At 37.5% G+C, this 144,179-nt stretch overlaps 2 protein-coding genes across 2 annotated transcripts; both read left to right on the top strand.

Moving 5' to 3' along the window:
• The first annotated feature begins 43,831 nt into the window (after positions 1-43,831).
• LOC127059645 (translation initiation factor IF-2-like) lies at positions 43,832-81,189 on the top strand. Its single transcript, XM_050974920.1, has 5 exons — positions 43,832-44,001; positions 44,043-44,663; positions 51,154-51,230; positions 64,549-64,619; positions 81,004-81,189. The coding sequence occupies exons 1-5, from the start codon at positions 43,832-43,834 to the stop codon at positions 81,037-81,039; spliced, it is 975 nt and encodes a 324-aa protein (XP_050830877.1). The 3' UTR covers positions 81,040-81,189.
• On the top strand, positions 81,047-138,730 carry STXBP6 (syntaxin binding protein 6). The gene is made up of 6 exons (XM_018907473.3): positions 81,047-81,189; positions 97,856-97,956; positions 116,743-116,873; positions 118,598-118,763; positions 134,330-134,487; positions 135,644-138,730. The coding sequence occupies exons 1-6, from the start codon at positions 81,179-81,181 to the stop codon at positions 135,665-135,667; spliced, it is 591 nt and encodes a 196-aa protein (XP_018763018.1). The 5' UTR covers positions 81,047-81,178; the 3' UTR covers positions 135,668-138,730.
• The last annotated feature ends 5,449 nt before the right edge of the window (positions 138,731-144,179 follow it).

Here is a 144,179-nt window from a genome sequence, read left to right as displayed (position 1 = left end):
AAGCTCTTAAAATCTGAGTACTTGTGCATTTTTACACTCTCAAATTTTATTTTAAGAAATTTACAATTTTAAGAAATATAAATTTAATAATTAGTAATTGAATGCTGAAACTATCTCAAAGTTCATTTTAAGCTACAATACATTTTGCAAAATCTGTTCTCAAGGAAATTAACTATAGCAGGTTTTTTTTTCTTTCCTCAGGCAATGAAATTTCAATTGCTTAGGCAAATATTTTCTGCAAAAAGCTCTTACCCAACAGGATGGTTTGCTTCCTTGGAACCAAGGTGCCTTGAATCATCTCTGTACGTCCACTTCTGGAAAAATCTGTGTGATCCACTTCCTCAGCACCTGGCCTGTGGTCTCTGTAGACATCTTGCACTGTGACATTTAAACATTGGAAGTCAAGGGTGAGGGCAGAATGTTGTAGGCACAGTTTGTGGTGACTGGGAGAGGGGCTGGGCCCAGCCGCATCCCCAGGTGAGCAGCACTGACAGCAATGAGCCCTGGAGTGCCCAGGGGCACTGACCAACCACCACAGGGAACAGAGGGCACACAGGAGCCATGTGTGAACATGAAGGGTATAAAATGTTGGTCATGCCTGGATAAATCAAAACTGGCAGGAGATGATGAATTGTCCAGCATGATGTTCAACAGTACTTTGATCACTATTCCTAACTATAGCTAGGTTTGTTGAAATTTAAAAGTTAGTTGGTGTGACCTAAATTAAAAAGAAATCATGCTATGTGAGAAGCTCCTGAGTGAAAGCCAATGGCTTATTAGTATCCTTTACAATTGCAAAACAGTCTAAAAGCTTCCATGCTGATAATGAATTGATAATAATACAGCAGCATGAGTATTATTAATAGTTATCTACATATGAATAGAAACTCAGCCAGGCTTGTCTGAAAGCACACTTCAAGGACTGCTCCTCAATGGTACATCTGAGGAACAGGTTTGGGGAGATGAACGTGACATTTTTTATTCATTTAAGAATTGACAATAGGGAAAATCTTATTCCTTTTAAGTATATTTAACCTTGTGCAATGGTAGTATAGAGCCTTCAAAATCTCAAAGACTGTCCTTGTGACCAAAAGCATTCAGACAGCAAGCTGCCCTAAAAATTTCAGTCATGTCAGCTGTGGAAGTTATCTTTAAGCTCTTGTACTCTGAGGAATCATCCTGGGATTTCAAAACAAGAACTTTTGCCTAGTTGAACATATTCACAATTATTTGGGAACAGTAAAGTGGTAATTTTTGCTGCTGCTATCAAATTTTTCAGACGAATCACTTTAGGTTGAAAGTGGAAGGTTGCACTGATAACACTTAATGACTGACAAAATGACAGATAATATGATGACAAATACAAAGGAACACTGTTTCCCAGTGGGGCAGATGTTTTCTGGTATACTCATTTGATTAAATGTACTTACAATTTAAACTGCCACCTCTAATTTAGTTTCCCATTTCCTGTCAAAGGTGTTGTCCATGCTGCCTTAAAGCAGCTGTTGAAAATTCATATTTTTCTCTGTTGAAAAAAAAAATTAGATTAAAACTCTGAAGCCCAGGACTTGTTCAGGAAGCACCAAACCGCATTGCTAAAATTTTATACCATCTTCTTGGGCTAAATTCACTGGAGGTTACTGATGCTTATAGATAAAGTGTGATACAAACACATTACGCTATAAACATTTTAAACTCATGCTGTCTAAAAAATATTTTTCACTGAATACTTTAATCTTTAACAAAATGATTTGTATTTTTCTGAAAACTTTCCCTACTGCTGTTCTAACATGAGCTAGGGAAAGTATCAATGGCCTTTCACCACCTATTAAAGCATTAAAGACATTTACATTGATTCAGGAATTGCTCTAGATCAGTAAAGTGTTTCTTTGGGAAGCAGGCAACCACAAAGTCTCAACATAATTTTCCTTTTTTTTTCTTATGTTCCTAGCGCACATTCAATACCTGTGCAACCCTTTTGAATGAAAACTGACTGTAGGTCTCATGGACCAATCATAATTAAAGGTTTTCCAAATTCAGAGACTTTTCACACATCTTGAATCCCTGTAGTCACAGGTTCCAGCCTGCTGTGTGGCTGATTCTTCAAAATATGAGCAAAATACAGGACAATACATTGCATTTGGTGACTCAATTGCCATTAACAGGACTCAGGACAAGCCTTGTGTCAGCTCTTACACAGCTGCCTGCCTGTCAGCTAACCCCTAGTCTCAAAAGCTGGTAATATCTCTGGTTGCAAAGAGAGACATCATCTCTGCAGACATGACAAAAATCAGTAATGACTGGATCAGCACCACAAGTCTCCAGTGCCTACAGATCTAACCCCTATTATTTCTCTGGACTGATTTAATTTTTCCATTCTTCCAGGTAAGAACATAGATATTTAAACAATTATAAAGCATCATATATATGCTAATTATTGGAGAAATTAAACTTATAACAGCAGGGAAAAAAACAGGTCTAGAGAAAAAAAGTAGTAAAAAAACTTAAATATGTCTTACAGATCTGTGCTGAATTGGACAAGGGGAAAAAACACGTCTAAGTATGATGAAGAAAAATGAAAGGGAAAAAACAAAAAAAAATTGTCATGAAGCATACATACAGAAACAATGTGAGAACAGAAATGCACAAAAGAGTAAAAGAAGATCAGAGATTAGAAAATTTAATTTTTAATTCAGACGTCACAAGCAATTGCAGATGCTAAAAGTTTAAAAGAGTCAAAAAAAGCCAAAGATTGCATTCATGGAAGAAAAAATAATTTCAAGGACTAGTAGATATAAAGGATTAACTCCCATTATTTAAATGTCTGAGCTGTAAAGTGCTGGAGAAATGCAGGAGAATTTTCTGGGGAGCTGTTAGTTGCAATTACTACATTCTTACCCTTTCTCCATGATCTCCTGGCTATGCACTAAGCAAGCAAGCAATGAAACCACAGCCATAACTCCAGACAATTAATTAATCCTAAAGATAACAAAAATAGCTGAACATTCTTAATGGTACTGGAGTTCAGCTCCTGATCAGGAGCAAAATTGGAAGATAATTATAACGTATTTTCATCACTAAGATGCAACAAATCTTACAGAGAATCAGCTTACAGATTTTGTTACAAGTTCTGTAATGCAGCTGATTTAAATGTTTCATATGAACATTCTTCAATATTTCCATTAAAGCCTGTTAATTTGACAATATCTAAATCTTTCAGGTAGAAATAACTGGTTTTTTGAACATTTCTACTACATTTATCCAAATAATTTGGTTTAGCAAGTTTGAAATCTATTTCAATTATGTTGTTTGACTTTTATTATGCAATTTTTACAGGAAATAGAAGTGTTTGGACTTCATTATTCTACCACAATCAGAAGTAGAATTAATGTGAAGCAAAGGAGCTACAAGAACCCCCATGTTAATAACCCATCACCTTTGCTCCTGGCATTATATTAGCATTTGACCTGACATCATATTCACTAGTAGTCAACACATAAATGAAACTCTCAGGTTTTGCAGATATTAAATTACAAACACTTTCTGGTTGCATCTTCAGATTTTATCTTCCTATATTTAAATACACAGATTTTTTTTTTTCCATAGGATACTTCTGCATCTGTTTTTTGGACAGGGCAGAAGAGGATTTGATCTGCATGTCTGTTCAGTCTACAGCAGGACTACATGGACAAGAAAAATTCTGGATGAATAAAAAAAAAGCAGAAAAAGACAAAGGGCTTGTTGATACCCCAAATCAAGGAAGCAACTGCAGCTCTGGAAACCTCAGAAGCCAATGCCTTATTCTGAAGTCAAGCCCAACCATCTATCCTTCCATAATCACCATGGACATTCATAAGAAGATACAAGCTTCCTTTCATGTGCAGGCCTTAATTCATACCAGATAGAACTAGAGATAATATTATGAAGTATTTGAACATCCAAGATGGAAATTTGAGCCCATATTTTTTTATATTTACTTTTCAGCAATGCAGAGCTTCATAAATTGTCTTTTAAGAAAAACATATCATTTTAGCTCATATTTAATTCTGTCATCTTGAGATTTGTATTCCACTGAAAAGGAACACTGTAATGAAACAGATCTGTCTGAAATATGTTACGGACCATGTTTTATTCAATATTACCCCTGATGGTAAATAAGATGTTTTCACATTCTGTAAATGACTTGTACATTGGAAAAAAGAAGCCATTTGGAAAATGGAAAAACAAATCCACTGAGATTCTCATAACTGAACAGGAGAGGGAAGTAGAGGGCCAATGTCAGTGCAGTTCTAGCTATTGCACTTCATCAGGGCTATTTTCAGGTAACAATAATGAGTCAAGATATCTGGAAATAAATGACAGTTTCTGTGCAGCAAAGGTTGCACCCAAATGATACTGAAGTGAATTTGAATGAGCTTGGTGACAGGAGAGGATGGAATAAATGTTTTAAAATATCATAGCAGTTTCCCCTGCTTATCCATCAGATCTGAGAAAACAGTCAAGAAAGAATGATTTCATGTTTAAAGCAGAGTTGTGATTGCCATCAAGGAGCTGAAGACAATCAGCAAGTGTTGATCTAGAACCTAGTATAGATACTGTCTAGAATATGATGAAAATCCTGGGACTCTAGGGGTTTTATCCATTTGGGAATTCATCACCTCATAATCAGTGTGGAGGAGAAATAGCTTGGTGTGAGCATCTGTCACAAGTGTGCCAGACACTGCATAACCACATCATCAGTGCTGGTTCCTTTCTGATCAGGTATTCAGTCTTGAGAATAAGAGGAAAATCAGAGCACCAAGGGTGGGAAAGACAATCACCATAATGTCAGCATGATGGGAATTGCCTTAAACTGCCTAATAATTATCTAGTTTTGAGAAATGTCTATGAACTATTTACAGACTACCAATTCATGTGGTACTCTGAGTACTGTACCCTTGCTATGGAAACAGCAAAGAAAGAAAGTGCCTCTTTGAAAACAAGAGTGGTAGCTGAAAGCTAATGGTAGCACAGTTCTAAGGCTGATCCTTTCAGACACCAGATTGCAGAAACTGCACAGAATAATGTACCTTTGCCTTCAATCAGTGGTGTCCAAGTCACAGAATAGGTTTTCAAAAGGCAAAGCAGAAAACAGCTTATTAGAATGCTTTAAAGCAATTTTTTGAGCTCTTGCCAGAAGCCTTACTTTGTTATTAAAGACTGCCAAATTGAAAAAAATGTTTTTTCCCAATATTTTTCAACTCAGTAGTGGTTTTTCTTACCTACTTGTCTTCAGTGTCTTTTCTGGAGTGTGGAAATAAAGTTGACATTCCATTTCATTCATGTTTTAGGATTAAAAGAATATACATAATTTTTGACCCACTGCATAGGCACTTTTTGGACCATTTCACAGAACTTCACAGCACGAAAAGATGTAGACTGTGGAAACAGAGCTGTCAGCCTAATTTGAGAAACAGCAACAGCAGCAGAAAAATAACAAAGCCTACTAACCCTTTAGTCCAAGGAGTGAAACTACAGCAGCAGCAAATGCAATCCCTGCTGTGAGGGAACATTTCTCATGTGTTTCTTTCTTGACTCTTTCCTAGAAGTAATTTTTTTATACAGGGGAGTTATTCCTTACTTGATTTACAGAGAAAATAAAGTCAATAGCACTGAACAAGCAGCCTGAAAATATACTACAAGGTTTCCTTCAAAATTCTTATTTAATCACTTCTCCACATCCACACTGACTTTGTAATTTAATGTGTAGGTTTTGGAATTTCTGCCTTGAGTTCTTCCTGCTTCTCTTGAAATTACCCTTCTGATTTTTGGATCACAGTCACTCTTAATAAAGTTCCACTGCCAGTACAAAAGCAAGGGAGGGAATATTAAATTTCACTGTCCTCTGATTGCACAAACCAAGGAATCTCCCATTCCTGAACATGGAATGCAAAATACTGCCCATTTTGATCATTCACTGGGAATTTTGTGTAATACTGAATCAAATCAATATGTTGCATACTATTCTTTGCATACTGATAATATGTACAACCCCTATATGCATATACCTATAAGCTTTGGAAACAGAAAGCATTTAAGCTGAAATGTAGGTTACCTGGGTCATAAGTGTCATTTCCAGAGAGTTCTCTGAGGTCCTTTATTAGATCTTCATGTTACATCTTTGAAAGGGACAGCACTCTCTCTACCAGTCACATTTCATATGAGAACTAATATATTCTCCTAATTTAATAAATGCATGATAACAATACAGTTCTTGCTATTAATAGTAAAAAAATTTCTGCTTTTCTTTCCCATGCCTTTGTTTAAAGTTTCTACAGCACCACAGAATTCTTTTTCCAGGTAGTGCCAAAGAAATCATCATGGTATCTCCATATCAAATCTTTAAGACAACAGGTGTGAGAAATCCCAACCAACCTTATTTCAGGGAACCAGGTAGACAGAAGTCCAGGAATACTCCAGTTCTTCTGCCACATCACATCACAGAATCCTGGAATCAGAGACTGGACTGGGTTAGAAGGAACCTTAAAGATCATCTGGTTCCAGTCCCACTGCTGTAAGCAGGGACACCTTCCACCAGAATGGGATGCTCAAAGCCTTCTCCATCCTGTTCCCTAACACAGCCAGGGAGTGGAGACCCACAGCTTCTCTGGCCAACCTGTGCCAAAGTCTCACTACCCTTGTAGTAGAGAATATCTCCTTACAGCATTTGTTTGATGTTAGCCTGTGAGCACAGGCACTGCATCATGGCAGGCACAATTCCTGCTCTGGAATGGTCTCCATCCACATTGCAACTCCTTTGCATTTTGACATTTTGAGCTCAGTGACCTGCAGTGGATATAAGAAATATTAACTAACAAGTTGTAAGAGCCTAGATGAGGGATGCAGGACTCCAGGTAGCTCTCAAAAATGCAGTTTATTCCATCTGAGACGTTACAGCAGTCCAGGGTTGTGGGTGACAGAGCCTGTCACCCACAGCTGTCAGCTCCAGCTGCAGGCAGGCCTGGAGACCCTTTGGTTTTGGTTACAATGCATTATATGCTTTTCTTTGCTTGGCATCTTAATACAGTACAACCAATCTATACCTTAACTATCTATAGCCTATCATAACTACTATAATTACCATATTCATGTTACTATTCTCCAATCAATAAAAGTCAGTACATTATAGTTTAAGCTAGAATTTGTTTTGCAGTTCTCTTGTAGTAGAAAATTCTGAGACCTTTTTTCTACTTGCAACATCTGCTGACTTGTTTGCCTGTGCTATCTTGGTAAAAACATCTTCTTGTTTGAGGTGGGTTTATCCTTTGCTCTAAGTCATAAAAACCCCTTCTAACTAACATACCCTTTGCCTTAGTTACCCAGTAAGACTGGCTCAGCAATTCTTTTCTTCTATATCAAAACTTACTTCCATCTCTATTCTTCAGGTTCTACATTCAAAAATTTTTCTCTTAAGCATACATATCTGTGAGACTTTCTTGTCAAACTTTCATCCTTCCCAACAACAAGTGTGATTCCTTTTTTTTTTAAGCCAGCTCTTAAATTCCTTACAATTTGCACAAGGGCTGTTGTGCACCCATGCACCTGTGAAGTAACCCTCAGTGGAGAATTTTCTGGGTCTTCTTAAAGTTGTAGAAAAGGATGTGGTGTTTTCATGCTCAGGCTGAGCATGAAACAAGTCTGCAGTAGAGGGTTACAAGGTCCCTCACAAAAAGTTGTTGCCTTTTTTTCTTTTGATTTCTGAGAGGAGCTAAATACTCTTATCTTTAACTTTTGTCTTGATGATAAACAACCCATATTGTTTGTGTTTTTTATATTCTTCTCTTAAGTCTCTTGAATAATACACACAAATATGAATACATGTGTCCACTACAAAATTTTCTGTTGAGCTCCTCAGCAGCAAAAATAAGCTGGGGCCAACAATGACGAGCTGTGGTAATAATGCTGCTGTCACAATGAGTACAGAAGTCTGTATCCTTTAAAGAGTCTGAATTTGTAAAGAGAATATATATTATTCAACCAACTAACAAACATGGAAAACAACAGACACTTCTGAAAGCAAAAATCTCCTACAGGTCCCTGCAGAACTTTTCTCTATAAAGGGCTCCTCTTCCTAAAACTATGTCTAAATTATATTCTCCAGCTTAACAAAGAAATGGCTCTGCAAAGGAGGCCTCTGACATCTAGTTTGGTCCCTTGTCCTCTGGAACTTCCAAAACTATGTTTGAAAATCAGCTTTGTTTTTGGATTTTTTCTTTTTTAGATAAAAAAAATATATTTCTTTTCCTCTATGAATTTAAAATAAATAGTTAATATTGATTGGAAAGAGTCAAAATTTATTTTCCAGGTCAACAACACTTTGCAAAGTATTTATGCAAGTCAAGCAATTTCAGCAAAATTATAGGCTTTCTCAAGCCTACATATAATTATTGACAATCCTGTCTCAATTTCTACTCTAAAGTGATCAGAAATAATCTGATCTTTACAGAAGACTTAATATTTTTCATATTGTCTTTTCTCTCCTGTGGAGAATTTTGATGCATTTTCTAGAAGAGGGTATTTTGCATCAAAGTTGGAGGTTTTGTTGACCCCCTCCCCCCGAGGAAGACTTGGTCCCACATGCTCAAAGCTCCTGTTCTGCAGCCAGCTTGACCTCTCTGATGCTAAGCAGCTGGGTATTTTCCCTTAAGGAAAAAAATGTCTTTTGTCTTTAAGTACAAGAATGTCAGTTTTCCATAAACCTCTGTGTCCTATATATATTACCAGAGGTGCAGTCCACATGATTAAACTCTGTAATGTCAGACTACATTTTCCTCTTGTGGCCTGTGCTGTTCGTTTATCAGGAGAAAAAGTATTGACGATAATTCTGTTTTCATTAACTTTGCTGTTTTGTACTAATCAGTTTCATGCTCTGTTCTTTTACCAGCTGAAAATACTGATACCTGTTCTGAGTGATACTCCCAATTTTAATCTTCTGAACCTTGGAGTAAATATAATTGATAAAAGCAAAAGCTTACAGATGCCTTTAAACTGAAGTGCAGATATCTGAGAAGAAAAAAAACCGCAAATGTAGCCAAGAACTTTCTTTTATAAGCATATGCCACTCATTCTGTGAGCAGACCAGAATATTCTCAAAACACATTTTCCCAGGAGTTATTTTTTAGTAATTAATCCTGTCAGATAGAAAAAAATCAAAGTTCATACATTAAATTATATGTTCTCTGTAATCAACACCACAAATGTTGGTCCACAGTTTGAAAGAGTACCTTCTAGAAATGTGTAGAACCTATTGTAAGATTGTAACCTTTTTTAGTATCAAATATCAAAAGATCCCTATAATTTACTTTTTTAGGGTATCACAGGATAAAAAAATGAATTAAAAATACCATTCCGCCTCAACTACATAATTAATTCTTCACAAACCAATAACTGATGAGACATAATGACTCTTTTAATTTTCTGTTTCAACTGAAGATCTTGGAAGAAATAAAAATTATGCTATTACTTTCTACAGAGTATTGAATATACTTCTTTTTTTAAAGACTTTTAATTTTTCATAAGCTTGTCTCTTTATGAGATTTTATGTTGATCTATGGGAGGCTTCTAGAACATCAATAGTAAAAATTATAAGATCAAAATGGGAGAAAGAATTAATGGCCACACCCCCACATCTTTAAATTGTCATAACTTTGTATCAGATGGTCTTGCTGAAACAACAAAAAAACACACAACAAAAGAGCAAGAAGAACTGCTGCTGTTGGCTATGATCTTTCAGCCTTAGTCTTGCCTGAACTTCAAATAATAAGCTTCTCAAGTTTGTCTCTCTGTAAGGACTTTGAAGTAATTGCTGTGCTATTCATAATTCAGCTACTGAGATTGAAACAATCCCTTCAACCTGGTGTGAAGATGCTGGAATCTATTAATTCTTGCCAGCTCTTACTTGTCCCTCCAAATGCTAGTGGAAAGCTCTCTACTGGGAACTTTGATGTGGATTCCCAATGCATTAAGGTAAGAGGAGTAAGAGAGGTCTCCTGAATCAATCAGATGGTGGGAGGACACAGGGTGATTATGAACAATTAAGTGACTGAACTTTTATCTTCACTGGGAGAATGATTTGTTAATGTGAAGGAGCACAATCACTGAGGTCCAAAGCATAAACGTCCATCCTTGACAGCTACTCTGGGCTAGCAGTGCAGCCAGGCACAGAGAGCCCTCTACGTGAACTCACCTAAGCAGTGAGGCAATATTGGAACTTACAGCACCAGAAACAGAACAGAAGCTAAATCCCAATGGGATCAATCCTTCTCCAAGATGAAATGGTACTGTAGTGACGACTTTTAGATTATTACATTTCCTCAACTCTGTAAGAAAATTCCCATGAAACAGGTGACAGTGCTGGGACTGAAAATTGATGAGTTGATGGAAGGGTGCAACATGAAAAAGACGAGGTCAAAGGAAGAACATTTGAGTAAGCCTTTTTTACATACACTTCTATGTCTCCACATCTCACACTGTTGCATTACACTGTCTATTTTTTTCCCAGCAGCACAAAATAGCCATTGGCATTAAGAACCTATTCTCAGACTAAGTATTAGCTTATGTGTTAATAATTAGTTCTGTGAAGCAGTTCAGTGAAAATTAGCTGTAATCTTTGCTCTGGGCTGCCACAAAAGTATGCACTTTCTAATGCTATTTTATTATTTTGTGCTGCTTTGTTTCCTTATGCTTTGGGAAACATCAAACAACAAGCTGCATCTTAACTAGGTACTTGCTGGGAGAGTGCTGAGCTTTCACTTAATGGTGGGAGTTAATCACTAATTACTCTGTACCGACACTGTCTCCTTATATTTGCAAGTATTTAATTGCTTCTGAAAGAATTAATTCCTCTAACACGTCAATAAATAATGCACAATGAAGTAAACTCTCAATTTTAATTCTAATAATCAAAGACAGGCAGTCTTGGACAAGATCTTTATCCCACATAAAACTTTTCTTTTTATATGCAAAATACAAGCCAGCATTCAAGATACTGCTGTGTGCCATGAGTATGATTTTCTATTCCAGAATGGTAGGTAGTTTTCTTGACAAACTGTCTATCAGAAGAATTTAAATCAGGAAAGTGATTGCCCAGGTATTAAGGCCTAATATTCAAACTTCCATCTAAATACTAAGTACAATTACTTATTTTCACTGAAACAAACTAGCATGTTTTTTAACCTATAAAAAGAACAAAAGTTCAGGCTAAGAAAGGATGATTTTGTCAAAATATCATAATATTGTACTTTGTTAGGAAAATTAATTTATCTGATGATATCAAAATTTTTAGTGAAATCACATAGGAAAAAGCACAGAAATATAAACAACCTATGATAATCCCAGAGATCTTCAATCCTAACTAGTTTATAAGTGCAATGCTTTTAATCTCCAATTGAGTAACTGTTTAAAGTGGTTGAAAATTTTTTTCAGAATTATAGCATTAATTTTCTTTCATCCCAATTAGTTCTCATGATTCATTTTTATTAGAGTTGACTAAGGCACTGGTTTTTTTTAAAGAGCATTCTTTTCTTGACAAAGAGTCCCAGTGGCATAAGCAATATAATTCTTAAGTTAAAAAAAAAAAAAACAGTTGAATTACCATTACCTTTATGTCTTTTTCTTTTCTTTTTTTTTTTTTAATTTAATTCAGTGAATGTAACCAGTCGCCGTCATTATTTTACAGGTTTGGGGTTTCTTTTTCCTATTAAGGGCAATGTCTTTTTTCCTAAGAGAAATTCAAATTATTCAAATTCTCAGTTCATCTCATTCATGTGTTCCTATGGTTGATGAATGTGTCCAAACCTCACACTCCAAAGAGCACATGAATCTAGTATCTCTTGCAACTGCCACTTAAAATGAAACTGGCACATGTAACATACCTATTGAAATCCATCCTTGAATAGATCAATTGTTTCTATCCTTGGTAAATTGCAAAAGCTGTTTGGATATAGTGCTGGGAAATCTCCTATAGGTGAGACTTGCTTGAGCAAGGTGGGATTAGGTCTGAATGATACCCAGACATCCCTTCCAACATCAGCCATTCTGTGATTCTATGAAATTAGGCTCAAATGCATTTATTTGTTTACTCAGTAGCTCATCTAGTATCACAAATCAATAATATGGTCCATTTTCTGTGGAAGTGATATTTTATGTTTAATTTTAATTGTTGGAGGAGGAACATTTCCAACATTTATTTCAGACTGAAATTGGCGAGGACAGATGGAATAAACTATTACTGTGATCACCCGATTCTCCTCATTGATTATAAACAGTTCTGACAGGTATCTTCTGACAGGTATTTTCTAGATTACTAAAGCTAGACAATAGGAATCATAACCTGATTTAATGTTTTTTGGGGCAGAAAGTCTCTCATGTTAAACAATTAAGCGAGACTAGATATCCTTTGCCAAAGAATGTGGCAGGAGCAATGAGAGAGGGTGAGTACTAGAGATGTTCATACTTACGCTGTAAACTTCTATAGCTGGGTTAGATACATATGACTCCTCTCTTTCTACAGCTCAATCTTGCAGTCAAATTCCAAAAATATCTGCCTACTTTCTGATATCTGGTTTCAGCAATGCTTAAGATAAGACTCTGAATTTGCCACAGAATGAACTGGGATAATGACATAACATGTTTTGGAATTCCCAGGAAACACATGCTTTGGAACTGAAGGGCAGTCTCACGTGAACTTGTAGGAGAAGGGCTTCCCTGAAATGTTTTGGATGTCTTAGGCACCTGGAGCTCTGAGTTCAGTACATGTGCGAGATTGTACTCTACATCATGGAACTGCCTTATTGACAAGGGCTTTCTTCTGCATGGGGGTGATAGGGAATGTGTGCTAATGTATTTACAAACAATTCTACAGGTGAAGGTATGGATGCTAATGTCTTTGAAATGAGTCTTACTAACTTTGAGCAGCAGGTTGGTTACAAAGCCCAGACAGCTTCGCTCCTGAAAATGACAAGGTTCTGAACAAGCTGGAGTTTCTGAACTTCAGGGTTAAATGACAGGTCCAAGGGGGGAATAAGAGGGGAATATGTGGTAGGCGGTTCAGGAAGGCTGAACCTTCCTACTGCCTCAGCAATGGGGAAGGGAAGAAGGCAACTTGCGGTCAGGAGTTTGGGATAAAAGGAGGCTGCGCCCTCTAAAAGGTCGAGAGAGAAAACCCCGTGGGCGTGTGACCCAGTGGACTCTCTGCCTTTATTCAAATAAAGTTGTGGGGCTCCTCTGTCTCCTTTATGGATGCTGGCTTTTCATAACGTGATTTTCACTTCAGGGGTATCTGGCTTTCCCCTTGTAAAGTCAAATTTTCAGCTGCAGACTCTCAGCTCCAGGTGATCTTACCAGTATCCCAACAGCCCTTTAGTTTACACACCTAAATCTCATCTAAAACACTTGACCAGAGTCAAACTTCCCATCTGTATGCCTTCAGGCAAAGAATGATCTATTTCCATTAAGTATCAAAAGTATCTCAGCAGGATAGTGGGAATTTCAACATTTATGTTCCTAAGGTTTTTTAAGACAAGGCAACAAAGTTTTAATAAACTTTTGGGGTTTGACAAAACTTTCATGGTTGTGAATTTGTATGGATGATTGTAGTTTGATTTAATTTTTAGTAAAATGTACTGAAATAAAGAAACACAAAATCTTCTCAGAATTCCAGCTAATAATTCAGAATATCACTTATGTCACATTCCATGCAAAAGAGTGTCTCAGAAAATGTCAGAAACATGCCATATGTTTTCTGTTCCAATTAACAGAAAATACCTCACAATCCTGCAGTCACCAAAGAGAGATTTATTGCAATTCAAAGGCAGACATGATACCAGTTAATTCATTCATACCAGTTAATACTGTGGTGCTAGTGTTATAGGGTAGAATATGGCTCCTTCCTTCTAAATATGAAAGCATGTGAAAGCACTTTCAAGACCTGAGATGTAAATTGATGTTTTTGTAGACCATTAAATCAATGTGGCACTTAGGGACATGGTTTAGTGGTGAACATGGCTGTGCCAGGATTATGGTTGGACTCAATGGTCTTATAAGTCTTCTTCAACTTACGTTATTCTATAATTTTGCTACTATTTTTAAATGTGACTAAGAGAATATATGCCCTCAAGTAATTCAGACACAAATTGTCCTGGTCCTGGACAGGGCAGGTAAATTTTTGCAGTACCTGGGAGAGGGCATGGCCAGGAGATGGAGGTTATTTTATACCACCTCACATCATTGCAAGGGGTGAGGGGAAGAGAATCTCTTCCAGGGAGAAGGATTCCTTCCAGTCAAGAAAATATAGAGGAGGGAGTTGGTGTTGTTTATTGTAGGGGGATTATTGCATAAATCCTTCCTTTCTGCCCCTGTCACCAACATGTTCTATGAAAAATCCTTTCCTTAGGATTTTTCCCTCCTGAGAAACTGAGAGGCCTCAAGAACAAACTGTAAACAATTCTTTTGTGCTGCTGTGGAATGCAACAGGGGGAATCTGTGATTGGTCTCATCTGGTTGTTTCTAATTAATGGCCAATCGCAGTCCACATGTCCAGACTGTCTCGGTCAGAGACAAACCTTTGTTATTCATTCCTTTTCTATCCTTAGCCAGCCTTCTGATGAAATCCTTTCTTCTATTCTTTTAGTACAGTTTTTAATATAATATATATATCATAAATTAATAAACCAAGCCTTCTTGGAGTCAAGATTCTCGTCTCTTCCCTCATCCTAAGACCCCTGTGAACAATGCATCATGCCCCTTCTCTCATTAGTACTGTTGCTGTTACTCTGTCTTCTTATCTCCTTGTGGTTTCAGCAAATTGTCCTTATCTTAACCTGTGATCTTTGTCCTTTGTGCCTCCAGTTCTCCTCTCCAGCCCAAGGAATGGGTGGAGGAACAGGGGAGTGAGAGGTACCTGTGTTTTAGCAGGAGTGTTAAATTGGACAATATCATTCCTAAACCACCACACAAGTCCTACTGAATATTATCAAGGCTTGGGCCAGCACTGCAGTGTGCCAGTAAGTTGCAAACCTACTACATCTGACATTAAAAACCCTTGTGATTTTAAAAAAGTTTTAATAAAATGGCAACATATTGCCAAACACACAGGAACATGCCGAGAATCAAACATTATGAAAGCTTTCATCCTGCAAATGTTCCTAAACGTCAGTTTCACTTTCAGTTTTCAGACATATGGACTCTGTGCCTGTTTCTGCTCCACATTTAATGTTTCTATAAGACAGGAATCTTACACTTTCTGAGACTTCATGAATCTTATACTTTCATCTCCTGTGAGTACAACACTAAGGGAAGATAAAAAGAATAGAAGAGGGTAATATTTACCAACAGCTGAGTTTTCTTCAAGCTAGTAGGCATATCATGTTTGTTCAAGCACTTACACGCTATCCATACCATTTTAACAAGAACATGCTTCAAGAGAAATCTTGCCTGTTTTCCATCTTCAAAAGTCTCACTCACTGAAATATAAGCCAAGGTTGATTCAAAATCTGGTGATTCTTTGCTTCCAGAATGTTCATATGGTACAAATTCTCTAATCTGTGTTTCTCTACTTGGGATCGTATAGTCTGTGAATTATTAGAAGTTTTAAAGGTAAAACGATCAATTAGTGGTTTAAATAAATTTGCAGTAGAAGGACCTGTAGCTTCACATAATTTTGTTATTTAGAAGATCTGTGAAACATTTCTCCTTAAAGTCAACCTTGCATACTGCAAGTGTTTAAATATCAAATTTATCTTCCCTGATGTGCCATTTTTCCCCAGTAAAATTCCATAGTTAAAACTTTGACTTCCTTAGGCTTTTTGATAATTGCTAGATGTAATTTCAAATAATTAACACAATCAATTTCTTAGCTTAAGTTTAACACAAAAATTCAATACCACTCTTCCCAAATATCCTATCAAGTCAAAATTAAGGAAAAGTAAATCTACAGAGTGGGAGAGACAGGGAGGAAAATATGAGTGACTTGTGATTTTGCTGGTGTCTGGAGTTATATTTTGGCATAAGAAGCGAAGAAAATGTTCTAGGAGACAGATGGATATAATAGGCATTAAGTTTTTACCTTTCTGTGAGTCTTTTTCATCTCTGAGGTGAGGCAATATTCTCTTTCACTCTAAAGTGTTTTGTAGTAAAAAACTAAAAAACTGGGAAATTTATCCTCAGGATCTGTAGGCAAGAACAAGCAAAATGGCAGCCTGAGTGTTTAAACAGCTAAACCTTTAAATGCCTTTTTAGGCACCTTCTGAGCTCTGGCTTTTTGTTGTTTTTTCTTAGAAACACTACGGAGAAGCCATAGTCCTGTTTTGCTGGCAGTGCATGAAAACCTGCCAAAGTTTCAGGCAGGCCCCACAATAGAAATCTACTGTCCTCAAAGTGCTGCCTGTGCTTCTCAAATCTGCAGTCACCCATGTTCAAGGACCAGATCCTTATCTGATCAAATAAACTTAATGCTTCCACCTTAAATACATTATTTTCATTTATATCTGAAGGAAAGGCTTCTGTGAATAAAGAAAACTAGAAAATAGTGTGAGAAAAATACAGAATTTGAGAAATTGCAAATGTTAAAGATTTCCTTGCAGTGGAACGTCTTATGGATTTACAAGGCATCCTTGAATGTGACATTTTGGAAAATGAGAGAGGAAATCAGTTGGAGATACAAAACATAACTTTGCATTATTCTTTGTCAGAAAAATAGAGACCTGATCTCTTTCTGTAGATCTTACATTGAGAAGCTGCACTGTTAGCAAAAGCCCCACTCACAGCAGCAGTAGTTTTAAGTGGCAATTCAGACAACAGATTTTCTTTCCATTCCTTGTACATTACCTTAAGTAGAGATTTTCCTAAAATCCATTTTTGGACTCTGTCCCAGAACACAGACTTCCTCTTTCTTTATTGGTAATACTAAAAAAGTAGTACCAATAGCTTCACTACACACCTCATATATTAAATACATTCAGCATTCCCCAAATTTTAATGATGCTAAGTGAAACTAATGACCATAAATGGATTTTCTTGACTTGATTGCAAAAGTTAATTTTGGAAGTTGAAAACATTAATGTCTTATTTCAATGAGCTTTTAAAAGCATGGAACATAATGACTTTCCTGTGCATTGCTTTTAGGATGTTGCTGAATATTAAAAATAATTTTATTGGATAATAATATGTCTCTGCTATCAAGAAAAGTGACTCGGACTGGAAATGTTTTACTTAACATAATAGATTTTCTACATCAGTACTTTCTTCAAAAGTCATCACCAAAGAAGTGGTGTTTCTCACACTAGACTACTTCTAGTACGTAACTGAACCAAACTTGCAGGAAATAAAGCATAATTTTCTTGTGAGTCAATAAATAGGACTAACTGGTGCAGATTAAATTATTTCTTTTAGAGATCCACTGTGCAGGAAAAAAAATAAATTACTTTATAAATTACTCCTATTTCCTCAAGCTGTTTCCTGCTGAGTTACCAGACCTACAGTCACACCTCACATCAGGGAACACCCAGTTTGGCAGTAGCTGCTACATCTGCTTTTACAGACAAGAATGCAGCAATATTTTAGATATTAAAATTCAACTGCTGCAGTTGGGCCACAAAGAAAGATGCTTGTTTACTAATGCAGTTCATACAGAATTCTGTATTCAGTCTCTCATTTTCAAAAGGTCTATGAACCAATAGTATTAGTTAAATCAGGATAGTTAGTTAAATTAGTTAAATAATCAGTGGAATATATATTTTAGGAGAAATCAAAGAACTGTTTTGAACTTTGATGAAACCTTTATCATCCTAATGAGTTCTACTACTTGAAGTTGATGCTGGCCAGCTGTGACACTTACCAGATTCTCATGCAGCAATTTCTTCAGGTGCATGAGAGCTTGTGATTAGACTTTGGGTGTAGTTATGTGTGCAAAAATGTGACCAGCAGCTCATATCCCATCCATGTCTACTCATTCCTCCCCCAACCATGCTCAGTGGGAAGCTGTACCTGTAAAGGTGATGGGTGGGATGCAGCTGTCCCTAGAGCCCACAGTCTGCCCCTGCACTGTAACACCTGCACAAGGTAGGTTGCTCTTGCAAATCTCTAAGCACTGTGGTTTTCCTTTGGTCTTTTACTCACAAGGTGTCTATGGGTTCATTGCCAGACAATTCAGACAATTCAATGTCTCATTGCTCACTATGAGGCTTGGAGGAGCATTGATCATGCTGCATACATCCAACATGCTGGAGAAAAGGTTTCCCTGATTGCTTTTTGCAGGTAGGTTCAGTGCCTTATTTAAATTATGCAAATAAACAGGAATTCTGTTAAGGAACAAGGTAGATCTTTCACTATCTGCTTACAGATTTGTAGTTTATCTTCAGTTCAATTTGCACACAAATTAAGTTTTTAATAACAGCTATTAATTCATACATGTCCTTTTGGAAATAAATGTCAAAACATTTTTTATGCAACTGTGTAGTGGAGCATGGAAGTGACATGAAGTGACTTGGCCACTGTCATACAACAGGTATGCCCAGTCCTAAGTTTTGCAACATGCTTTCCTATGCCTAGTACAAAAGAAAGTGAAATCCACCTACTTTGATATCTAGACAAATGCATTTTCCCTAGAAATGTAAATATCATTTTTCTTCTTCACTTCTAGTTCTGAAAAGCAAATCAATCCTTCCCTTATTGGTCAGAGATATCTGCAGCTAATAAAATGCTTTTTAAAAACTAAGTATCCAGATTTTAATAATTAATTTCAGATATAATCTCATGCAAATTTGTTTGCATGCAGCAACTACAGCTCCAAACTGTCTGATCAAGCAACAAATAAACATTTTCATCTGATAGCTCAGATCAGCTTTAGTATTCCATGCCTACAGAAAAATTCTTTCTCGAGAATTGTCTATGATCAGAAACAAAAACGGAATATAATTTTCTTTGACTCAGCTTCCTCTTCAAACAGTTTCTGCACAGTACTGAACATAGGTCTCTAAACTAAAAAATTTATTTGTACATGAAGGACAAATGTATCAAAAAGTATGTGCAATAACACCATGAACAAATTATCACCATAATCTACATATGCATAAATCTCAGCTTTCCATTGTACATGTCTACAAAAGAAATTCTCTGTGAGGTGTACACTGATGCAAATTTCAGGATAACAATCTTTGAATCTTTATTTTTAGTTCTAACTGGAGTTTGTTAACCAACATATTTAGTGTGTCAATAAATACTCCAGGGAAAATTTTAATGTAGTTGTGCAGCAACCTGGAGCCTTATTTCTAATGCTCTGATGCATTTGTTCAGAGGTTTTGTAAGGAGCTGTGATGAGTCAGATGGTCTCCACAAGCAGAACTGTTAGAAAAGTTGCAAACTATGTTCAACTGGTTTTCACATGGTGAGTTAACTTTGGCTAAAGGCCAAACTCCCACTTGGCTGTTCATTCCCTCCTCCTACTCAGCAGGATGAGGAGAAAATAAGAAAGATTGCAATGAGATGAAGACAGGGGCATCACTTACCAACGACTGACTTGGGGAAAATTAATTTAATTTATTGTCCATTCAAATATTTCAAATAGTAAGAAACAAAGACAAATATTACAGCGTACTGCTTCTCCTCACTTGACTAGGTTCAACTTCACAGCTTCACTTTGCATATGAGCTCTGGAAAATTTAAAGAAACTCAGTTTAGAGAAAGGATCCTTCTATAATGCTAATAACTTACCTTGCTTCTTACATGCCTTCTAGAAACTTAGTCTCCATCACGTGACCTTGGTAGAATCACAAATTCTTAGGATAAGCTTGTGTGGAAGGGACCTACAAGGAACATCAAGTCCTGCTCCTGGCCCTGCACAGAAGAGCCTGAAGAATCCCACCATGAGCCTGAAAGCATTGTCCAAACACTTCCTGAACCTCATTTCTCTCTGTGATAGGTTATGCTATAAGATAATCAGTGCTCTCATCTAAGGAATGCATCCATTTTTTTTCCCCTATTCCAGGGTGATATTTTCCCAGATTTGATGAAACTTTAAAGAGTTTCTTAAATTAATGTGAACTTTGAAATTCAAGCACATAACTGTTACTACAGTAAATAGACACCATTTGTAGCACTGTAAATAGACCTTCCAAGAAAGCAGAATTATTGAGCCACACACAGATGGTATCTGAAATTCTGTATGCATTTTCCTGGTTACCAGCAATTTTATAGTTGTTTTTTTTTCCTGGCTATAATAACAGCTATATGTTAATAAAGCAGCAGTTTTGGGATTTGCCTTGATATTGACACTACCTAGTTGATTTTGGATTTTTTAACTCTCTAGCACTTAGCATCTGTGCTGTCTTGGAGCCTCAGGTTTCATGGTATAAAAAGTAAGGATCTTGTCCTCATTAATTCAGGGAAAATCTTTGGAGTACAAACGATAAAAGGTAAGTTAAAAAAAAAATAAACAAAATAAATCCCCATGTGGAACCCAAACTGTTTTGGAAGAAAATTCAGCAGCTTTAAAAAACTTTAGGGACTGGCAATGCTAGGTGCAAGCTTCCACAGTACAGCTGTTTTGTCTTTTTTAATATTTTGTTTGTTTGGTTTCTGTTTGTGGTAGAAATTATTATTTCATCTGATTTAAGACTTTACATAGAAAAGAGCACATCTGAAACTTGAATAACTATTCAAGACTCTAAAATAATAACTCTCTGAAATAATGATGCTGACAGAACAGGAATGGAGAAGGTTGAAGGCTTGAAAAGAGGAATAAGAGATTTATCTCTGGAACAGTTTTTCTTTGAGGAGATTCAGCAGGTAATGTCAGACAGAAAATATTTTTTTTTCCAAAGAAGACATTAAAACCCCTAGAATTTCAAAGAAATTGGTTGTTATTGCAAAATAAGGCAAATTTTGCATCATACATTTTCTCCTATGCAAATTATGCATCATATATTTTCATAGTATATTAAAACACATGCTATATATGTAGTTTCAATATATCAATAATTTTTAGTCAGTTTGGGGATTTAAATAATTCTTAAGTTTTTTGACCAAAACATTGCTGAAAATGTAGATTCAAAGCACCAGTTAAATTTTACATCAAATTTACTGGAGAGTCAGCTAGGTTGATGAATAAGCACCTTCAGCAAACGTAAGCTGGCACAGACACTGGAAAAAGCATTCCTTACCACCACCAAAATCTTGCTCCTGTTCTCATTCCCCCCATCCTTATACCAGCACAAATGACTGGGTGTGCTTATACAGTGTGCAGCAAGAAAACTGCAGAGATAAAAATGGGAAGAAAGAGAGGAGGAAAAGGAATCATTTTCTGTCAGATCAGATCCTGCCTCCAATTCACTGCTTTGACACATGAACAAATTTTGGAAACATCTGAGCCTTGAGAGCAGGGAGCATACAGGTAAGGAGTGAGAAGGATTTCTCTGGTGGAAGTGGTGACCTGTAATTTCTGAAATGGCTGCTGAGACATTTCCTTGTGAGAAGTGCCAGAATCAGATTGTGGTATAAGCTTACCACAAGCTGGTTCAAATATTTTCTAAAATGACAGTTTGAGATTTTATTAGCAGCATTTATTTGTTGCAGGATTATATTGGCAAGTAAATCAGACAAATATCTAGTAAAGATCACAATGAATAACCTACAACAATCTTACTTTTATCTTACACTTAGATTTCTTTTCTGCTCTGTTACAGGCTTCCTTCTCATACTTTAGCCTGTATTCCATGATTTTCATCTATTCAGGGATACTCCAATCTTAGGATCTACACCTGGTCACACAGAGAAAGGAGTGAGGTGTTACCTTAGGCCATTACACTGAGATGTGGGTTAGTCTGCACTCATTATAATTCAGCCTGCTGTATGGGGAACGCTCTTTGCTGATGTGCTTACTGGAGCTGAAGTACTTCTTTAAGTCTATTTTTTTACTACTGGTAGAATGGCTGAGAATTTTTAAGAGAATTTAAAAGAGAATTTCAAATAAAATCTTGGCTTCAGTTTCCTATTCTCAAGAAGTCACAGAGGACATACTATTCTGCTTTTTATAGAGGCTGTGTTTTAAGAGACATAAAGCCATTTTCCAAATACTTGGCAATACAAGATGCTTCCATACTGTTGGAGCCTCCTTTCAATATCTTTCAGGCTTAGGCTAACAATAGAATTACCTTCTCCCTGAAGCTCAAGGCCTCCTCATATAAAATACTGTCCATGCATATATTTAGAGGTAAAAATGCATCATAGCCCCTTTAAAGAAGGGTGGTGAACTTCTTTCTCCCTGTGCAGCTTGTTCTCTCACAATGCATGAAGTTGGGAGAGAGAATGATATCTGCCCCTTTGGGCAGTAAAGCACCATGTTTTAACACTGTCCTATTTCAAGTCTCTCATGCCTGCAGCTGAGTATGCACAGTATGTAGGTCTGCAAGGGAGTGGGTGAGGAGTGGTTTTGTGTCCTGTGCTGTAACACCAACACAAGGACAGCTGCAGCTTGGCCCCCCAGGAGCTTTGGAGGTTAACTATCCACTGGTCTTAGAGACAGCTGTATCAGCTGCAATATAAATTTTACTGGTTTGAAGCTTAAATACATGGAGAATGTAAAGAAAAGTGCTGGGGAATAAATGTGCTAAGGAAGAGCAGGAGTAGTTTTCTAATGTACTAAACAGAAAATTTGGTGCTTGCAATTAAAAATAAAAAAGCAAACAACAGACAGAATATCTAGGGTTTGCCAATGCAGTTTCCAATCTATCATAGGAATTTCATTTCATATTGTGGAAAATTAAAGCCCTAATGATTTTTTATTAATCACATCCTAATAGAAAGAAATAAGGATAGCTTCATGAAGTTTTACTGTATATTTTTTTTCTGGTTCATGTATATTTTAGTTCTTCCAGGGTTGATAAATGCTTGTATTTTTTATGAGCAAAGAGTAGCTGTTGGAATGAGTACTGACACTGATACCAGAACAACTAACCTGTTCATCCAGATGTTTGCTTTCCTGAGAGGGAAGGAACCATTCACCTCATTCTTCTAACCACTGTCATTTGGCCATTTCTCACACCAAATCAGCCTTTAGTTGAAAGGCACCTCCATCAGCATTTATCCCACCCCCCTTCTCAGAGCAGGTCTCATTTTACCAGGTTTCTCCAGGCTAGGTGCAGTCTGGGGAGTCTGCAGCATCTGGGGCCAACCTGATCCTCTTGGTAAAAAGGATTCTTTATATCTAAATGGAATTTTTCCTGTTCCAGCCCGTGCCTGCTGCCTCTCTTCCCACTGCTGTGCCCCACCAAGAAGAGTCTGGCTGCTGCTTCTCTCTCATCCCATCAGGTATCTGTAGGCAGCAGTAGGGTCTCCTTTCTCTTCTCCAGGCTGGATAAACCCAGATCTTTCTCCTGCTCCCAGCAGACCCCATTGCTCAGCCACAGAGCCTCCCTGCAGGAGCCAGCCCTGGGAGCACCAGCCTGACAGCTGTGCCCATCCTGCCTGTGGTGATCAGATAAAGAGGTGGCTGAATGCACACAGAGGAGAGGAAATTGGATGTATGGCCCTTTGCTAGATCAGCCTTCTCTCACAAAAAAACCCCAAAAAACTGAGGCCCTTGAAATTTTATATCAAGCCTTGCATTTATTTTTTGGTGAGAATAATGAAAACTTGTTCCCCTGGCAGTTGGAGAACAGTAAGTGAAATTACAGCATTCCTTGAACAGACCAAACTTTTTGCATTTAAAAAAAATGGGGGGTCAAAATGGAAGAATTGTGCATATTTGCAGAATGCTAGCTGTTTGTCAAAGGCTTTTGCTAAACACAGGTAACTTTGGGCTGATCTTACAGTGATAGATGAGCTGTAACTTGAGAAAATAAGGCTTGACTTTTCTAATCAGTAAAAATATGAGTTATAAGAAAAAGATTTCAAAATATGAGCTTTATGTTACACTAGATGAAGGGCATTTCTGTGTATATGAGGAAGGTAGATTAGTTATAAAACTATTTTTAAAATTGTGCTGACTCCATTTAAATTTATAATGTCTCTTGGAATTAAACTATAAATATTTATGAATTATGTTATTAATTTCTGTAACAAGTCAGATTTTATTTGAATATTTCTGAAGTAAAACTACTTCCTTGGATAATGGAATCCAAATGATTAAATAAAAATGTTCATTTATAATAAATATCTAGCATGAGAATTTGCAAATAATTGTTTCCTTTGGTTTTTATGCTCTCTTAATACCTATCATAATAAGCTGTGAGCTGAAAAAGGTCATTTGTAGTATGACAAAGCTGTTCAAGGGGTGAATTAAGCCCTTAAATTATATGGAATATTAGAATCATTTTTTATCTGAACAAATCAGATTTAATCCCCCCAAGAGGGCTGACTTTCTAGACATTAAATAAAACCAAAGGAAATATCTTTAGAACCTGAATGTCTTTTAATCTATTGTACTGAAACTAATGGCAAATAATTTCTTAAAATGTCCTTTTTATGAACTATTTTTGTCTGTGTAATAGGCTAAATGCTATGGAAGAATTCTGCAGAGAACTATTACCAAGCACCAGAAATTTACAATTGATTCATTACTAAATTACAGCTTAATAGCTATGAGAAGTTAGCTAATACTGCATGAATCCTTGTTCAGAGAAGAGATTGAATTACATATAACTGAAAGCTGTTTATACCCATGATAAAGGGAATTTATATGATATTAGAGGACAAAATGCAATGGGTTTCAGAGTCTTTCTAGTTCACATACCTGTGATGCATGCATTATATATTAGTGACAAAGTTAAACATATAAAGCAGCAGTTTTAGAGAATAGCCAAATTTTCCAAAATTTCTGCTTGAGGTCTCTTCTGTATACACAGTAGATCAAGAAAATAGGCTTAAAAATGAAAATCTATGAAAAACATTTTGAGGGTGTGGGGGTATTAAAAAAAAAATAGCTAAATATACAAATGTACCTTTCCCCCAGGAAAAAAAAGAAGAAAATTAACAAAAATACATAATAAAAAAATCTTCTGGTGCTGGAAAAACAAAAAATGTTGATTTTGTTTTTTTCTGATTTAGCTGGAGGATTTTTTGGTGTTGTGGTTTTTTGTTTGGTTGGTTTTTTGGGTGTTTTTTGTTGGTGATGGTTTTTGTTTTGTTTTGGTTCGGTTCTTTTATGTATCCATATTCCTTGGAAAAAAAGCTTTTTTCCTATATGAAGTAATTTTATAGTAATATTTCTCAATTTTAAGCGCTAAAAGCTTCCAATTATAGACAAATATTGGTAGATCATGAGAAAAAAATAAATTACTTTTTTTTTCTTTTTTTTTTTTTTTTTTTTTTTTTTTTTTTAACAAAACCACCCATTACGTGTGGTTCATCCCGTGGTGGTTCAGAAGGTGGCAGTGTTCTCCCTGTTGAGTTTAAATGCTTGTGTGGCATATTGGATCAGGGAACAGCTGTCATTTAATGAAGTTATATGAATTCCTTCCCCGTCCATGAGAGCATATGTCAAGCAAATGGAAAAATAAAATGTATTTTAACACTTTTATTATTCACTGATACGAGTCAAGTAATATCCTTTCACAATGCCAATTACGTCTCTTACCTGCCTCTCTGTGTTTATAGTATGTAAATAATTCCTGTTCACACAATGGAATTACAGACTGCACAATTTCATTATGAATATCTTTTCTTAATTGTTTTTCTCATTGTCAGACATTTGTTATATGGTTTGTTGTGTTCATTCTGCCCACTGTTCATTATACACCAAACAGAGCGAAGACAGTAGGCCCTGAATACCTCTTAACTCACCCAAGTAAATAATTTTCTTTTCTCTAATAAAGAAAATAATATTTACAGTTTTCAGAAAGGGAAAATTATCCACTTTCTAGCTGTATTACATTAACTGAAAAACAGTAAAATAACAGATGTCAGTGCAGATTGGATTTATTTTTCCAATATGCTTTCAAATGAATGAATGTGAAACTGTTTAATACTTGTTGTATCTCAGTAAGTTGGTTATATTTACATGATTTTGATGTCTGTTTTTTTGATGTTAGAACTGCAGTCACGTATGTGGGAGGTAACTGGCACTTTCCCAGAAAAGGCTAGCTGTATGAGCTTGTCATTTAGGATGACAGACCTCTTTTCTTTCCTATTTATTTTGTGGATTCATACATCAGATCTTTTGTTGTTGTTGTAGGGTTTTTCTCACAGTTGGATACCGAATGTGTATTTCTACTCACAGGAGAGCTCCATAATCAGATTGAGTCTAACAATGGGCAATCAGGTCTAACAATGCCCTCTGGCCAATGAAATGGGCTATCCTTTTCCAGGAAGAAAGACATTGTAGTCTCCTACAGTGGTGTTCCTTTTGCTGTTGTTGGAGCTGTACAGGGATGTTTCCTTCTTGATGCAGATAAAGAAATAAATTCATTCGTGGTTCACTACTTGTCCTGAGAATGTGATAAAATGGGATTCAATATTAAACCAATCTGCAGAGCTTATGGTAGGGAAAGCCAACACCATAATGTCATTGTCCTGTCACTCTAACCTACACCCTTGGATGCTGTGGAGTCACATGTACTTCCAGTAATGACAAAGAATTTCCACTTCTGTGCCATAGTATCAACACAGTTATGGAAGAATGAGCTGAGCTGGTCTGCAGCTTTCCTTCTACATCATCCACACTGTCAGCTTAGCTCTGTATGAAGAGTCCTCATTAGAAAGGGAGTGGAAGGAATGAACAGATTGCTTTTTTCAGATTCCAGATGGAGTTTGTAAATCTGACAGGTGAAGAAGAGAAATGAATTGCAAAGTAAAATTTTCATGCTTGTGAAATTACAAAAATCTGTCAAGAAATTATTGAGAAAATTAATATTGGACAAATTTGGGTTGTAAATTATACCCTTCCTGAGTATAACAGCATCTGAGGGGTTAATCATTCAAAAATGCTTGAAACTGACACCCATATAATCTGCAATTGCAAATATGTCAAATGAATGCCAGCTGAGATTCTTGTCCATGAACAGATTACTTTGCATAAAGACTTGTGTTATTAGGTGTTTCTTAAAATTTTACACAACTTTATATGCTGAATTCCTTTGTGACCTTGTAAGCATGAGGCTGTAATTTTCCAGATATGTGTATTAAACTACACTGCACAGGTGTCTCACCAGGTAGCTCTCTAGCTTCAGGTCACTACTTATTTGCTTGCTTGCTTCATATCTGACTGTGCTGCTTATTTGAAATGAGCCAGACTTAAATAAATGGAGCAGTGAGTTTATATGAAATCATGCTTGCCATACTTCCATACATCCATTTATATGGAATCATTTTGCACATTTGCAAATATTGCAGGCAATGGAAAAGAAGCCAGCTTGAAAGCTTAAAAGCTAAGGTTTGTATTATAAACCACTAAATTTCTATGTTTCCCCAAAAGGTAAGGAAAGAGCAGGGGGAAAACCAATTAACATGTGATAATGAAATATATAGGACTGAAATACAAATTTTCTTTAGCAGTGTGTGTATATAAGTATGTGTATATATCTGACTGGTCTCTGCAAATCCAAGCTAAGCAGCTATGCAATACTACTGGCAGCAGCAGGTTGAGATGAGATATAAATTATTAAATATAAATATAAATATATTGTACATATTTCCAGATTACAGTGTGTCATGACAGAGCCTTTAGCTGGCTTGTAAGCCCCTCCAGAGCACAGAGAGATGAAACAAATGCTATGTAAAATGAATAGCTGTATGTCACTGTGTTGAGCTCCAGTCCTTTAGAATATGTTGAGCACTCCAGTCCTTTACTACGAGTAACTCACAGAAATTCTTTCATAACAATTGTGATGCAGACATGGATAATAATTTTATAGAAAGAAAAATGAATATGTTCAGAACATGATAAGAATTAAGCAACTTAATTCTGCACAATATATGCTTTTATAGAATTATTTCAAGATATTAGGAAAGAAAATTTACTTTCTGTTATCCTATCACTTTTGTATTACACCATTAAATTTAAAAAATAAACCTAATGTTCTTTTTAATTTTTTCATTATTTTCCCAGGTTTTTTACACCATTATTCTTGAAATAATTTATTAGTTTTGCATTTTCTTATTGTGAGTGTTCTTATTTTATGTTTCTCTTTTCATGCAAGAGCTGAAAATTGAAATAAAAGGAATATTCCATAGGGTCAGTGCAAATGCTTATCTAATCCTTGCAGTGGCTGAGAGTGCATGCAGAAGAGTACAAGAACCAGGGTTTTCATATTATCCTTTCTCTTTTGGATTCTGGAAGATCAGTAAAACTGGAGGTTTAAAAGAAACATTTTATGTTTAGCAGCTATAAGTGGAACCATCTTCCAAAAGTTATCTTCCCCTATTGTCTTTTAATACAGGAAAAAACTTGTGTTTATTTTTCACTTACAGTGCTTTACCCTCCAGCCTTTATAGTAGAGACTGAATCAAGATGACTGTACTTTCTCCTGAAAGAGCAGCCCCAGCAGCTGGGAATCCATCAAGCAATGTCAAAGCACCCAGAAAAAACTGAAATGTAAAAAGCTTTTTCTATAGTCTGAAATGGGTTATGGGACTTCCAAATCTGGATATAAATTTCCTCTGACCACCCAGGGCCTGCATATGGGTCAGAGTAGAGCAAGTGCTCTCAAGGAATATGAGATTCATGATTTTGCTCTCAGTGGAGTGTAAACTGCTAAAGGCTGCATGCCTGCAGTCTGCTTTCGGGCTCCTTTGTATTCACTGAGGGATAGCAGACTCCTAGATGTCCTCTGGGGAAAAAAAATATATATATATGCTGGGAAAATAAAGGTCTTGTCTCTGCCTCGGGAAAGTGTTACACTGATGCTTTTATAAACTGTGAAAGTATATTTGTGACCTGCTATGCTGTCTTGTACACCATAAATTCTTCAGGCTTTTCTTACAAGATGTTATTTTTGCTTTAGTTTGATTTAGAAAGAAAAACTACCTTTTAGGCTAGTATTTCACACCTCCAATGCCTGCAAAGTGTGCAGAAAAAAAGGATTATTTAGTCATTGAGTCAAAGAATTCTAATTTCTCTTCCCATTTTTTATCTTTATGCCTTAATCTAAGCTCTTTAAGGAAACAGACATATTATCTATTCTCACAAAGGCTCTGGGTAGAGATTTATTAGCAACATACTTCTGAATTCTTCAGATTAATATATGACTGAAATGCAAAGTGCCCTTACTTATTATAGAAAATGCAGCTTGTATTGCCAGAATACAGCTTTTTTAATTGACTTAAGACAGAATCAAATTCTGCTGCATTTGTTTCCAGAGTGTGTATTAGTTAGGTAGTAAGAACTACCAGATCTTAATTTATTTTGTTTCTGACCAAAAACCATGCATTCTAAAAATATACTTAAAATATTAGTTGGGCAGCCTCTAACAGTGCTTGGCTTTGAATTAGTCACCAAGTATTGAGAGATAATTATAGCACTTAGAGTGAGTGTGAGGAATTGTGGCTCTGGTTGCTGAAGCAGAGATAATTGCTGTGAACAGACTCTCCACCCATGCCATTCTATAAACACTCAGGGTGTTTGGGAGAGTGGTGAAGAGATTGCTGGATGTCCACGAGTTCATAGCCTGGAGCATTAAGAGGAAATTTGTTTCAGTGAAATCAGTGGTAATTTTTTTCTTCCATTGCTATGTCTTACTTTACCAAACTATCCAAGGCTCAAATGTGTGTATCAGTCCATCTCCCCAGTGTTAGAAGCATCCATCTGACAGCAATACCTGCTTTCTGCAGAAGTATCCCCAAAGGATCTTGACCTCCTCATGACCCTCTCTCCTCTTTCCATTTTTGTCCCAGCTGTCCTTACAAACACCAGGAAAGCCACACAGGAGCTGAATGAAAAACAGTCCTCTCCTTCTCCAAAACCCCTGTTTCTGGTATCTAGCATCTGTCAGGTCTCAGGATATGAATGCCTCCATCCTACACCTGCATGGCAATATTTGGCATGTAGTAAGTTTTTAGGCAGTTGCCAGAGATGCCTTGATCACCATCATACTTTTTTTCTCCAGCTTTCACCAAAACTGGAGCTGTGCACAATAGCAATCTGCTCTGTGTAGACTGCAGATGAAAATGCATCCAAGGACTCTAATGTTTGACGAAGATGTTGCCTAGGCTGGTGCCAGGACATGTTCTAGAGAACTTGCTGTTGTTTCTCTGTCCCCTTGTCAATGCCACAAGCCTTTTCATGTTTTTCTCAAGATCTCTCTTCTCTTTTTCCCACTTTCAGACTGGCCAAAACACAACTCTGAATTTGGCAGCAATTCCCTAAGGAAAGAATTCATCCAGATTTTTCTCCAAGTGCAGCAGAGTGTGTGGGGACATTCTGAAAGAATATGGAGAGGGATTTCACATGGAAGGGACTATGGAAAAAGGCATAACTGAAAAATTCCCAAGTAGTAAGTCATACATGTGATGACTCAGCTAGCCTAAGGATCTGAAGCACTCAAAGCACCTCTGTTTCAGGTACAGACACTTGGACATTTATGTCAAATGTACTTTCCACAATGGCAAGAGAACAAGGAGCTTGTGAAGAGCTCACTATCCATTCTCACTAGGACAAACACAAAAAATTAGCAGATTATCTGAGACCAGAGGTAGAAAATGAAGGCACTTCCTTTCCTCTTTTCCTATACTTAATTTCTCAGCCTTTCCTACCTACCTAATGGAATATCTAACATGACCATGCTCACTCCTTCAGAAACCTGAGTCTACAACGTGGAGTTCAGCTACCTGAAAGACCAGCATCTATACTTCCTTCTGGAAATAAAACTAAACCCCCATAGTCCCCTATCATCATCTAGGAAAACATAAGAAACATTTTCAAAGCATGACCACATACTGAAATTGCTTTTGTGTCAGACACAGTTCCTGCGAAGATGTTTTAAAAATACACTTCTGATTCAAAGTGCTCTTCATTATCCAAGTATGGAATTTTAACTTTTTGTTTTGTGATTTTAGTGTCATGTAAAAGATTCTCTTGCTAGACTTTTTAAAACCTGGAGACTGAGTCTGAGTTTGTGTCCCATCCTCCATTTGATCAGGCGAGTGTACATTATTATAGACACAGTGTGGTTTTTAGGCAATTGCATCTTATTTGCAGATTTCTACATTTTGGAAAAAAAAACCCTTAGTGCTCTTGTATGCACATTAAACACACCATATTTTAAATATCTGAGAAAGAGTTTTCATATATGATCCAATATCAGGAAGGGGTTTTTTTCAGCCCAGTCAGCAAAATTAGGTTCTAATTGAATTAATTATCCCCCCCATGAGAAGCAAGTGTGGGCAATGTGGCATCTTAAGAAGCAGAGGCATAAATTTAAATATGATTTTTAGATGCTTTTTAAATGAAAAATCACATTACATAATAATATTTAATTGGCTATATCCAATTTTTATCCTAGACAAGTTGTTGTAACACAAAATGTCAATTCCCTGCTGTTTAAAACATGAATTCTTTGTTTGTATTTTAAGTTGTTTCCCCTTGAAATGACATTGCTAACAATATATTTTTGGGAGTAGCTTTCAGTGTTTTTCAATATTATGTGCTTCTTATGTGGGATTTTTACCTAAAAATAACTACCTACCTTGATATCTGCAGACTCTTCACTCTGTCTATTTTAAATATTTTGTGCACAATACAAAGTGGCAGTATAGTTTTAAGGAAATATGCTTTTGGTCCTTTGTTGCTATGTTCTGTTTCCAAAGATCTGTAAATAAAAATGACATAAAACTCAATAGCGTAGTTTGGTTTCTTTTTCTTATTTCTTCTAGCAATTATCCAAAAGTATTGACATCAGTATCTGTACTATTTATGTAAAGTACTTCAATAATTTTGACTTTAGGGAACAAGCTCATTCTAATATTTAATAGCTAAAAGGTCAATTCAAAACAGACTCTTTGTTCAGCTCACTTTGAATTTTCAACAATTAGTTGATCAGTTGTGATTTTTGAAAAATCTAATTACAGTCTCAGAGCTGTAGGACATCTTGGATTTTTTTTAACCAATCCTTATGTATTGAAAATCTGTTTACTTGTCATGAAATATGAATAAATATTAAATAAAAAGTTTACTTTATTATAGTTATAGAAAAATTTACTGAGTCACCTTAACTAACATCTTGGAAATAGAAAGTGCAATAAATATTGATCGATTTTAATTTGGACTGTCAGGATGACTAGCTCTTTCAAAGAATTCCTTCATGAGAGCTTGGGACATCTATAAAAAACACCAGAACATCTGGGTTAGACCAGTTATAGTCTGAGTAAATTGTTAGGTTTTGAGTAAGTGATTCTTCTTCTTCTGGCTGCTGATCGGTGAAGAGTTGAGAATTAAAAGGAACAGACATGACAGGCAGCATCATGTTTGTAACCCAGATACAGCTGGGGTAAGAAAGCACAAAGATGATCCCTTCTGTGTCTGTCACTCACAAAGATGATGGGCGAGAGCTTTTGAACTGGTGAATGCCACCTCCTGAATTACCTTGTCAGATGATGCTCAACTGTAGGCTTCCTGATTGCCAGAAATGTCAGCTGTCTCCCTCCTCAGTTAAAGGGGGAGCTCGGCACAGATTTATCTGCCTGGGCATCGACTCTCTCCTCTGGGGGCTGCCCCTTCACTGATGGCCACACTACAGCACTCAGGCAGTATTGTCCCCAGGCTGCAGACACTACTTGGGGCTGGTGTCTGGGTGTTTCTGAGAGACATCTGGCAGTCAGATGCATCAGCTGCACTGCCAGCTCTGTTCCCTGCCTACTGCTCTGCAGTTTTTGGAGAGCTGGGAGCTGTTCTGCGGCTGCACAGCTCCATTCCCAAAGCCCAGCTGCTCTCAGGTTGCAGACCAGAAAGGTTTCTAAAGGGCAGGCTAGAAATCACTGGGCTGAAAGGTAATGGTGTCCTGATAGTGATGTTTATCAGGAGCTATTGTTGCAGGGCAGAGCTAAGAAACAGGAGAGCCTAGGAACCAGCTGCCAAAAGCCTCCTCAGTGTGCCATGCAGATAAGCAGAGGAAAAACACCAGGCAATCTGGAATGGCTCCCACATGCCCACAGAGCATGCAGATGTAAATGCCATAGTATGAGCTTTTCTGCACTCCTACCTACTCCTATTCTAACCTGCACTATTAAGTACACTGAGGGCATAGGGATCCCTTTTAAATCAACATGAATGTATGGCCCTAGGTACTCACAGAACCCTTTCTCTCTTAAAAGTTTTTCCCTAGTTTAATTTAGGTTTTTTGTTATGTTAAACACTCCTTCTAGCTAAAGTTCCCTGACTCAGAGTTCTCAGTATTAACAGCTGAGAACAAAATCACAGGGCAGTATTTTGAAACCAAATGTGTTCTGAAATCTGTCAAGGGATCCATGACATTTTCAATTTATTTAGTTTAAACTGCATTAACCTCTAAAAGGACACAGTGCAGCTCTCTGTATTTCATTCTAGGTATTACTGCAGTGTACTCGGTTATCTTGGGGAGAAGGCTTTACCATTTTAAGTGCTTGTATCTGCACTGTTGCACAGGAGAATATTAAACACATGCAAACAAAAGATTGCAGCTGAAAAGAAAATTGGCTTGTGAATTTCATTTACCGACTGTAAGCAGTAGAAGAGTGTTGGGGGTTTTAAAATCATACACACACACACACACACACACACACACACACACATATATATATATGTATGAAAAACAACAGCTGAAAAAAAGTTTTTCCAGTGGTAGAACGATGTTTAACTGGTACACAAGCAAGGTATTTGCTGTCATGAGAGCAAAATGGAGAAAATAAGTTTGAGAAGATTACAAGATGAAACAAGAAGTAACTCAATTGAAATTAGGGAGCTACAAGAACAGAGCAAAGTCCAAGTGCACATTTCAGAGTAGGGCCAGCACATCCTGATTATCAACATTGATATGCAATGGAAAAACACAAGTTAACTGCAGTAACATTCTCATTCACAGAACACTAAAAACCAGCATTTGGACATTCACAAGACTGTATAATTTCAGTTTTCTCTTCCTCAGCTGCCCTTTTTATTTTAGGTATTTTTAGCCTGACTACTTTCTTCACTTCCCTTTAAAAGGAATCAAGCCTTAGGAAGCAGAAGTTGCACAACATGGATATTTCATTTATTTTACTTTCACCTCGAAAAACAGAAGTTTACCTTTGGGTACAAAAGCAAAAAAATACAACAAATATCCACACTTTTTTCACTTTTTTCACTTAGATAGGATGTGTGCAATGAAAGCTCATTTTAGAGCTGCTTATTTAGACACTAAAGTGCCCATAAAAGAAAGAATTTATCCTGGTTGCCAGAGATATGCAAGTTAAAAATAGTAGGACAGTGAAGCAAAACACGACACTGTGCCAGATGACAACAAAATGGCCTAACAATGGAAAATAAATTAATTCTCTACACAGTAAGTTTTTCTCAAGTGCTGTTATTTTCTACACAGATTTTCTCTTCTCAGTTATCTTGTATTATAGTATGACTCAGAAACAGAACAGATAACAAAATGACATTAGGTACAAATTAGAGTTATGCTACGAGATCTTGGTGTTTGGGGAGGTGGGAGGGATTATTTTGTAGAAAACAAATTCTAGATTTTATCCATTAAATGTTTTCATCATTATTGCTGTTAAGTAACAAGAGAATTTGTTAGCGAATTATCAAACAAAAGGCAATTCTAATATTTTGTATATAATTAGTTTAAATGCCTCACAGGAAATATTTCTGGTAACAGTACTCAATGTGCTTTGAGAACTGAATTTATTCAAGAGTTTGTCTGGTTTTCATATTCAATTATCTCATTATTTTATAGACAGAGGATATTTTACTATTTTTTTATTTCTCTTAGTTTGCAGAAAGTAAAAGTTAGGAAAGAGATATAATTTAGAATCCATTTTTTAAAAAATTAGGTCACTATGAGAAATGTTAAACATAAAGCCTAATCAAGACAAAGTTTAAAATGCAAAGAGGTTCTTCCTAACTTATGTTAAAGAATGTTTACACCAATAAGTCAATGAAAGGAAATTAGTCGATTGTTACTGTTATACAGAGAATGAAAGCTCTTCAGAACAAACCACACTTCAAAATTACCTGAATATCTAGAAGAGCAAACTTCAAGTATTTGGAGAGTTTATGATCCTTCTTGGGGAGTTAACATTACTGGCCATAAATGGGTGTGTAATTAAACTAATTTTCTAATACTAAGGAAAAGTGTTCTTTTTTAAATCCTCAAGACTATAAATTTTTAAAGTACCTGTGCATTACATGTGCTCAAATCCCTCAAATGCAGTATTGTCAATACAGAAACCTCTCCTCAAATTGATTATGTCTGTATATTGGCTACAGATATTGAATCAACATTTTTAGTATTAAAAGAAACCTGATGGTGTTATCAGCTGTATTATTTGGTAAGTGATTTAGGGTCAAACCCACAGTACTGATCAGACTCCATCTTTGAAAGGAATAAACAGACTGAACATCTGTTGCTTTACCTTTCTGTGCATGTGTATGCATAGCTGTTTATTTGGACAAACATGGTTTTATTTGTCCCCAGAGGAAATGGTGCCATTAATCAGCTAATTATGAGTGCAAAACTATCCACTGGGCATTTAATCATTTGTCAGAGTACACCAAGCCATTTCACCTAACTGGCTTTTCAATGGTTAAAGAGGCTGAGTACTCTGTTACGTACAGGCTGAAAATTGATTATCTGAAACACAAAGTGAAACTCAAAAAAGGTATTAACACTCTTTCATTCACACTTGCTGCTTACCTTTTTTTCCATGCAGTGGAACCTTTTTATAGTTGGAGATGGAGCTGACTGAACTCCGAGGGTCTTCACTCTGAAGCAAGAATTGAGCAGTTCCTATTGCTCCTCTAGGCTGGTGGCACACAAAGAAAAAGCACTCACTCTGCACTGCTTGGGCCTCCCTGCAAGTGGCTTTTTCACCTCTGTTGCAGAAAGTCCCAGGGCACTTGTACTTTAGAATTCAAGAATTGTCGTTATTTCAGAATGGTGACAATCTTAAATAGATTGTCACCACAGAAATATATGCATATGTAGGATGATACATATTTAAACATTTAAAAAGTTTATTAAATAACTTATTAATTTCCTTCTTAAGACCTCTGATTTGACTCTTTCTGCCTCTGAAGACAAGACTTAATTTGCTGTTGATAACTGCGCAATGTATCTTGCAGCTTTCAGATTGTAAGAGGGTTTCTACATAATAATCTTACTATTCTAAAAAACATTCTCCAACATTCTCCTACTTTCATAAATCCCTATCCAAGCAACCTGTCCACACAAATTAGGTCTTCAAATTTCAGTATAACCTCTGGAACTGGCAAACAGTGAACATCTTTTAGGGTTAAATGCCATAACAGAGCCTGTGGCTGATTTTACCACAAGCAGACCCAAATCTACCCCTGAATTTAACACTCTTTCATATATTAAGTCTGTGACAACTTTGAAACTATTTTCAATTTAATATGTCCTCTCAAAAGGCAGACATAAGGTCAGTTGTTGAAAATCAAAGATAAAACCCCAGGAAATCTATTTTAATGATACAAATCTGTATTAGAAAAAATTTGTCAACGCAACTCAAAGAGCAACGATGCACAATTATTTCTGGAACAATTTTTTTGTATCTGCCTTCTTGTGTTTTATTCAGACTGGTTGCAGGAAGTAAACTCATTAGAACAACAAATCTGAGGTTCAGAGAATAAAGCCTGGCAACATCTCCAAGCTTCTCAAGGATTTATGTTCTTCCACTTTTTGACTGATGCTGAACCCACTGCTCTGCAAATACTGATTTTCTGATTTTTTATGGTGATTCTTAAAAAAATAAAACATAAGGAGAAATATTGGTGAGAGAAAATTTTTACAGTTCAGTGTGTAATTCAAAAGCATGCCTTTCCATTGTGTTCTATTTATTATGAATATTTATAAGCAGAGGTTTCACTTTTTTTTTTTTTTTTACAAGTCAGTGAGCCCTTTCAATTTTTCTTACACCTTACTCCTGCTTTGAAAATTCAGAAATACAGTTTGGAAATCCTTGAAGGATTTTATGTGGGATGTTACAAGAAATATAAGAAACTTTCTCAGTCTCTGAGAAAGACATCTGACCATCATGATGACAGAGCACAGCTTTGCAGAATGTACTGCAGTCCAGGTTCATCTCTTCGTGTCCCTCCCCAGTGCTGTGTCAGGATAAAACCTTCTCAGGCAAGTTTTGAATGTCTGTGCTGGCCTCAGAAAGATCCTACTCCCCTCAGGTGGACTCTTGAATCTAACTCAGTCATGGAGTGACAGGAAAATATTATTAGGTTGAGACCTGCAGAGGTAATTTTGCCCAAACTCAAAGCAGGCTCACTTGAAAGACAGATTTGCCCACTCTAGTGATGGCTATTCCACTGCTCTCCTGAGCAACCTCTCCCTTGGTTCTGAGAGTGTACCATCACTCTCATGCCCAAGAATTTACACGTGTCTATGTACAATACTGTAGTTGAGGCAAAATTATTATAATTTAATCAGTAAATCTCATTAGGAAAACAAGCCCCCCTTAACCCCAAAGTTACAGAACAAAATATACCATTTCAAACCTACCAGCTGCCTTGAAATCATGGCCACACTTTTAAAAAGATACTTCTAACTTTTCACTTCCTATTCTTGTATATTATTTTATGCATTTAAAATGGTTCTTCAAGTCTAAGATGCAGTTTTTGCATATCTGGCCTTTACTTCTTTACTTGAACATGCTAAAATATACTTTATAGACTATTATGTATGCCATTTGTCAAAAATTGGAGTAACTCTGTTTATTGGTTTATAATTGTTAATTTAACCTGTCACAACCTGTGGATTTTCACTAAAAGCACTCTTTTCACCTTCAAAATACCTACAGCTGCTCTGGAGATTATGTTATCCACACCTCTCATCCATGGCTCTGCTTATATCAGAAAGTCTGTTGATCTCACAACTAGAAAGTCCAGGGTACCCCTCTAATCTGAGTTGTAATCAGACATGAGATATGAGATGCTTTGTTTTTAGGTATAACATATTATTAAATATGGATTCCTTGGAATTGCCAATTTTCTGTAAATATTTGTGCTTATAGCTTTGACTGTCTCATAGAATTACACTTTAAATGGAATCTAAGACTCTGCCTAATTTTTTTTCCTTTAATTGGAATTCAGAGTGTTTGTGTATATATGTATGTATTAGCTATGAATCCAGGCAGTTGCACACACAAGCAAAAGCAGATAGCTTTCAGAGCCAACTGAAAGTCACCGTGGTTTGACCTTAATTTTGTCACTTGCATATGCAAAAATAAAAGGTTGACGAGGCTTTGAAAACTTTGCATCTTCATAAACATTTGGGAAACCAGCAATGTGATATTGATAAAAAGACTACAGTTTCCAGAAATTTATTTTTAATGCCCTCTCTAGCATATAGTGGCACAAATATTCAGTTATCTATGTATATGGTCTTTAAAACTACCTCTCATTATCATCAAGCTATTTTAAATGTACTATTTAAAAATAATACCTATTTGAAGAAAATATATTCCATGTCCAATTTATATTTCAAATATAAACCATGTAATGGTTTACACATTAAACAAAATTAGGGCTCATAATCACTGAAATAACACAAAGTAATGGTTTTCTAGAAGAACAAAACTTTCCCAAAGCAATTAGATTTTCCTCTTTTTTTTATTCACAGCTGCAAGTTGAATAGAAAAATAAACTTGTTTCTTTCATTTGTATTATCTAGTCTGGGACATAATTTAGAAAAGAATACTATGGAGCTGATAAAACATTGCACAAGTGCTTTGTACAGGCATCACAGTAAATTATGCAGTGCTATTTGCTTTTTCTCCCCTTTACCATGAAGGGTATTTTTTCAAATAATTGCTGTTAACTTTCTATGAACTCTTGACTCCAAAGCAAATAGCAAAATGTAAAAATGTTTAAATTAACTGTCATGAAAGCATATATATAACCTTTCTAAAATCCTTGGATGTCATGCTCAGATCCATGATATTTAACACCACTGTCCACATGGCTATGATACTAACCATTAAGTGATGATAAATAGTAAGGCATGCTGTGCAAATGATATATAATTTTATGTTGCATTCCCCATACCCTATTACAAATTACAGCAGAATTTCTGTGGTTAGGCCATAGACTGTGCTAGGCCAGGCAGCACATGATGTCACTCCCCTGATAATCATAAACATTATGCACAGATTTTATCTACTGGTCAAAAGAAACCTGTAATTAGTGACTAAGCCAACCAGATCTAATAAAATGACAGTCCTATAAGCATGGAAAAATCAAATCCCTTAAAAGCTCCCACTGCTGCCTAACACACTGTATGTCTTTTCAGAAAAGTGCATGTACTAAAAAAAATTTGGGAAAATATCACAAACATTTCCAAGATGCGTGAGGCTTGCTTGTGCCCCTTCACCCTGCTCTGCCTTGCTGTGCCTGCAAGTCTTCTGAGCTATCACTGGTCAATGAAGGCAATTACTCATCTCATTTTCACATAGTTATTTTTAAACTGGTCCAAGCATGTCCTGACAATATGATCCAGGTACCTTCATTGCAGGAACTAGGACAATTTTAATGTATCCCAGTAATTAGGGATTTGGATTTTCCACATATAGATGCACACATATCTATCTATGTCTCTGCATATCTTGATATTATCTCAATTAATTTGAATTAAGGGTTATTTATTTTGGACAGTGCTCCTACTTAATTAAACATTTTAATTTTCAGTTGGCAGGCTTAGAGGAGATCTGAGTTTGCAGTTAGAGATACTGCTTTTAGTGTAAACAGGAAATTAATAAACATCAGATGTCCGTGAAAAAAGAGTGAACAGGAAAATGGTGAAATATTTTTTTTCTTGCCTCATTTTGTCTGTCTTAAAGAAAGATAAAACCATCTTTTGAATGTAGAACAGCATTCTCCACATGCTGTTCTTTTACTGACATATTGGAGTAGTGAAACTTCCTGCTCTTGTTTTATGGTGCCATAAGGTGAGAGGCCCACAATGAACCTCCTTTGCTTTACGTGTCCCATAGATCCTGCTTGGAATATCCCATATCCTGACCTGGTATTTTGCTCAGCCTGTCTTGTTTCCTATGCTCAATCCTTGTGGCTGTTCTTTCAGCTGCATAGAAGGAATACTTTCAGGAAGGTGTTTGAGGAGAGATGTTTTTATTATATGGGAAAGGAACAGACCTGAAGAGAGAAGGAATGCCTCCTTTGCTACCTGCTAATGCATTCTGCTGCTAAAAAAAGTGCAGAATTCCTGAATACTCCCTGCATGGGTAAGAAATGGCCAGAAGCAATTTGTCAAATGACCCTACTATCACCAAAAAGTCTGTATCTATTAATATAAACATCCATTTTGCAGTGCATAGATACATAATGCTTTTTTTTGCAAACAGTAGTAAATCATATTAATTCTCTGGATTGTGTTGTATTAAATTTCTTTTTGTTAAGCAACACTTGCTAATACTGAGGACTTTACAAGAAAATACGACTCAGCAAGGATCATGGGAAATATCCTTTTATGTTAAAATTTTATTTGTACCTTTCACAAAAATACAGAAGCAAATCTGTCCACTTACTTTTGTACATATGGATGCATTCTTTCATCAGTGGAAGAAGCAATACAACTTATTCATTCTGAAGCAAAAAGAAAAACAGTGGTAGTCCTTCAGCTGGCACACTGGGGATGTGCTGTAGTTCTGCAGGAAGGATGCATTCACCACAGATGAGTAGCTTCTGCTTTTATCTATGCTGCACAAGGGTTTACCCCTCCTGCCATCAGCTCTTCAAAGGGCCCACCTCCTGACTCTGAGACTGGCTGCTTTCCCACCAGGCAACAAGGAACACTGGCTGCCCTAGAGACTGCCACCACCCAGTCCCTGACTCTTTACTTCTAGCCACAGACTTGGTGGATTTGCCATGAGGGCTTTTATGACCTGAGGACCAGAAGAATTAGCTAGGGGGGCAGTGTATGCAGGTGACTCAGAACCCAGTGCTGGCTCCTACAGTACTGGAGCCTGAGAAATCCTAAAATCCAGGACACAGCCCCCCTCTCTATATAGCTCATCAGGAAATTGTATCACACACTTTCCTATGATCCATTTTCTCTGTCTTGCAACTGTAAAGCACCTAAATTGCTTAATGACTTTGGCTATGCACTAAGCATGAGGTCATTAGCACTTGTCATTAGCAGCCTTGCACATTCAGTTTATGCTACATATCTTTAAATAATATGCTTAAAATTATTTCCTATATATGACTTTAGGTGTTCTGCACTGTTAGTGCTGTGAGGAAATGTAGACACCCTGCTTCTTAGTCCTCTATCAAGCTGCTTATCAGTGACATTCTGGTAGCTCAATTGCATAACTGTAACAGTCAGACTTCTGCTCTCCAGACCCAAAAACCACTTCTTTAGTCTTAATTCTGAGGTCATGTTTCTCAGAAACAGTTTATTATCTAAATGTAATTTTAAGTATGTTGCACCCAAACCGTTTCACTAGCCTTATGTGTTCCTGGAGCCAAGGCTAAGGTTTGCTTTTGAATACTCAGATGAGTCTTACACACAGATAACCACCAATACCTGTATTTCATCTCTATTCCAGTGGAACTGATGAAAAGGGAACCTTTTTGAGTCTGGACCCCTCTCATGATCCCATAGGATTACAGGACATACAGGCAAGCTCTGACTTTGTTTCTCAGATCTCCCTCCTGCAAACACTATGCTTCTTAGAGATGTGCTTTGGTACAATAATTTAAAATTATTTAAAACACTCTCACTTCCTCGGTTTAAGCTCTGCCTCCTGGCCATAGATTGCTGCAAGGAATGTTTATGTTAGAGGTGAGGTTTGTTTGTACTCAGACAACAGACTATGAATTGGGGTAGGAGAGACACAAACATGTCCTGTTCTACTATGAAGATGGTAAGCTCTGGAACACTGCAGTGAGCATTAACCTTTCAAATTCATTCATCTAACTGGACCCCTTAGGCACTCAAATAATTTTACATGGTTGACTGACACATTTTTTACGTTGTTTGTGGCTACTTCCATGTGGGAACCCACTTGCTTTCCTACACCTGTTTGGCATGAAGGCTGAAATCTGCTGGACAGTTTCTGTATACTAAATCTGTCAAACTAATAAATTTTTCCAGCCGTAGGAGGAGAACAACGGCTGAGCCCAAGCATGCCACTCAGCCTGACAAGCCCAAGGACACTGAAGAAGACATTTTACAAGCGTACATGTCACAGGAAATGACAGGCTATATGCTTAAATATAAACTCAAGACCATCAATATAACTTAGCATTTCTAGCAGCATCAATCTAGTAACCCAAATTAAATACCATCAGTTCAAAAGACAATGGAAGCAAAAATTAGGCAAATTTGAAAAGTCTGAGTAGCTGAAAGAATAAAAACTGGTCTTCAATTTCTACTCTTTCCTAAAACACATTCCCTGCAAGAACCTACAAGAGGGAAAAAAATAGAGAAAAAATAAAAAACAAAACCAAAAAAAACCCAACCAAACAAAAAAATTCCCAAAACCCGAAGCTTGCCAAAATACACTAAAAAGGGAAGAAAAAGGGGGTGAAAGACTGAAGGGCTGAAAAGTGTCATTATTAGAGTTCATGAAGGCATATGCAGCTTTTCTCTTGGATTCTGTAATCAGGCAATTAAATACCCATCATAACTTCAGCATTCCTGGTCTGTATGGCTGCAGAAAAATTAGAAAATAACATTTTAAATAACTTGGGATTTAGACAGTAGATAAAAATGCATCACTTATCTGGATGTTCCCAAGTTAATCTTTCTAAAAAAAAGGTCATGCTGAACCCTTTGAAGGTCTCAATGCTCAGATTCATCAGAAAAAAATTAAAAATAACCTTGTTTCCAACTTTGCCTTTCCTAACTGTGGCCTGTCTTCCTTGTTTTCTGTTCATGTGCATCTGGCCTGAAGTTCCTGGATGCTGGAACTTCAGGCCAGACACTGAACTCTACTGGCAATCATACTCACAGAAAAAAAAGAGATCTAGCTTTTGAAAAGTTGCTTTTAATACAGTGGGGCAGCTGAAGCCCACTGGGGGTTGAACTTCAATATATAAGATAGGAAGACATTTGTAGGAGGCTGTTGCCTATAACAAAAGTAGATTGACCTATTTCCATGATATCCATGCAAAATTTATTTGAATTAATATGAGTCACTGAATGGATTTCACTGCATTTGTAAGACAGATCTAAAGGAACAGCAATACAACTGAGTGTAATGGTCTGAAAAACCGAGGCTGTAGGGAACTGCCACTATGAAGCATCAACAACCATTAGATTAAATGACAGGATCAAAACACACACCCCCTGAGGAAACAGTCAACTTACATTTCTATTCACTAACGGAAGTTGTACCAACTACAATTCTCATTGACAATCATACAAAAGCTCAGCGTTAAACATTGTAAAATAAAGTACAAAAATATTTTGCTGTGTTGTGAATGTTTATTTTCTAACTAATCAGCTCATTATTTCCAAGCATTACATTCCCAGCATTGCCACAGTGGAAACACAGCAATGTGTGTGGCCCAGGATCTGGACACGTCACTGACACCCAATGCAGAAAATACAATAGCAGAATTGGTTTCCAGCCTTATCCTCCGAGTGTGGAGGAACAGCCCTCTGTTACTTGTGCGATGCTTTAGCAGGAGACAATGCCTTTCAGGAACGTCGCTGGGGGCCTGAGCAGCGATCGCACACCTGACCGATCCCAGGATCTCCGCGGGCCGCTGGGAAGAGCCGAACCCGACTCCCGCCCCGCGGGCTTTCTGTGCCAGGGTAAGAACGTGTTTCTGTTCCCAGCACGTTTAGCGCTGCAAAACTCGTCAGAGAGCTGAAAGGGCGCTTTATACGTTAATTTTGGAGATTTGCCCGTCTAAACTCTTCATCCCGGCGCCGGGCGCCTCCGCCTGCCCCAGCGGCTCCGGCGGGACTCCGGCCGCGGCGGAACCCGGCCCGCGGGAGGCTTCCCGGCCGCGGCGGGCGCACGCCGATCCTGCGGAGCGCTCTCGCGGAGCGGCGCCGCCGCCAGTCCGGCTCCACGGCAGCTCCACGGCGGTCCCGCGGGCGCGGAAGGGGCGCGCAGCCCCCGAGCAGCAGCGTTTGGAGTTCCCTCCCTTCAGCGATCACAAACTCCGCTCCTACGCGCTTATTTCCTCCTGCCTCCCAAGCCAGCTTCCTGCCCGCGCTGCACCGATTCTCCCCGGCATCCCGCCCGCCCCGCCGCGCCGCCGGTTCGCGGGCGGCCCGGGACGGTGGCGGCGGGGGCGGTGGGCGGCCCGCGAGTGGCCCCGATTGGCGCAGCCGGCGCACGTGGGGCCGCCCTCACGCCTCGGCGCTGGCAGCGCGGCCGCCGCCGCGGGGCACGGCACGGCACGGCAGGGCGGGGGAGCGCACCGGGCTCCGCTCCGCGCGGGTCTCCGCGCACCGCACGCGGCGCTGCGGCGGGGAGGGGAGAGAGAGGAGTCCAGCCGAGCCTGCGGAAAGGTGAGTGAGTGTGGGGGCGTCAGACGCCGTTCTGCGGGTCGCGGTGGCCGTGGGGTGCGCGGGGGCAATGTGCTCATCGGCTCCCTCGGTGGCGCGCCGCGCTCGCCCCGTTGGGGCTGCCGGCTGCGCGGCGCCCGCGGGCGGAACTCTCGGAGGGAGCGGGCCGGCGAGTTAGTGATCAACTCCGCGGCGGCGTCCTCCGCCCCGGCACGGCGCCGGGACCTCCTGGGCGCGCCGGGGATGCCGGGCCGAGGCAGCCGGGTGTGCACCCCGGGGGGAGGCGGCCGTTCCCGCGGGCGGGGGCGGCCGGGGCCGCGGAGCTCCGCCGAGCGCCGTCTGCAGCGCGGCTGGGGCGAGGCGGGCGGTGCGTCCGGCAGCGCAGCCCTTCAGCCCTCGCAGTCGGAGGCTGTGGGAGCGGGGGGGCCCGGCTCTGCAGACCCGGCACAGGAGGCTTTGCTCCGACACCGGCCCCGAGGTCTGCGCTGCCTGGAGCCGCTGGTGCAGCCCGGCGGTGGTCGGTCCCTATCGACCGTCCTCGGGAGGTTCTGCGGGTGAAGAGCAGCACAGAACCGGCTAGTAAACGTTGAGCTGATGTACTGCTCCCCTTCCAACACGATGTTTCAAGAGTAACCTTGACAGTCCAGTGGAACGACCACCGCCACCTTCCCCACTTTCTGTTTGAGCCAGCTTTGCTAATACAAAAGTAAATCTACAATAGCTGTCGTCATTATCCACTTGTGATGGATAATCCACAGCTGATGAAATCTGAAGTTCATGGAAATATTTACCATTATTTAGAGAAATGTGTTATTCCTTTTTCATCATATTTTGCCCTCTGTCAAACAGAGGAGCTTATGTGTAAGGAATTGCATCACTTTGCAAATCCCTCTATCTTTCTCTGAATATAAGCTGTCTTTTAGGATGTCTTCAACTTGGCTGTTTTCCTTTTGTGAGTCAGAGCTAGTGATACTGCTTTTCATTGCTTGATACTTTTCATTGCTAGTGATACTGCTTTCATTGCTTGAACGGGCTCCACAGAGCCATGACACCTCTCTTAAGAGTTTTAGGAGTTGTTGCTCCTGTGATGGGGATCATCTGGCAACTCTGCTTAACGTTCCTGAGGCAGACAAGACCTTTTCCAGCCTAAAATACTGGAAGATGATGATAAGGTATCTTGATTTTCTTTTGATTGTGACATCTAATCAGTGCTGCAGTGACTAACTGTAGGGGAGGTCTCTAACGTGTCATCTCTTGCAAGGGAGGAGTAAGCAGAGGGCAGGGAAGTTGTATCTTGCTGGTGATGCATTGCGTTAGCAACTGAAGGGTTTCTTTTTCACATCTGTGGTTTCCAAGCACACTTTACCCCTGGTTTTTTCTGTAATTCTAATAAGTTTTTTTTAATAAGGCCCTAAGAACTCAAAACATAATGAACACAGAATACATGTGGTAGTTTGAGTGCAAGTAATCATAATGGGGAGTTGGGCTTTTTTTTTTTCCCATGCTCTGTGAATCGGAATTTACAGCTTCTTGTCGCTAGGAAGAATGTTCCCCGTGAGGTCGATGTTAGTCTGCTTGGTAAATACTTGAAAAAGTCACTTTCAGTGAAATGTTTAAGGCCTTTCTGCTTGAGGAAATGCAGTTACATTGAAGTCATGCCACCCTAATTTCCCTTCTATTACTCCTGATTTTCTTCAGGACTATGCCTTAAAAGTTGCATGGCACCTTTAAAAATGTACTAAGGTGAAAAAGTGAAAATAAAAAGTACTGTAACATTTTGAATGTCGAGTGAAAGCACCATTTTGGAAGTTAGCCCAGTCACCATTTTGTGATAGCTTCCTCAGGTGAAGGAATTTCCAGGTGGAAAAAAAAAAAAAGGCTGTGCGATGGGAAGAATTGTGCAATGGGAAAGTAAGGGGTATCTTACCCTTAAGTAAGGGTGTTTGCTGTGGTGACTGAGATTTCTGTTAACTTGCACATGTTGATTTCTCATCTCTATTTCATGAATTCTCAAGTTTCTGAGTGTCTCCTAGACATGGTCTGGATCGGAACATGTAAAGTCAGGGAAGTGTGATGATAACAGGGTGTTATGAGCCATAGAAGGGTCAAAGAGAAGTACTTTTTGTTTTTGTTTTTTTTTTCTTTGATATTTGTGTTTGGATCACCTCAGTCCTGTGTGGATGTGGGATGTTTAGACAGTGAAGATAATATGAGCCATTTATCAAGTCCTCAGTATGAAGGGGTTTTTTTTTCCTCCTACTTGAATATTTTTTCTTTGTACTATTTAAGGCTACTTTTACTAGAAGTTCACTTCTTAAGATGAATTCATCAATAGGTACTTGTTGTATTTGTGGTGTTGTGATTAGATTAAAGCATGAATTTAGAAAACTTAAAAATACTTTTTTTAAAAAAATCCTGCTTATAAGACTCTATGGGATGTCTTCTGTTTTATTATGAAATGCCAGCTCTGCAAAATAGTAGCTGTTAGTTTCCTTTGGGGAGAAGCATGCTGTCTAAGTAATAGTGCATTTGTTCTTTTTTTGTTCTTTCCTTGTAACTTAATGTCTCTTTCCAGTGTCCAGCTGGTAAGCTAACATTGCCAAGGTTGTACAAAAGTGTTTTAATCACAGGTGTTCAGATAATATGGTGGTAAGACAAACTTGTCTTCTGTTTTTAACCAAGCAGGAATGCCATAGCTAACGTGTGCAGAGAAAAATCAAGTCCTTCAAGGGAACACTTAATTTTCCTAGTCCTGGGTTGGCGATCTGGTGTTGCTGGGGGTTTGAAAAATGGATGAATTAAAAAGCCTTGACACTAATTTATATTGTATTCAGACATGCCACTGAATCCATTAATACACTTTTGCATATGACTGCAGCAGTTAGTGCTGGTTTAAATGTATAGAAGCGTGTTTAAATTTAGGCTTTGGTTTGCCTGTTTCTTGTTCTGAGTCAGGACATGCAAACTAGGATGTATCTAGTATTTTATCAGTGCTAATAAACATTGTGTGATTGTTTACAGTTCCTTGTTGTGTAGGAATTGTTTACATTCCTTGGTTACACAGGTCTTTAATCTTATCTCCAGCAAATTTCTTAAGCTTGGAGAAGAGGAAAGGAAAATAGTAATGATAATTCAAATCAAAAACTGTGTTAACAAGAGAAGGGACTATTGGTTTTTCTGCCTAAATGATGTCATAGAACATTTAGGCTGTGGTGTGCAGAGAGAAAGTGGTTTTAGGGAAATGGGAGGAAGGACATTGCCTCTTACTACTTTTTTTTTCTCCTCTGGGTAATCTGCTGTCACAGAAAGGAATGATGATTTTTCAAAAGCAAGTGCATTTCTGAAGCTATATATAGCAGAAATAAACTCATGAAATATATTCACTGGTAACTGAGGGCCAAAAAGATATCAGCCCATTTAACAAAATCATTGTATTAGAACTCTTTCAAAATTGCCAGTATCCTCTTCCATCCTGAAAAACCTTTTCCCAGTAGTCTATTTTCTTTTCCAGTTGGAGGCTCAGTTGACTTTTGGCATGTGTTGTTCATTGTGGTGCTCTAGACCTCATAGTTGAACATTAAGCTGCCTTTTTTTCCATCTTAAGCTTGGCAGACATCCTCTTCACCTGAGGTTTTTGACACAGACGGTGCTGTGGGGCTTCTTTGTCATAAGTATAAAAGATTCCTTTTTAAATTGGATTGCATGACTGTGAGTGAGCTTGATATATTACATATTCCTACTTTCCCTTTCAAAATTTTTTTTGCAGGTAGTTTTGGGAAAGGATTCCTGCTGAAATGCTGCAGGTCTGGGAGCAGTTTGGACTGTAATCTTCCTGTGTTCTTTACAAGACACCACTTGTATTGGATGCTTGGAAGACCCAGGTTTCTATATGTGTGTGTTATCAGTTTCAGACTTTTATATGTAGATAACAGTGCTAACCTACTGTCAACAGCACCAGGGGAAGAAAATCCAGACTCTTCTGTTCTGTAGCATTTTGATTTCCTTAGTAAAACCAGGAGCATTGTGGTAGTTCAAGGTTGCTCAGTGGCACAGAATTCTTACCAGTGCCTATGAGTACAAGTTACTGAAGGTTTTACAGTCATGAACTGCGGATTAAAGTCCAGCACTAAAAGCTGAACTTAGGGTTTTTTTGCCCTTTAAGCTTGGTTCTGGTCTTGCTGTAGACATGAGAATGGTGCCAGCTCCAGGAGTCTTTTCTTTTTTTTTTCTTCTGCCTTTACTCTCTTGTGTGGTTTTAAATTTCAGACACTTACACTTCATTATCTCTTCCTAGAGACTGCTCATGCTTTTTATATATATGAAGTCTGTAAGTAGTGTGAAACATGCTGTGTAATTGCAGACAGATCCATTAATAATAGGGCAAACCCCGAGATTATGTGTATCTGTATGAAACACTTAGGATGGAGAGACTTAGGAAGCCAGGTTTCTGGGTAGGTTGAGTTTTTCTTTTCTGTGCATAAAACCAAACAATTAACCATATAACAGTAATAAATAATAAACTTGTTTTACAATAGATTTCAATATAAGAAATTAACATACTCCTACTTGATTTAAACTAAGCCATAGTTAAATTATTAGGATTCTGCTGCTGTGGAAACAATTCCTTTTTCGTTATGCTTCACTATAAGATAAAACTGGAAATGTATCTTTTGTAAAATTTGGTGCTTGCCTGCAATTCATCTGCAAAAAATAAATACTTATAATTTCTTCTTGCTAACTGTGCTGGTCAACAAGTTTTTTATTTACACATTTTGCTTTTGGGTCTCCTTTTCACAAGCCATTCTGTGCTATGTTTGCAGGCTGTTTTAGAAAACACTCTTTGGAACTTGCAAAGACTTGCTTGGAGAGCCAAACCAGTAATTCTTTAACTTTGTTTACAGATTTACTTCAGGGTTGTTGAGGTGCAAAACTGAGATGTAATCTAATATTTTTCCTACCTTTCCACTTGCTAGTGTATTTAGGAGGAGGGGAAGAGCAAACAACTGGCCATATGCAGTATACACTTGGAAAACTCCCTCTTGGTAACTAATAAAAAATCTAGGATGTTCATGAGCTTCCTCTTGAATTGTTTGCCTTTAATGGGCCATTATCTGAGCATATCAACTTTCTGTATTCATTTAAAGTGACACAGTGCTCAGTTCAACATTGTTAATTGTATATGGAAAGAAAGAAGGAAAGAAAGAAGGAAAGATTGGAATTACACAGAGTGAGTTGCTGTTAGTTCATTTATTTCCTTGAGCTTATTTGTCAGGTATTTCTGAGAGTGTAATAAAGTGTCCAAATGCTTTGATATACCCAGAGGTTAGTGACTAGTCTGTTAGCACCTCTGTGACTTTAATATCAACATGGCAGGTAGTTTTTTGAAGTGGCAATTTGTTCAGTGTAGGTTAACAATCAACTCTACCTCTAACAGCAAACATTTGTAAGTCTGTAGGATGCCTTGCTGGGGCCTTGGGCTTTCAGGCAGCATGGAGAAAGGATGGGTGCTCAGAGATGTGCTCTGCTCATGTGTAACAATGCAAAGGGGCTTCTTTCTGGCTTCCTGCTGGCCACCAGTTCCTTGCTGGTAGGCTTCTACTGCAGGTGGGCTCTGCCCAGGCCTTTGCCACATTTTTCATTGCATGAAAGTTACAAGATTCAGAGGGTCTGGTGTCTTTCCACAAGAAAGGGCCAACAAAAAAACTTGTATTCAGCTACCCTTACTGTCTTAAGGAAAGATTTAAAGATGGGTGCTTAAACTCTAAATTTACCACTTAGTTTTGTCATTTTAAAATCTAGATCTATGCTGAAAGGGTTGCCTTAAAGAAGCAGTCTGACTTTAAAAGAAAAAAACCCTGAAGATCACAGAACCATAGAACAGCTGAGTTTGGACGAGACCTCTGAAGTTCCTTGTTACAGTTTTATTATACCACTCTCTTTAGGAGAAGAGCTGTGTTAAGCTTAGCTTTTTTTGACAGTGGTCTCAGGCCCATGGTGTGATTCTTGGGCTTGTCTGTGCAAGGCCAGGAGTTTGACTTCATGATCTTTGAGGGTCCATTCCAACTCAGGATGCTCTGTGATTTGTTTTGGGAGATATAGAAAGGAAGTTGCGGCTTGTAAATACAGAGGTTTGCTAGTTTGAGGGGATATCAAACAAAGAAGACTGTGTTGTGAGCAGACAGCTGAGTGAAGTCAAAGGCACATTCACAGATTGAATGGAGTTCTTGGTCACTGGAACTGAAATTTTCCTAACTTACATATTTTTGAACCGTAAATGGGGACCTTTTAAGAATCATCTTACATTGTGCCCAAGCTATTAATTTTTGTCTTGATCAGTACAGAATTTCAGTTTCGGTATAAACACACTTTTAATATGTTATTTGACAAAGCATTATTCTTGACTGATTTTAGTAAAACTCACAACTTAAGAAAATTAATGTATCAATTGTTTATTTAAAACATTGGTTTTACTGTAGCCTGTGTGCATTTGCAGCTATTCAGAACTGACTGTCAGAGGAGCAAAGAATGATTCAACAGCATATGAGGTGCTGGCTGCTTCCCACATCATTGGTAATGTATGATCTGTATTTGAAAAATGTAACCAAGACTGAATATTTACATGTTTTAATGGTTTTTTTCTGGGCAATTGACTAGTTTGACTATGACATGAGACTGCATTTGCTCTAAGTTGGGGTATTTGGATCACTTTCAGTTTACCAGGGCCTGAAATATACATACTAAAATTCACGATGGAAATGTTTGTTTTGAAGTTTCTGATTTAACTCTCAGTTTACCAGGGCGTGAAATATACATACTAAAATTCACGATGGAAATGTTTGATTTGAAGATTCTGATTTAACTCCTGTGGAAGCTAAAGGCTGCAGCTGACTTCACTGGGATTTGAACAGAGCAGGCAGGCAAGCTTTGTCCCTCAGAGTTGCTTTAATATTTCTGTTTCCTATGTATTTAGTAAGGCTTCAGATGTTCCTTTAGTATGTAACTATAGGACTAGGTAATGTGTTTCATAGATGCTGAGACACAGTTACAGAATATAATCTATTGTTTAAATATCCAAATACAAGACTCACTGCCATAGGTGATCAGTTGTACCTTGCAGAGTTGTTAATTAACCCACACTTAGACACAGATTGTGTTTGTGATTGAGTCTGGGCTTAAACAGAGAGTCTTTTATGTCAGTTCTGCATTGACTTGTGAGTTAATGCTGTCTACTTAGGCACCTGATTGTCTTCTGACCTGAGGTGTCCACATTTCCTGTCAAGTCAGTGGAAGGAGTTGAAAGCCTTGGGGGCCTGAATCACAGCACTGTAGTGTTTCACAAAATAGTAATGACATTACTTCAGTAAGCAATATTAAAAAGCATGAACAGAAATAGCTTTTATGTGAGTTGGGAGTAAGGCAATACAATTTTGTCACTGCTGTGTTAGCTGAAGGTAGCTGTGTCTGTTGGGTTACACCTCATTCACACATCTTGACACACCACTGTCCCTGCTTGCCCCAGTTTGCCAAGGTCATGCTGAATTGTGGATGGCTCTTGTCCCCAGCCCAGGAAATCAGATGAATGGGGGTGTCTCTTGAGAAAGCTTTGGGAAGGTAAGCTAATTGATTATCTGTGAAATTTTTCAGGAGGAAGCTAGCAGTTAGGACCTCTAACTTACTGTAATGATTTGATGGGATCTGAAATACAGCATTTAGTGTCTGAAAAGTGAATTCCTTGTGTCCAATATGATATTTTAACTCAGAGAGCCCTTATCTGACCAAAGGCTAATGTGACGGCCTTTAAAGGATTAAGAAACCAGTGTGCCTAAACCTCGATAAAGGAATTTAGTAGATAGGAGCCATATATAGGGCACCTTCAGATCCTTGTAAGAATTACATAGAAGACTAGTTTCAGGTTCTGTTTGGTTGCTAGACAATGTTTCATTTTAGGGGACAAGAAGTATGCAATTAAAAAATATTAGACTTCAGTAACTTTTAATTTTTGGGGGGGGGTAAACATTATGCATTTTAACCTCCTAAAAAGAAAACTTCAAAGATAAGCTCTGTAAGCTAAGAAATATACTGGATTTAGTCATGCCATGTAAAATAACAGTGCATTAAACTGCCCTTCTTTTTTTTTCAGTGGTGGTTATTATGAAAGATACAGCAGTGTTTTGGAGTGTGAGCATAAGGGCTTATGATGGTTCCAGATGCTTGTGGGTCCACTTCTAGTTACTTCTATATAAATCTTCTAATTTATTCCTGTAGAAATGATTGCTTATTTGTGAAAGTGGGCAGGTCTGGGCTGAGGCAAGGCTTGATCCTGTTGTCCTTGGAGTGCAGTAACAGTGCTTCTGCATTCCTCTTAAGGGGGTGATAAGACCATGTTTCCAACTCTGCTTTCTGTTCCTCTCCACTAGTTTATTAGGGAGCTGGTTTAGTTTTCTGGATGTTTGGGTAAAGAAAACTGAGAATCCTCCAGTAGTATCAGACACTTGTTTATTTCATGTTTGTCCCCTATGGAAACCTGTGAAGCAGGATATAGTCAAGATGCTAACATAGCCTGTGTTTAGTTTCTTGTTTCAGACAGTAATAGCTGGTGTCTTCAGATCTTAACTTGAGAATTCTGACTGGTTTTGTGTGTGAAAGTAGATGTTTTTAATTCAAAAGCTAAATTTGCAGTTTTGTTTTTGTTTTTTCTATTCCATTTGGTTACAGTAGAAAGTGCAGGAATGGATTGTCTTTGACAGTAACCCAGGTACTACTTTAGGTGCTAAGTGAGGCTTCCTTACAGCTCTCTCTGAGCAGTGATTAAGCTGAAGAATGCATTTGTGCAGTCCTGTAACACTGACCTGATGGTCCCATAAGTGCTCAGCAGATGCCAAACTCTCCCATACATTCATGGGCAGGGTGTGGTGACCCCCTCATTTTCTGCAGGAAGATATAATCTTAAATGAGTTGTTCAAGGTGATATCCATAGTAAAACTGTGATAATAATACATCTTTCTAGTTCTGTTTTTATAGATTATCAGTGTATCAGACTTTATCTTTTAAGCAGTTCAGTAAGAAATTTGTAATCAACTCAGTGTGCATTTGAAGGCCTCTTAAAAATTTGGGAATTCATCCCATGGAGAATCTTGCCCAGTGTGTAACACAAACATCTTCCCTTTCCAGTTTGTAACAAACCTGTTACTTAGGTTTCTAGGGTAAAACAGGCAGTGATGTATATGGACTGTTTTTCTGTCTCTTTCATTGTGCATCTGTTGTGTCTTCCTCTGTGTCTGACATAGTGTGTGCATGTACCCCACACATAGTCTGTGCATGTCTCTGCACAGAAGGAAGTGAATTTTCACAGGTGGAGCAATAGAAGCCAGCCTTGTGAAGGTGTAGTGTCTGGATGTTTCGTAGGGAGCTGGTTTGGTGGCTGGGAGCATTTTCTCACTTCCTGCTGGTGACAAAGCAGTAAATCCCAGGTTGTTTTTCTCTGTGTTCCCCCCCACTATGTGGATTTATTTAATGCTCTTGCAGCACAGGTTTATCTGAACTTCAGGATGTTCCCAGCTTTGACATGAGTGCTCATACTTATTTTTACCTTTCCATTTAAACATTTCTCCTCCTCCCCTTTTCAAAAGGGTGGTATGAGGTGAGGTTGACAATTGATGTCTGTTATGACTAAAAGTAATAGTTTACCCCTTCTGATAGAGGGGTAAACACATAATTTAGCTTGCAGTTAAGAGGAAAATGTTTTTCATTTCACTCAGTGAGCTATGCTGAGGAGGGGATAATAGGAATGAGAAAAGTGGAATCCAGACTGTGATCTAATGTATTGTAGTATGTTTTGCTGAATAAAATTTCCTGAAAATAGAGAAGAGATTCTGGAGGACTCCTAGGAAATGCAGCAATTCCCCTAGAAACATGTCTGAGATGAGAGGAAATGAGAGTTCAGTACCACTGAAACACAGAGAGGTGCAATGAGTTGTCTTCTGAGGTGTGGGAGCTATGGGAGGTATTTATCTGATTAATGAACCAGTAGCACTGGTTCAGCAGTCTTCCATGGACAAGGATTATTCCTTTAACATGGTCTCAGCTGTGGCTTATCTCCTTCTAATGTCACTTTGTTTTCTGCCTTTATAATTCTGTCTGTTTCTTCCTTATTTCTCACTGTTCTTTATCTTAGCAACCTTTGTACATTATTTTAATCACGAGGCTCTTCTCTTTCAAACCTCATTTAGTAGTCCCCAGGGACCTCTTAAGGGCCTTAATAGGTGCATATTTCCCTGTCATGTGTCAATTTAAACATTAACTATGGCATCTTTAGTCAAAGAATGTTGACTAGAGATTGATTTCATCTATTTATAGGTGAGTTCTCACCTTTCTTCATGTTCTTACTTCCTCATTTAAATAATCATACTTTTCTAGTTTATCTTAGAAACAAGGTAACTTTGGGAAGAGTAAGATGTGACCCAGGTGACTGGAAAAGGGGGAGGATTGTGCCCATCTTGAAAAACGATAGAAAGGAGGATCCTGGAAGCTACCAACTTGCCAACCTCACCTCTGTGCCTGGGAAGGTCATGGAATGGATGCTCCTAGAAGCCCTGCTAGGGCGCATTGAGGACAGGAAGGTGACTTGAGACAGCCAGCACAACTTCAGCCAGGGCAGGTCCTGCCTGATCAAGTGGCCTTCTGTGTTGGAGTGACTCCATCAGTGGACAAGGGAAGCTACAGGTGTCATTTATCTGGACCTTTGACATGGTCCTCCACAACATCCTACTCTTTAAATTGGAGAGAGAAGGATTTGCTGGGTGGACTGTTAAATGGATAAGAAATTGTTTGGATTGTCACATCCGGAGGGTAGTAGTCAACAGCTCAGGGACAAGGGACATCAGTGACAAGTGGTGTCCCTTAGGGATCTGTAAATGGTGGTATTTAGTATCTTCTTCATTGATGTAGACAGAGGGATTGAGTGCACCCTCAGCAAATTTGCAGGTGACACCAAGCTGAGCTGTGTGGTTGACACACCTGAAGGATGGGATGCCATCCAGAGGGACCTAAATAAGCTCAAGAACTGTGCCATGGGAACTTTAGGAGTTTTAACAAGACCAAGTGCAAGGTGCTGCACTAGGCTGGGGCAGCCCCTGGTATCAGCACAGGCTGGGGATGAACAGACCCAGAGCAGCCCTGCCCAGAAGGACTTGGGGTGCTGCTGGCTGAGAGGCTGGACATGAGCCAGCCATGTGTGCTGGAACCGGATAATCTTTAAGGTCCCTTCCAGCCCAAGCCATTCCATAGTTCTGCAGTTGTGTGACTCTATAGTTTCTATTCCCCTCTACTTTCATTTCTACTCCCCTTTCACAATGTTTCTTCTGAGTTGCATACTTCAAATGAAACAACCAAGTTATTGATGATAAGGGATGAAAGGTAAGTGTTCTATGAATGCCACTGTGGTATGTTCTGGATCTTTCCAAATATGTTATTACACTCTGTGACAGGATGTGAAGTATTCCACACACATTGAGTAAATAATAGTTGTGATGAATAAATCCTTTTAAATTAGCAGAGCTGGATAACTTGTTTATGAACATCTTAAAATGAAAAGCCTGAAGAAATGTAGATAGAATAAGGAAGGACCTGGAATTATGTTAGATATCTAATTAAATGGTTGCTTTTTATTCTGTTGTGGAACAAAAGAAGCCAATGCTTTGCCAGTGCTGAAGGGTCACTGAAAAGAAAAAGACAAATTTGAAGTTGTGGGTGGTTGTTTGCCTCAGTATAGTGCTGGCAAGTCTAATATACTTTATTATGTGCAGAGGATTCTGTATTTAATTAAGCTTAAAATGTGAGTAATGTACATTCAAAGGCAAGAGAAATACCTCTGTTATCTTTTAATCTTTCATTGAATGCAATTGATTTCAGTGTAGGATTATCTGTATTACAAGGTGCAGGACACTGAAGGGCTGCTTCCACTTCTGGTTGGCATTTTTCATTGTTCTAAAATGTCTGGGCATTTTAAGTATGGGCAAAATATATATATATAATACTTTGAATTTTCTCTTGGTTTCTTTAAAATTATTGGTAAAGGTTATCTTTGGTATACATAATTTGTAAATTAATTACGTATTTATATGTACCTGAGATCTTTGCTTTTTAAGAGGTGAATTTGCATCTCTGCATAACCACAATATTTTGTTTTTTTTGTTTTGGTCTTTGGCCCAAATGGACATCTGAGGCAAAAAAAAAAAAAATTAATTTTATTAGAAGTTTTTTTAAGTTTATTAGAAGTAGATCCTTGCTTGATTCCAGATGGAAATCTCTCAGTTCTCTTGGGGGTCCTATGAAATAGTTCTTTCCTTCAGTAATAAAACAGTCTCTCAAGTATAAATGGTGCTAGAATTGTCAAGCTGAGTGAGCAACTAAAACTAATGAGTTGCAAAGAATTCCAAGTATGCATCTGGCTTTTAGGGCTATACCCACAGTTTTGTGATATCTTTATTTGGGAAAACATCTCTTGCTTTCTTTACTTGCTGTGCAGATGGCCATACAAAAGATTGCTCTTTGAAGAAAGACTGAAACATCAGTAGGCAAAGTAGATAAAAGCACAGAATGCACTTAACACTCTCTTTCTTAATTTCAGAATCTTTCTCATGAGGATTTAGAAGCAGCTCTTATAATGATGTAGCTTCTGAGAAATTAGTATCTTTGTAAAAGCTAGATGAAAGCCTTTTAAGAAGTTGTAAGAACAATATTTGTACCATGTGCTATGCTCCTACATTCATGGCTTCTTTATTATAGATCTTGGTTTTTACAGAGTTGCCTGTCCTTGTAAACCTTTCTGTATGAAATTTTCTTGGAGAGACTGAAGGTTCTAAAATACTAATAGATTTTGTAGTCCATAGCACATGTATGCTTTGCAAATGAAATGCTTCTTTCTTTTTTTAGCAAATGGAGTAATGTGAATACTTTTTTGAAGAAAAAAACAAAACCCAAAGCTTCCCCTTCTCTCCTTTTCTTCCTGACCAAAGTATTTGGGATATTAACTTTAAAAATGTAATTGAATCTTCTTTTCATTTTTGAAAACTCTCTAACATGAAGACAGGAATGGTAAAAATTTGTAATTACTGCAATCCTGATAATATCCCACTTTTTAAAAAGTGCCAAGTTCTATTGCACTCTTGAAAGTATATGAACTTGTGGAACACTAAGTTCAGCTACCTTAGTGATGAATGACCAGAAGAAAGCACATGTAAATTCCATTTAGGGTGCACCAAGACCCTAATAAGGATATTGCTTAGTGGGTCTTTTTTTTGAAGCTTCCCTTCCTATCTGTATTCACTGTGTTTCATTGGTGGCCTCGCTGTACTTGTTAGGCTGAGTAAAGGCTGTTACTTCATATTCTGACTCATCATCACCCCTGAAATGTATACTGTACATCTTTATTGTATGTAAACTAACTATTTAAAAACCCCAAACAACTTTTTAGTATTTCTTATATCTACCAAGGCTTGGATTCAGACCTTTGAGTTTCTGGTGGGGTTGTTTTGCTTGAAGACTGATACTTATATATGCAACCCTGAGAAACTGTTGTGATGGTAGCATGATGGCTGACACTTACTGGGTAAGGATGAAAATGTTATTTGCAAAGTGGATGTGTGCAGAATCAAACGTGTCTGCCTTATCTCTGTGGGGCATGGGACATTTTTGGTTCATTGGGGGTTTTTTTGCTTTTGTCTTTTGTTTATACTGTGTTTTGTTTTATTAGTGATAATATCTATGATAAAATGCATGGCTGAATCCTTGCATAATGGGAAAGCTACTGAAAGAGCTCTTAAATATTAGTAATTATCTGTGGGGCTTTACCTACCTGCCCTGAAGATCTCTCTCAGGGATTTCTCCAGTTGTTGAACATAATGAGCACAGACCATCATTAATTTTAAAGATACTTGTGTGCCTCACAGGATTCTGGGTCTCTGCTGAGTGGTTGACACTTACTGATTTTCTTCCTCTTGGAGGAAGAAATTCTGTCTTTCTTTTAAGTCTGTCCTGTCACTGTTGCACATTTATCTTTATATAAAAATTAGCAGATTCCCTTCCTTTTATTCTTTTCATACTTCCTAAGTTTCTTTCTCATTGTTCTGATGTTACATACTTGGGTTGCCTTTTTTTTATCTTCTGTTCCATTCCTTCACCAAATTTCACACAGGTATGGGTGGTTAAAAAGATCAGGCATCAGGTTGTCTACTCTGGTTATAGCCTGATTAGTGTGAAAGCTCAATATTGAAAGGAGAAGATTTCAAAGAAAAATGTTAAGCTGCCAGCAAAAATGTACAAAACCTTGATACTTAACAAGGTGTAGAATGCCATGCATACTTCAGTAAAGAGTACTGATCATAGAAGTGTATTAATAATAATAATCTGGATAAGATTTTAACAATTCTAGGACAAGGTCCTAGTTGATGCAAATTTGCTTAAAAATATTTTCTTTCTGACTTCAGTGTACGTTCTCACACTTCTCTAGCCTTGCTACTGTATTGTAACAGGGCTTACACCCCCTGAGTAAAGCTATTTTTGATTCCTTTCAGGAGTGAATAGAGGAGGGAATTGTGTTTCTGGTGAAGCCAGAGCTGTGTACAAGGAAGTACTAGATCTGAATCGTTCTTATTACAGTTGTGAAAAGGCATCAGAGCGGTAAATGGTTCTGTTGTATTGCAGGAAAGACAAAAGACAGTAAACATTTGCATTTGATCTTGAATCTGATTTACATAGTTTATTTAACAAGGCTATCTTGCTTTGATTGTAGAAGAGCAGGAACTTTTGTTGATAAGGTGAATAGCAATTTGAGTTTCTATTTATGCCTTTCCTCTGGTGTTTGCACCTTGGACTTACTGGGTGTCAGATACCTTGAAGAAGTTAATAGATCTGCAGAAGCTAGAAGGAATACTGCACACATTTGAATGCTGAGCAAACATATTATTTTAGGAAAACTGACAGGTCTTAGAGTAAACTTAAAAGTCACCAAATGTACTGGTACATTGAAAACACATCTCCTCAGTGTGAATACAGCTGTACTACCCTCCTGACTTCTGGGAGATAACATCCTGGGAAGGGTGAGTTCTCATAACAGAAGGCAAAGAAAACCTGGTGATGTTTGAAGGACCTAGTTCTTTCTCTGTGTGAAGCACAGTTAGCATCATCTTTGCAGCACAAGGGAAGAGAGAATGAGGTAACCTTCTTGTGGCAGCTTCAGAGGCCACACTGACTGGGTTTGAAAGCACTGTATGAAAACATTCTGTAGTTTTCTGCCCCAGCACCAGTGTAGCCTGGGAATAGGGCTCAAGACTTTGAGGTGTTGACAAATTGTAAATGAAAAAAGATTATATGGGCTTGAAGGGAAGATGAAATTCATCTTCTTTCATTGTCAATTACAGCAGAAATAGCCAGAATAGCATGTTAATTTCAAGTTGACTGTTCAATGTAGATTTAAAAGCCCTGAAATACGTTCACATTTTTTCATGAAACTTGGGTAACTTGAAGCAAGTTGGGAATGTTGTTCTCCCTTTCACCTACACCCCTCTATTCACATTTTGAAATTATATTGGGATTGTACCACCAATTTCCTGTGTGATTGCAGTGTTGTAGTTTTCTGCCTCTCCTTAAATAAAGGTAAGAAACATGACATTATTCCTATTGTCATTGAAAGCGTGTAGTTGAATAATAACAATAAGGGCATTTTGTTAAAGCTGTAAAACTGTCCTAGATCTCTCATAAAAACATTGTTCTTCAAACAAAACTGAAATACTCTAAAATATAGTCTACCAGTATATGTGAACTAGAGGACACAGGCTCAAAGATCAGATGCAAAGTAGTGTAAGCACTTACTGAAAATAAGTTTATGTAAAAAGTGGTAGTAGGTAATTTCTTTTTTATGTCTTCTTTGGGAAACACACTCAAAAAGCTAATAAAAGCAGACATATATGGATCAGAACTGGTTATATTCCACAGGTATGGCATTCAGATCCAACACTTTGCTCCTAAATCTTTTTCTTCTGTATCACCTGCATAGTACTGCCCACTCCTTCCCCTCCAAAAAAATACATACTGGAAGTCCATAAATTGGGAAATTATTTCATCTCCTGTAACCAGCTAAGTTCATTATCACTTCTGTGTATTCAGGTTGTGGTATGAAATTTGCAGATTTGAATTGCTCAAGGCATTCCTCAAAACTATATCAAAACAGTAAGCACAGGACAGGAGTTACAGCTTGATGGACTTGAAGTAGAGGTGTTGAACAGAATGTAGTACTGTGGTGAAAAAATAATCATGTGCCTGGATTATCATAATAATTTTAAAGGATATTTGGGCTGATTTAGCATAGAGACAAACCTTTTTTTCTGAAACTGCATAATGAGAGGAAAGATTGCAGTAAGAGACAGACTGTTCCTGCCAGACACTAGAATTATGTCTATATTGATAAAGTTAGTTGGGATGATTTTTCTTTTCCTTTCTAAGGTGGAGGTGGAAATTCCTCTTTTAGAATATGATTTCTGAGATCTTCTGTTAATATGTGCAACAGTGAGACTGCCAGAAAATGGTTTTCTAAAAATGCAATTTCTTAAGCCAACCAGATGCTTCATTGCAAGCAGTTTCTTTTAATCCACAAGTCAGTAGGTATCAATCCTGTTTAGTGGTTTGAGTTTTAAAAGAAGAACGTTGATGTCACACTGAAGCTTGCATAATGCCAGTGATGGCTGCCTAATGCATATTATTTCTATGGGCTGTCCTAAATTCTAGACTTCACTGGTAGTGCAGATGCTGTACATCATTTTACAGAAATAGAAATGGATGCTCTTCTGGATGCTCCTTTCTGCATTATTTTCAATGTTCAAGATTCAGAGTGACCGAAGAAGATCCTTTTGCCTACCATTTTCCACCAGTGGGCACAGCAATGTTCATAGATATTTCCAATTTAGCAAAACAAGTTCATGAAGGTAATCAAAGACAGGTCATTTTGAAAGAGAGCAGGAAGAGAAAGGGAACCTTTCCCTATGATACTGCCCTTGTACTCAGGTGAGAATGGCTTGGAAATCTGACCTTTGCATATGGGTTTGCTTCCTTTTTTTCCTTTTTTTTCCCCTGTTGGTTATTAATAGAGTGGGTATACTGGAGATAAACCCAAGTTAACCCCTCTGTTATAGTATGTGGACTGCTGTCTCTGAACTAAAATGGGAAGAGGGAACCTTACGTGGGACAGCAGGATACAATTTATGAATGTGACTTTTCAAATCTAGTGTTTTATTTCGGTATACTTTCAGTTTGCATCTGTTTATGTACTTGGCACAGTACTACCATTCATTACTTTAGGATTGACCATTCAATTGGGTTTTTTTATTTTGTATTTTGGAGCATTTTCTATTATTAGACCACCTAAAATGTAAGAATTTGTCAGTGAAGTTGATAATATCTTTTGCTGCTCTGGCTTGAAGGAAGAGCTGTGCTCTCTGCTCATTGATAACTTCTTTGCTTTGTATGATTGTCCTTGAAGGTGGTAACTGCCACCTTGCTTTTGTGTAGTGCTTAAGGATGCCCTGTAGTTAATATAATTTGCTGTTCTTCAAGCACTAATTCACATGTGCAGTAATTCAAAGGAAACCCAAAGGAAGTTACATGGAATTTTTCTTTTGGCAGTGCTTGGTAAGCATGTTTCATCATCCCAGAAATTCTGTTCAGTCAAAGCCTAATTTTGGAAAAGAAGAAAAACTGTCTGTTTCTGTCTGGAACTTGCATGATACAAAGCAAGCAATTAAGCTTTCTGCCTGAAGACTTGTAATTAGTAGTCGAAAAAATTAATAACTGTAAGGGAAAACTCAATAGGAGTTGGAATCTTAGGTTTTTCATTTGATTTCAACTGTCACTAAAGACTTGACTGGTTTCATTTCTTCACCTAACCTCTTTTAATGAATATGCTCTATGTTTCTAGTTTCCTTCTCTTTTGGGAATGCTTGATGGCTGTCATTGTGGATTTTTATTTGAGTGAAAATGACAACTTGAGTATAAGTGACAGTTTTCAAATCCACTTTTAAATAGATATGACTTTTTCAAATTCTTTGTTTGATTATATCAAACCCCTTGCAGTGCCTTTAATGGGTCTGTGGGATCTCTTCGGCAGGTGACAAGGACTCCATCTTAAAGCACTTGACAGGATCACTATTTATCCTTTGCCCACTGTACTATCCTTGGTTTTCTACAAAAGTGCTGAGCCATCCCAGCATGCCTACACGTGATTTATGAGTCTGTTGCATACCTTTATCTTGTGCATAAGCCCTGTAGTTACCTCATGCTTATGTGTCACAAGCACAGGCATGAACCTGGTGTGTAACAAGGAATGCGCAAGGGAGAGAGGAATGCTTGACAGAGCACTGTAATTAAGCATGGCGCAAACAGGACATGTCCGTCTGTCAAATAGGAGCTGTAAATTCTGCAACCAAAATGTCCAAGTAAGTGCTCATCCTTTGCTGGACAGATGTGTAGTGGGTTTGATCTGTCAAATGCTAAATGACAGAATTATCATGGGCTAAATCAAAAGCTCTTATTTTTTCAGTTTTAAATTTCAATTTCAAAGGTTTTAGTCTATATTTCTTCTAATGCTGTTCAAACTAATTTTATCCATCAAGACAGGGACAGTGGTTTCTGATTTTGAAATGTCAGATTACTAGTTTCATTACTACTTTTCATTACTAATGCATTTATGCTCCGTGGCAGTTTTTGCGAGTTCGAAGTATTATGCAGATGCAGCTGAGGTATAAATTGTATAAATGACATTAGTAGTAAGTTAGACTAAAGTATATTGAAACAGGCCAAGCAATTGTTCAATTTATTTATTTATATCTTGTATGCTTAAAGGGGCTTTCCTTTGGTTTAGACAGATGTAGCAATGACATTTCCTGATTTCAAGTCCTGGGGAAAAAAATACCTTTATACTACTATATACCTAATACTAGCTGCAGCTGCAGCTAATTCTCTGTTCTTTCTGTTTCTAAGGCCTGCTTCCCCAGCTTTCTGAAAATCATCTTACCTTTTCTGTTTCCCCACAGGAGGTTACCTTGAGTTGGTGTTAACTGCTTGGAGAAAAATCAGTTCTAAATAATGTATGTTTAAGTTACCCCCAGTAGGGAATGGATCTTTTGAAATACTTTTGAATTCTATTTTCTGAGTTTCCGTAGAGTTAAACTTCTTTCTGAACAAAAACTTCCTCATTCTCCTGTCACCAGAAATAAGTTGATCCATTGTTTTTGGTGTTCTGCTATGAGTAAGTCTTAACTGAAATTATACCTGTCATGGGTACCTGTTTATTTAGGTTTTATTGATATTTTCTGCTTTGAATCTCAAAATGTCGCTTCCTTATGCAACAGAGAATGCTGTAAAGAATCTGTTTTATCTATAAGTGGGTATAAGAGTGCTTGTTCACAAATGGGCAGTTGTGCTTGTCATTTTATATATTCACTGACCAAACAGGGAGCAGTCCTGTGGAAAATCCTTTGGAAAATAAGCCTTTTAAATTCAGCAAGGTTTATTTTGAAATATTATCTCAAAATTTCTCATAACTGTTGAGGGAGAAGTTGCAGTCTTATTTTTTATATACCCAGCATTTTGAAAGATAGAATTAAACTACTGGGGCTTGTAGCCTAGTGTCTTCCTGATAGTTACATGTTCTAGTCTCTGTGAAACTGCTTTTACATTTTTTGAACCACTGCACAAATTGCTCAAAAATCTGATTTTAAGTGTTAATTCCACTGTTATGTGTACACACTAGCAATGCTAACTATTTGAACTTTTTTTTTCCTTTCTGTTCAGATGTTGCTTGATAGGTTCTAGGATTTATTTTCTGTTTTAATTTCAGGTTTACAGACTTTCTTAAATTCAGATGACTGCCTACTGGTGGCCCGTATGGAACAGGAACCATTCTTAACTGTGAGCAAGACCATTTTATGCATAATTCTCCTTTTTGGCCTGCTCTATTTATCATCTTACTAGAATGGGATTATGCTCCCAGGATGTTGATAAATGTTGATGAGTTGTAGTTTGAGCACTATTATGCATAAACTGTTGTATTTGAATAACCAGGCATTTTTATTGACACATAAAGGAAGTGTTTGTCTCTCTAATTGTCATACTGTTGTTGAAGTGGTTATCTTTTTATCTTGACTTAGAGTGGAAAAACTGGCAAGGATTGGCAGTTGCCAAGGCAGTCCTTTGCCTCCTGTCAAATTTGGGTTTCTTGCCAGTGTCACTGAAGCAATTTTTAATGTGCTCTTATTAGACAAGAATTGCTTGTATCGTTTTTCTTCTCTACTAAGTCTCAGCTCAGAGTTTGTCAGCAGGATTATGTATGTCCTTGCGATGCTGGTGTTTCGAAGAACGTCTTTAGTTACTTTGGCCCTGTGCATTGAGGCTTGCCTACAGGAGGTGTGGTGACTGTGGTGGCAGAGGGAGATGCTACAGCCTTTTTAGGTCATCGTTAAATCAGGCTGCTGCTGTCATTCTGCTGAAGTTTTGCAGCCCTCCTTCTGAAGATCTCCATCTGCAGTTCTGAAGTCTTTGATGCCCTTGCTAACCATGTATAAGCAGAAAGTTTTTGATTCAGTGGTACAGCTTTTCAGATGCATGTTGTCTTCTTTCCCACTGCTGAGCTGGGCAGTCTCTTGCAGAATTATCTTTTATTTGAAGAAGAAATAGCTCCAGATGGCTACTGCTGCTGCATTACTGTGTGCAAGCAATTATTAGATGTTCTGACTTTCCTTCCTTGTGCTTCTCTACTCTCACTGCTTTGCCTCTCCTTTGCTGGTACCTTCTGCAGTAGTCTTTCTCATTATTTGCCATCCATTACTTAAAACCTTCTAAAAGCAAGTAAAAATAAGTTTTGTTTGCTTGATTCCTTTGTTTTCCCTTCCCCTGTCCTATGAACTTGGAGTAACTGCAAAAGGCTTGAGTAAGCACAGGCTTTGGATCCTGTTTGCTGCTTAGTGCGTTTACTCAAGCTGTTGCTGCTGTTCCTTGTGCAAACAGCTGCTGGTGGCTTTAAGTTGATCTTTTGTTTCTCACGTTGGTTAAACCTGCCCAGGTGCCCTGTGAGCTGGGGGTTCCCTGTGGTTGTGGCACCAGGAGTGGTGAGGGCTCCTTGGGGCCCGGGCTGTTGGGTGGTCTCAGCCTGGGGCACGGACACCTCCCTGGGGATGAATTCTAGCCCAGGCTGGGGTATCAGCCCACCAGCAGTGGGGGGTGCTGGATCAGGCCTGCTGAGCAGAACTGTGGTCTCACAAGGCTGTAGGGATGGCCTGAGTCAGGCTGGGATGTGGGCCCACAGGTGGGACTGGCTTAGTGGGGCTCATGGGCACCTGGGGGATCTGGAGAGGAGCCCTTTAGGAAAGAGTAATGCAGGACTGTGACTGTCCTGCTTTATCTTTTGCATACAAAGTAAAGCCTGATTATTTTTTATTATGAACAGGACGTACTGAAGGAATTAATTCATAAACAAAACATCTGTCTCTCCAGCAGTTTTTTTTTGCTGGGATTGGAATGAGTCATGGGTTTGGGAACTGTGCTGGTCTCAGCACAATGAGATCACCGGAAGACTTAAGGATTTTCACTGTGTTTTCCAGGAAGAAGAAAATATGTTGTGAAGTTAGTAAAACTTACCCTCCTTGCACATGGCCACCTACTTTTATGCCTTTATGATATTGGGAAATGTCCTCCAGGAGAGTAGTTTCCTTTTATTCTCCAATAAAAGCATTACAGAGACTTGGACAAGACTTTCTATACTAGTAAAAGTTAACAACCTGAATGTGATAAGAAAGAATGAAGAATGTCAGGAGTGGTAAGGAGCGGTATGTTGTTGCCCATTCAGTCTTGGCCTAAACTTATAGGCCAAATGGTAAACACCATTATTGAGGGGAAAACATTGAGTTGACTGACTAAAAGTTTCAGAAACAGAAATGTTTCAAAGAAAATAAGATTTTAACTGTAAAATACTTGAAAAGCAGTATTATGGCACTAGGAGATGGAAAATAGACATTGAAAATGAAGCTGTTTTCTTCTGCACTTGCCTTTTCTGAGGTTTTATTTATGAAATGTTAGTTTATTTATATAGCTGAATTACTTATGATTTACTTAAAAGAAGAAATTGAGGTGACTCTGCTTTGACTGCTGCTCAGTCAAATTGAATTGACTCAGTTAATTCCTTCTTACTTTTAGGAGCTGTAGCAGGTTTTTTAATACTGTCTAGCAAGGCTATTATATCTGTATTCTCTAGATTTGGTGCTGTAGTTCTTAAGGTGATAACAGTCAGTAATTTTATTGGCAGAAATTCTTTCAGTCATGGTAGGGCAATCACTTTGCACATGATCTTTCCTTCCTGACACTTCATACAATTCTATAAATTTGATTTGTATAGAAACTGATCCAGTCTCAGGCCCTTAAAAGAATCTACTATTTGTACTTTAGCTGCTGGATCCTGCAGCAGATATTTGAGATATTTTGTTACTGTGGTAGTCAGTGGCACTGTCTCCATGTATCTTGCATATATTCTCACTCTGAGATTATCTGACAATCTCATCAAACAATGGGCTCCTGTGCTCCATTTATTAGTAATAGGCCCTTGCATAGTTTTATTTCCTCTTTAGAGTGGATTTTCTATGGGAGTTTTAATTTTCAAAGTTTATTTTATATATTATATAAATAATATATTTTATATATTATTTAATATGTCTTCGATGCATAGAAGTTGAGGAAGAAGACTTATCCTAAGACTTTGGAGCATGAACAGTTCCTTTTATCCTTGGCAAGGCTATTAGGGTGCAAGAGTGAACTGCTTCCCATGTCTTTCTGTCATTCCCTTATGTAGCCACGGCCCCTGGCATAGCTGTAGTCCAATGTGCTAAAGCCCAGTCATGGATTCGAGCACAGACAATCACACTCCATAGTATGGCCTTTGAGGACCACCTTCAGTGCTTCTGAGTAGAGAGGCTTGGCTTCCACTAGCACAGGAGTTTCTGCAGTAAAAGAAACATCTTCCTCATTGCTTGAGAGGAGACTTGTGGATGCTGAACAAAATGACAAGATATATACTTCCAGTGCAACGTACTTCTCTTCTGATGTCATCGTAGCATTTTCCAAAGTGGGGCTTTGTCCCTCCCCTTTTTATCATAACCTAAGTTATTTCTGTTATTTCATAAGTTATTTATAATAATTTATTTATGTTATTAGTTTGTCTCTTCTGGTAGAGTTTGGGTTATCTCTGCTCTCTGCTAGGAGATGGTTATGTTATGTGGGTAAAAGAACTTTTACCCTTTTGTCTGGAATGTGGAGACGTCTTTGTTAATCTCTTGTGGTAAAGTGGTTTATTACTGTGTCACTTTCCAAATGCTTCTAAATCTTGTGCTTGGAGTTATAATTGATTTTTACTGGTGTTTCAGTAGATATTCTCTGTGTCCCATCCCTTCTTCACTGAGATTCCTCTGAAGTTTCTTGACTGTACCCATACTGTTTTTACAAACATATATTTGTTTCTCCTGCATCTTACCATCCTTGTACCTGTGCTCATGGTGCCTATCTGGATAGCTAGTGCTTTAAGGCAGATGTAGTGAGCTTTTTGTTTATTATGTAGTTAATGTGCTGTTTTTTTTATGGCAAAGTGCTGTTTTCAATGTGGATCAACAAGCCACAGAAATGAGCTTTAATGTCAGTTTCTCAAAGTACATTGTTTGTCTTAATAAGTTCCTATATGCCTTAAACATGCAAGCGTATTTTAGGTGTTGGAAGTTGTAAATGTGTATTGTTTTTTTAAAGCCACCTGTGTAAGTTTAAGCTTCTTTGCCTGTTGTGTTAGCCATTATGAAATGAGTATGTTAGAAGTAAAATGTTAGAGTGATTAAGTCTAATGAATGGCCAAGTATCAGGTTATAGAGTCACTTTATTTACCTACTGACTGTGTGAAATGAAAAGTAAAGGGTAAAATGAAGCTTGATTGAAGATATTCATGTTATTAGATAAACCATTCTCTTTTAATGGCGCTGATTTCTAGATGGGTGATTTTGAGAAGTTACAAGTCTGCAGATAATGCTGCTGATACCTTTTATGAATTTTATGGGTTTTGTTGTTACTATGTCTGCAAAATATTTTAAAGGAGAAACCTATAGCAAAAACACCACTTGATTTAGCCTAAGATGTACTTACAAAGTTTTCTGGGTGCTGTATGTAAGCAGTTAATTACCGAATTATGGAATTGCTTTTAACTACTTACGTTGATTGTTGGATTGCAGTGGCAAAGTAGTTTAATAGCTTTTAACAAAGTATGGTGTTAGGATTAGTAGAGGTTGTGGGTCCTGTTGAGTAAAGAAAGAAAAAGATAAAAACTGCAGGGGAGTCTAGAAGTTCATTGTAACAGGACATATCATTGTCTCTGAAATGGGTTCAGGATTCAAAAATAATAAATTTTAAGAATGTAATTTTAGGGCTTGGTTCTAAAGGAATGTGCAGAGATGAGGGCAAAGTTTGAAGAATGAATTAACCCAGTGAACTGTAGATTACTGCCAAGAGTAGTGCATATTCCTCCCACAGTCTTGCTGTTTTGATACTAATGTGCAGCTGCAAATTTTAGTATAGGTTGAGTGTTGTAATGAATCAGGAAAATACTGGGAGATGAAGGATGTTGACCCCTTTATTTGGTAACATCCCACATTTTATCTGGCATAAGCCACTACTGAAAAGCTTCTTTTGGTTGAGCACAGGACTAGATTTATTTCTCTGTGAAACCGTATTCCTGTCTGTAACTAGAAATTTTTGTCCTTGAGCAATTGTATGAGTTACTACTATTGTGTAGTGGTGGTTAGGTTTTGCAAAGGAGGAGGATTTTCATAAGGCTGTTTATGGTAGAAAAAGAGTGATTTGATATAGATACATCTATGTCTACATGAATTGGTTTTCTAGGCTGCACACCACAGCCAGGGCTGTGTGGCTGTCAGCTGTTTTCCCTTACTTTGTATTCTGATGTCTTAGTTAAAGATGGATTATATCTCTTCCTTTTGTTGGTGCAGGATGTATTTGTGAAATAAAAATCATAATTCTGTATGGAAAATGTTCTTGTTCTTTTGGTTAGATGCCATTTTATCTAGGGGTGTGGCCATGTAAAATATGATGTGGGTTGTATGAAGTTGATTTTGGCACAGAATTGTTGCAGAGGATTTGTTGCTGTGCACCTTGTCAGTTACTATACATACTAATCTGATGGGGAAAATTGAAGATGCCACTCAAATTTAAAATGTGTATTTATCAATCAAGTGTGCATTTGGTGCTAAAATTATCTTTTCATAAGCCTGTGAAGATATATGGAGAGATTATATTATTTCAGGGTCCATATCTGTGCCTCCTCTTTAGAGACAGCATTAATTACTCATTGCAAAGTGATGGTTGACATTTAAGTTGGAAGGGTGTCTGATACATTGAGCTGGTGTCTTCTGGGATTGGTCTGAAGGAAGATGTGCATTGTATATTTTGTTCTGTTTTTTGTTTGTTGTTTGGTTTGGTTTTTTTTCCTTAAAAACCTCTTTGACATGTGAAATTGGTAGATGCCTGGTGCCTGGAAGTCTTAAGTTCTGTGTGCAATAAGCGTGGAACCACTCCTAAGTGAATGATACAGGGGGGTTGTGTTGTATTGTCTTGCTGCATGCCCACCTCCTAGACAGGATGCTTCTTAACAAATGTAGGTGTTACTCCTTCATCCACCTTCTCACACCCTCATGTTGTATTGTCTTAGTTTCAGGCATGTAAAACAGACATGATTCTCCTAATGTTTTCACTTCAAATAAAGGCATTCCAGTCTCTTCCTTGGCAGACTATAAAAAGACAGAAATAGAGAAGGATGTTTTTTGTTTGCTTGGGCTATCTAGGTTACCATAATTCTTTCATCCTTCACTGTGCTGTTACACTGTTTTTCTCAGAATTTAATGTAGAACTGGAAAATTTTGCTATGTGTTTTACAGGTATCCCATACATTGATTAATACCACACTGATCTGTAAGAGATACTAATCTAAAACTTAATGGTTTGTCTGCATCCATAAAGCTGATGAAATCTTCCCCCACCTCAAGAAGTTCCTGCTTGTTTCCTGCAAGGAGTGCAGGGGGGACAGTGGTATTTTATTTATATTTTTATTTTGAAAGAAGACTGTCTTCTTTCCAAGAGGTTATCGCTTGACAAAATTTGTGCATTACCATCTTTGATGGAAACTTTCTAGCTATTAAAATAAAATAATTCTGCCACTGATCACTGATTGCGAATTAGTATGAAACTAATTAAGGAGGACTTACTTGAGAGGAGAGGAGAAAAACCAGTAGTTTCCTTTTTAGATTTTTCTCAGCTTTCTCTGAAATTGAACAGGTCAGTGTTAAAAAAAAACCAACTAACCAAAAATAAAAAAACCCAGAAAACTCTGTAAATTTCAGTGTACAAGGTCAGTTTGCAGTCATGGTTTTCTTAAATGGATTCTGTCAGGAGAGCAGAGCTAAGCTATCAAACATAGTGGGGGCTAGAAGCCATGGATGACATTTTTAATAATTTCTGAGATGATAACATCCTTTGAACAAAACACTGGATCAGACCATTTTATTTTTGTTTGTAATTTCTTAAGTTTGCAGAACACTCTGCAATTTTGCAAGCTTTGTTGAACTCACCCATTCTGAAGTAAGTGATGCTTGTTACTACTGGAAGATTCTTGGAAAGAAGTATGCAGCATGTCAGAAATGCGTTCAGGTTGTGTTATTTGCCAAAAAGAAAAATTATTTAACTGCTGCAAAGTATCAGCGTACTGCCAACAGATGGTTTACTACTTTTACGTAGTGCTTCTTTTCCCTCAAGAAAAACATTCATGTAGTAGTTCATAGAGGTGTGTCTGCTCTTACAGAGATTTTAATTTTCCCAGAACCACATATATTTCATTCTTAAAAGCATTATGCATTTTGCTAGTAAGTTATTCTTCTTAGGCATTTGGAGTGATTGAAAAAAAGGCACTATTTATATTTACTGAGAAATGTTGGTTCACCATAGATGGATGAAATAAAATGCTTTAATACCTTGATGTTATGTTTTATTGTCTTGTCCCAATGTATTACCGTGATTTTGTACTTTTCCCCAGCATTAAAGTAATATAAAGGAATTTCTTGTTTTTTTTTTCTGGTGTGGGTGTTGCAGGTTGCAGTTTAGAAAATTGAAAATATTTAGCCTGAGGAGCCTGACTTTGTTCTCTTTTGGGGTATTTAATTTAATGGATGACTGCAACTTGTACCAATGTCAGTTATGTGAGGAGGAATGGAAATGGAACTGTGAGGATTTGTAAAACCTGCTTTCAGAGTATACTGAATTATACTAGTTGGAGAAAGCAAGTGGTAAGAGTACTATGTGCCAGCTGTCAGTTCAAACAGTTTTGTGTGGGGGTTTATATTTTCATTCTTTAAAACACCTTCAGCTGATGCTGTAGGAATAATCTCTCTCTGGCAACCTGTCCACTATGAATCTATTTAATGTGTTTTTTCAATTATCAGTACTTAACCAGCATCTGGTTCTGAGATGTCTTGGCAGAGTAGGTGATGTGAGTTAGGGTGTTGTAGTTTTGGGTGCTGTACTGCAGTAATAGCATTGCATCTTTTGCTTGTTATATTCCTATAGGCAACAGTTCTGATAGCTGTGTAACTCAGGCAAACTTTAACCTGCTTTTTGCTACCTCTCTGTTTAAGCCAACCAATAATGGAGTCAGTATACTGAGAAATTTTATACTATCATGAGCCCCATTTTTTTTTATCAAGGAAAAGCCCCATATGAGCTCCTGTTTCAGCACTTTTTAGTAAGTTTGGTTCTTTGTAGCAAGTTTTGATTTTGAAACATTTTGTCTAGGTTGGCTCCATGCCATGTCTTCAGTCAGTGATTTCAATATTTGATGAAAATATGTGACATTTTGGGTTCTCTCTTTAAAGCACAGTTTCATGATCATTGTAAACTAACACTGCTGGGGGCCCATGGGAGCCCTAATCTTACCACCTGCACTTCATTCCTGTGTGCTGACACACAGCTGTGGAGTGCACTATATCAGGGAGCTTGATCTGAGTAAAAGCAAAAGTAATCACTATTTTTTTCAAGATAGCTTAAAACTGGATTAATTCTCATCTAGTTCACTGCACTACCACAGAAGCATTTATGCTGTCATAAGGAAGAGAAGTACAAAATTAAATCAATAATTTTTGCCAGTACGAGTGCTTGAGGTGGTCATAAGTTAAATGAGAAACAACACAAACTACTAAAAGAAACTGTGCATATTCTAAACTACAGTCCTTTCAACTAGTTTCCCTTTCCTTGAGGAACATGGCTGCTCCTTCTCACTATTATCCTTTAATTTCATATTTTTAGTGATTTTTCTTTGCCCAAATATGGACAAACAATTGAACAAGCAATAATAGCTCACATGCAACTTCAGACCAGTTGATTTGGGTTTGTGATAAAGTATGTGAATAAGTTGGAACTGCTTTAATGGTGCCTCTGATGCTGTCTCATGTGATATTAATCACACTGGATTAATTAAGGAAATTAGGTTTGCATGAAAGTAGCATGAGATGTAGAAAGACAAATGATTTAGAAATGTATTCTAAGGAGTTAGTATCTTTCTAGTCCTTACTGGAAGAGTGAAAGGAAGCTGTGTTATGTCTCAAACAATTTTTAACTGTCCAAAGTGATGGCACACAGAATGTGCCTCCTGACTTTTGGGGAGTGTCAATCTAGAGAACTGCAAGTGTTAAAAGACAGAACTGGAAGTAAAATTATTGTACAGTAGGAGAAATACAAATAGAAAAATCCCCTGTTAAGTTGGAATAATTAGTTATTCAGATGTCAAATGGCTTTTTTTTTTCTTTCCTACAAAAAGATTGAAGAACATGGTAGATGTCGAAGTGAAGTGCTTGTGTTTTGCTGACTATTTATGGCAGTAGCTGTAGAAGGAGTATTCCCTCCTTATAGTAGTCTGGAGATCTTGAGTTGGTAGAGGCCCATAAGGGTCTCTAAGTTCAAGTCCTTGCTTCTCCCAGGGCTACCTAAATCTAAACCATATGATAAGTGCATTGTCCAGATGCTCCCTGAACTCTGATAGGCTTGGTGAGGTGACCACTTACTTGGGGAGCCTGTTCCAAAGACCAGACAAACAGTTCTTTCAGTTGGTGCCATTTTCTGGTGCCATCAGTGAAACTGTGCGTAGACTTGAGGATTGCTTTTCAGAACAGATGTAGGATAATGGGAAAAGGCCTAGAGAGGTGAGGTGTTTGGAAGAAGAAATCTGTGAGGAATGGCAGAAGAAACTGTGACAGTCCCTCCCACAAATGAAAGTCTAAGGCTGGGTGTAATAAATGGTCTTAAGATCTAAACACTTCTGAAAGGTCGGAAGAATTAAGCTAACCTCATAAGACTATAATTTTCAATGTTGGGATGCAAAAGTAGTAGTTCTTACTGCTGTCAGTGTCCCAGTATCTGGAGGGCAAATCTCTACAAAGGCAAATCTGGTCTCTCTGTGGCTTTGTTATAACATTTGGTAGTTCCTAAATTTCCTGGTGAATCTGTGTGATTCAAAATGTTCCTGTTAAAAAAGGATGAGTCCAGCACAGTCTTCCCAAGAAGTTCTTGACTGACTTTTGGTAAACAGTTTTGTAGACTGGGTGGTGCTATTTAATGTGTTGTCCATCTTTATTTTCAAATTCTTACATTCTTGAAAAATTAATGACTTTCATATTGTGGGATTCTTACAAGGAGAATCTGAGTGGGTCTCTAGCTGTTGCTCTTCACTCAGAAAGAGCTAGAGAGGGCTGTACCACCTCTACAGAGATGGCTTTGCCTCCCCGGGGCAACTCGCAGAAACACCTCCAGCTTTTCATACTGGTTCCAGGGCAGGGCACGTTTAAGGAATACTGCTGCTTTTGGCAGTTAAGAAAATGCTGAAAGAATCAGTGTACACTGATTTTTGAATTATTATTTTATTAATTCTTATAAATATAGTCTTGATCCAGAATGCTGTGAAAACATAAGCAAAAATTAATTTTAATTTGCTGCATTTCTTGAATATAGATTTGTTTTCTTGTACACCTGTTGAAAATAATCTACTAACAGTCTGCAGCAATTCACTCGCAGAATCACAGTACAGAAAAGTTATGTCTTACATTGGAGTTGAATTTTCCCAGATTGCAGTAGTTTCCGTTCATTTCAGTATTACATCCTTTTTGTGAGCTGGAATCTATGATACTCTTTACTAGGACATTAGCTTCTAGATCTGGAATTGCTGTTTTCAGATTATGAAATATGACCTGGAATATACAGTAACCCATCCCTCTATACATTTCTGGTGCCTTATGTTACCTCCTACTTAATTTTCTGTACCATTTAGAGACAGTTTAGGGGCAGAGTCTCAAAAGAACAAAGTGATACTGCATCTTCTGCTTTTGCTGCCTGTGCCTTGAGGAAGTACAGGTATTACTTACCATGATGCTCTGTGTATGTATTTCACTCAACAGAGCAGAGTGAAGAAATGAAAGCAGCTGCTCTGTCTTCCCCATGCAAGTGGGACTGGTTCTCATTTGCCCATTTATGGGATTTCTGTGATGTCCCTGATAATCTTTGTAAGGAGATGTTTAGGTTTTTTACTGGGTGATGGAGGAAGGCGTACCAAACTTCTAGGTGGTTGTTTTTTTTTTTAAAGATTGCATTACAGATGAAATAAAATCAAAAGTACCTTCCTTTTTTTTACTGTCTCTTTATAAATACATATTCCATTCAGAGCTCTTTATCTTTTCAGATCTGTAGATCCATACAACTTGCACAGAATTCAAATCACCTTCCCTTGTAATGAAAGGTTATAGGAAATGCCCAGGGCCTCAGGCTACCTGTCTCAGGTGAAGAAATGTGTCCAGCACTGAGGTATTTATTGCTTCTGTCTGATTGTAAGATCCTATTACTGTGCATTTCTCCTGTCCTATTTTTTTCCTTGACCAAAACCATCACATGTTCTCAGGCGACACAGCATGGTTGCCAGTGTAGTTTTTCATGTTTCTTTTGCTTATTCTAGGAGCTTTTGAGAAATTCAGTGATTCAAACAAGGTTTCTTGAAGGGTTCAGTAAACAGTGCTGCTAAATTCCCCTAATCCAACAATGTCTTGATTAAAAACAAAGTTAAGTCTTGTATTTCAAATTTACAGTAAATTCTGCCATGCATTGGTCTTGGATTAGGTGGGCTGCAATATAAGACAGAAAGAAGTTACTGCTTTAGCATGTAAGATTCAAGTTTTGTGTTTAGGAGCTGCTGCTCTCTGAAGTCTGCTTATGTCCTATTCAGCTTGATTGGGCAGTTTATTTTGTAATTATATGTAAATGAAAACATATTTCTTGTTTCTAGTTTGAACTGCTACAAATGCAGATCCAATTTCATAATTTTTATATTTTAGAATGAATACATTACTCAAATGAACCAGTCTTAGCTGAGAAGTTATTTGGAAAAATAAATTGGAAATGTGACAGCCTACAAATAACTCTGGAGAATGATTAAGGTTTTTTCAGTCATTACTTCTAAAAGTCATAAACCCCCCCCCCATGTTAATAGGAATTAATGGAATTTTTCTGGCTGCTGCAGCTGCTGCTGCTATTGTCCTAATTTAAATTAATATCTTTAAAGCAAAGTTAGGTTTGAAAATAGGATGACAGCAGATGATCTGATTTATTTTTTATGTTCAAGCATTTTAAATATTTTACCCCGACTGTTTCAGAATAAGGTTGATCTACTGATTTGATCCCTGTTTGCAGAGCTAATTAACTTGGTGTTGTTCCTCTAGGATAAAGTTATGCCTAATAAATACATTGCAAACCAACTTTTAAAACTTGTATATTTTAATATTTGCTCTTTAAAAATTTATAAATTAGTTGCCTTGGGGTTTAAATGGGTTTTTTTGCTTTTTTCAGAATTGTACTTGCTATTTGTTTGAGATGACAGCAAATACAGGACTTTGATGACCTGTAATATTCAAAGTAGTTTAAGCACTTCCAGCAAGTAAATACCAGGCAACTATCACAATAGCAAAGCTGTTCTTTTGGCAGCAGTATCTTGCAATGATTTCCTTAAGTAGATGTCATCTTTTGGGATAGTGGCTTTATTAAAAGCAGATTTGAGTGCTTGCTAGAGTTACTGTTCCAAGAATAGTTGGTTGCTCAGATGATTTCACACTGCAGGCAGCATTTCAGTGGTTAGCCTGTCCTGTGAGCACATCCATGTTTGTGATTAAACTAAAGAGCCTTGAAAACAGCCAGGTTTAGCATACTGAACATTTTTTTTCTTTTTTTTTCCAGCTCTTGCTTTGTGTTGTAATTTACTCCTATTTGAATTCTGCATGCTGAGGATTAGTTTCCTTTCTGCATACCTATACCCTCAACAAAGATACTGTAAATCCCCATTTTTCCACTTATTTGCATAGAGTCCTATGAAACATGTGGGTGTAAAGATAAATTAGCTATTTGCTGGCTGTGTGCCTGAAAACAGTCTGAGATTATGGCTGACCAGAAAACTGTCCAGTTTTTTTGGGGTTTTTTTGGTTTTTTTTTTTTTGGGTTTTTTTTTTTGGTTTTTTTTTTTTTTTTTTTTTTTATTGAGCATGTGGGATGCATTAAGGATTCAGCTTGATTATCTTGGTTTTATTTAATCTTCTTTTTAAGAAATTGCCTTTAATTGTTGTCCTTTTACATACTTCTAGAGGAATAGTCAGTTGTTCACAGAGGGAGCTTTTAGTGATAGAAATATAATGGAGGAGAACTCCAGTAGAGAAAGATGTGAGAAGATGCAAATGAGCAGCGCATTGCAGGCACTTTTTCAAATCCACACAGGAATCTTTCCTCTCTATGTTTCTCCTGTGTGCTGGGGGCACAGTGTAAATGCTCACATCCTGTTCCATAATGCTATAGTAGATGGAGTGAAAAATTGCAGAAGAAAATGGGGGTCTTTGTTTAGCCAAAAGCATCAGAATAATAATTTGAGTGAAAGTAAATATGTGGAACAAAGCATGTGGGGTAGGAAATGTGGTCTCTGTTTCTGAACTGTTAGGTTTACTGGAACCTTTAAATCCCCCTTACCTTAGAGGGGTTAACGTTGCAAGCAGTAATACACTGTCTGAGAGTGCTCAGAGATCCTCCACCAAAGTTTCTTTAAGGATTTTATGTTTTATTTGAGTACAAATGGGAGGAAAAAGTTTGTGTTCCAGTGCATGAGTTCATACAGGCCTTGAGTGGAAACTGCTGATGGTTTGAATTTGTCCTGGAATGTGCGCCAAGAGAAAACATAATTGTGGAAAGAAATATGCATCTATAATATGAAGTTGTGCATGTACAGGCAGGGGTTTGGGTTTGGGGTTTTTTTTTTAATAAAAAGAGGGATTTTGTTGGAGAATGGGAAAAAATGAGACTTATTCATGTTCCTTGAAGAAATGTATATGTTTATTTATTTATCATATAAAACTGCCAGAGATAGTATTATCTCCACTTGTGAAAACAGGGAGCATTGGAAGGCTCTACTTATTTAAACAGAGGTCCTCTGCATACATCTACTAGTGCATAGGAGAAGGTTGCTCATTTGAATTCAGCTGCTGATTTTTTGACCTGATTTTTTTGAAAAACAAGTTCATCTAAACTATATTGACATCTCAATCTCAGAAGTCTGTTTGTACACAGTTAGTTATTTTCTTCTTTGAGTAAATGGGCTTCAGTGGTTTGTGTTAGTGTCAGTTTTCACATCAGATTTGGAAGTTGAGTCAAGTACACTGTGTTAGAATTGTTTGAATATGGCTTCTGAAGCTGTTGTGAGCCCAAGTTCTGGGAACAGAATGATCACAATCTCTGAAGCCAGGAGTCCACACTTTGATTGGAAGTTCCAGTCACAGTCCAGGTATCTACTGTGTCTATGCACAGCTTCTGGTAAGTGTATACAAACCAGCTTAGTGTTAAAGCCAGTAGCAGCATGCAGCAGTAAACCACTAACATTTTGTGATACTGTAGCTTGCATCTTGTCTTAATCCAGGAAGCCTTTACATCCCTGAGTTATCTTTGAAATCATATTGTATTTTACAATTTGTGATCATTAAGAAAATGTCTGAAAACATCTATTCAACAACTCAGTTGCAGAATTAATAGCATCAAATCATTGTAATCTGGAAAGTACTTTTTCAGTTGAATGTCACTAGAGTGTCTTTTAACTGGACAGCACTTCTGTGTGTTTTCCCAAAAAGCTATTCATTGAAAATTCTTTAGGCACATGAAGATCTGGGTTTTGAAAAAATGATCAGTCTCTAGCTCAGTCAGGAGGAGGTCTGTGTGTTTAAATCCATTGTTGCTAACAGTAGCCTTGAATTAAAAAAAAAAGAAAAGAATTAACTCAAAAGCTAGTTGCAGTATCCCAACAGTTCAAAAGCTGTTATGATGTACTTTGCAAATATTTCTATAACACAGAAGAAGAGAGAAGTATGTGATTAATGTGAAAACAACACATTTTCTTTCACAACTTTTTTCTAAGTAAGTACCATGTAAGTTTATTCTTTTGATTCTGTTTTCATGTAAATATATTCATTGTTAAAGGATAGGTAACTAAGATGTTGGGACTTATGAGATCACAGCTTGTCAGGAGCTATGCATTCTTTGATCCCTTGAAATTGGTCTGGATTTTTCTTTTGATAGAGACCGTTTTTAAATCCAGTTCACTTTTTTAAAGGTTCATGTAAAATGACCTGATGCTAAAACGTGTCAAAATTCAAATACCTCTGTGTTGATTAACTGAGGTATGCTGTTACAATTTTTTTTGGCACAGGATTCTGTTTGCATCCCAAAATTAGCAGCTGGTGAATTCAGTTTGGACTAAGTTGTGCTGTCTCATGTGTAGGTTTGTTTGTTTGTTAGTTTTATTTAAGATAAGGGAATGTTTTAAATAGTGACAACAAACCGTTGAGACTGAAAGTGTTAAGGCAATTATCTTGCTGGTAGTATGCTCACAAAAAATAATGAACCAGTGACCCTTTTGGTTTTATAATCTAATTTGGCTGTAGTTTATTTACATTTATTTTAAATTATGGCAAATATCAAATGATCCCACAGGCAGAATTATCAGGTAGTTCAGGCTGAGTATAATCAGTACTAAGAAAGCTAAGGCTGTCAAAAAGATCTGTCAGCTTGAAAGCCTTAGTAATACAGAAATGTGTAAATTAATGTATGTGCATTGGAGTGTCGTTACATTGGAATGATTAAAGGTGTCATTCAGCAGTTTCCATGAATGGGAGCCTGTGTATGTGTTGCAAGAACTCAGTGCAGAACTAACTGGAGTTACAGTTTACATAAAGACCCTGTTAATGTCCCCTCTCAGTTCTCCCTCCTTTGGTTAGGCTCTTCTGCCAGCTGAGGTTTGTTTTTTGGGATGTGCATGACTAAGCAGCTTCCCTCCTCCCTCCCTGTTCTCTACAATAATTTTTTCCTGTATGAATGTGTATGTCTCTCCTGAGACAAATGTCTCTCCTAAGTCAACTGTGCTGTTTTGTTACGAAACACATTGAGGAACTGACCTGGGTCAGAATTACACAGCCCGAAAGGAGAGGTGTGGTTTTGTCTGCATTGACCCCGATGGTGTCTCTGACATTGTTTCCTGTGCAGTTGCCCAGTCAGTAATTCCTGAGTTGAGAGGATGAGATGCTAAAGCTGCAGAGTTGCAAGAGCTGTGCAATCAAGTGATGTCACCAGGAGCAGTGCTCCTGAAGAACACTCTCACCAAGTCTGCAGCTGTCTCTGTCCTCTGTGAACGGGACTTCTTGTGTGCCAGCACAACCACTCCTTCCCTGTGCCCTTGCAGAGCTTTCCCTGTGTATGTGGGACACAGATCTGAGTTTCCCTCCGTTATCAGAGGGGGAATTAATGAAGATTTTATGCTGCATGAAGTTAAACGGGGTGTTTCTCTGAGGAGAATGTGCAACATACTGAAGTGCTTGTACTTCTGCCCAAAATAAGCTAAGCTTGTATAAGCAAATTTAAGAAGTGTGGAGAACAACTTCAGTGAACACACTTAAATACTTCGAAAATTCTGCCTTTACAAATACGAAATTATTTTCTAAATTCTTTGAGACATTAAAAATTTTCTTTGAAGGTCAGTTTTTAATGCCTGAGTAAGTGGACTTTGATATAACTTAATAGTTTCTAATATTGTGAACTTTGATATAACTTAAGGGTTTCTAATATTGTTTTATATTTATGATTTTATTTTTAGAGAGCACCAGTCTGCTATACCTGTGATCTACAATGAATGCCAAATCTGCAATCAGCAAAGAGATTTTTGCCCCACATGATGAAAGGATGCTGGGAGCTGTTCAAGTGAAAAGAAGAACAAAAAAAAAGATTCCTTTTCTAGCTACTGGGGGTCAGGGTGAATATTTAACGTACATATGCCTGTCAGGTAAGTTTAATGACTTTTGACATCCAGTTATTTGTTTAGGTTTATCTTTGATTAACTGATTAGCTGTTGTCTGAAGCCATAAGGAGCTGGGTGATTCCAATCTTCATAGTGTATGAGAGAATTATAGCATTTTTACCTTTTGTCTTGAGGAACCGTGTGATCTAGGCTATTTATATTTATATACTATAATAAATTGAACAGGTGGTTTCATTGTTTAAAAACTCCTGTGTGTTCTCACAGCCCAGCTGCAGAGTATGAATAAATAGAATATTTGGTAACAGTCTTTCCTCAGTCAGAAAAGATATTTTTTAGAAGGATGAACTTTTCAGGACATTAAAGTGATGTACAATGTAATTTTTATGCTGTGTTTCAATGAGTGCCAGCTGAGTGTGTGTGAATACCTTTGGTATTTAGGGTCATTTAGTCACTTATGTTTTTAGGCATATCAGTTGCTCCCTTTGAGTGTGTGCATTTTGCTGAAAGTACAGCTAGTGGCCAGAAGAAATGTGCTATGACTCTCAGAAAAGAACCATTATTTTTGAACTAAATGAGAGTTTCAGGACTCTTTCAAATTGTGGTGTTATTTTTTTAAATAATGTTAAAACTTTCAAAGCATAGGAGGTAAAACTCAGTGACTCTACTACTGTTCTAGCACATCACATATCTCCCCAAAAAGTGTACATTTACTAAATGTTACTGGATGAGATGTTATTCAGATACATATATACAAATAGTTCTGTTAAAATACAAGCTGCAGAGGAATTGCACTCGCATACTGAGGTCAGTGAGACAAAACAGAAGACCTTTCATTTACAGCTGAGTAATTGCTTGTCATATCATATTTTATGATATCCCAACTTGGGATATCATAAAATATCCCAAGTTGGAAGTGACCCACAAGGATCATCAAGGCCAACTCCTGGCCCTGCATTTTGGTAAACCCAAAAATGGCACCATGTGTCTGAAAGCATTTCCAAATGCTTTGTGAACTGTGCCAGGCTTGGTGCTGTGACCGGTTCCCTGGGGAGCCTGTTCAAGGGCTTGAACACCCTCTGAATAAAGAACCTTTTTCTGATACCCAGCCAAAGCCTTCCCTTACAGAGTTTCATGCTAGTTCCTCAGGTCCTATCAGTGGTCATGAGAGTGAAGAGACCAATGTGTGACCCTCTGCTTCCTCTTCTTCAGGAAGCTGTGGACCACAGTGAGGCCTTCCCTCAGTCTCTTATTTTCTAGGCTGAGCAAGCCAAGTGACCTCAGCCATTCTCGCCACATAGAGAGCTTCAAGGATGGATTTAAAAATTGATTCCCCATGGCTGTTCCATAGACTTGCGGTTTTAATACTCTGTGTTGACCTAAGAATTGCGTGCTTCAGTCTTCTCAAGGTGTAGAGGAAACTAATCTAGGCCTCTCAACTCTTTAAGAAATGTTCAAATCAATAATGTTTTTGAGCAAAGCTAAATTCTTTTGGCAGTCATATTTCTCAAATGTCAGTCCAGTTTTTTTCTAAGTCTTCTTGTAAATAGCAATCATGTTCTAGGTCTGTGCAGTAAGTTTTGGGATACCCAGGTGTTTGATACCCATGTTCATTATTAAAGGTTAAAGATGTTCTCTATGCTTACAATTTTCTGTAGGCTAAATATTCTGTAGGTGGATTTTTTTTTGTCTTGATATTTTTTTTATTCAATATATTGATAGCCCTTCTTCCACTCCCCCGCCCCATATTCATATGTATCGGTCAACATGGATTTTAAAACGGTGAATGGTCTTAAATGCATTTATTGTTTTACTGCCACAGCATATTATGAGTAGGGAAGAAATAGTGGATGTCCTGACTTAAGCAGAGTTTGCTACTTAGGATAAGGAGAAGCATTCAGGTTCTAAATAAAATTACTTTGTGGCAGACACTCAAAAGCTACAAATTGATATTGCAAGAACCCTCACATGTGGCTCACTGTTCATGGTGTTTTGCACAGATCTGAGACCAGGTTTTCTCATATACATTTCTAGTTTATATTATGAGAGTACAGTATGATTGGTAATATCAGTAGATAACAAAGTGACTAGGGAGAGGACTGCCTAGCTGTGTTTGATGTCACATTCCAAGCATCCTACTCAGCAAGATTATGCAATTCAGTCGGGTCAAGTGTAGTTAGTTATGTGGTCGGGAATCATCAAAGGCACAAAACCATGCATTGGGGAGCAGGTGTTTCTGCCACTGTTTAAAAGAAATTGTGATGAGGATAAACTGTGATTTTTTGCCTATTCCTAATGGCTGTGAAGCAATAATGGTTTTAGTTGCAGCACATTGTTACGGAAAAAGCTTCTGTTTAGTGAGGCTAAGTTAATGTGGTCATAGCAATTTAGCTGTGCCCCAAACAATCCAAGATGGATTGTATCTTGGGACAGCAGAATATACTTGATTACCTTCCTTTTTTGATGTAATATGTACAGTGAAGCAGTCACAACGGTGGCTAGCTCTGAATTTGTATTTGCATTTCAGGCAACATTTCATGTGCTTTGATGCTGAGTGTTGTAACCTCTTCCCTGGAAATGCCTTTATCAGCCTTTGACTCTTGTCCCAGGTTTGCTATGTATTAGGTAAACAAAGTGACTGGAATATCTGTGTTCATAGTTTTCTTGGACTAATTCAGTTCGGCCTTTGCTGAAAGGAATTTGATAATTTACTCTTTAGAACAGAATCTGTCAGTTGAAAGAACAGAAACTGAGCCCTTATATCCTTTGGGGATATAAATATAAAACACCATGTCTAGTTGTAGTTTCATCCAAGATGTGGTACAGAAAATGAAACATCAGCCACTGTGACAGCTACTTCTATTTACTGCTCACTTTGAAGCAGAGAAATTGCACAAATTGTTATAACCGGACTTAAATGTTTTCCTTTCAGTGTTGAACTGAATTTTGGTGTTGAAAAGACATTTTATCATGGTTGTTTATTTGAATTTCTGGAAGTGTGGATAGAGGTGCTGAGCAGGGAGAATGCCCTTAGCCTCAGAGATGGGACAGTGAACCATTGAAAGAATCAAATATTGAGAAGAGCGAGATGGGAGAGTAAGGAAGAGTCTTCTTTAGTATTGGTATTTGAAGTGTGTACTGGGTTTTTTGATTGTACAATATTGAATACTTAGATGGTTAGAAGTAAACATTAATGCTTGAAAGAGGTTTAGCTAAAGCCTGTAATCTGAAACTGGACACACATTAAGCTAAGAAAGCTGTAGCAGGACTGCTTGATAGCCTGGTGGTAACCAAGCAGCTGGGTTTCCTGCAGCTTTCTAGCCTAGTGTTGGAGCTAGCCAAGTCAAACTGGCAAAGAGAACCAAGATAGATCTTTAAGGAGTTATTCAGCTGAAGAAGAACAAGAAAGGAGTAGACAGATGGGAACACAGAGGTGGTGTGGCTGTAGGCAGAACAGAGAAAACGAACACTGGGATTTTTGTAATGTAAAAGAGGATTTAACACAGAGAAAAGACAAGAAATCCAAAGCTGAAAGTGGATGTTTATCACCTCCTCCACACTAGCAGACCTAGTGAGAGTTATTGGATCAGGTCTAAGTTTTCATTTTGTCACCATTGTCTTATGTAATTGATACATAATTGTTTAAAATAGTTCTTAGCCTTATTTAGAATTTTGAATTAAGTATAAAATACTTAAACGGTTGCTTCAGAAATATAGGTCATTGGCCTACTTGCCAATGGGTGGTATTTTCCCTTCTGTTTACATTTTGTGAGAATGTTACTTCACTGTTCATCATATTCAGGTTCAATCCGACCCACTTAGATGTCAGACTCTATTGAATATTTGATTTTTTCATACAAAAAAGGTTATGACTGACACAGGAGATTTGGTCAGCCCAGAAGAGCACACCAGCCAAATGGTGGTCTGGTCTTCTGCCAGCTCTGACCTGGACAGGTGTTTGCAGACAGCTGCAGGCCAGTTTACAGACTGGCCTGCAGCTGTCTGCAAACACCTGTCCAGGTCAGAGCCTGTCTGAAGACCAGACCAGCTGTCAGACACCTGTCCAGGTGTTTGCTTTGTCCAGCCCCATGGACCCAGACTGGATGATGGATGAACATCTGGGCACAGACTGGGATGTTCAGCAGGGACTGAATACAAGTTTTGTATTGTGTTTTGTTGTGAAAATTCAAATTCCTTTTTTCAGAACAGAGAAAAAAACCAAACAAGCTTCTTTCTTCACTATCTCATCTTGGTAATGGCTTCTTTAAGGTGAAGGTTTAATAGTTCAGGAATTTGTAAGGCAAATTATGTCTAGCTCCTCTTGCTGTGTGCTCAGTGACCTATATTTACTGGCCATAAATTGGATAATGGAAAACACTGATGTTTTTCAAATTGTTGCACAGTGGGGTTACATTCATGTACTGTATTATGTGTGTCTAAATAAATATATATTAAATGTACATATACAGCATATAGCTCCTAGTGCTAATATTAACAAGACATAATTGCCTTCATCTACCTATTATGAATTATTTTTGATACTGAATATAGTTCTTAACCAAGACTCTTCCTTCCTTTTTCGGAACGTACTTTGTCTTTGTTAGGTACTTCTGGTATTTTAACTCCAGGGTTCCCATAAGGAGCTTTATAAGGTCAAATATCAGTTGCTCATAATAATAATAAATTTCAAATTCCATTTTATAAAAGAGATTTTAAAATCTTTTCCTAAGGGTCTTTGAAAAACAAAACTGGTGCATTTTGACTGGAAGCCAGATTAACCTTCTCTTCTTCATTATTGATCTCTCTGTATATATTGAAGTAGAAGAGAAAATTATGAACTACTTTGGAGGGTAGGATGCATTTATTGATTGTATGCTTAATATGTCTCGATGCTCTGATCCCTTCTGATTCTGAGTTGTCCAACGTAATATAACCAGTCCTTTTCCACAAGAATTTTGTGTAGGAGGACATCTTTTTACAGCAATGCTACAGAATTATGTATCTGAAAGCATTTAGTCTTAAGATTGGTGTGTTTTGGTTTGCTTTTTTTTTCTCTTTTTAGGGTGGAGGAGGAATGTATGTGTTCCTATCCATCCTCCCAATACCCTACTTGATCTTATTCACGTGCAGGAAATATTTTCTAAATGGCAAGCTGGAGATGTGCAGTTATGTGTCTGCTGTTTAGCACTTTTTTTCCCCCAAATCCTTCAGAATGGAATTGTAGCAGATTGATAAAGCTTAACAGTTTACTGTGCATCAGTATTGTTCTCCAGAGCTCAGTAGGACTGCACCCAGTCCTGATTAATACCTTTATTTATCATCTGGATGAGGGGATCAAGCACATCCTCTGCAGATTACAGACTACACCAAGATGGGCAGGAGTGTTGATCATCTGGAGGGCAGGAAGGCTCTGCAGAGGGATCTGGGCAGGCTGGATCAGGGGGCCAAGGCCAGCGGTATGAGATTCAATAAAGTCAAGTTCCAGATCCTGCACTTGGAGCACAAGAACCCCAGGCAGCACTGCAGGCTGGAGACAGAGTAGCTGGGAAGATGTCAGCTGGAAAAGGATCTAGGAGTGCTGGTCAACAGCTGGATAAACATGTTTCAGCGTGTGCCCAGGTGGCCAGGAAGGCCAATGGCATCCAGATCTGTATCAGCAATAGTGTGGGCAACAGGACCAGAGCAGTCCCTTTGTACTCAGCATTTTTGAGACTGCATCCAGCATTCAGTTCTGGGCCTGTCACTGCAAGGAAGACATTGAGGTGCTGGAGCATGTCCAGAGAAGGGTAACCAAGCTGGTGATGGTTCTAGAGGGTAATTCCTTTGAGAAGCAGCTGAGGGAATTTGGGTCATTTAACCTGGAGAAAAGGATACTCAGGGAAGGTGTTATGGCTCTCTATGGCTGCCTGAAAGGAGGTTGTAGCAAGGTGGGGGTCAGCCTCTTCTCCCAGGTAACCAGTGATAAGAAAATGGCCTCAAGCTATGCCAGAGAGGTTCAGGCTGGGCATCAGGAGGAACTTCTTCACAGTGGGGGTTCTTAAACACTGGCATGGACTGCTCAGGGTGAAGGTGGAGTTTCCATTCCTGGAGGTGTTCCAAGGGAAATGACTGGATGTGGCACTTAGTGCCGTGGCATGTCTGATACGGTGATGTTCAGTCAAAGGTTGGACTTAATGATCTGAGGTTTTCTTCTATCTAAATGATTCTGTGACTCTCTGAGCAGTTTTTAAAATATTTGTCAGTACACAGAATTTCTGTTACTAATGTCGCTTTCAGTTCTATTCAGACTTGATTTTGTGAAATTATTTTTCCTTCCACCTCAACTAGACATAAACTCCTTGGAAAGACTTCCAAAATCTCAAATAAGAAATATTGGAAAAATAAGGAGGGCAAAAATGTGAGCAAAACAAAGACATTGAAAACTTGACGGGAAATGTGAGGCATCAGATGTGTTTATTCAGTCATATGTAAATTTGAAGTAATTAAAAGCAATAAATTCAACATTCATAAATACAAAGCCAGTTTTGATGCAGCAAGATTTATGCATAAAACAATTTGGTTGTAAAACTGTAGACTGGAAGTGTACACTGGGAGCTGCTTGTTGCCTCATTTATCATAAAGGAAGCTTGATGAGATTATTAGTTGGACTTTGTGGTGTTTTTCATGGAGGCATGCAAAAATTACAGTGAAAATTTCTACAAAAAGTAGTTTTGTTGCAGACTTCTCACTCCCCTCCATGTTCAGAAGAGAATGGGGGCTCTGTAGAGCCTTATCCATTTGTTATAATTACTTGTGCTGGCTAGGTTAGGATTCCTTAAGAGCTGGCAGCACCTTACTTCAGTGGTGATGACATATTTCAGTGCCACATTTTGCCCAGAACGTGGCAGATGCTTGCCTCAAGTTTAATGCCAGGTTAAAATGTTTGAATGTCATGATGTCTTTGGAAACAGTTTGTTCATTCTTTGTCCAAGTGAGGCTTTTGGCAAGGTTTGTTGCTATCTTGTATGTGATAAACATGCAGAGCTGTAAAGTAAGGCTCTACTTAACAAATTTCCGTGGTTGCTGTCCCTTCAAGTTGGAGTACAGCAACCATGCACATAAGACCTGTGTGAGTATCCCCTAATTGGTAGTTTTGGCAGCAGTTATTCTTGTGGTACCATAATAGTTAAAACTCCTGTGTTTTGCTTTGCAATAGGATTCATTCTGAACAGTTTGCTTAGAAGTTTTTGTAGTGCTGGGGTGTAGTATGTATAATACCCTGACTCACTGCATTATGGATTGTTGAACTTGAATCATACTGGGCAGAAAACATCTGGAATGTTCCCTTGATCCTGCATTTCTGAAGGCATTTCCATTGATTGCTGTATAGTTGTGCTCTTAGAAGTAATATCATCTTGTGAACAAAACCAGAAGTTCTTTCTCCCTGACCAATGCTTACTGTATTAGACTCTTTTAGTAGATAAACATCAGATTAAAATCTTATCCTTTTATAGTACTCTAAGCTGTATGAGTGAAAGCCTATAAGTTTTCACCACACATCTGGCCTTCAGATACTGTACTATGGAGTAATTTTCAGCACAGAGCAACACGTAAGAAGTACTTAACAGAGAAACTGCTAAGCTGATTACAGTATTGCATCAAGCTTCTCTATCATTAGGTACATTTTATTGTTGCCTTGACAAAAAGGAAGATGAATAATGCAGTTCTGATGTCTAAATATTTTCTGTTTGGGACTTTAATCTGTAAATAATCCTTTTAAAGCAAGTAAAATTGAAAAAAAACCAGATCAGAAATGACTGATTTTCTGGTGTGCTTAGCCTGTATCCCCCAGTTTGTAGAAACTGCTGCCACAGGAGCTCCTGTACCAATCAAGTAGCAAGACACCTGAAAAACACAGTGGGGGGAATTAGTTAATGAACTAAATGTGTCTGATCATCCCTCACTGTTGTAATATCTGAATGTTTCAGACTGGCAATAAAAACAAGCTCATATTTTCATATATGCATGTATATGTGCTACTGTGAACAAGTACTCTGCATTTACAGCAGGCATTGTTTTTCCTCCAGCCTACCTATGTTTAGATTTTTAGTAACTTGCTTTTGTACTCTGATTATGCATATCCTAACAAGAAGGAAAAAACAACATATGAAGGGTGGGGAGGCTGAGAGAATATAAACTATGCAAAGTTTTGTTGGCCTCATATCAGGGAGGAGCCTACCCATTAGTCCAAGTTAAAACAATCTGTAGTAACTGTTTAGCTGGAACAACTTCATAGAGAAAGTCTGGCACACCCAGTCAGCTGCTTTTCTGTTCATTAGAGCTCAGCAGCACACAGTAACTCTCAGTAGCCTCAGGGAATAATGACAAAGTTAAAACCCTACTAATTTTCTAATGTTACTGTTTTAAACAAAACTTCATTTGGGTGAAATTTTTAGGAGCTGAATCTGAGCAAACTTTATAACATTGCGGAACAGACTTGTCAGGCAGTGAAGTTCCATGGGCGTTTTTAGCCCCTAATTCTAACTAGTTATTGGAAAATTACTTTAAGCATTCAATTCTCCTTTCATATTGTCTGCTTAGACCTGTCTTTAGAGGACAGGCTCAGCTGGAAGGGAAGCTGCAACATAAGTCTTGCTGGATGAAATAACTGGTAAATGCTTTTCCTGGGTAATATGATAGCAGCCCCTGCTGTGTCAGTTTTCTTAAACCTGTGCCTCATGTCACTCTGTGGAACACAGATAGTGTGGAACACACATAATAATGGCAAGAGCAATTTTCTGTGACTGGATCAATGACTTGGAAGGGAATAGAATGTTAAAAGAACATTCTCTTACTTTTAGCAAGAGAAGTGTTTACAACATGTATTTAAAGCAGTTACACAAAGTATTCTTTTTCTGAGTGAGGCAAAAAATTGGAAGCTGAAGTAAATAAAAGCTTTAAACCTCCAGACATTATATTTATTTGCTTGCATTAATGACAGATTGCTAAAAAAAAATTTGACTGTTTAGGTGTCTGGGAATATCTGAAGTTGTCTAGAATACTATCTGAGATTTTAGGCAGCTGAAATTTGTTGAATTTGCTTAAAAAGTAAACAACATCTAGGTAAAGAATGCTTAAAAGTTCTGGAATAATTTCTGTTCTCCTTTATTTTTTTACTCGTTTATCATGATTTCTTATAAGTATAGTTTTCTTTGGTTTAGCACACATAAGTTTGGCATACAAATATGCCAACAGTCCTTCAGCTGTACCATTTCAGGGAATGCTGCATTTTTGCCCAGTGTTCAATCTGTAATGAAAGGTAGTTGGGAAACAAAACAAAAATTGTCTTTAAGTATGGGAAACAGAAAATGGGTTGAGGAGATGCTTTGAAATTTCTTAGGAACTAGGAAAAGGGAGGGTTTTTACAGTGGCATTAGGAAGAGCCTAAACTCATAAACCACTGTGTGGATTGACTGATAAAAGCAATTCATAGTTTGTTCATTTGAACTCCTAATTTTTTTTTTTTTTATTTAAAAATAGGTTTTCCTTTTGTCTCCTGTTTTCCCCTGACCACCCAGAGATAAAAAAAAAAAAGTAAACAAGTTTGCCTTTGGATTTTGTGTTGTACTTTGGAAGTATTGTGAATCACCTAATCATTTAGGTTGGAAAAGATCTCTAAGATTATTGAGTCCAATTTTGACCAGTCATCACCTTGTCAGCTAAATTGTAGCACTAAGTACCACATCCAGTCATTTTTTCACACCTCCAGGGATATGTTCTGTGATCTGTGTTCATATAATTTTTAACTAGAAGTGAGGTTTTTTTGTGTTCCAGCTAGAACTTGATGTATCCTTATAAAATATTTTTGTGCTTAGGTCAAATAGCTTTTGTTCCTGCCAGGGAGAAGGGTGAGGAGGGGAAGAACAGAACAGAAGGAATCAACGCATGCAGCTACCCCAGCTGGTTGAACCACATACTTCTCGTGCCTCTAATGATGTGTTGGAACATGAGTCTGCCATTTTGCAAGTTAGGCCTTTCCATCTGTACTGAGATACTGTGAGGACTAAAGCATGTCATGGTTGTGAGGGTTTGTGATCCATGTAATGAGAAATTAATTTCATTAAAGGCTCTAATTGCCTTTTAAATATGATAAAAAATGTTACCTTGTTTAATCATTTTTCAGTCCTTATGTTACACTAATCAGAGAATGGCAGAACAGCCTGGGTTGAAAGGAGCCTTAAAATAATCATCTGATCCAGTCTTTATTTGTTAAATAATATATTAAAAAAAATAGTGTGTAGTGAGGCACTGGTGTTGTTCAGACTGTCTCATGGAATTATCCAGAGCAGCAGCCTAAACAAGTAGAAATGGTGTCAAGAACAATTTTAACCATTCTTTTAGGTAGGTAGCACAGTCTCAAAGACTTGAATGACCAGAGGTGTACTACTGCTTTGGACTGAAAATTCAATGATGTGTAGAAAATCTTGTAAAAATTACATGTATCTGTGACTATACACTGCTCTGCTTTTTCTATTTTAAGTGTTTATAACCCGTGTTTTTTCACTTTTCAGCTCAGTCACTTCTTTAAAGAATTTTATATGGTTCTCAGGTCTGCTTAATGAGGACCTGTTCAAACAGTATTTCTCTTCTTCCATTTGCTTTTTTCTCTCTTTAAAAAACACCTGCATAATTTGGGGCAATCAATGTGGTTTCATGATGTCTTTCCCCTTTTTGCATATCTGTAATGCCTTTAGAAGACAGGAAAAATATTTGAAATTCCCTCTTTCTGTGAGTAGCTACTATTCTAAAACAAATCAGTTGTGGACAACTTCTTCTAGGCTTCTGATTTGTGGAAGTGGTACTTTGGTAAGGTTTCTGTTTGTTACTTCCACTTCTAAAATATGCCTTTTTCTTTATGATTAATTAATTGCATTATTTAGCCATGGCTATTGCTTCTTGGAGAAGTTTCAGTCACTAACCATAGTTGTTTCACTTCAAGTTAATTCTTGTTTTAATTTTGCGCACTTCCTTCCTGAATGTGAATATTCACTAGTAACAAGCCATTGTCCACTTGGCGCTGTGTCTGCTTAACTCAATCTCCAGCTGTCCAGCTCTGTGCAAGAATCTATCCTTTCTTGAAAGAAAACATAGCACTAATCCTCCTCTGCTTATGTCACTTCTTCTGTTCCTAACACTAGTAATGCTGCTGATTGTTAACCTCATGTGATTATTCCACTCTCTTTTATCTTCTTGCTCTTTTTAAATAATCCACTTTGTGGATTTTCTATCTTGCAGTCAAGCTCTTTATTTTCAATACCTCATCTGCTCTTTTGGACCATATTTTTGTTTTTCTTTGTTTTCCCTTTTGTTTCTAGAATCCTGCTGCAGTTGTAAACCCAGGCTTCCGCTATGCCATTTCTGTGAAAATTTGATATGCTATCACTTGGCTTCATTCCAGGTTCAGGAGGAATCACTTGGAGTACATAATTCCTATTTCTTATTTTCCCTGACCACTTTGTCTGCACTTCAGTTGGATGTTGGATGTTTCTGGCAGGTTTTGTGAACTCCTTGCTTTATTAGTGATTGTCTAATAGGAGATCAAAAGGTATCTGTTGGTTTGTATAATATTTGATTAAAACAGTCCTAGGAGTTGCTTGTCAGCTCTGTGCAGGAAGCTTCTGCATATAACTGAAGGGTAGAGAAACTGTTCCCAAAACATGGTTGGATTTTTTTTGGCCATAGAGCTAGGTTTTAAAACTATTTGAAAAAAGTAAGAAGCTCACAAAATAGTGAAGAAATAATGATTAGTAGAGCATCCTTGTAGAGCTGTATTTTTGTCATTTAATGAGTGTCCATTAGGACACATTTGTAGGATGGAGTACAGGAAACCACTGTGTTGCATTCTTTTAAAGGTATGACATTCAGCTGTCAACTTCTGTGATTGTGCTCTGGCTTCCTTTCCACCTGTTCAAATGTATTGCTCCTTCCTTCTAGGAAAGCTTTTTGGCTTTATCATTCATGCTTCATTCTCTTTCACCTGTTCATCTCAATGATAAGATAATTTGCAGCCTCTTCAGCTTTTTTTGTCTTCCACAAATACTGTCACATATAACAAATAGTCTGCTACATTGTCCATGTGTTGACGCTTAAGTAAACATGGAAGAGAGGGGTACAAATTGAATTCAACACATACACCTTCATATGTTTTAAAATTAGCTTTAGACATAGTTCCTCTATTTGTTATAAGTTTTCTCACAGCATTTCTTGCAAAAGAATCAGATAAAAAAATCAGTAATATGGTGACTTCATTTTTTCACATAAAATACTTTCTCTTATAGTATGACATGTTAATAACACATTTTGTCAAACATCTGTATGTATATAGAAAATAGAAGAGAAGAATTGAAAATTCTTTCAGCTTTAAAGTGCTGCATAAGCAGACAGTTAAATTTAAATCATAACAGGAGTGCATCAGTTTGAGGGCTGATATTAAAATTATTTTCCTAACCATAGAAACATTTTTTAAAACATTGGGGTTTTTTCCACTTTGAGCATATTACAAACATCTCAAAAACTGGATGGAATTGATATTCAGAAAATCCTGAAAATTTAATATAGGCAAATGCAACTTTGTCAAGCTATTTCGTGACTATGTGCTTTATCTGTCAAAGCAGTCTGACTCAGAGTACACATAGAACTTCCTAGAATAGGAGTAACTTGACTGACACGTCCTTTATTTTAAGATATTATTTTTACTGAATCAGTAGTTTCATAATCTAGTTATCAATATTCTTGAAACAAAGGCTGTTACCACCAAGTTGCTAAGTGACTGCAAGCTTTCATAAAGGGCAATTAGTACTGTAAAGAAAAGGGGTGGGCTGCTCACTTCTGATGTTTCCAGTATAAATCTAAAAATTCTTGTCTAACTTTTCAGGTTAATTCTTTGAAACTGGTGTGGCTGTAATTTGTACAGAATTTGGTTTTATCTTATTGGGTAGTGAGTACAAAAAGATATCTTACAAGAACCTCTGAGGGTTCTGAGCACATGTTCATAGGGCCCATGTTCATAGATTGGGTATTTTAGCTTTTGGTAGTCATTGTATTGGAATGGAATCTGGATTAAGGGACTAACCAGTGTAAATTAGAAAGAATATTATTCACTGAATAATATGCCACAAACGATTATTCACTGGAAATTATGATGGCTGCAGAACATCCAAAATGTGATTTAACAAGGCGTCAAGATAATATTTCCGCATATTTCAAATGCCATGAGGATCTGAGAGAGTTTCTTCACCAGTATAGTACAGTATGGAAAGAGTGAAAAGTAGAAGCAGTAACAGTAATAAATGAGCTTTTATTCCTTTCAGTGTAGAAGATAATGAATTGAAAAAGCAAACTGAAACCTGTATGAGGAGGGTGATGTACTAAACTGATGTTTATCAATAGATGCAAACCATGTGCTGGTAAGGCTTAGAATCTGGAAGGGGTCATATAATATATGAGCAGGAAAAGGTGTTTCTTATGGACAGCTCTAAAGAACTGGATGTACTTTCAAAGGAAATGCAAAGTGATGTCACTAGTTAGCCCTTTTCATATGTGCACCTTTGGGATTGTTTTGTTGCTTTGAAATGCAGAGAATGTTTCAAAATCACTTTGTTGTCTTCCCCATCTTTTGGGTTGTACTGGTGAATGAGTGATGTACAATTGATTACACTCTGTTAAACCTCAGTCTATGGATTGTCATAGTGCAGTAATAAAATTTAATGGTTTTCTGCTTATGCATTGCTGGGGGTTTTTTAACTCTGCAGGGTCATTCATATGATAATCAGTCTTGGCTGTATCTTTTTTGTATTGCATATTCTATAGGGTCTCTGTGGGTAGCATTTGTGTAACCTTTCAGGATGCAGCTTCTGCTTATGTTACTGAATCCTTTTCATTATGTATTCATTACAGAAGGATAAATAAACATAGGTTTAATAACAATGGCAAGAGAAATCTTCTGCAGTCTGGAATATACAGATGCAGTTCATATAGTCTTGTTGTTCATTTTGTGTTCAGTTCTAAAGTTCATAATCATTAATACAGCAGGAATCCACTAAAAATTTGCTGTATAGTCTCTTAAATTAAATTTAAGGCTGGCCTTCATTGGATCAAAGAATGAGTTAGTAAAGTCTGGGATTCCTATTAAATCTAACTGATTAGTATACTATATTGGTAAAGGAAATCCCTGAAAGAGATATTAATCTGAGAGCAATGGTAGTATGTGAAGTATAAGATTCTGATTTGAAAACAAAATGTGAAAAAAATCTCATTCTCTGAAATACTTAGGGTATCAGAATTTCTTGCTCACTCATGGAAAATCTTAAAAATAGAAGAGTTACCCCTCCTGCAAAACACTGCCTGTAATGCTGTACATTTTATAACTTCTCAAGATACAACAACCCCTTCTGAGACTTGTTCAACCCAGGAGTTGGTCTGAACTGTGTATGTGGAAGGGTAAGGAATTACAGGAACTTGAAGTAGGTGATTTTTCTCAAACAGCTACAAGCAGGGATGGAGAACAACTCAGCCAAGTATCAGTATGTTTCTACTCCAGGGACTTGAACTAGCTAATGTTATTCCAGGCTTTTGAATCCATGTTTACTTGTTTCATTGAGAGAAGTACGTGCAACTCTGATAGCTCTTTATCTTTCTCAGTGAAGTACTACTTGAGTGAGATTTTTGTGGTATTGAGGAGGACTCCAGGCATTCTTAAACAGAATTTGTGTGTTTATACATGAAATTTCTAGACAAACTGGTATGGAAGAGCACACACTGGTGTTTCTCAGGATCCTGGTATGTAGCTAAAACCCCTAGTCTCACCCCTAGGGCAGCAAATTGTGTGCAGATATCTGCAAATTATAAAAGTCTTGATCTTATGTGTAGGGAAGACTTTGCATTGGAAAAAGGGAAGGACATATCTAAGGGTGAACACAAGGCAGGTCTCTTGCTTAGATTTGTTTTATTTTCAGCTTTCTGACTTGGTTTATGAAGAAAATCCTGAAATAATAGCCTTGTTTGATAATGTTAAAATAGTTGATCTGCAATAGATTGCAGATACTTAAGTAGAATTTTTGAAAAGTATACTCATATATTGTGTGTTAGGATTTGGTTATCCCAAGAAGTTGTGGATGCCCCATCCCTGGAAGTGTTCAAGACCAGCTTGGATGAGACTTCAGGCAACCTGATCTAGCCTGCCCATAGCAGAGGGAGATGGAACTAGATGATCTTCATAGTCTCTTACAATCCAAACCATTCCAAAATTCTGTGAACTAAGTGTGAATGTATTTGGGTTTTAATTTGATTTTCTAGATTAGAGTGCTTTATCTTCTTACCCTGATCTGTAATTAAATGCATCTGGTGGATCCCCTTCAGGCATATGTGAAACACAGTATCTTAAGCAGCTTCATAAAGCCATGTGTTTGCATTCCTGTCTGAACAGCAGCATCTCTAGCAATAATCCAGAGAACCTGCCTCAGCATTAATATAGGTACATTGGGTGAATTTAATAATATATCCTGTGATGCTTATTGTGCTGGTAGAAGTAAGATTTTAATTATCTATTTCATGCTTTCTTTGTAAGTCTTACAACCGAGTCTAATTGGCAGTGCTGCCATGGGAGAGTGTACATAGTGTTCTGTTGTCAGTGGTTTTGTTAAGGAGAGAGGTGTCTGGCTAATCTAGCTGTAAAAGATAGGCAAGATAGAAAACATGAACAAAAATCACATGCTATTTTTTTAGTGGTATCACATTGGGTTACATTGTTTGGTGAATTGGAAAGTGGATAGGGTCCTAAGGCAAGGAGATTTATTCTGCAATTGCATTTATAAAAGTGAAAGAATTGAGTTGCTTGATGATAGCTTCATATTTAACTGTTTGCTGAAAGATAGATTAGACCCCTTTTTTTAATCTCATATGTTACGCTGTCATAATTTCAGATAAAGTTATTAGGTAAATATTTAAATTAATTAAATATCAGAAGATAGAGTTCAAGTATGTGTAGTACCTTGAAAAGTATTAAAAGAAACACAGGTCATGAAACTGTTTTCAATTAGTACGGTGTGTTTTCTTTATGAAAGTGACTTAATGTGGCATAACTTGTGACAACTTCATAGCTTCTCACTCAAGCTGCTAAGTGTTGGTTGTTTTTACTTTTTGACTCTTGAAATAGTTTTAAGCAAGTGTAAATCAACAGGTAGATGACAGCTTGAATCAGAATTTACAGAACATTAGATTAGAAAAAAGTCTGTCCACCAAATGATGTTTAACTGATATTTAGTCAGCTCTTATCCAGCCTAGGGGGACTGATATAGTCCAAGTCATGAAAGACAAGGAATTAGTTCAGTAATGTACCAGGGGATGTGTCAGAATGAAAAAAATTACCAAAAAAAAAAAAAAGGCAAAACAAAAAAAAAACCCACCACAAAAAGGAAAAAAAACCACGAAAAGAACAGAACAAGAAAAACAAGTCTGAAAGGAATCTGTAAAGCAAGTCCTTGAGCATCACTGTTTACTTTTATTTCTTTGGTGGCTCTTTAGGGAGTTGCCATTCTCTCCCTCTCCAATGGCACTGCAGTTTGTGCAGTCATATTACTGATCCAGGTCAGGAACTGATTCAACTGAAAAATATTTTTCTTTTCCTGTGTTCTTTTTCATCCTGCTCACTCTGCAGTCTGGTTCCACCTGTGACTGAAAGCCATGGCATGGGACAGAGTGAAAGCCAAGGCAATGGGAGGAGGCACCTGACAGCAGTACCTGATTTATGCCATAGAGGTACCAAACTTCTGACCGTGACCTCTGCTGCCTCTGCACTGTCGCTCTTGTTTAGTGCTGGTACAAATCCTGAACAAATTTATTCCATACAGTTGTCCAAAGCTGTATTTGAATTTATTGAGACCAAATGTGTCTTCATAAACAAGTTACACATTTATTAAAAGTAATGAATAAAAATATTATGTGTTAATAATCAAAACAGGAACAAAGTGAAATTCACAAGGCTGATTTACTATGCAAGGGCTTTCCTAAGCAGCAACAAGTGGTGTTACCCCACTGTTTACTTCAAATGTGCTTCTCCCCTTATACTAAAATAGTAATTTCCATAGGCTCCCCTTGATGAATCAGTTACAATACTAGGATATACATTTAGAGGAACTGAGTGACATAACAGCTCATTACATGAAAGAATATGTTCACAAGCAGCAGAGCATTCTCAGCAACAGAATTAACAGCTCAAATAAGTGTTCTTATTCAGTCACCTAAGCCTCACAGATGACTAGCCCATTGTAAAGAGGATATCTGTCTTAAAGCATTTATTTCTACCAGATTTATGTGAAATACATGGTTTATTTCCTCAAACTATTGCAATTTATTTGTCACTGAATGAAGACTTACTAAGTATCAACATTGTTGATAGTCTCAAAAATTCATTTTTATATGCATTACAATTAATTAACATGTCATGTGTTGCAGAAGTAGCTTGTGAGTATCCTATGGTGGGATATCAGTAAAGGACTGCTTCTCTTTAAAGCAGAGCTATTGCATCAGATAGCACCCTTTTTCATAAGAGTACAATACTAATGGGTGTGTTCCCATGGGTGGGCAGATGCATGGATGACCTTTGTGCAAGGTCTTTTTAAAATTAAATTAATAATTTATGTCTGGATAATTTGACCAACACAAAAGTATGAAAATGTTTCTGCCCCTTTTTTAGATCCCTTCCTAAATGCCTGGTATGTAGGGGTGTTGTAGCTGTGAAACATCACTTGGCTGATTATGCACTTCAGCTCTCCTTAAGATGAATTATTGTGCTTTAATTATTTGCTTTAAAGTAATCTGATCCTGGTTGTATTCTTATACTTTTGCTAGTCATATTCAATACCTGTTATCAGGGAATGTTCCAGCAGAACGTGACACATAAAATACAGCTGAAGCAGACATCCCTTTAAAATATAGTTAAAGCCTAGAGATCTTACTATTCCCATGGTATTGTCCAGTAATCCTTGAGCATTTGTAAGCTCTTTACATGCTTCTTTTAAAAGTCTGTTCATCATTACTGTATTTCTTATGCATCATGCTGCTGAGTTTTACTCAGGAGAGCAAGACATTAAGATGGAAACCTGCAAATGGGATAGGGCTGCTCTGCTCCCTTCCCCTGTAATTTTAGTCCTTGTATCCTTTTAGTCCAAATGCCTTTGCTTTCTTTCCATGATGTAGTTTCTATAGCTATATTCTGGATCACATTCAACTTCTTGTGTTGGCAGTCTTTGCAATTATACCACATTCAGTAAATCTCTGAAAAGGCTAAATTGACTTCTAAAGAGCCTTTTGAAGGCCTCATTACCATAATTTTTTGTCCTGACATGCTAATAGGTACACACCCCTGCACTTTTAGCAGTGCCAAATTATTAAGTACTTGTATACCTGTCCCTATAGCATCTAAATTTTCTAGAGTAGTGCTCATTTCTTTTAGTATCAAGTAGCATATTCTGTATAGCTGTGATAGTCAGTCTGTGGGAAACCAAGAACTGGGATGCAGATGTGTTCCCTTAAGAACTGTTAAACCAGCTGATGCTGCAATGTACTGCTTGTATATAGCTGTCTCTAACAGACAAAACCTTTTTTAGATTCATAGGTATACTTGTGGATTTAAGATTTTAGTTCATGTAAGAGAAAACCATTTCAGTTTTCTCAAGCTTGAGAGGACAGAAGGGTTCAGTGGGCATCTCTTGCTGATGCCACAGGAGATTTTGCAGCAAGCATTATGAACAAACAGCTCTTGCAGTAGTTAGGCAAATCAAATGACAGGTGCTAAACACTGTGTCCTAGTGGTTCTCGGGTATTCTCATTTGCTGTTTCATTAACAGACACTGAAGTTTTGAAAGACAAGTTGTTGCTTCTTGAAAAGGCAGTAACAGAAAAAATGTCAAGTAAGGAAGAATTCAAATAGGAATGGTGTAATTTCTATACAAAATTTAATTAATTTTTTTGAGTTCTCAAATGATCATGCAAAAAGGTGGAATGGGGAATTAAACCACTTATAGTGAGGGGTCCTATTCTTGATCTTTTATTTATGTATTTTGGGGTAAAGCATAACAACTTTGGTTTTAGTAGAGCATCTTACCTATCAGCAGAAAGCTGTTCTGAGTGAGTGTAAGCTGAAACAGCTGTATTTGCAATGGGTCACTAACTGGGAATAACTACCAGATGGAAAAGGTAGTGGAAATTATTATTTGTAAAACAATGTAATTTCTCATTAGGAGAATTAGCCTGTAGGGTGGGCTGTGGGTTTTTTTTCTCCCTTCCCCCACCCCCCTTTTAAGGTGGTATGCCTAACAGCTACTGTTAATGTATACTTAGGTAAGTAAGCTGTTGAGTGGTGATAATTTTTAAAAACTTGTGTTTCTAGGAAATTTCTCTTAAATTTCACTCCAGAGCAACTTACATCATATGATAACTTTATTGCTACAGTCTTAGGATTTGGAAATATCCAGCTGATTTTATGACCTTCACTGGGAGACAGGGTCATACCTGCAGAAATTATGACAGCTGTTGACAATATGCTCATATTATAAATTCTTCAAAGCTGTGAAAGCAAGTCTTTAGAGTGTGAAGAAACCCTGTGTGGTTTTTTAGTACACAGATTTTTGCATTTTTGTTTCAAGCATTTTTTAAATTTCAATTCTCTTTCTGGCTTATACCTCTAATCTGAAAAATATTTATTCAGTAAGGTGCTAGTGTGCAAAAGACAGCAAAATAAAGGTTTGTTGAATAGGTTTGTCTTTGCAAGGACTAATTTGTGATTTTTATTGCCCCTATGAAAAAATAGTAAATGCTTTTCCCCTCTCAAATAGTAATTCTTCAGCAACCATTCTGTTTAAGTTTTTTCGTTTCTAAGGAATTCAATAAATTCTCTGAGTTTTCTAGAAGGAAAAGGTCTGGGAGTGCACTGTATTTTCTTGGTGGGTAGAGAACAGAGAAACCAGCCATAAATGTACCACATTTGGCTTGCTTTGAATTCCCTCTGTCTCCTTAAGGTGTATGCTTATCTGAAAGAAACAAAACATTAAAGTGATTCATTGTTTAGAGCTTATTTGTACAAAAAATTGATTCCTGGTATTGAGAGAGCCAACCACAAAGCGTAGATCTTAATAATAAAACAGGTCTTGATGCAATGTAGTGAGTTCTTCCAGGCTGAACAAATCAAAGCAGTTATTTATTACTGAAGCAGGACACAGTTTGGCACTTCATGGATGAAATTGTCCTCAATTTATACAAATAAAAAATATTAGCCTTAGGCCATGTGTATAAGACAGTGGTCTGGAGCTGTTTTCTCCTGAAACATTGGGCAGAGGCTTGAAGCTCTGATCCAGTTCTCTCTTGATGTCTGGGCCTGGCTGGCTGGGAAATGGTGCAGAAGAGAACCATTAGGAGAAAATAGATTATGACAATGCTCCTTGTCTGTTCTCCTTTTATCTTGACTTAGGAAGATTGTCATACAGTGCTCTGATAGGAAAGGGAAGTGTTACGAGTCTGAACTGTGCAGACAGTTGTGGTGTGTAATACAAATGTGCGGCTCTAAGCAGTTAGAAACAGTGATAGATGGGCTGCAGTCCTGGATCTCCCAGCACCACTTCCTGAAACTGTAGAGCTGAGCCCAGTAAAGTAAATAACCTTTGATTTGAAATGAGACTTTCTCTAGCTCATACCATGCTTTAGACTTTCACAGTGTTCTTTTCACTGCTCAGCATTTTCCTTTAGCCACCTTGAGTCTGTCAGATAATGATTATTTAATCTTCTCTCAATTTTCTATTTCTTTCCTTTTTAATACTGAATAATATATTTTGTTGAATGATTCCTTTTTAAATGAATGATAGCACAGTCTTTACAAACCTTTTGATTCATCTGTTGGGTTTAGTTTTTTTGGTTTTGCTTTTAAGCTTGAACTTTTTAAGTGGAATTATATGGATTTGTTGCTGTGGTACCAATAATGCCTTGTTCTTAAAAGATTCAGCAGTATAGCTGGCTTCCAGGCTGGAATAGTCACTCTTGAATACGTAAAATTGTCTCTGCATGAGAAAAAGGTATTATACAGGAATATTGGTTAAAGGGTTTTTTGCCTTATGTAGATGGGAGTGGTCTTCATAGAGTTGCACTGAGAAAAGAAGCCTCTGATTGTGGCTGTGCAGTCCTAGTAAGTTCTTTAACCATGGCAAGGGTAGGAGAGGAGCACAGGGCAAAGGAAGCACAGATAATTCAGTGTTAAATTCTCTATATTCAGAAAGAATGTAAAAGAGTGTTAGGGTGTAGAAGATGATGGGTTTCAAGATAAGATATGCATTTTTCTTAATTTCTTGCATAACTTCAAAAATACGTATCCTGGCCAAAAATAATCAAACTCATCTAAATCGAGATAGTTGAGGTAAGGGGCAGAGGAGAGCAGTCTAAAACCTGTTTACTAGAAATAGCCATTCTTTGGCTTTTATGTAAGTCACTATTCTCTGAAGTAAGTCCTGGTTGAACTCTTTAAATGGCATTTAGGTTTTAAAAACTAGAAATAGATTGCTTGTAATGCTTGCATTTATTTACTAACTGTCCTGTTACACTGTTCTCCAGGACTTATTTTTTTGTAAATTTGAGGGTTCTTAATAAATCTTAAACAACATTCGCTGGAGCTGCTTATGATGCTGGAGTTACTTCTCTTCTTGCCTTGGTTGAGCATTTTTTTTTTTTTTTTGGCTGTTCTTCTTTTGCTTCTTTAATCCATAAAACATCCAATCTTAAGTCCTCAGTATAGACAGTCATGAAAGGATTGGTATTGATTGCATCAGCTGATGAGTGGGTATAAAGGCCATGTGTGTAAATTAGGATTGGACTGGGACCTTAACCTCTTGACAGCCTGTCCACCAGCTGGACAGATCGCATAATATTCTGTAGTGGAGAGGGACTTCATGTCTTCTGTCTTCAGTAAATGCTAAAGTTCTCAGTAAAATAGGGTATTTTTAGTTAAATCAGTTTTCCTTTTTATATATTGATAGTATACGCCAGAAACTTACAATTTCACAGAGTTTAAATTTTTTAAATGGAGTCAACCCGGTCATATTTTTTCTGTGGAATTATGAAAGCATTATTCACTAAAATGAATACTTTTGAGGGATCAATTTTGTAATTTAAATCTCTGGGCAAAGTTGTTGAAGCTTAACCTAATTGACAAAACCTGCAACTTTAAATGAAAATTATTTTCTTCAGGAAGTTTTTACCCTTTTTTGTTGGTCAGCTCTCATCATACGGTCTTTGAATTTTAAGTCTAAAAAGTAGCTAGGTGGATCTATAAGTATACCTTTCTCTTAATGCTTTTAAGTTCAGAAGTCAATACATGTAAATTACATTCTTAATGTTATGACTTCTTAGTTCTTAGTTGATTGTTATGAGTAGACTTATGAGTTCTTGGTTGATTGTTTGATCAAATTTAATTTCAAAGGACATTAGGCAGTAAACTTTTTTTTTAAATTGACTTAATTTCTGTATCATTAATTGATTTACCAGGAAATTACTAGTCTGCAGTGAAAATACATGGCATTACTAATAGGAGGTGAAGAAAGTAGTGTTAATTTACTTTATCATGGTGTCATTGGAAAGGCTTTTTTAGTCTATTGGAAGAATATAAAAATCTGGGGCGATAATTAACTTTATATATTTGTACCCTTGCAAATATTGCTGTTATAGAGACTGAAAACAAAGAGGCATAGGATGCAGTAAAATTTTGAAGTATCTTCTAAAATATGTCCTTAATTCATGTAGAATAAGCAGAAATAGTTCATGGAATATCTTAGGGGAAGTGCTTTGATGTGCCTGCTGATCAGTGTTCAGAATTCACTTTCTGAATTGCCATAGCTGAATATGAGTGCATGTGTTGCAGGGATACTGATTTGCTTTGTGAAGGTATTACTCAGGACACAGTCTCATGTTTTTGTCTGCAGCTATTAATAATTTCAGTAATGCAACTGTGTTTTCCTTTAAATTTGTATAGTAAAATTTTATGTTGGACTTTTTTATTTTGGAAAAGCCAATTATTGTTTTTTGAGGAGAACACGTCTAGATGCCTTTCTCAGTATCTACCACTCTAACGGTTTTTTATGTTCATGACTTTTGGCATGAACATAAATAGAAATAAGTAGAAATAATTAGAAATAATTTTATTTCACAAAGAGTAATGGCTTAAGGAAACTGAAAAACCTGTGGAGGTATTATTGCTACTACTGTAGCTCAAGATAAAGCCATTCTGTTCGTGTCTTAAACCGCAAATTTTAGTGTAGTTCCAAGCCCATGAAAAACACATTGATCCATTTAAACTAAGCAATTTACAGTCAAGATGACAGATTTTCTTCTTTGCTGCACCGTTTGCCTGGTTTTATCAAAGAGTATTTATGGATGACTCTAACAGGTTAATTTCAGGACAGCCTTCATGGACTAGGCAGCAGACAAGCCAACAGTCATGGTGATTCTAACTGTGCAGTGGGAAGAAGCTCTTAGCAAATTTACAAGCTATGAGGCTTAAAATAATAGATTATATTAATACTGTGTATTAGAGGGCAGAAAAATCAAGCAAATGCTCTACTATACATAAAACTTCAGAAGAGACTGAGGACCTTTTCTTTCAGGATGGGAATTTTCTGTATTAGAGGTATATGAAGCAGAGAATAAAAAAAAACTCCCAAGAAGTCATAACCAACTGACAAAACCCCACTTTTTACAAAGACAACTGCAAAAATACAATACAAAATGCATGTAAGTTGCATAGTAATAAATTTCATTCAAGAAAAATAGCAATTGTTTTGTATATGTTGAAAATCCAGTTGTTAGTCCTGGTGTTTGGAGATTCTTCTGTTTCTTTAAATGTTTAATTTTGAATGGAGGGAAGAGAGAAAAAAATTGTAGTCTGGTAGAAATACTGTAGGTTTTTTCTTTTACTTTATTCCCCTACCTTAAAGTGCTTGCAGTTTTTACAGAGTGGTGGGCACAGTAAAAATGACTGACATAAATGTTAAGAATATAGAACTTGATCAGAAGTAAATGCTGACAGCAGGAGGGCAGTTAAGTTGAATAACAGAGTTATTTCTGGTTAGTGTGTAATTTCTTTGTATTTTTAGAGTTCATTCAAGCTCTCACTATAAACTTACGGAAAAACTACTTAAATTGAAAATTGCAAATCAAATTTAGTTTGCAAATCTGCTCAGTAGCACTGAGCCCTTAAACACTATGTTTGGTCTGATATTAAGTGTTAGAGCCTAAGCTTTCAATAATTAAGTAAAGCTAAAGTAAAATATTGGTGCAGGTGAAAATTGTGTTGCGTAAAACTGACACTAAAAGACAGAATATCTATAGCTCATTACATTAATGTTCTACATTACAGCAGGAAATTGATGCTTGTAAAGGAATTTATGAGTACCTGAGTAGACCTAATATACTCACTGAGGTGGGAATAGAGTTGTGTAGCACAGCTTTCATTGTCCTTTTAGGCAGATGGGGTAATTTGTGTAGCAGAGGTGGAACTATGAGGGGGAGGAAGAGCTGAGAGGAGCACGGGGCTCAGAGGTGTGATTCTGTGGCTCAGTGTCATAATGGGTTGGCTGCTGGTGGCATGGTGGGTGTGGAAGCTGATCCCACAGCCAGTCCTGGTTCATTTCCTTTTCCATTACTAGGATAACAGATGTGCTGTGTCCCTCAGGTTTGCAGGTGGTATCAAATTGGAGGGGGGGGGGATGTAGGACTTTCAGTAACGTGGCTCTAGATGTGGGAATGGGGACACAAAAAGGGACTTCTGATGTTTGGCCAAGACAAGCGCGAAATCCTGCACCTGGGCTGGAAAATAATCCACTGCCTGGGGTGGAGGACTGCCTGTCAAGTCTGGAGAGGAGAGGAAATTAAACACCATAAGAAAATGAAGTTCTTCATTTGGTTTGCTATCTTTGGCAATTAAGTAATTAACAACCATAATCACTGAATGATTATGGTTGTGCCATTTTGAGCAGGGGCTTGACTAGGTGGTGACCTTGAGAGTTCAGATTCACTTTTGAGATCCTAAATTGTAAAAATGAGCAGGCAGCTATGAAGAAACTCTAGCATGTTTTGACAAAGTAATTCCAGTCTGTCATGAAATCAGGAATGTTTTGGTAATCTGGGTGCTGTGTACAGGCTTCTTAAAGTTTCATGATGGAATTGGTTCAAGAAGCATAAACTTCTCTGCAGAAAGAGCAGAGTATTAGATTCAGATTAAATTGCTGTCAGCAAGCTGGATGCTTTCTAAGACTGTCACATACCAGTGGACATTTTTTTCCTGAAGATTGAATTTCGATATCTCTGTTAGTCCTGAATTGACTTTTTTTTGAATGACAAGTACAATAATTAAGAACTAGGATGCTGGTAAATGCAAAACATCTAGTGAGAGATGAAAGGTTCTATTATAAAAAACCTAACTTTGTTTTATACTTGTTCCTGATAAGTATCTCAAAAGTATCTCTGCTCAATCATTAATGAGTTGGTTATCTTTTCCAGAATTTAGCAGTGAGTTAAGGCAAGATTGGAACAATATTATGCTCTGAAAGAAGTTGCATTTGATTTTAATTTTCCAGAGTAATTTCCCTTGTGAGGAAATCCCACAGTCAAGTCCTACTTATTAAAGTTGGTATTTGAATCTTACTTTGCTTTTCAGCGGTGGATGTTACATGTTAATTCTGGAACTATTGGATGGACATGGTTTTATTTGGTGTGTTTCTGTATCCTGCTGTAGAATGGGTGGCCCTGATGTGTTCCCCTTTAGGTTAAGTGCAGCAAAAGACATATGAAAGTGAACACAAATTACCCATTTTCTCAAGATTCAGGCAACAAGTAGGTCCTAGCCTTCTCAACAGATTATGGTAGAGAAGTAGCCTCATTTAGGGTCTTCCATTTTAAACAAATCAGAAAAATTATTTTCATCTGGTCTAGTTTGAACCTTCTAGTGTCTGGCTGGAAGAAATCAAATGCATTTTCCATTTCAAGTGTGTTTCCAGAGTTTCTTGTGAAACATGCAGCATGTTATATGTGATCCACTCTGTTACCTCCAATGCATTGCAAAGGACTGAAAAAAGTCATTCACGAGATGATAAAATGTCATGAGACAAAAAGCTGCAATGTCAGATTTCATTTTTCAGGTTGTACATGTCTTTCAGTCTGCTTGTGTTTAGAGTTCATAAATTCAAATATATGGTTTTAGAAAACCTGCCAATATTTTTTGTGGGTTTTTTCACATTTTCACAGTCTTTCAAGGTACCAAATTTTTCTTATCATATACTGGTTTGCACCTCAATTTCTACTTTAGGAAGTCTGAAAATCAGCTAGAAGGGTTAAGTACAGGGAGATGTAATGAGCAGTTCATCCACTGTAAAATTAATCCCTCTTGTTGCATTTTGCATGAATACATAGTGATGAAAGTAGGAACAAACCTTCAGGACATTATAGTGTTGCTTGTAGTATCAGTTCTCTCTGTGTTCAGATTGTTGACAATTTTTCAGCATTTCTTCATACCCAGAGTTTGTTCTTATGGCCTTTCCTTTTCTTTTTTTTTTTTTTTTTTTAACCCCTCCGCTCTTTAAAGTGATTCTACTGTATTTCTCCTGGTTTGGAGAATTTTCTGTCCTCCAGATGCTAATATGGTTTAGGGCTTTACTGTAGTAACATTGTAGTTTTCGTCTCCTGAATTTTGGAGGAGCCTTTTTAAATTTGACTGCAGTACTACTAAATTCTCTGTAGAACCACCCACCAAGGCAGCAGGCAGCTCCATCCATTATTGATCTTCTACCAACATTCACAGCTTGGCTAGAAGCTAGAGGGGGCATGTCTGGTGTCTCAAGTTCAAACTGCTGAGTGTCCTAGATAGTGAAACTACTTTAAATATTTGAGATTATAGATCTCTCTGATCCAGACTTTTTATATGTTTCAAGCCTGTTCTTTGGGCATTTTTTTCTCTGTTCACAGTCTTTCAAACTGTTGCATTTATCTGATTCAGATTATCTTTAGTTTTACCCTTTTGAGTGTAGCAGAAATCCGGATCTGAGGAGCAATTCTTTTTTTTTCCTTCCACCTGTTTTTAATTTGGCTATAAATATAAATGTATTACTAATACACAAAATCTGCAGAAGAGAATAATTGGATTTTCCCCTCTCAAGGGATGTTATTAGTGTACTGTGTCTAGGAACACTATGGATATTGCTTTACAAAAAGTATGCATCCCTCAGTGTAAGTTTCCTTTACCTTATCATTTCTGTACTGTCAACTCATTTGTACTTTCACTGGCTGTGTTCTGGTAGGAAATTGGTCTAATACAGTCAGGGAAAACACATACTTTCAAATAATTCATACTTATCTACTTGGGCAGATAAAATCCTATTGTTCAGGTACTTCAAAATAAACAAGCAGTAGTGCTTTTAATAGACATGGGTTTATTTTTGGCTTCATGTTAGTTTTTTGTTTCAGATTGGGGGTTTTTTATAATTATTACTTGGTAGAGCAAAATTGGAATGTACATCTGTAGTAGTAGCTTCTGTTGTTGGCATTTACAGATGATGGACAAAATTAGTTCAGTCCATGTAGACTTGTTGAATAACACTTCAGTATTAACCTGGAGCCCAAAATAAAACTCCAGAATGTTTCCAAACTGAAATTTATTTTCTCTTTTGGCTTTATATCACATTTCAGCTGTACCTTTAGGTACCTCCCCACTGATATGTTTCTAGGGTGTTTATTGCTTTGGGGATGTGCGTATGTGTGTGCTTCAATTTCTTCATAGCTTTAAGTGGTTGAAGATAAGCAAAAGCTGGGGATTTTGGCTTGGATGGCTGCATCTGCTCAGGGAAAGTATTTTAGTAGCAGTCTCATCTGCTGTATTTTAGGTCATTGATTAAGTACAAAATCAAGAAAAACACAGTTTTCTAAGTAACTTTAAAAGCTCCAGTAAACCTTCTACCCTGTTACAATAGGATTCTCTTGGAATGTAGGGTCTTAAAAGTTGTTGGCCAGTTTGTTTCAGAACCTGGAGCCTCTCAAGTTATCTGAGCAAGCTTAAAAATGAAGCACTATTTGTTAAATGTCATGCTCCTTGTATGAGTTACTGAGTAACAAATTCAGGCTTTAATTTTCCAGAGCCTCTTCCTGCCTCTCAGGACACTTGCTGTGAAATTCAAACATTGTTTTCATGCTGGTGAGGTAATTCCTAGTGTACTCTCTGCTAAGGATGCACATCTGTTAACTTGCAGGGGAATGATGCCAAATTCCACTTAAGTTGACAAGTACTTTTGTGGTATTGATTTTAATCGGTTCCTCACAGTCTCAGGTGCTGAAATCACCAATTTGTGATAAAAAGACAACCCACCCATGTATTCACTATGGTCTGTGTCTTCAGCATTGATTCCTCAGCTAAACTGAAGTGAGATTTTCTGCAGTGTGCATACATGCTTACAAGGTGATTTTAAAGTATGCTTGCTGTTCAGCAAAGTCTGTGTAGAATGCTGCCTTCCTTTTTAGGAAAGGAGAGCAAAGAAGATCAAAAGTATAAGTGACCAGAAAAATAGAGTGAACTGAAGTTCTCAATCACCAGATATTCTCCAGTTTAGAGATGAGGCTCTCTCATGCCAGTACAAGGCAAACTACTAAAATAAAATGCTCTAGGTCAGGATCAGCCAGAGCTCTATTCTAATTGGGAGGTCCCTGAAAAAGATTTCGGTGTCTGGGTTGTAAGAAATTTATCATTCTTCCCTGGAACGTGGCTGGAATATCTATTATCTTCCCTACAGTGTCCCTGCTTTGGTAGATCTGCCTGAGCACCATGCTGTCCTCTCAACTAGGTTTTAACTAAAAACATACACAATAAATCTGCTGGTTTTGACTAGAAATATTTTGAGTCCTCAAATGCAGCTGACTATGTGCAGGAAAAAGGAGGTGGGAAAAGTTTGAAAGTTGGCTGCTTTGCAATATGAAGTAGTAAAAGGCAATTCAAACAAAACCTGGAAGTTCAGTCATCATTCTGGAAGTGAGAATGTGTTTAATAAGATTCCTTTGCAGATATTTGCAGTAAGCAGAAGCTTTCTCTCTGGCGACAAAATGAAGTCTGCTATTCTTGCCACTGTTACCTGCAATTGTCTCTATAACTGCCACTATGAAAAGGAGTTGCCTTGATATCAGTAACTTAAACTATATTGCTGTAGTATTTGAAGAATAATTCAAGCAAATTATTAATTTGAAACTGAAAAATTTCGATATTTATAGCTTTAAAATTTTGATAGAACTGAAGGATGAGTCTTCTGCAATGGATATGGTTGATGGGGGGTTCAGGTGTTTGAATAGTCATAAAATCTGTTTCTGAGGATAATTGTTTACATGGTTCTGTGAAAAATAAATATTTCCAGGGGAGGAAACCAAAGGCAAGGCATTCTGCCTCTAAGCAGCAGTTTTTTATTAATACAGTCATGTTGTAAGACTCTCATTTCAGGCTTATAACACTTTATGGTGTCATACACGTTAACAAAAAAAAGTATTTTTTCACTGCAACTCAAAGCAATATTTTTTTTTTCATTTAAAGTCACCAGAACACTTTTTTATCTAGTCCTTTATCTTGGGAAGATAGAGCACATATCTTAACCTGAATTTCCAGGTTAACAAATTTTTTTAGCACTTGATTTTCATTTTGCTAGTTAACAGATAAAGGTAACTTGCATGTAGAAAGAAGATTTATTACTTATATAAAACTTCATTTCAAACAATGTATGAATATACATTAATTAAGAGAAAGGCATTTAATACATTTTTATCTTGAAGTATGAGGCTGGCAGCTTGTTATGGGCAGTGATGCAGTAGAACTGATTTAAGCAGGCAGCTGATGCATATTGTGGTCTGAACTACTGGGAAGGGCTGTGGGAAAACCAGGATTTGTTTAGACTTAGGACTAGTTTGCCTCTTTTATATCTGAAAGCTTCTCTTTCTTCCAATTTGATGTCAAAACATGATGCTGTGCCTAAAGAAACAGAAGGAATTAATGTTTGGTTACACTGCTGTGTATTTAGGGCCATTTACATCCTCATGTCCTACTTGGCAAGTGGAGAAGGTGGGATTGTGCTGCTTGTCCCTGCTTTCAGCTCCTTAGATCCCAGATGGTGAGAAACCAGCACTGTCAAATGAAGGAAAGAGGAAATATGGGCAAAAATAGGAGATGCCATTCTGAGAAGTCAGGCTTCAACTTACGAACATTTTGACACCTGGCAACACTTGACCAGCAAGCAGGAGTTTAAACTTGACCCAGTTTTAGCTGGTTTTGTTTATTTTCAGTGAGGCTAGCTGTCTTTTGCTGCAAACATATCCTTTCTTTTCTCTGTGCCTAAAAAAAATTATTCCTGGAAGTGGCAACATAAGTGTAAATTCTTTTTGCCAGTCTTCTCAGAGCATCCCTTTGTATAGTATATAGATCATTGAGGGTCTAAGAAGTGTGGCGGGTGTCCAAGAGGTAATAGTGGGAAGGCTCAAAGTTCTGGAATTAATTCAGACTACACATTAAATCAGTATTAGTTGAAACTGTTCTGAGAAAACATGAAACACTACAAGTTTTGGTGCTCAAACTCAGAGCTGGAATTGGTAGGTAGCAAAGCTCACAACCATCATGTAAAGCAGACTGCAAACAGTTTTCCTAAAATTCAGTGTCATGTATATCTGGCTCTTACTCCTCATGACCTAAGTAAGTCAGAATGCACCTGTTTGTTCCATTTTAATTCTCAGCTTAATTTTTCTGATTGTCAGAAAGGTTTTTCTGACTGTGGGAAAATCTGGAAGTTGCTTGCCAGGACCATACTTTGGGGACCATGTGACCTGAACAGTAGTAGCTTGGACTAGCCTTGCAGAACAGAGCAATACAGGCTTCTGTAATCATAAGGGTTAGAGGGATGTGTGAGTGTCCTTTCTCCTGCCTACTCTTCATTCCCTTGCTTTGGGAAGAAAAAGATTTTGAAAGGGTAGGGGAAGCAATTGTAAGGTTGTCTTAGTGAAAGAAGGAAGATCTTATGCTGAAGGAATAGGGATGGATCATCTTTTCTTTCCTTTTCCTTTGGAGTTATATAGGTAAGAACAGCAAATGGGGGCCAGCCCTTATAGGTATCTTAATGTCTTTTCTTTGAGCCTTTGTACTTCGACATTTGAAAGGAAACCCAAGAAATATTTCTTTCTCAAACTTTCCACAAGGTACTTGTGCTTAGTCCTCTGAGACAACATTTCAGAATTGAGTAGCAACCGGACAAAGATACATAAAAGTCACCAACCTCACAATGTCTTCCACCATAAATTGCTGTAGCTGATTTCTCACATTTTCTTACTTCACTGATAACTGTATGTTGCTTAAAAAGAAGAAATCTTTTATTTCCATCTATGACATGCAGAAATGTCATATGAACCTACCATTCATTGATGGGTTCCAAATAAATGTATTTTGTCCACACTGCTGCAGCTTGTTATTTTGAAGGCACGGTGTTAACAGCTGTAAAAAAAGGCAAAGCAAACAAAAAACCCACTTAAAATTGAAGCATAACTTCAATATTGGCTTTTATCAAGATAGGTGATGATTATGTAAGATCTTAGCAGTAATTCCTAAATGATTTGTCGGAGAGGGAATGTGTCTAGGTCTATGTAATTGCTTCCACGTTTTTTCATTTTTTTAGAAAATACTTTTTATGTGTTTTCAAGGTAACTCCCACTCAGTGGCTGGGAAGTGCTCTAGTTTTTTAAGCAATATAATGAGCAGCTAGTGAGGATGGTTTTCCCGGCTGCCAAAGGGTTTCTCAGTAGTTACAGTGACTGCCATATTACTGTCAAGCTGTCATGGACTAAGTGATGGTTTTAAGGCATGTTTGGTGGGTTGGTGAGTAGCTGGTTTTTTGAATGCTATAGAAATGCTAGCTGTTTACTAAAATACTACCACATGAAAGGTGAAATGCAGCTAGATCTGTTTGGCTGTGCACAGTAATCCTGAGTGTGAGATGTAAAGGAGGAGCTGCTGTTTTCCCAAGAGGATTGGACCATTTAGCTTAAGACTGAATTCCTGCCTAAGGTGATGACATACCCAAGGTCCTTCTAGGTTCCTCCATAAAGGAGTAGCCCTCTTGGCCTCACCTGGAGTTATGTGGTGGATGATACACAAACAATCATCTAATCAAGATGCTTTTATAGTTCATCACTAACAGGCATTTTTGGGAGGTGATGAAGTTTGGAAATGTAATGTAAACCTTTCACTGCAGTACAGATCACTAATGGCTCCAAATGCATATTTGGAGCTGCTGTTTATTGATTATTAAAAGTGCTATATAAAGAAGTTTGGAGAAATAGATTTTGGATATGTCAAGCAAACCAGTTTCTGGAGATGCTGAGATTAGACATTTAGTGTTTAAATATCATCTGTAAAATTTTATACTCTCACCTTGAAAGATTAATGCCCTGTTTTCAAGAGCACTTGAATGTATGTCATGTGTAAGCCTTCAGAACAATAGAAAGGTTCTTGTATTAAAGTTTAAGGCTATACATTTCGTGATTAGTTATCCATGAGACTCTGAGGGAGAAAAAAATCTAGTACTTCCTGGTGTCAAACCCTTTGTTTTGCAGAGCTGCTAGTGTTAATTATATCTGTGACTTACATATAGTAGGCACAAATTTTTCTTTTTAATACAAAGCTCATTTAGTAGTAGATCACTGCCCATTTTCCATGAAAAGAGAATAATCCACAGGCTATAAAAGTTGAGCCACTGTTAAATAGCCTTCAATTAGTACTGATTCGTAGAAGATATGTGAAACTCGGTCTAGTAGAATTCTGTAAAGTGTTTGAATACACACAAAGAGTAAATTTAGGGAAGATAGGCACATAAGCTTGTACCGTTTTAGTTCGTTTCGCACTCACTACTGTGTAGGTTTGAAGTAGAAACAGAACCTGTATATACCCCGTAGGTATAGATAGATTTCCTGACACCCCTGCTTTATTTGGATTGTTACATCTGGATGCATGGGCCATGGAGCAAGCAATGAATCTTTAATACTAAGCTCACTTCTTAGTTATAGCAAGTTTTGCATTTCAGTAGTCCGTCTGGTCTAATTTTGCTGCTACCTTTCTGATACTACATTGATCTTCTGTGTTTTGTACCATTTGATGTAAGGTTCTAAATCACCTACTTCACCACGCACCAGTTTGGCTCTCAGTGCTTCCACTGTCAGTGAGATTTCTGGCAATTTGTTTATCACATTCTTGTCAAGAGGCAGATCCATATACTGAGTCTAGCTATGCTTTCTATTCCAAGGTAGCTTCTTAAAAACAACTATCTCCCTTGTGGAATGCTAGTATCTCTTTTTTTCTTTTTCCCTACTAAAATTTCCTTGGAATGAATTTTCTGTTTATCACATTTAGTTCTCATAAGGATGTTTGGACTTTCACAGACACGCTCAGAACTGAAAACATCTCAATCTGAGATACTGAAAAGAGCTTTTCATATTAATCTGCTCTTGCTAATGTATTCCAAAGTACATTTAACAGAGAAACACTAATCTGTGCATTTTAAAATATTCATCCTAAGAATCAAAATTAACTTTTTAACTTCATGGAATGATAAGGTATTACATCAGTATTTACTTAGTGTTCAACTGTGTCCCTGGGTGCAGAAGTGCTGCAGCATGCTTTTTCAGAGTGGGAAGCCTTTTAGTTTTCCTGGTTATCTGGACAAATGGGTACATAAAAATAAGCAATCTTGCTGATAAGTCTTGATTATTTTAGATGCTCTCTTTGACTGCCAGCATCTAAAAGCAGAGAAAAGCAACTTTTCCAATAATACTCTTATTTGGTGGACCATATGGGTAAAATTATTTTTGGAAAGAGTTTAGGTAGGAAAAAAATAGATGACACACCAGCTTTAGTAGATTACGCAATACAATGATTATACAAATTATTTCTTCGCAGAAAGTGGAAATGTGTTTGGGAGTGACTTTACACATAGCAACAGATAAGTGACATGTAAATAAAATACACGTTTGACTACAGAAAGTGTCCAAAGCTGCTCATAGAACTTTAATGGAGTTACACTGATTAAAAGAATATTTGTTTAGAGAAAATATCTAATGCAGGAAGTCAGTTTTCCTGCTGTTGAAAAGTTAGCCTTATTAAGTACTCTTTGAAAACATGATTCTGACTTAATGATGCAGTAATCTGAGCATTGTATTGCCTTCTTTATACTTTTCCAAAATCAGATCTGTTTTCTTTTGTGTGGTTTTTAACATACATTTTGTTTATAATAAGTAAAATAATTCTTATTCATGGTTGTTGTTTGTGGTACCTAATATTTGGAAGGGAAGGTATCAAACAAACTTTAGTTCCTTAATTCTTATACCTGTGTTTTTCACAGACTATTGTCTGACTTAATGGATTTACTGTGTAGGAAGTACGTATACCTGTTTCTCTTGGCTGGCAATCAAATGTCACAAATGTTGGAGGTGTTATACAAGCATGACCTACATGTACATGTTGTGAAAAGACTGGAAAAATACTTTGTTTTTTTCAATCAGCAATATGAAATTCAGTCTGAAGTAACAGGTTTTTTTAATAAGGTGCATATACTTACATGGTCATATGGTTGGTTTTTTTTTTTTTCCTTCTCTGTTTTCCTGAATTGAGAAGATGAGAAAGAAATTATGGATACTCAGTGCTGAATATGAGAAACTTAAGCAAATTAGCATGGGGGAAAGAGAACAGTAAGGTAATTGATGGTGCACCTCTCCTGTGAGGAAAGTCTGAGAGAATTGGGTTTTTTCAGCCTGAAGAAGGGAATGCTTTGAAATTACCTAATTGCAGCCTTCCAGTACCTGAGAGCCTACAAGAAATCTGGAAAGGGACTTTTTACAAGAGCATGTCGTGATAGGACAAAGGGAAATGGCTTCACACTGTAGGAGAGTAGATTTAGGTTAGATATTAGGAAAAAAAAGTCTTTACTGGGAGGGAGGTGAGGCGCTGGGAGAGGCTGCCCAGAAAGGTGGTCAGTGCTCTGTCACTGGAGATGTTTAGGACAGACTGGATGGAGCTCTGGGCAACCTGGTCTAGTGACAGGTGTCTCTGACCATGGCAGGGAGATGGGAACTGGATGATCTTTAAGGCCCCTTCAAATCCAGGCCATTCTGTGATTCTGTGATTGAAAGATGAAAGGCAAAGACCTTTGTTGTAGTGCTGGGGTTTTTTACAGGATGTTGGTAACTTAAGTTGATAATGGCTAAAATATATCCAATGTTGAGTACTAAACAGCTTGTTTGGCATCATACCACCATTCTGGCAATAAGGAATATGCTTTTCAGTATGTTATCCTGGAAAAGTAATGCATTCTGCTGTCAGAATCAGTGACATGTATTTGCTTCGTGAGACACTGTAGAAAATACACCAGCAAAACAGCTACTGATAAGTGAAGGAAACAGCATGTTCCTGAATCACAAAGCCCATTTCAGTTATATGTTTTTCTATGTGTTCAGTGACAAACAAGAAACCAGCTCAAGCATCTATTACAAAGGTGAAGCAATTTGAAGGCTCCACGTCGTTTGTCAGGAGAACGCAGTGGATGCTCGAGCAGCTTCGCCAGGTCAATGGTATAGACCCTAATCGGGTGAGTTTGAACAGTTCCCTAGAGAATGGTCATTGAGCTGTTATGTAACTGATTTGGGAACCAGGCATTCTTTCTATTCAAAGGGTATCTGAAAATACAAGATACAGGTTTAAGTGCAAATTCTCAAAAAAAGAAGTAGCTAAGTGGAATATGTGAAGTAAATTTTAATGGGAAACATGGGAGGAGGCTAAAACTCAGTCATATGGATTTTTCTTCTTGTCTTTCCATACTTTCCTTACTGCTTTCTCTTTTCTTTGTGAAGAGCAGAGTAAGAGCCTTGTTTGCTTCAGCTTTAAACCTCTTGGGGTGTACTTTGGCATGCAGCTGTGCTGTGAGATAGAGAAATAGGTAGAAGTACAGAGGAGGTTTCTGAGATTCAAGTTTGTGAAATCTTGTGAATCCTGCATTTTTTCTAGGACAGTCCTTTCCTCAGATATTTCGGCATTCCTTATCTTATGCTAGAAAATGTGGTAGTGTCCTTTAGCTGCAAATGGCAAGTGAACGCTGATTTAAATAAAAAAATACCAAAAATAAAATAAAACAAGTTAACCCTATCTTGAATAGCTGTGGAATTATTCCTTTTGTTTGGGCTGTGCAGCTCACCTTGAGCTATGAATGCAATTCTTCAGTACTAAAACAACATAATTAGAAGTTAAAAATGTGGCTCAAGTGATTTTGTATTCTTTTTGTAGCAAAAAATTTTTGTGAATAGCTCCCTTGTTTCTTCAAAGTTGTGCTCTGATCAGCCACCGAAGCATCTTAACTATGGTGCACCAAATTCTGTCACTACCCAAGTCTTGGTTAGTACCTAAGTCCCTAGTGCCAAGTCTAGTTACTACCTAATGACTTGGTACGAAAAAGAAGCCCTTGGCCACTGCCCTATGAAATGCAAGGAGTGGAATTATGTTTTCTGTGGGTAAAGGAACTGTGAAAACAAGTGAAATGACAAAGAGATAATGGATAAGAGTTTTAGGTCCTTTTACAGCATCTGCTATACAGCTATGTACATAACAGATTGAAAGCCCTACCAAGCTCTTAAGCTTAGAAATATTTCCTTCAAACTCGTCTCCCTGTGAATTCTCAGTGTTATCAGTTGGTAAACAACATTTACTAGATTAGATTGCAAAACAACGTTTCACAAATGTTAAATGTATAGCGTGACTTCTTGCATAAAATCCTTTTAGCTTGGCAGTCGAATCTGGTCTTGGGCTGCACTGTGATTTGTTCTGGGCGTGGCCTTTTGCTCATGTTATTCTGAGTCCTTTGCAACACTTCATGAAAATGCATTGAATATAATAACTAGGTCTTGTTTGCTTAGGACTCAGCTTATTGGTTTGGTTGACCATGGAGAGCAGATCTACATTTTCTATAACATAGTGTGACCATAGATTTTTTTGTTGGGAGACACAAATGCTTGCATAATGTAGAGAACACAAATAACTATATATCTGAAGATAGCAATGGATTCTTAGAAGAATTCGGCTTTTAATTTTTTTATCTAAAAATTTTTTAATATTTTTGTCATAGCTGACTATTCCTCATTAAAAATAACAGTAAAAAAACCTTCCTGCCTGTTTGGTCTTCTTCATTCAAAAATATGCAGTAATACCAGGATGGTTATTGGTTGCATGACCTTTCTGCTTTTTGCAACACAGTACGTTTTAAAAAATATCTTTCTCTAAATAATTTAAAAAAATAATAACAATCTATTTTTTTTCTTCTAGGATTCCCCAGAATTCGATTTACTATTTGAAAATGCATTTGACCAATGGGTAGCAAACACAGCTTCAGAAAAATGCACATTCTTTCAGGTTTTACATCACACTTGTCAGCGATACCTTACAGACAAGAAGCCAGAATTTATCAACTGCCAATCTAAAATTATGGGAGGTAAGTGAATCAAAGCTTAATGCTTTGGAGCTGGACATGAAATTGTTTGCATGTGATTTATTCTGTGTTCAGATAAGCTTGCAGCCTAATGACATCTTGAAATCATGGGTGTGAACATGCTAACTTAGCAATAAACTTCTAGGCTTCAGCATTTCTCCACCAAGCACCACTTCACACTCTTCTGTTACCTTTTCATTCCTTTTGTTTTAGCTACTGAAACTGATAACAGATGCAGATAACTTTGTCAATCAATAGTTTTCTTTTAGTGTCTTCTCAAACTAAGAAAAAATTTGCAAAATTTCTTGTGTCTTCTCTCATTCTTCTCTTTTCCATGTGAATAGAATTTCTTTGTTTTCTTCTTGGTGTGGTGGTGAGGAGAGAGCTGCATTAGTGGTGAAGATATACTCTAAAATTTTTCTATTTCATATGTAAAGTCTCATGTTGGTTATCTGTTTGCTGATTTTTCTCACTTCCTTCCTTCCTGCAAGTAAGTTGTCATTAATAAAGCACAACACATTTTGCCTTTGAACTTTTGCCTTTGAACTTGTATTCTTCTTCTAAGCTTGACCTGTCCAAAATCGAGTTCCTGATTTAACTGACCCAGTATTAACCTTATCCTGAACAAGGGTCATCAGAGGGAAAAAAATTGCCTCTGAGGTTCATAAATGTATGCTTAACTTTTACTTTTTCAATACACACTAGACCCTACCATGTCCCATGAAGCACACCCACCTTCTCCCTTTCATAACTTCCTAGGTAAAGTGGGAGTGTTCAGTAATCTGATAGCAGATAGTGACCATTTCCATATTCCTTGCACGTCATTCTGACTGGGCACAAGTCTGGTCTGTGTATGTACACACACAGTGCTGCATATAGACATTCTATAGGAGCTAATAAATCTGCTCATGGATGCAGTGCTTCTGCTGTTCTTCACATGATCAGCTTTTTCCTCACACTGGGTGATAAACTCCCTGTGGGTAGGTTTAAATTTGACAGAACCTGTACAAACTGTAAACCAAGTAATAGTTGACCCTAAATTTCAGTGACTTGCTGTGTGTCAGCTTCACTGAGCCAGCTGTTTGTATCAAAACCCATTTAGTCCAAAACCTGAAATACCAAGAGATATTTTCTGGAATAAATGCTGAAATGTGTTGTCAAGCTCAAATTCATCCTGACTACAGAAAGTAAGGTCCAAATGTAGCTAAACAAATCAAAGAACATAGCCCTGAGAATATAGTTTGAACTATATTACATCCAGTTGAGAATTTACAACTTGGGTTTTTTGTTGTTGCTAACATGTTGGTGTTCTTTGCTAGCTAATCAAAGCAGTATATTCAAATCATACTTAGATCTTAGTGCAGTCAGATTTCAAATGAGGCTTGTCACTTCATCCCCTCAGCCAAGGCAGCATAAGTGATATTCTTGTGAATTTTCTGGGCATGTGAAATTAATACTTTTTCATTTTGATGGTTTGACAGTTTAACTTCTAATACTCTACAAAATTTTTAAAAAATAAATTATTAGAATATATATGCATGCACCCACATGTTTTTTTAAGTCATTATATATATATATATATATATATATGTATGCCCATCATATGTGTAATGTGTATCTTGTAGCTAAAGCATTTTTTCAAAAATAAAAAAAAATTGCCACCAAGAACAGTTTTTCCTAAGTGGAACTGAGGATGAAAGAACTTGAAGGGCTTGTTTACAAACCCACTTATCTTATTGAACCTTATTCCTTCCTAAACAATAAGAGTGGAGAAAGTGAAACTTGCACTGCTCCTGTTTCTGCAGGAAGTGCTTAGGAGCTTAGCTTTAATAAGGGTGTTCCTGTGGAACTCCAGACCCTCTTCATGGCCTTCTTCCTTTTACCTCCTTTCTCTCTCACACACAGACACAGACACACACACTTCTCCCTATAGACCAGAGCTCTGCCACTGACTCTCCTTCTGCAGAATCATTTTTTACCTTATTTTCATTTGTGTGTCTTGTAATTATAGTTTGCAGAGTTAAATAGGCTAGACTATTTTCTGTAACTTGATTAATGGCATCAGTACTTGCAGCAATAATGAGAACTGACTGAAGGTGTAGATGCTAATTCTGAGAACAAAGAAAAAATTCAAGTTTAGGCAGAGTCTAATAAGATTCCTCCTACTAGTGTCTTAAACAACAGACAAACATGAAATATTTAGTTTAGAATTTAGGTGAGCTCTCTCTGTAGCTTACATGCTTTCTGGATGTTATGGTGGAGAAGAAAGGCAGGCTTTGGGCTAGAGGCCTTCTTTTGACTGATATTTCCCCTTGTGTAAATTTATAACATACAGGTTCTGATACTGGAATGTGTGTAATTTGGAGTATCTTTGTGTGATGTTGTTATTTGGTGGTCCTGATAGTCAGTTTGTATTGCTTTTGCAAAGCAAAGTTGGAGATGGCTGGTGTGCAGAAATTTCATCCCTTAGAGGTTGTGTTCATTGGAACAGCTTGATTCTTGACATAGCACTAAACTGACATTGAGGATGCATTTGACTTTCCTTTCTGGATAGAACCTTGAGATCCAGCGATTGAAGCTCTTTAGGGATTAACTCTGGCCCTAGAATAAAGAACAAACATTTGCTGCCACCTTTAGATGCATATTAGAAATGCATTTGGTTTTTAGCTTTGTCCTACCTTTACACATTGATATTTAACAATTGTTCTGCTGAATTAATCAAAATATTCTTGGAAACCCGAAATGATGGCTTCTTTATCTTTGTGACCTTTTCTGTAGGACACCCTGCAGGAGCTAATAATGAGTCACTATTTCTCCTCCAAGAGTAAAATGCCATTGTGAGAATGGTAGTGAGTACTTTTTCCATACAGTATTTGAGTACTTTTTCCATACTGTATTACTCATTTTGGCTTACCACATTTGAGACCTGCTAAGCATATTAGGTATTTACCCTACACAGCAAGATTAAAGACTGACCAAAGGAGACCGACGAAAACTTGTGTTAGAATTTGTCCCGAGCATCCTGATCTAGTGGGTGGCATCCCTGTCCATGGTGGGGGTTTGGAAATAGATCATCTTTAAGGTTCCTTCCAACCCAGGCCATTATATGAGTCTGTGAATTAGGATAGGAAAAAAGACAATTGTTGCCCTCCGTCCTGTCAAATTCTTGGTAGTTGATTGTTCCTTTCAGTTCGCACCTGGCAGGCACTGAAAAAACTGTGTATTTGAACATACTACTCTTGCAGACATTCACATGTAAATGAATTCAGATAGAAATGAATTTGTCCCCCAAAAAATTAAAGAACAAACAAACAAAACAAAAACGCTAACAAAAATCAGTTATCTGAAATATGTATGGAGTTCCCACACCTGGACTCATAAACTAATGATGATATTGATAAAAAGCTTGCAACATGTTTCAAATGCTCTCTGCAGGTAGCTGGTATTTGCTGTGCTTTCCTATAGAAAGTTGATGATAAGTGAGCTGAAGGTTGATGTTTTTCTTCTTTACTCAGGATTGGTCTTAGCACATCTGAGTTATGACACACTCAGTTTGTCAGTCCTGTCAGCCTACCTCAAGGACTTCTTGAGGCACTTTTTACCCAGAGGTGGAATTTATCTTGAATGTAATTTATGACCATAGAGTCAGAGCTGTTCCCTTCCAGTTTTACCCTGATTTCTTTTACTAAGATATCTTTCACTGTTTCACCTCACCTAGCTTCATTAGTTTAGTGGTTTTGATACATTTTGAAAGTACAAGTCCAATTTACACATACTCACTGTATTTATACTTACATAGATGCATTTTTTGTATGGATAAAACATAGACTAGGTTTGAATATATATTTTACAGCATTTTGGAATTCATCAGTTTTTGCCTAAAATGAGATGGATGGCAGTTTTGTTTGGTGCTGCTGAACATTACTTGATTGGTGAAAGCTATTTGCTGGTCACCTTTGTGTGTAACCAAGCAAGACCAGAGTTTTTTCATCCTATATAAAACTTCCTTTCATCTAGCTGACCTCTGATGTGGAAAGGTGATTATCCATGTTCATAATGACTTCAGAACTATTAGAAATGTAAAATAGAATTGCTTTGCTATTTCTTGTTCTTATCCCATTTTTCTAGCTCTTTAGATTTCTGGCATTGAAGAGGTAAATACAAAATATAGAATTATAGACCATCTGTCTAGGTAGCAGGGAAAAATGTCTTCCAGGCTACTTAAGCCATTTGAAAAATATCTCACAAAATTTAGTTGCAATGACATGATATTTTGATATTCATGGATTACTATTATTGTTTAATATAAAATATTAAGAAATCGAACAGAGTGTGTTGTCTTGAGGATGACTTAGTTCGAAGTGTTGGATTTTTCAGAATTATTTGCAAAAGAATTGTTTCAGAAGGCCCACTGCAGCATGATAGTAATTTTCTAAGTAGGTAATTTATTGGTTTTTCTGTCTCTTTCTTCACAGTATTTAAACTCACTCATAAAATGCAAAACAGATTGGATGTACATCACCTTCACTCACTGTGGACTTTATTGCATTGCATATTTTTCTTCATTAGAATAATACATAGTTGATGGATCTGTATAACATTTTCTGTTCCCTCTCCACTTCCACACCACTAACATCAAATAGGTTTCTTCCATGTTTGCTTTTATTTAGGTTTGGCAGAGATACAAAATGACTACCTTGGCCAGGTGCTGTTTCTGCTAATCAGTACATACCCTCAGCTTGCACACCTATATAAACACTGTTCTTTCTGTTTCCTTTTCCCCTCCTTCCTTCTCCTTTAAGACTGGTGCTAATGTGAAGCTTTAAAACTAGTTATTGATTTGGTCAGGAAGCTACAGAGTCTGAAGTTCTCTACAGTGTTGACTTAAGGCTGCCAGTTTGGAGAATTATTGCTGGCCTGGACAGGTTTTTAGTAGCATATGCTTTCACTTTAGACAAATTAAGGTCTTTTAGACTCCCTTATCCCCCTTCTGGGACCATGGCAGACTTCTCTTCATTCACTGTGTACCTGGATACTGTGATTGCTCTACAGTTTTTTTTCCCCCCATCTTAAAATGTACCTTGCCAATCTAAGGAGCTGACATGGCTAATGAGAGCAGAGGAAGAAATTTTTCTCTGTTGTCAGTAAGGCTTATCTTGTTTTGTTTCTTGCTAATGAAGATGCTGAACAGTCAGGATGATCATTTTGCCTCGTACATCCTCTGTAATTGGTAGGACGTTTTTAAAAGTATAATGTTGTGATGCACAAGGTGTTCTTTGTTATTGTTAGAAATAACTTGCAAGCCTCTCTTTAACTCCCAGTGTTATAGGTATAATTTAACTACTATCAGGAATAAAATCTTCATATAAGAGTTGAGATAAATTTGCCCTCCTTTGGAGCTAAAAGTACAAGATTTCAGATACACAAAAATCGTGTGCAGATGTAAAGAATGTTCAGAAGCAATGAAGTTACAAACTAGGGTTTTATTAGAACATGCTACCATATAACATATTCCATGTTACTACATTGCAAATCAGGAATACTGAAAAGTATGGGGTCAAAATCTGAATAGTTTTACCGAGGTTTAAAAAGTGATTATAATATACTGGGTTTGGGTTTTTTTTTTCCTTTTTCTTTCTTACATGCTTTGGACAAAATACTGGATTAGATGAATTTCCAAGTCTCTTTCCATCAACATAACGTGCAATATTTGCCCACCTTTTTATATTTACATCTGTTTCTGGCCCCTTTTGGTATTGATGGATATTAAAAGATTCAAATGTGTCAGAAGAAATTGCCTAGCTCACATGGGAATAGGGGAATATACTGTAACCAGTTTAAATTTGAGATCACTTCTTACTCTGAAACCTGCATTACTTTTCAGGGTAGAATAAGATTTTTACCAAGGTGGAGCCATTGATTGTGTCCCTTGGAAGTACAATGACTCTTAATGTTGCATGATTGGTAAAGGCTAAATTAAGTACAGAATATGTACCACTTACATCAAAATAGTTCCCAGACTTAATAACTAATGCTTTTCGAAGGCCATAAACTTTCCTGATTCAGGTGCAAAGACTTACAGAAGTGTTTTGTTTGCTTTCAAAGAAAGTGGAGGTCCATGTCAATCATGCTGTCCAGGCTGTGAGGCTTCTAGATTTTATGGATCAAATATAAGTTTGGAACTAAGTTATCTTTGAAAGATAAATTGAAAAGTTGATGTTTAGATTTAAGTTCAGATTCAAGTTTTCAAAGCTGGAAATCCAGTGAAGATTGTACTTTTTATAAATGTTCTGTCTTTCAAATCACTTGGGTGTCCTTTCTGGATGATCATTTAGATACTGAAATTATATCTAGAGAACATTCCATTTGTGGGGAATTCATTAAGTTGTAAGAGTGTATAATCTCACAGGATTTCAATCACAGAAGTACTGTTTCTATAATCTTCTATGTATTATCTCAAGCTGTTTAATAAGGCTTTCACATGGCTATTTAAGAGAGGTCAGAGAGATTTTTTTTTTTCTCTGAGTCTTTTTAATAGCTCTTCCCTCTTTTATTCAAGAGAGCTCTTGACCAAGGCTGTCAGCACAGCACTAATATGCATGGAAGGATGTGTAGCAGTTGGCAGGGAGGTGACAGGGATGAAGAACCAGGGGAAGAACGTGTTTGTCCTGTGAACCTTTGTAATCAGCTGTTGTGTTACAGATGTGATGGAAAGCCTTGACTTAATGTTAGTCTAGGAAATTTAATGCTCTTGTAATGATGATTTCAACAAAACAAATGTGCTCAGCAAGGAGAGGCAGCTAATGGATGTGTCAAGTGCCACCATCGGTTGCAGCTTCATCCATCTAAACATGTTGATGTTGAAATACTGTAGCATCCTGAGTTAGATGCTTAGTATTACACTTAATCCTTTATAATTACTGTGGTATTTCTTGGGTATCATTCCAAACTAAGTTGTTCCTTATTGTGAGCAGTTTCATGACAGTCTTAGTAGTAGAAGAGGTTTGCCTTCATGTCTTCAGTGCTGTGTAGCAGTAATGAGCAGCTCTTAACTTATTTTTTTATGGCATAATTCATTCTTCCAACAAAATATATGATTTTGATTGGTGAATATAGCTAATACATGGGAGTCACCTGAACCTTGAAAGACTAGGAGAAACTTTCAGGTCAGCAAAACCTGTAATTGCCTCTAGAGCTTTCTGAGGTCACTTGCTTCATTCTAAAGTGTTGTTTTCAGTGATTCAGTACAGTTTAGAGATGGAAGAAGATTAGGTTTTTGTAAAATGCTGTCTATAAGAGCAATGTTCAAGCTGGTTTTTATTGACAGTGGTTGATTGAAACAGATGAGAGCAATGTGCATAATTAGCTGAAAAACTATTCAGGCATAAACATATGTCAGTCATACCAATCTTAGGTGATTGGGATGGTGCTGAAATATTGCTTGTAAACATATAGCTCCTGGGTTACCCTGGGGAAAGGCTGGCACAGCCAGTCACTCTCAGTTCAGATGCTGCATTTTTCATTTGATGTTTTGTAGCCATTGCTCTTGACTGATTTCATCCTGACCTTGACCAGTTCTTACTCAGTCTTCATTCTTACTCATGAGCCATAACTTTATTTTCAGTTTATGTGGTAATAGAAGTTGGTGATTTTGAATAGGCTGATTGAGTAGCAAACACAGAATTTTCAAAGTCACTTACCTGATGAAGGAATAGGAATCTGTTGACAAATATACTCTGTTCCATGCCTCCATTGTAGCAGGGTAATGCATTATGTTTCTCAATAATAATTAACACTACTTAAGCAGAAGCTCAATCAATAGTATTGACACAATGTCTGCAGGAACTGCCTTTGTTTAGGAGAATCCTGTGGTTCGTTTTCAGGGCGTGTTGCTGTCTAAATCTCCCACCCACCCTAAAAGAAATGTCAGTACTTTGGTGCATTCAATTTGAAACAAAACAACAAAATTGCATCAGGAGATGTGTTAACTCTTTGGACTGCCTTGACAGGGAAAAGTGTGTTAGGCTTTCTTTTGGTTTTGGCTGGGATGGAGCTCATTTTTCTGCATAACAGCCAGCACAGTGTTGTATTTTAGATTTCTGACCAAAACTGTGTTGGTAACACACCAGTGTTTTAGGTGAGGTGTGCTTACATAGTGTCAAGACCTTCATGGTCTCTTCCTTCTGTCTTGTCCCCCAGCAGATGGCCTGGGAGGGGACACAAACAAGGAAGCTTACCAAAACTGACCAAGGAGATGTTCCATGCCATATCACAGCACGTTCAGCAATAAAACTGGAGGGGAAACTGCCTTTTCCCAAGGTAGACATTGCTCAGGGATTAGCTGAGCATTATGCCAGTGGTGACTGATTCTTTTTCCATTATTTGTACCATAAGCTTTCATTAAAAATAGATATTTTTTTTCCTTTTAAATATTAAATATAACTCTTCATAGTAGTCACTGGTTGGGGGATTTTCTTGTTCTATATGAAATCTGTTTCATCATTCTGAATATTCCTTATGGAAAATATTCAGATTTTGAATCAAACTTGTTTGAATATTTCTGCTTGTGGTCATGAAGAAATGTATGTACAGCATTTTGCTTGTGGCAGAAATGGATGGAAGGATTTAACCAAAAAACCCTCACATTTTTTTCTTTATAGAATGACATCAATGTCAGTAAAAATTGGGATTTATCCCATTTTCAGTTATTTTACCTGTAAGCTGATCAAAATCAGCAAAGTTTGCAAGTTTTTTCAGTGTTCACGACTCTCACAGCTCTCACTTTTGACCCCAGGGGAGCAGCATTTAAGATGAATATTTAAATTTGTCAGCTCATTCGCAAACAGAAGCTTGCCATGGTGCATAGCTGGTCTTTGTTTTAATTACACGTTCTGCTTCTTGTCAGGTTGGCTGTAATATGAGATCCTGCTGAATTCCAGAACTTTTCTAGAGTAAGCCTCTATAACACAGAGCTGTCATAATGGGTAAATGTCACTGCACAGTAAGATTTTTGGACGTTACTGACTTTATACTCCCAAGAAAATTACCCTTTCTAGAGAACAAATCAGACTTTCTCGCATCAGGGTTTTCAAAGTTTTTACATACAAAGTTTTTTCACATTTGGATCTTCAGAGATGAAGTTTTTCCATTTTCTTCCTTTTGGAGATCAGAGGTCCCTTATTGGGCTAGAAGCCCAATTCCCTCATTTAATATTAATCGTCATGATGGAATATAATTTAATACTGATTTTAATTTGTTGGGAAATAACTATAAGAAGATTTTTTCTTAAGAATAATAAATTTGCTGAAAAGGCAGTAAAAGTAACAGCATAATCCACATACTTTGCCCCCACCCCAAGATTAACAACATTTCAATCGGAGTAATGATCAGAGACAAATTCCTATAATAGAATGATGCATAGATAATGCTAAAGTAATTTTTCGGATTCTACTGCTTGAAATTTGACTCTGTAATTAGTCAAGCTGTTCAAAAGTATGAATAATTTACATGATATAGTTGCTGTGGAGTACTGAACAAAAGAAAATCTCAAGAGAGCAGGAGGTATTTTAGTTATCAAGATACCTCCTCAATGAAAAAAATCTTTTTTGTTTTACTCTAATGGCCCCCTATATCACTGCTTAACATAAAAAGGCACTAGCATCCTTTTTCTTATGACTGTAGCAGGAAAGTTTGTCCTACTTAACTGCCCACAAAAGAAATTTTTCTAATGCCTTGCAGAACCATAACAAGGGTTGGTTTTTTTGTAATACAGCTGCTTCTAGATCTAAAATTTTGCAAGCCACACTGAGAAATGAGAATACACTGTGTTTGCTAAGCAATAAAAATACTGAACTGTTGAACCCTTAAGGTTATTCAGGTAATTTATTTTGTCATATTTGGGGGGGGGTGTTGTTAGTTTTTTTTTTTTTACGACCTCATCTTCACGACTTACTTAATTAAATTTTATTTCCTATGGTCTGCAGAAGTGATTCTGTTCTTGTGCTGCTTTCAGCTTTTTGTCAGCTAATTGTCTGCTGTGCTTCAGGCTGTGTTGATGTTCTTTCATTTCTGTATTTCTGGTTTGCATATATTTAAATATGGGAGTTGAAACAGCAGAAATTATCCAGATGTATTTGATATGTTGGAGATGATACTGTTTGAGCTAAAAGTAGGGGTGGTTCTTTTTTTAGAGAAGTTTATGGAAATAATTTAGTCAAGATACGTGGAAAGATACTCTTTGACTCAAGAAAACCCCAAAGCCACAAATGGTATTGTAGACTTGGAAAATATACTAGTTAAGTATCACTGTATATTTATGTTGCTCTAAAAATTTTATTAGAAACTTCTGCTGATTCTTGCATTTTTGTAATTTTCCTAATTGTCCATTGATTTTTGTTAACATCTTCAGAAGTTTTCTTGAAACATAAAGAACATTCAAATCAGATCAGTGCAAAATGTAATTAGTCTTGTATTTTTTCTGTTATAGCAACATTGTGGTTTAGGAATGGTATTCCTTTCTCTAGTGCTCCAACCAAAACTGTGACAGCATTCACTTCTCCTCCCCCTCCAGCAGAAAGCACAAAATGCAAAGATTAGGGGTTGAGATAAGAAAAATTTGCTGAAAACAACAATAAGAAAATGAACAGTAACAGCAAGAATACTAATTACAAATAATCAAAGCTAACTGCTTTTATTTCCTTCTCAGAAGTAGGTAGTTGCTAAATGTTTTATTAATGCATGTACAACTGAAATTGAATACTGGTGTTAGCAAATCAGTCACTGTGGAGTCTGATCACTAATCTAAAGATAAATCTCTGCATTGAGCTGAAATATATTTGATATGGCTAATAGAGAATGTGATGAACCTTTTATGAAGGTGTGATAAAACAAATGATGCAATCTAAATAATGGTATCTCTAGAGACCAATTAGTTTCTTTGCATACTTGATTATGACAGTGTTCCTGTATCTTTCAGGTATTGGTTATGGTGGCTAAAATGTGTATTTGTCATTGTGCATGATAAAAGTGCTAAAGCAAACTTCTTGGAGTGTAAGAGCCTCTTGATGCAGCTTTGTAGAATATCCTGATTTGGAAGGGATCTACAAGGGTCATCAAAGTTCAGCTCCTGGCCCTGCACAGGACCTTGCAGGAGTCACACTGTGTGCCTGAGAGCATTGTCCAAATGCTGCTTCAGCTCTGTCAGGCTGGTGCTGTGACCACTGCCTAGGGGAGCCTGCCCAACCACCCTCTGGGTAAAAAACCTTTTTCTAATATCCAAAATAAACTGAAGAGGTCAGTGCCTGCCCCTCCTCCTCCCCTCAGGAGAAGTTTTAGTCTGCTGTGAGTTCTGCCCTCAGTCTCCTTCAGGCTGAACAAGCCAGGTGACCTCAACCACTCCTCGTATGGCTTCTCCTCTAGATCCTTCATCACCTTTGTAGTCTTTCTTTGGACACTCTCCAATAGCTTTACATCCTTTGAGTGTTATCCACAGGACTCAAGGTAAGCAGAGTGGGACAGTCCCCTCCTTTGCCCAGTGGTGATGCTGTGCCTGATGCCCACCAGGACAGGGTTGGCCCTCCTGGCTGCCAGGGCACTGCTGACTCAAATTCAACTTGACATTGACCATGGCACTGCTCTCCAGCATCTTGTTCCTCAGTCTGTACATAAATCCGGGGTTGCTTCATCCCAAGTGCGGAATCCAGCACTTTCCTTTGTTGAATTTCATGGCTGGTGATTACATGGCCTTCTAGTTTGTCAAGGTCTTTCTGCAGGGCCAGTCTGCCATGATGGGAGTCAGCAACTCCTCCCAATTTAGTATTGTCTGAAAACTTGGTATACATCTGATTCTGCGTCCAAGTCCTTTTTGAAGATGTTGAAAATTGGGCCCTGCAGAGCCCCACTAGTGGCAGATCACCAGCCTGATGTCACCCCATTCATTGTAACCCTTTGCACCTAAGCCATGAGCCAGTTGCTCCCCCATCATATGATGTGTTTATCCAGCTGTGTGCTGGACATTTTTCTAGAAGGATACTGTGAAAGACAGTATGAGAAGCTTTACTGAAATCCTAGAGGAATCCATCAACATTGAAAACATCTCTCAGGATATTTTGAATCAGAGTATTTACCTCCTGAAGAACAGCTTAAAAGTTTTGCAGGTTGTAGATTATTTATTCATATGAATGATTTTCCAATATGTCCTATGCAAGTGTTGCTATTCCTGCAGTGATACTAATACAGGGATGAGGCATAGTCAGTCATAGCAGCAACCACCTACACAAGTTCTAGAAATACACTGATAAAATTCCATAGACTACTGACATGTGGGTTTCTGAGTTGCTCATAGATGAGAGCAGATTTTTTTTTTATTGTTTAACTGACATTCCATTGGTAAGGATACTCCGGTAGCAGTTCTTAGGAACAGTCTCAGAATAGCAGTTTCTCTGCAAGTCACTGCCCATGAGAAAATACAGCAGATCTTACCTGGAGAGAACACAATATTGTGTTAGCTAGAGGGGGAAACAGTTTCTGTCACTGTGCCAAACTTTCAAATTCATTCTTCTTTGCTGAAAATAATGTAGAGTAATAGATACCAATCTTTGGCCACAAATCTGCAAATAGTTTTAGGAGTATAGAAAATAAGGAATATTTTTAGGAGTATAGAAAATGAAAAATATTTTTGTTCTGTAGTTTCTTATTGACATGACAAAAGGTCAGCAATATGTTAAAGTCTGCTCCCCAGCACATTTTAAGACTTCGAAAGATGCTTTTATAAGTTTATCCATGTAACCTGCTTTCCTTGAACTCAGCAGAAGCTTTGTGATCTTGTAAAAAACAGATTTAATTCAGTGTTGGAAGCTTTTAAAACTCTTGTTCTAGAGAACTAACACTATACAAGAGGCCAAAGCCATTAGATCACACCACCAAAAAAGGAAAACTATTTCCAGTGCGGTGTTGCTCAGTACGTATGTTTATTTGAAAAGCTTCCTGAGCAGAAGCCAAAATAATAATTATCTCCTTAAAAAAAATTATGAACAAAATAGCAATTGACTGAAAAGTTTTAAAGTAAGAAAGTGTGCAGGATATAAAGTTGTTTGGTTTAACAATCAAACTCCTCAGTTTCTGAAGGGAGATCACTTGCCAAGATTAATTTCTATCTCTGCAAAGTTCCAGCTCACAGTATTGTTAGATATTAATCTCTTCAACAAGAATGCCAGCAATTATATTCCCACTCTAAATGCAACAATAGAAAAAAAACCCCAAACCTGTAGCAGTTCCACATATATTTTTTTTTTTTAACTCCTGATGTGCAAAAAATAACAATACTGATATTTAGGAGGCCAGGATGTTCTTTTATGGCTATTTCTCATATTGACTCATCAGCAGTGAGTCACTTTGTGTGGGTTCTTAAGTCTGTCTGTCAGCTCCATAGTTTAATACTAGTTGAGTTTTAGCTTAAAACTATAAGGCAGTTTTCTTTATCTCTGGAATTCCTGCATATGCAGCTTGTACTGTGCTTCACAGGCTACTCAGGGCGGCCTTTAGCTTCACAATTCATTGTTTGTTTGGCCTTTCTAAGGAAAGGATTATTATTTGAAAACTGAATCTGAAAGGATTGTTTGTTCTTCTTTTTTCTAATGAAACTGTTCCAGCTGTGTTAGTTTTTTTTTTGCAGTGGCTGGTGTGGGGCAGTGTGATAGATTTGTCCTGAACATGGGGTTGATAATATGGAGATATTTTTGTTGTTGCTGAGCTGGGCTTGCACACAACCAAGGCCTTTTCTGCTTTTTGTACTGGCCATGCTGGCATGGAAGTTGGGCCTGCATGGGAGGAGGTAGGAGGAGACACAGCTTGGACAACTGACCAAAGGGATATTCCCGATGATGTGACATCACACTCAGTGCATAAAGTGAGAGGAAGAAGGAGGAAGGGGAGAAAGTTTGGGGTAATCACGTTTGTTTTCATGAGGAGCTGTTATTGTGTGATGGGTGCCTGCTCTCCTGGAGATGGCTGAACGCCTGCCTGCCCATGGGAAGGAGTGAATTAATTCCTTGTTTTAGTTTACTTTAGTGCTTATTTTTTGCTTTCTCTATTAAACTGTCTGTATCTCACCCCATCAGTTTTCTAATTTTTATCTTTCTAGTTCTCTCTCTTGTTCTGCTGATGGGAGAGTGAGCAAGGGGCTGTATGGTGCTTGGTTGCTGGCTGGGGCTAAACTACAACAAACTAGTAGCAAAGTTGTTCTTTAAATCAATGTTTGGGTTTGATTTTTTAACCTGAGAATATTTTTGAAGTAGGTACACTTCCTCAGATAAATGATAAAAGCAGTGTGTTTGTCTGTTTTCACTTGTCTTTGTATGCTAGTAAGAACAACAGAGTTTAACAGCAGACTTGCTGTAGTGCTCACTTTGACTGTGTTGAATTTGTTTCATACCTTTACCAGAATAATTCATTTAAGAGCATTATATATTTGGTTTTAATGCTGTGGAAAAAATGAGGACAGCCAGGACAACCAGGGGATCAAGCCCAGCCAACATGGATTTATGAGAGGAAGGTGCTGCTTGACTCTGCTGATGTCCTTCTGTGACAAAGTGACCTGTTCAGTAGATGAGGGGAAAGCTGTGGATGTTGTTTATCTAGACTCAGTAAAGTGCTTGACACCATCTACCACAGCATTCTTCTAGATCAGCTGGCTGCTTGCAGCTTGGATGGGTGGACTCCTCAGTGGATAAAAGTGTGGGTGGATGTCCAGGCCCAGAGAGTTGTGGTGAATGGAACTAAATCCAGTTGGTGACCCGTCGCTAGCAGTGTTCTCCGGGGCTCAGTTTTGGTGCCAGTCCTGCTCAACCTCTTCCTTGATGATCTGGATGTGGGGATTGAGGGCACCCTCAGCAGATTTACAGGTGACACCAAGATGGGTGGGAGTGTTGATCTCTGGAGGGAAGGAAGGCTCTGCAGAGGGACCTGGACAGACTCAGTCAGTGGGCTGAGGACAGCAGCAGGAGGTTCACTGAGGCCAAGTGCCAGGTCCTGCACTTGGGTGGCAGCAATCCCAGGCAGTGCCACAGGCTGGGCAAGAGTGGCTGTCCAGCAGAAAGGGACCTGGGGGTGCTGGTCAGAGAGTGTGAGCCAGCGCTGGGCCCAGGTGGCCAAGAAGGCCAGTGGCATCTTGGCTGTATCAGCAGTGGTGTGGCCAGCAGGACCAGGGAAGTGACCATTGCTCTGCTCTCAGCACTGGGGAGGCCACACCTCGAGTGCCAAATTCAGTTTTGGGCCCCTCGCTGTGAAAAGGGCATTCAAGTAGTGGAGTGTGTCCAGTGAAGGGCAGCAAGGCTCTGAGAGGTCTAGGGAACTTGTCTTTTGAGGAACAGCTGAGGGAGCCGGGCTTGTTTAGTCTCAGGAGGCTCAGGGGTGATTTCATGGCTCTCTACAAACACCTTAAGAGAGATTATGGTGAAGTGAGGCCAGTCCAGATGGCAAACAAGCTCTAGAACATTATAAATTAGATTAATTGTATTTATTTCAAAGCAGATATATACCTGAGTACTCTAATGTCTTTTTTGGTGTTGCAGGGAACAGCATACTCCATTCAGCAGCAGACAGTGTGACAAGTGCAGTACAGAAGGCAAGTCAGGCCTTGAATGAGCGTGGGGAAAGGCTAGGTCGTGCAGAAGAAAAGACAGAGGAGCTGAAAAACAGTGCTCAGCAGTTTGCAGAAACTGCACATAAGGTAAGATTTCGTTAGGATAAAGTCAGATATTTGGCTGTCAGAGTTTGTTGAATGAAAGCATGTATTTTCTATACTTCGTTGTATAAAGGCTTGAACTTAGCTCAGGGTATGTATCAAATCTTCTCTGTGACACATTCTTCACCTTTGCCTCTAAAAAAATCCCTTCCATTTGTTGGTGACTGCACAGGATCTCAAAGTTATAAATTCTGTAAAATAAAAACTTCTCAGAGCTTCCTGCCAAAGACACATTTTAAAAAAAAATCTGTTTCAGGAAAGAAGAGTGTTGGTTTAAGTTCTTTTGTGCTTAAATTCTAATATATCACTAAAAATATTAATTTCTTTTAAAAGCATATTTGTAACCATATCCTTGAGTATCAAAGGTTTATGTCAGTTTAGTTTGAGCCATTTATTGATCATCATTTCACCGTGAGCAAATAAGTGAATTTTAACTGCTGCTACCAGTTCTGTTTTCTAGGTGGTTTCCCAAACAGTTCACTCATCTCAGCTTTGTTAGCATGCTATTACCTACAGATAGCATTTTTTTTTTATTATACAGAACCTAACCCTAAGCTCTTTGCTTGGTTTGCAAAGTCCATTTGTCTGTGCATTTTATACGGGTTTTAACTTGCTTCATCTCTTTCTTCTCCCTCTCATTCCCAGTTAAGTGCATTTTTGAATTATTTGAAATGGAAATAATTGGTAATCACAGAGGTGGAAAGGCAATCAGTCCTTTATTTTTCATCATTTTGTAGTGGCAGAGCTCCTGAATAGGTGTTTTAAATTACTTGTCTGGAATTTCTGATTGTAGTTAATAATCAAAATCATTGGGTCAAAATTAATATTCTTCTGAGCATGTCTTTGTTTCTGGTGTCTTGCTCTAGCCTTCCTCACAGACAGCAAAATAAGGGAACATTGGGAAACAGAGCTGGGAAAGCAGATAAATCCTTCCTCCTCAGCATGGCAGAGAGGCTTTGCCTGTGTGTCCCAGGAAGGGGAATGACTGTATATGTCTATGCAAAGAAGTTAATGGATTTCAGGCATCTTTTGAAGACTTTGTCTTGCAAACCCTTCTTATCCAGACTAGCCACATTAGGTTGATACAGCTGTCATTCTCAGCAATATCTCTTTAATTAATTTTTTTTCTTTCTTTTTTCAGCTTGCCATGAAGCACAAATGCTGAGATACTGCCCAAAGTTGAAATCTTCTCAAGAGAAGCTGAAAAGGCTACAATCAGCAACTTTTACAGGAGATTCAGTCTCCTGTGTGCTTTTTCCTTCCCGTTCAGTGGAGATGCATTCTTTCAGTTTCTGTGCAGGAAAAAGTGTTGCGTTTCTACTTTTCTGACTTCTGTTCCTCTTTTTTAATATTGCTACACAGTCCTGCGGTACTTTCTACCTGTATTTCAGTTCTTACAGGAGTGAAAGCAGACATTGAAAAAGGACCAAATGACAAGCTGATCAGGATTAAAATAGTAATATTCTTGTCCAAAAAGAAAGATGGAACTGATTGTGGACATGTGTGTGGAAATAAAATCCAAAGAAGGGGTATAATTTTCTTTATTTAATGTAGCATCAGGAGAATGTGAATGAATGTTAGAATTAAACATCTGGGGTTGTAGCTATAGTGGAGGACAAACTACTTTGTCCTGGGAAACAGAAAAAAATTGTTTCTTCTAATGTAGGAAGCGTTGCATGTGCACCAGCATTCAGAAGTGCATATCTGAATTTCATTCATAGCAGCATTTTACATGTTCCAGTTTTCACTTTCAGACTGATTATTTGAATAGTATGCTGAAACCTAGAGAATGTATTCTTGAGGTTTCAAAATAGAGGGAAAAAGTAATTTTTACGTCTATACACACATAGCTGTGCCTCAAACACAATCTACAATTCAGCAATCTTGATATAAAATAGCATTTCTTTCTACCTGTGATTATGTGGCTAAAGGCCCCTGAAAATGAGAATGCAAAGGCCCGGGAAGATGAGAGTGCACTATTTTCAAGACATCTGTTTTTCATAAATTCTACAGTTTTTGGAACACTTCAGAAATGTGTCTGATTTTAATGACTTCTCTGTTAGCAAGTTGTCTGATTTTTTTAATATAGAGGCTTTCAGAAAAGCATGTCTTGGTACACTAGAATCAATTTCTGGTTTGAGTCTCAGTTTTCAATATGTTATCACTGGAAGGATGATTCTACTTCATCTGTATTCATTATATGCAATATATGCACCATATTTTTCTTACAAAAATAAGTAGGTTACCTTTTTCCTTCACAGCTGTTTCCTTAACATTTTTAAGATGGTCTAATCTGCTACAAGAATGAAAAGGAAAAAAAAAGCAAAAAAGATGGTTTTTTTTCTTTTTTAAACCAGTAAGCTAGAAAATAAATCCTTGCAGAAGGTACAGGCTTCATCTTTTGAAAATGCTTGCTCTTCATTTTTGCCCTCATCTTCCCAGAGAAAAGCTGGCATTATGTGAATGTACTGTATTCATTGTAGAATATGACTTTTGAATTATTAATGACACAACAGTCTAAAATCCTCAGAGCAGTGCTTGTAAGAGAGATAAAAGCTACTGTAGTAATTGAGAATATTTTACTTACTGCAAGCTGAAATAACTGAAAATTTAATGGAAAATGCCCATTTCATAAAAAGATGCTTGCCTTTAGGAAAATATTCTCATTTGAACTAAGGACACTGTCTAGTTAGCTGATTGCATTCAAACTTAACATCTGTTTTGGTTTGACTTTTTTCCCCCTGTAATTTAAACAGTTTTGTATGAAGCTTTTTTTTTTAATTTCACACTGGGAGTTGAGAGAATGGATCATTTGTGTAGTACCATAGGATCATTTAGCTCTATTTAGCACCAGCTCCTACATTTACCAAATCTAGCACCTACTGAAAAGGAATTTGGCCACTTCTGGTATAAATCAGAACAGGTTCATTATTAACACAAGTTCTGAACACTCTGTTGAGCTGTGTGTAAGTAATGTTTGCCCTGGGAATGTCTGAATGCTATTGTAATCACTGGGTATTTCTGCAGTTAACCAGGGAAAAAGTCTGTTTTTTAAACCAAAATTAAACTTCTGCTAGATACAAAATGTTAGGCTATTTTTTTTTTTAAGATGGATTATAGGTCAGTCAGGGAGAACATTTTTGACCACATAGCTATCTTCTTGTCATATTTTCCATTCTTTTAAAACTATATTCTTTTGCTAACCTCACAAGTCTTTCTCTTGAGAGAAGGAAGTAGATTCTGAGCTGCTGTCATCAAGCCAGTCCTCTACACTTGCAAATAATTAGAAGAAATACCTAAAACCCAGGTCAGATAAACCTCAAAATAATTGTCTAAGTTTAGATTAAAGGCATATATTTTCAAGTGTTTACATCAATATCAGCTGGACAGGACAAGATCATAATTGCACTTCTAAGTTCCAGACCTCTTGTGAGCTGAAGTGTACTAAAACATTGCTTTAGTCCCACCTGAGTTTTTCAGCATTTTGGGTTGTTCCTTATCTTCCAGTTAAGTGTATGGTTTTTACCATAACTCAGGACTTTAATCCAACCATCAAAAGCCATTTACTGTGGGACCTTTAGGTAACCTAAGTCTTCTGAATGAAGGAAAAGTGGTTTGTCTGTTTACTTTTTTCTTTCTGTTCATTAAACTACAAGATTTGGTTGTTTTTAGGAAGAAAAATCAAGGTGTATAAATGTTTATCCAAAGGTAAATCTTAGAGCATTGCTGTTTCCTTCTGGAACTTAGCTTGTAGTGTATAGAACCTAGAATTATTAGATAGTCATGTACATAACATATACTATGATTCAGGTTAATGTTTCATATGAAAGAATGTATTTGTAAATTGTAACAATATCATTAGTTTCTTTATCTTTTTAAAGTTCTGAACAGAATAAAAATAATGTATTGTTAGACTTGACTGCTGTACTGCAAACTCTGTCTTAAAAGGTTACTTTTGTGTCTAGCAAAAGTTGTGTATTATGTGAAATATTAGCAAAAATGTGTGCTCTTAAAACTGATCTTAAAGATAGGTAGGTTTTGCCATGATTTGCCAGAATTGTAATACTTGCTGATATCTATTGTAACCAATTCCTTGGAAGTTCTCAAAGATGTAGAAATTATTTTGTGCCATTCTGGGGAGAGAAAAAAAAACAAAATGTGGGACGTGCTCTCTTGACTCACTACTGGAAACCGATTTTTGTCATTAAATACTTTACTGTGATGAAAACTGTTTGGATTATTTGAGTTCTCTATTCAAAATGTGAATTGTTCTTGAGTTAGGTTTTTATATTTCACTCTAGTAAAATTATATTAAATCTTAGCAAAACTGAATAAAAATTATTTTCTTCTATAGTAATAAAAATTTTCTCTAGAGTACTGTAATTAAAAGAGAAGTAGTGGAAACTAGGTTGTAGTATTTCCTGTCTAAGCAAATTCCAAAAAATAATTGTTGTCGCTTGAAATTAGCACCCTACCTAAAGGCCCTGTAGGTTAAAAAGAATCCTGGTAATTTACTTTGCATTCCTATGAAATGCTTATTCTCTAGTTGTTAATATCTTCTTTTGGCTATCTAATTTTATTGATAATTTTTTTATCAAAGCACAAGCAATTTTTAATTACTCTGTAAGAATAAAACTGTGAAGGTAGAATTCTTCTACGCACAGAGAAGCCATCCCTTGGATTCAAATTGCAGTGGAACCATATCCAATATAAACTGCCTTTTCTGCCGTCTTTCCTTTCAGGCCTAAATGTGATCCCTGTGATCATAATCTCAAAAATTTCTTGTTGGCAAGTACTGTCAACTGTTCAATTACTCAAGTTACTGGGTAAGTTTTTCTTGAATTCATTTTATCCATAGATGTTGAATACCATACATCCCTAATGCCTAACCTGTATGAACCTTTTAGTAAAAGAAAGAGATCTCTGGTGGATCAGAACCTAATTTGATCTGGAGAGCATTTTGCTGTAGATTGCACATAACTATTTGTCAGGTCTTTTCTATTGTTATTGTATGTTCATCTTACAGGATAGGAAGATAAAATGTTCAGTTCATTTTTGAACATTCTTTTAGATCCATTTCACCATGTCATTTTTTAAATTGATGTTACGACTTTCATAACTTATCAGCCTTATTTATTGCTGTGTATAAATTAAAGATTATAGGGCTTGCTTTGATTCATGGAAGAAGCTCAAGCATGGATGTTTGCTGATTCAGTATGTTAGCTTTCCTAAGTAAAATATATGTTAGTATGTTCCTGAAGGGATAATATTTGACTGAGAAAATTGTCCTTCAGCTGCAAGTCGTGGCATCTGTGAAGATTCAGATACACACTGCTTCGGGTTGTGAGCAGGAGTGCTGTCCACTGCTCACAAAGGATTGCAATGTCTCAGATCAAAAATGGCTTTCTCTTGTTTTGAAGTTAGTCCCCCATGGAAGTGGTCTGCTATCACTGGGGTAATGACATGAATTTATATAAACAGTAACTTCCCTAATAATTTCAAAGCATCAACTTCTACTTCATAGCAGATCATTCCAGCCTGTTTTGTGCATCATCTGGAAGCGCTGAATGGTATTTAATGTCTCTTTCATTTATACTTTTTCTATTTGAGCTGTTGCTGTCTTTTTGTCTGCTGTAACCTCAGGCAGTCTAAATTGTGGCAACATTTTTTAATGGTGGTGGCTAGCTTTGGCCAGGGTTGGTATGGCCCAAAAAGTATTTCACTATTTATTTTCACAGTGACTGAACAAAAGTAAGCTGAGTGTAAAGGTCTGTTACGTGGAGGCAGAGTATTATGTTAGATCATCAGTGTTTAGGCCCAGTATCCAGAGTAGAAAAGTAACCTCGTTAACTAGGCAAGTCAGGTGGCTTTAGAAGTGCAGAAAATAGAGATCTAAAAAAATACTAATTGATATTTCAAACAGTTTCAGAGGTTTCTGGTAGCTAAAAGGTGCTAACTTACGCAGAGGACTTCAAGCCTTTCTTGGGTTGAAATTGTGTTGTTGCTAAGGAGGGGGAGAGAGTTTTCATTTGTGTCAAGTATGTTTTCCTGGAGAGAAGAAAAAGAAAATGTGGTAAAAAATAAATAAGAAAGCATTGATAGTGTTTCATACTGTATTGAAAATGAATTCTGCAACATGTGCTGGTTTGCAGCCAAACCAGTTGGGGTTTTTTTCCTATATCAGAAAGAATAGACATAGGAATCTTTCTTTGCTTTAGCATGATCCTGGAACTAGGAGTTCTGCAGAAAACACCTTTATTTGTCAGAAGTATTAAGATTTTAATGAGAATCCTTTCCAAAACTTTCACTGGTTTTATGAAAAATAGCATTTGGAAACACTTACTTGTTTCTATGAGAAAACCTAGAATAAGGAAACATGAAAGAGAAGGCTATTAGATTTAGCAGTAGGTTGCTGCATTTATTTGAGGATTGTGAGAGACTAGTCAAAAACATCCCGCTATTACTTATTAGAATAAGGAAGTGTAAGCACTGTTCATGCTGCCAGTCTGCCTGAACCTGAAGAGAGGTTGTGCAAGATGAGGGACAGATTGGAGACTTCTGCATCACCAGGGAAGCTAGTCAGAGGAGGTGCTGAGGTAACTTCTGAGAGAGTCCCAGGGAGGAGGAGAAACGTGCCCCTTACTTGGGAAGACACTGCCATCGCTCCCTGTGTGTGTCTTCCCCCACTTCCTTCTTGCCCCAGCTTTATATGCTGAGCACAAAACTGCAGGGTGTAGGATTATCCCTCTGGTCAGCTGAGGTCAGATGTCCTGCTTGCATCCCCTCCCAGTTCATTGTTTAACCTCAACCTCTTTGAGGGTGACACAAGAAGCAGAAAAGGCCTTGACAATGTGCAAGGCTTGCTCAGCAACAACTAAAACATCCCTCAATTATCAGCAGTCTTTCCAGCACAGATTTAAAACACTGCCCCTTACTTGCTACTATGAAGAAAATTATACCAGCCAAAAGCAGCAGACTGTGTAGTGTTTTCTCACAAATGGGTAAAGAACCATTTGCAATTTTAGCAGCAGTCTTCTTCAGGACAGTTCTGAGAAATGTGAGTGCCCTTGGTCTTTTATCTTATCAGTTATTTTCTGGTGCTTTCCCGTGTGCACTTGTTCAGTATTTGAGTCAAGCTGAAAACAGGTCTGTTAAAAGTCAGAGCAATGGAACTGCATGGCAGGTATTATTCTTCACTGAGGCCATGAACAATTGCAGAGCTTCCAGTGTCTGAGTGAAATAATAGCTGTATATATATATATAGGATCATTTGTAAGACAGATGGCTGAGAAAAGTATCATTTATCTACCAGGCAAGGTTTCACAACTTTTGGCATCCATTCTTATCAAAAGCATCATTAATGGGTTAGCTATTTGCTAATCACCTAAACTTAGAAGATGTTAGGTTAAAATCCTTTTGGTTTTTTTGATTTTGTTTCAAGTCTACTCTAGGTGGCAATCTCTGCAATGGCACTGAAAAATGAAAGGGAGGTGGGGAGAAAGAGGTTATGTGTTTATATTCATTGACTGGGTAGGCTTCATAGCATCTGTTCCTCTGCCTAGCACAGTACATGTGCAAGGTTATTTATGGCTTCCTTTAGTGCCCCTGCTGTCCTTCCTAGTTCCCACTTTTGAATAGTCTTCATTATTCAGTGTTGTGGTTTTGTCATGTTGCTCACTTGAAAGTATCTCGTCCTAAGGGGTGGCTCCACAGCTGAACTATCAGGAACAACAGGAAGGACAATCTTTAGTGTTTGCTCTTTGGTGTTTGAATAACTCCTCTTGCATTGTTTATTAACTGCAAATTGTTGCTGTTTGTAGATGAAGATGCAGGCATGTACTGCACATGAAATGAGGATACTTCACATCACAAGGGCAAATTTGTAGTGAAGGTGTTTCAGCATGTCTGAAAAATTTAGGGCATGATTTCACAGTCAGAAATTCAGAGTGCTGGATCACCAGCTGAAGTGTTTCTTCCTTATTCTTGTGAAAGGCTTTTTTTTCAAAGTCTGTGATGAAGCTGTAATAAATGATACATGGTATTTATCTTAAACATAGCAGGTCTCACCCTACAAGATTTCAAAAAGAAGTATCAGATTTGTTTCATATCAAATAAGCCCTACTGTATATTACTATGTAATATACAGTAAATTAATGGACCACAGTAGAATTGATATCTGAGAATATAAACCCCAGTTTCTCCAGTCCTAATTGAAAATTTCATGATTATAATGGAAATCTTCTAGTTTCTGGATTTGTTAAAAAAAATCAGATACAAAAGAATGCTTCTCTCTGTCTTGTTTTAACCCCTCTTAGCAACCAAGCACTATGCAGCCACTCAATCCTCCTCCAGTGAGACTGGGAGAGAACCTGAAGAATAAAAGTTAGAAAACTGTGGGTTGAGATAGAGGCAGTTTAATAGATGAAAAACCACGCACACAAGCAAAGCAAGACAAGGAATTAATACACTGTCACTCCAAATGTCCCTGCCTCCTCCTTCTTCCCCTGGCTTTATATGCTGAGTGTGACACTATATGTTCTGGAATGTCCCTGTGGTCAGCTGGGGTCACCTGTCCCAGCTGTGTCACCTCCCAACCTCTCATGCACCCCCAGTCCCCTCACCAGCCTGGCTGTATGAGAAGCAGCAAAGGCCTTGGCTCTAAGCCCTGCTCAGCAATAAAAAACCACCTCTAAATTGTCAGCCCTGTGTTTAGCACAAATACAAACACAGCTGTATACTAACCATTGTCAAGGAAAACAACTCTACCCCAGCCAAAGCCAACACACTCACAGACATTTTTTCCACCTGCTCTAGCAATATACTATTTTTCATGGCATGCCAATTATGCTGCTTGTGAGGATCAATCTGTTGTTGCAAAACATATCTGGAGAAAGAGAGGCACCAAAGGAAAGCTGAGAAAAAGCAGCAATAAAATCCCATTGCTGCTCTTCTTGGATTTTGCACTGCAAGAGCAAAGAGCTTTGAGGCTGAATGCCTTTGTATCAATGAAAGGACCAGTTTAAGGTATTTCAGAGAATGCTGTGTCTGTATGCCTCTTCTCACAGGCTTCAGCAGCTGTGAGGAAAAAAATGTCTGTTGCCATGTGCTGAAACAGTTCTCTGACATTCTCTGATTTAGTCTAAGGACAAAAGGATCTTTGTGTCAGAGACACACAGTGTCAGCTTAGTCAGTGTCAGCTTCCACTAAACTGCCATTTTGAAACACACAAACCCTCCCTCCTAAAAGCTTGGGAAAGCTAATTAAAGGAAAATAAAATACATCCTAATAAAGCATCAGCAACACTTATATTCTACAAGAAATTTATGCTGCAAAAAATTATTTCAGGTAGCCAAACTTGAGCAGTTTTCTCATCTCAGCAGAATGAAATTGAAAAATTCTTCACAGTATTTCATGTCCCTTCATTTTGAATTTAGAAATCAAGCATTGTGATTCTCAGTTGAAAGGTTTATTACAAAAGAACAACATGGTACAAATAGAATGAGTACTCATAAAATCTGAACTGACCATTACCCATGGATGTTACCCATAGGGGAGTCATGTGGTGAGCAAGAGAAACACCAGTCATGCTAAAGAAATGAGGATAGATGGGGCCACCTTGAACCTAAATGAGCAACAGAACTCAGCACTTCAGGATGTGAAAAATGTGTCATTTGTGG

This window comes from Serinus canaria, chromosome 5, assembly GCF_022539315.1.
Source record: "Serinus canaria isolate serCan28SL12 chromosome 5, serCan2020, whole genome shotgun sequence".
Classification (NCBI taxonomy): Eukaryota; Metazoa; Chordata; class Aves; order Passeriformes; family Fringillidae; genus Serinus; species Serinus canaria.
Note: the sequence above shows the minus strand (reverse complement) of the source record. Positions and strands in the feature narration are given on the sequence as shown.

Coding starts and splice junctions, on each gene's coding strand:
- LOC127059645 (XM_050974920.1), top strand. CDS start 43,832: ATGCCTTTCAGGAACGTCGCTGGGGGCCTGAGCAGCGATCGCACACCT. Junction 44,002..44,042: donor CGTTTAGCGCTGCAAAACTC/GTCAGAGAGCTG, acceptor TTAATTTTGGAG/ATTTGCCCGTCTAAACTCTT. Junction 64,620..81,003: donor AACAGGAACCATTCTTAACT/GTGAGCAAGACC, acceptor TTTTATTTTTAG/AGAGCACCAGTCTGCTATAC.
- STXBP6 (XM_018907473.3), top strand. Junction 116,874..118,597: donor ATGGTATAGACCCTAATCGG/GTGAGTTTGAAC, acceptor TTTTTCTTCTAG/GATTCCCCAGAATTCGATTT. Junction 118,764..134,329: donor CCAATCTAAAATTATGGGAG/GTAAGTGAATCA, acceptor TTGGTGTTGCAG/GGAACAGCATACTCCATTCA.